Source organism: Eublepharis macularius, chromosome 5 (genome assembly GCF_028583425.1).
Source record: "Eublepharis macularius isolate TG4126 chromosome 5, MPM_Emac_v1.0, whole genome shotgun sequence".
NCBI classification, from domain to species: domain Eukaryota; kingdom Metazoa; phylum Chordata; class Lepidosauria; order Squamata; family Eublepharidae; genus Eublepharis; species Eublepharis macularius.
In genome coordinates, this window is record NC_072794.1 from 161,543,000 (window position 1) to 161,687,178 (window position 144,179).

General features: G+C 45.1%; 3 protein-coding genes across 4 annotated transcripts in view; all 3 read right to left on the reverse strand.

Moving 5' to 3' along the window:
* The window catches only part of RPS21 (ribosomal protein S21), an 8,633-nt gene extending 6,277 nt beyond the window's left edge, over positions 1 to 2,356 (reverse strand). Inside the window, exons 1-2 of one of the 2 annotated variants that reach the window (XM_054980799.1) lie at positions 2,252 to 2,356; positions 723 to 822 (exon numbers count right to left, since the gene is read on the reverse strand). In XM_054980799.1, coding sequence (XP_054836774.1) covers positions 723 to 772 — 50 coding nt within the window. In that variant the 5' untranslated portion in view covers positions 773 to 822; positions 2,252 to 2,356. Of the gene's footprint in view, positions 1 to 722; positions 823 to 2,246 lie in introns of both variants that reach the window. The other variant, XM_054980800.1, reaches the window with a different exon arrangement.
* Positions 2,357 to 7,372: 5,016 nt separating this feature from the next.
* Positions 7,373 to 82,281, reverse strand: CABLES2 (Cdk5 and Abl enzyme substrate 2). Its single transcript, XM_054981796.1, is given in 10 exon segments — positions 7,373 to 10,934; positions 14,682 to 14,886; positions 17,693 to 17,799; positions 21,129 to 21,232; positions 27,142 to 27,304; positions 29,537 to 29,645; positions 35,544 to 35,621; positions 37,715 to 37,807; positions 81,615 to 82,201; positions 82,204 to 82,281. Coding segments are annotated over 10 exon segments (1,665 nt in total). The 3' UTR covers positions 7,373 to 10,793.
* A 17,171-nt stretch (positions 82,282 to 99,452) lies between these two features.
* Positions 99,453 to 144,179, reverse strand: part of RBBP8NL (RBBP8 N-terminal like) — a 66,767-nt gene continuing 22,040 nt past the window's right edge. Inside the window, exons 2-14 of the mRNA XM_054981187.1 lie at positions 140,363 to 140,517; positions 138,591 to 138,633; positions 137,548 to 137,643; positions 136,686 to 136,798; positions 130,853 to 130,925; positions 123,953 to 124,092; positions 122,207 to 122,277; positions 120,028 to 120,191; positions 117,163 to 117,949; positions 115,343 to 115,454; positions 109,161 to 109,222; positions 105,597 to 105,723; positions 99,453 to 100,105 (exon numbers count right to left, since the gene is read on the reverse strand). Of these exons, the coding sequence (XP_054837162.1) occupies positions 99,972 to 100,105; positions 105,597 to 105,723; positions 109,161 to 109,222; positions 115,343 to 115,454; positions 117,163 to 117,949; positions 120,028 to 120,191; positions 122,207 to 122,277; positions 123,953 to 124,092; positions 130,853 to 130,925; positions 136,686 to 136,798; positions 137,548 to 137,643; positions 138,591 to 138,633; positions 140,363 to 140,429 (1,989 nt within the window). The 5' untranslated portion in view covers positions 140,430 to 140,517 and the 3' untranslated portion in view covers positions 99,453 to 99,971. The remainder of the gene's footprint in view (positions 100,106 to 105,596; positions 105,724 to 109,160; positions 109,223 to 115,342; positions 115,455 to 117,162; positions 117,950 to 120,027; positions 120,192 to 122,206; positions 122,278 to 123,952; positions 124,093 to 130,852; positions 130,926 to 136,685; positions 136,799 to 137,547; positions 137,644 to 138,590; positions 138,634 to 140,362; positions 140,518 to 144,179) is intronic.

The window sequence follows — 144,179 nt, forward strand, 5'->3', positions numbered from 1 at the left end:
CCGCATTAGCCATTAGGACGTGGGAGGTTTAGGGGTGGAGACATGGGAGGGCATGACATTGTGAACACCATTACGCCACTTCCAGTGAAAACATGAAAGTGACAGAGGGTAGCTCTAGAAATAGCTGGCAACTCTATGAGTTCTACCACAGAGTTTCTGGTGATTCCTAAAGCTACTTCATGTCACTTCCAAGTTTTCACTGGAAGTGACATAATGGTGTATGTGGTGTCACCCCCCCCACCATGTCCCCACCCTCTACCTCCCGCCTTATCTTGAAGATAGTCAAGAAGTATCACTTAGTACAGAATGTGGTGACTTTCCATTTAACTGTGGGGTATGGTGCATATATATATAAGATGGATTTCAGATCAACTTCATAGGCTGCCTGTTTGTTTATGGGCTTAATCTGGTAATGTTTCTTAAAGGCCCTTTCTGACCTGGGATCTACATACTTGCAGAGATCTCTGCTCTCTTTTCGGAAGGCACATAAAACATTTTTGTCTCAGATATGTGTTTGTCAGTGTAATCTGACTGTCTGCTGGGCTGAGTCTAACCTAGTTGGTATGCTACTAGTTTTGGTATTGACTATACTGTCACTTTTGTAAGCTGCTCTGAACATACAGAATGGCAATAGATGTAGTTATTTTAGAAGTTTAAAAGTAATCATCTTTTTCTCATTGAAAGAGAGTAGACCGATTTCCAAAGAACAGAGAAATACTTACCATTTACGAGGCACGTAAAGATCCACAAATTCCCCAGCGTCGTTCTGCATTGTGCGTTTGTTTCTGGATCTTGCTACAAGTGACGTGCACCAAGAAATTCCTGAGCAGAAAAGGCAATGGATCAGGACTTGTCCAATGCTTAAGTGACTGAAAACTAAAGAAGATCCCCATCCCCAGCAGTCTTGGAAAGCTACATACCTCCTCATGGAAATATTCCAGCACTCATGCAACAAAATGACACATTGTCTATTAATTTTACTAAGTACAGAGATTTCCCCTCAATGGGAGAGAAGAGTCTACAACTGTGATGGAGTTATAAAACCTTATTAATTCTCAAGTTTGTCAGTCCTGAGATTATAATGATCCACAGACATGCTCCACTATTTTCTCAGCAACATGTTCCAATGCAAAGGGATAATTCTGAAAATAATAAAAAAATTCCCTGAAAGGGGAACCTAGTGTCTTCTAACTAGACCAAAGATGCACTCATAGGTTTAGCTGACAGGAAGCTGTATATGAAAAAATAGAGACCCTGTAGTGCGAGAGGGGGGAATGATGTACTAAAACAAGCTCAGCTCAAGTATGGATCTTAATTTCTGATTCACTGGCAGCCAGCCTCAATTCAAGTTTGTAAAATGCAGATGAGATACAGCATGATACTGCTGAGCACTTGGTTTAGATGTGTCCCTCTTCCTCCCAATCAAGAGTGCCACCGAGGCAAACAGGAACGTCACGGGTAACTCAACCCACAATATATGCAGAGGAGTTAGCTGTGTTAGTCTGTAGTTGCAAAATAGTAAAGAGTCCAATAGCACTTTTAAGACTAACCAACTTTATTGCAGCATAAGCTTTTGAGAACCACAGTTCTCTTCGACAGATGCATGATGAACAGTGGTTCTCGAAAGCTTCTGCTACAATTAAGTAGCAAGATCTTTCTGCTAAAACTTGGGCTACGGTTGCTGGCTCCTGGATATTTTGAAGGTGGAATAGGGCAGGGTTTGTGGAGGGGCCTAATGCCATATTGCCCACCCTCCAAAGCAGCCGATTTCTTCAAGGGAACTGATCTTTGTTACCTGGAAATTAATTGTAACGCCAGGAGATCTCCAGCCACCATCTGGAGGTTGGCAACCCTAGCTTCTGCAGTCAAACTTTTTAAAAAAATCTATTTTTGTAGGGAACAGATTTTGGAGATGGCTGTTGCAAGGATAAAATCGGAAGGGGGAAGGGATAGCCGGCTTCTGGAAGAACAGCTAGAAATGTATGACTTTGGATAGGCAGCGGGGTGGGGGGAAAGAAATGGTGTAGCGCACGCATGCGCACAGAAGCAGCGTTGTAAAGAGCTCTCTCGCAGCAACCCCCCCCCACCCGAAATAAGGACCCTCCAGACCGCCGCGAATAAATGGAGACACCCGGAGCAATATAAACGGGAGGCCTGCGTCGACAACCCCCGAATCCACTTTAAATCTCTCCCCTCAGCCTAATAACCAGGAGAGGAAAAACTCCACAAGCCAGACCAGGCCTCGCCTCACCTCCTCACACGCCGCGAGCCCAGGCCGGAAAGGAAAGGCGACGTCACTTCAGCGCGACTAGAGAGCCCGCAGCGGAGAGGAGGAGGGAGACCGGAGAGCGACGCTGCAAGCGCTGTGACGTCACTCAAGGGCCGTTGGTCCCACCTATTTTATCTCCCGGATAGAGAACGGCGTTTCGCTCAAAGGCGGGGACGCGCATGCGCTTTCGTTCTGTCCTGTCGGCTAAAGGGGAGTCGTTTTGAACGAGCTCTTTAAAAAGCTGCGAGCGGGCTGCCAACCTCCAGCTGGAGCCTGGAGATCTCCCAGAATTACAGCTGATCTCCAGGCCAGAGGGATCAGTTCCGATGGAGAAAATGGCTGCTTTATATGGTGCACTTTATGGCATTATAATCTGCTAAGGTCCGCTCCCTTCCCCAAACGCCGCCGTCTGTCCCCAAATCTCCAACAATTTCCCAACTCGCAGTTGGCACCCTGCTTCTTAGGCTAAGGATTTGAACTCTTTTCCTGGAATTTACACCAATGCAGTGACCCCCCCCAATCCCATTGGTATACCTATCTGGTTAAAATTCCTTCAACTATTCTATATTTCAATTAATATATGTTTAAGTAGGACAATAAAATGATTTTTTTCACCCGCAATGGTAATAACAACAACAGTCAGCTTATATGCCGCCTTTCTGAACAGGTTAGTGTCTAGAGCAGAGACCCAAGTCAGTGTTGTTACTCTCACAGCTTCCAGGGGGGGAAATGTGTTGCAACCACATCATGGCATGCGTACTTTGTATATGCACAAGGACATCCAAAAGGTAAGTGCCTGGTCCCCTCCCACCGGGAGGGTAAGGGGACCTGGCAACCCTACGAATGGCTGCCACAAGAGGTAGAGCCAAATGCAGCGTGTCAGAGAGCGAGGTTATCCAACATTTTTGACAGTTCCAGTTGGGTAGCCATGTTCCTCCCCAGTAGAAGAGCAAGATTTGGTTATGGTAGCACCTTAAAGACTGGACCCATACAGTTTAAACAGAAGTGCTGTTTAACAGGTTGCCTTTTAAAATGAACATAGTTGTCATGTATTGCCTGCGATACATGCCATGGGGGAGGTTGTATGCTGCCCAGTAGTCTTCTGAAACTGAAGAGTTCTGAGGGCCTTTCAACACCTGTTGTTTAGAAGCTCAGTGTTCTCTCTCCTTTGAAGTTAAACACTTTCAGTTTAGCAGCCGATGCCCTTGGAGAGCCAGATGCAGCTAGACTGAATCGTATCTGCCATGAGAACAAGGATGATTTCATTCTTCACTTGATATTGTTGCATATCGTAGTCTAAACTTTGCTACTTTTTGTCTCTGGTGTTCACGCCAGATTTTCACTGGGCTACTATCCTGGGGGGTGGGACTTTCCTCTATAACTAACCAGGCTTTTCCTCTACAGGTCACTTCTGCCAATTCCACTGTCTGATCAACCTGAACTGATGAATCTCTAATAAATGTTACTTCATCCAAATCACCTGTGTGGTTGCTGTGGAGAACTAAGGGATCTAACTGCCGGGGACTGACATCAGTTGGCCCTACTTGCATGGGAGACCACCAAGGAAGTCCAGGGTTGCTGTGCAGAGGCAAGCAATGGCGAATCATCTCTGAACGTCTCTCGCCTTGAAAACCCTAAGTTGGCAGCTGCTGCTTCTAAGACTTCTAAGTTTCTTAAGATGTTAATATTAAAAGTTTCAAAAGGTTTCCAAAGTGTCTTGCAAGTGTAATTAAGGTTTTCTGATGTTAATAACTCTTAATTCTGTAACCATCTGTAGACATCCGTTCTTTCAGTTTTTAAATGTAAATGTTTTGTATGTAGAAAGGTTTGTAAATGTTTTTTAAAAAAATCTATTTTCCTAAAAAATCTATTTTTCTAAGTTGGCTGCGATTGACAGCACTTTTCACATACAATTTTTTGCATATACACGACTTACCTTCAGTGAAGATCCTTGTGTTGTTGTAACTGCTACTACAGTAATATTTTTAAGTCTGTACAGCCAAGCAGAAGCCCTGCTGGGCAAAAGCTTCATCAGGTCCCCATCCACAGGTTTCCCAGTTGCCAGCCAGTGGTGGGCAATCTCAGGGATTTGCCCTGTTGCCTGGTGATTGCTGGTAATTGATGGGAGGTGGCAAATGCCCTGGTGATCGCTCGCCACCTGCAGGCAACCTGGGAAAGTGCATACCAGGCACGCTCCTGGTGGGGCGCAATGACGTCACTTCTCGAAGTCGTCACGTTGGCCACTAGTGAGCTCCCACACTTCGCCAGGGCTGGTTTTGGCCCCAAACTGGCCAGCATTGGCCCCATGCAAAGCGCGAGAGACTGTGGCCAGCATGATGATGCCACTTCCTGGAAGTGATGTCATTGCACCCTGCTTAGAATCTACTCAAGGTAAGGCCTGGGTCCCCCCCCCTTCCCACTGGGACCTGGGAACCCTACCCATCCACGTTCAACAAACACTAGGTAGGCACTGGGAAAGGTGTTGATCATCAGATAATGCATCTGTTCCCAGACCACTTTGTCACCTTTAAAGCAGCTCACAACGATAAGACTTTTGTATATAGTTGAGCGTACAGGAAAAAAAACCCCACATTTTACAAGATTACAAGGGAGGTATCATAGCCCGTGTTGTAAAAATAGCAAGGTTCATGACCTGGTACTTTGCCCAGTGATTTACCACAAGACTTGGAGAACTTTGAAGAGGGAAAACCTTTCATTTGTGAAATGAGGAACAGAGTTTCGACAAGTAAAAACACTCTGCACCTACCCAAATATGGCAGGGAGGGTCTTTTATACCTTTCTTCTTGAGACAAAGGCTCTGTTATGAGAAAAACCTCTTCATTTTTGTACCCTAGTGGAACTTTCTCTTATCTCTCTAGCTCAAACTAGTTCTTGATTACAGCTTCTGCCTTGTTGTCTAAGCTGTTCTCTTGCATTGTTATACATTGAAGGCCAAGCAACTAAGATGTCAAGCTAGCAAGAAAAAATGGCTGTGCTTTCGCTCACGCTCACATGGGAGGGAAAACAGATACACTGTACTAGGACGTGGAGGTCCAGAGGAGCATGGCACAGATGGCAATCCCTATTATCACAAGAAAAAAATGAGAATAAACTGTAGATCATGCCTGAGAATATTTACAGAAAATGTCCTTATATCGTGAAATTTGAGCCAATCAGAAGCAGTGTTAGAGCAGCAATTTCAAGCAATGTACTGAACTGCCAGGCCTTCTTGCATCTATCACAGCAAGAACCATCAGTTCAAGAATTCCTTTGGCATAGGTAGGGGCCCTGTGGTGTAGAGTGGTAAGCAGCAGTACTGCAGCCCAAGCTCTGCTCATGACCTGAGTTCAGTACCGGCGGAAGCCAGGTTCAGGTAGCCGGCTCAAGGTTGACTCAGCCTTCCATCCTTCTGAGGTTGGTAAAATGAGTACCCAGTTTCCTGGGGGTAAAGTGTAGATGACTGGGGAAAGCAATGGCAAACCACCCCGTAAAAAATCTGCCAAGAAAACGTCGTGATGCGACATCCCCCCATGGGTGCTTGCACACCTTTACCTTTTACCTAGGTAGGAGGGGCACATGGTGAAAGGACATAGCATTGTATCTGTTGATCGTATTGTATTTTTGCTCTGAGAATGTCCTAGCTATTGATTATACTGTATTCACTTGCTATATGTAATCTGCCTTGGATCTCACTCAATGAGAAAGGCAACTATAAACAACAACAAATTGTAAGAGTACTGCTGCTGCTCTTTCTGGTAGAATTTGGAGGTAAAAAATATGTCTTTACCCTAAACACACACTCTCCCGGCTACCTTTTCTGATGGTGCATATAAACACAAAATCAAGCAGCCAGAAACATAAGGGGGTAAAAGAAAGAGTGCGGAAGCTAAAGGGCACCAATCTATCCTCCAGTTTTTCTAACCTGACACGGCTTTTCTGCAGTCAGGCAACAACATATTAACTGGGGTGGCATATGAATAAAATCAAGACGAAATTGATTTCAGTGTAGAGACTGAGTCTGGCCGCTCATCTTCGGTGCAGTGCCCATAGCCCTACAGATCTTTTGCACACCTGCAGTGACTATGACAGAAGCAGAAGGTTACAGCAAGCTGGCAATCATCTAAAACTGCAAGCATTCTTCAACAGAGCAGGAGCTGTTAAGCCACTTAGTCATCTTGTCTAACAAGTGTGAACTTGCAAGAGAAATTGACTTTGGAGAGAGAATTCATATTACAATGAAAAAGGCCAGAAAAAAGCTTTAAAATTAATTGGGCTAATGTTTGCAGCCCTGTTGGTTCATTAGAATTTTAAAAAAACCAGAGACATTAATGATCAAAAAGCTATAAACTAGATAGCAAACTTGTTGGATTCTCTGACTGGGTGTTGTTATTAAAGCAAAGACTTGCATTTTCAGAAATGTCGAATACGTAACAGTAATTTCAGAATTAAAACAAACTTTTTTCACTGCTCGAGATTTTATGTATGGATGTAAGGCTGCTAGCAGAAGACCAGAGGTGGAAGGGGGTCCTTGCTGACAGTGTAATGACATTGTCATTCATGTGCTGGCATTACGCCCTATGTGACTGGATGTGATGTCAGCATGTCACTGTTTAACCATAGAGTTTTGTTAGAGTGACCCTGGAAATACACTGATGTCACTTCTGGTTGCACAGGGAGTGAAGTACATCAGATCTCCTGCCACCAGCAGGAACCTGGCAACCCTAAAGATGAAGGATTGTTGGGGACCGGGCCCCCCAAAATAGTGGTTGGGCCCTGGTAGTAGAATTCAAAATGGGGCTATTCACTATAAACATATATTAACGTGGAAAACAATGAATGGAGGTCTTATAGTCTTGTATGCCTCTTGATTACTTTTTCAATTGTGATGTTTTGGATGCAAAACTCAGTTTATCGGGAAAAGTCTATTTGTTACTTTCATGTATCAAATGTGTCTGTTGTGTTTGATACAGGTACAATTGTGGTTCTATCCTCCCTCACCCATATCTGGCATTTGTCAAAGGGTACTAGAATTCAAAATACAAGTCTCTTACTGAGAGGGAAGGGGGGGAAGACAAAAACACTGAAGCATTTTTTAAAGGAATATTTAATGACACAAACCTGAAGTACCTTCAGGTGAGCGTGGTTATAAAATATGTATCAAAACATTCAATTAGACAGCACCTTCTTAACAAATTCATTCATTTCATTGGAAGAACAGAATAGGACAATATACAAAGTAAGGACTTAAATTTACAGCAACACAGACATAATACTATTTACATTAAAAATGTACAGACTCCTACCTGGAAGGTTTGGGGGGGGGGGGAGGCTGAAACTAAACAAGCACCATTATTTACACAAGTTCACACAACTTGCCACCACCCGCGCACTGTTAAGAGACCAACATCTGTCTCTGAAGAAAACAATCTGGGAAATTACATCTACTTTTGGTTGTAATAATAAAGTTTTACCACACAGTGGCAGCTTTTGCACAATCAAGGAACTGTGAGTCTTAGTTGACTGAGAAACCAAAACTTAACATAAAAGAATACAAACGAACCCCACACCTTCCATTACAGCGGATCTTTTTTCTGTACAGGTTAACTCACAGGAAGATGATACTCAACATCAAGTCGCAAAACTGAAAGTGATATTTTGAAGCTCCATTCTTCATCTTCAGGTCTCCTGGGTTATGTAATACAGGATCTGTCCGCACGACTGTTAAGAATCTAATACATTGAGCCCATTTGTCATACTGTGCATATTGGAAATACACACAGAGATTAATTAAGAAAAAGAAGCCCAAATTCTGGCTTGGGGAATTGACTCTTCAACTTAAATCTGATCTCTTCTCTCTCCCTAAGAATTATAAACCCAATTCAATCATTAGAAAGAATACAGTCATATCATTTCCCGTATAAATTTCAAAACAAGGATGAAAATGTTGTGATGAAAAAGCAAGCTTTAAGATTATTCCAAATTTTGCCTGTTTGTCCCACAGCTTGAATAGTTTAATCTGAGTGCCCCTCCATCCTAGAAGCTTTACAGTTTTCCAAATACATATTCTATGTATGTTCTTATAGCTTCTACCAGCTCAAATGGAACAAAAGTCCATTTGGAAATACCTGTTTTAAACACCTGTTTCAAACAACTTAAGGTGATATCTACCTTAGCCAGAAGATATTTAAGTTGGCAACAGTGTAGTAATACAATAGTCAATTGTATTTCTATTGTTTAGAAACTTGGCAGATAGATGAAAAAATCCACACTTTCTATATGTTTAGAAGTTCATATGGGAAGTGAAATATTTCAATTCCCCATGAAACAATGTCCAAACTTGCTTTGGGTAGAAATTGGGATATTAGTTTGCATCGTAAAAACCTGCTCAGAAATAAGCAATCACATCTCAAATGAGGAACGGCAATAGCAGTTAAGATACAAATATCTATGTATTAAAATGACCTAGAAAGTGTAGTAATTTTTATTTGAGGGGTATTACATGCACTAGATTCAAGCCCTGATTAGAGAGCCATTTTTAACAATAATTGTAGCCATTTCAATGATGTTAAACTGGCCAGATCTCTAAAAGTCTATTGGAATAGTTTTATATTTTTATGCATAGGTGGCCAGAGAGATGGATAACTAAAATTCAAGAGATTCCCACAGTTAAGATTTCCATCTGGAATAATGCATGAATAGGTTTTTGTCTGCATGTTCCTTCTTCCTTTTAAATTCTTCCAGCTCCTCTTTGCGATTTCCCCCCTCCCCTCCATTCCAGGTTGGAATTTATGGTATGTTAGAAGACATAATGCCCTCCTAATTTTGACAAGAGGCAAGGCTTCTAAGCACCAATCTATACATTACTCAGAATATGGTGCCAGAATTCTGAATAGACTGCAGGGCATGGATCATATTCTTGAGTGCTTCCCTATGGGACTTCTTGAATGTATTAAAATAAGCAGATCCAGGAAGAGCATTTATCTAACACCTGGGTTTACTACACCTGGGATGAAGCATTCAAAAATATGACTCTTGTTCCTCCAGAATCACAGTCCAGACTTCTATCTTCAACATAATATATAGAATTTGCCAAACTCACAGTAAAAAAATAATAATAAAGAGTTTGAAAATCTCAATCACAACACTCAACTAGTAATTTTGTTCCCTGGCAAATGATAGATACATATACACCCACACGCAAAAAACACATTGACTTGTATCACAATATTGCTTAGAAAAGAAATCCCACGCCCACCAATTCATCTGCTATAGATTCAGGAAATGAAAGTGCATCTTCTTAACATCTGGATGCTTAAGCCAATACATCTGGCTAAAGGTGACAAAAGCTATATCCTCCGTATAAATATTACTGTGCTAGACATTAACCTCTTAGAATAAGGTGGTTTGGAAGTACAATGAAGGTTAGGTTCATGTGGATCATCACAGTGGCAAAAAGCTTGGAAGTCCAAGTTTAAAAAAAAAGAGCATTTTTTTTAAAAGTCAGACATGCTCAGTTTCATTGGCTTAATTTAGATAACAACAGCTGTACCGGCTGAAACACTTGCGTCAAGCACGCTCAGGAAAGACAATACGTGGAATACGTTGTTATAAATAAAACAGTTCATTTCAGGACACAGTGAGCAACAACAAAAGATATCAGCAACAAAAGAAAATCAGATTATTACTTTAAATCCGCCACATTCAGCTTCTCACCAAAAGACAAGTTTAATATGGGAATTGCTTTGTTATAGCTGACTTGCTCAACAAGTGCAACATTTGACAAAGAGGTTTCAATTAAAAAAAACAAACCCTGAACCCTTATTCATGATCCAAGCAAAACAAACATTATTCTAGAATATATATCCCCTCTGGAAGTGATAGTGTGGACCCACTGGAATTGTTTTCCCTTATTGGGCATAGTAAAGCAAGGCAAATGATAAATCTCTATTTCAGAGTTCTCCACTAAATGATGCAACATTTGTTTTAAAAAAATACACATACAAGACTGGTCCCAGCCCAGCCCAGCCCAGCCCAGCCCCAGGCACGTCTTTTCCTACCCCCTACCAAAGCAGTACAAGTTTTCATGATTTAAAACGTACAAGGGTTCTCAGTAATACTATTTAAAATATATGATGTTTTGGAATGGAAATGAATTTATCCTTTAAGTCCATGGAAGAAACGAATGACAAAAGTTTTCAAGGGGAAAAAATGCAACTGAGCAATCAATGCTTGGCAGGAAGAACTAATTAAAAACCTGAAAAAGTCTATATGGTATGACCAGCAGCTCTGGCACAACTGGATGAGAATTGTCTGTGCTTTAATGTCCAAAGCTCAATGTCTCTTTTTGGCTACTTCTCACACGTCGTAACGGCCCACCTGTTTCCGGGTAGCTCCACAAACATCCTGCTGTAGCCTTCACACCTGTTATATTCACAACTTTGTCTGATACTATGGCACAGAAGACCAGTAGCCAACACCAAAAGTCAGCAGCCAACACAAGCACTTGGCCAGGACGTAGCTTTTGCTAGGATTGCTGTGTGAGGCGCCTAAAGTGAGGTAACACTTGGTTTTCGGGAAGATAGAGGGCAAGTTCCAAAGCAACAAGTACCGTAAATTCAAATCCGATGAGCTCTCGTCTGTTGAATCTGAACCTCTCTTCCAACTTCTGTAACAAGAAGAAAAAAAAAAGACTTAACACTAGGCAGCAAAGATTATGAAATTGTTCTTGATACTGACTGTACTACTCTCACACTGTAATCCACCGTGAGTCTGAGAGCCAGGCTACAAATGACACCTGACACAGGTTGGACACTTGTCAGTTTACCTCAAGTTTTGATGGGAAATGTATGCTTCCTGGTCTTATAGCTTGGCTCTCCATTTAATTAAAGTTTAGAGAAGCCCCCCCCCCAAACACAGCGGAGGGCAAGAGCCCAATGCCTGCACTCCCCTCCCAACTGCATGTTCTCCCTCCCATAGACTGCTGCTCTGTAAACTTCTGTAAGCTGCAAGACCAGGATGCCTACATTTCCCATCAAAACTTGAGGGAAGCTGACAAGTGTCCAACTTGTGTCAGGCGTCACTTGTAGATTGGCTCTCAGTGAGAAAGGGGGATCATAAATGACATAAATAAAAAAATAAATAGAATGGCTGGCAGCTTTCTGATTAAATCATTAAATTTGTTCCGTCAGATAATTTTGTTTATGAACAGCAGACTCTTGAACAAACGAACGAACGAACACACACACACACACAAGTGCCTTATAATGAATAATAATAATAACATTTGATTTATATACTGCCCTTCAGGACAACTTAATGCTCACTCAGAGTGGTTTACAAAGTATGTCATTATTATCCCCACAACAAAACACCCTGTGAGGTGGGTGGGGCTGAGAGAGCTCCAGAGAGCCGTGACTAGCCCACAGTCACCCAGTTGGCTTCAAGTGGAGGAGTGGTGGAATCAAGTGGTGGAATCATACCATCAGTCCATCAAGGTCAGTATTGTCCACTCACTGGAAGTGGCTTTCCACGGCTCTCTAAAGTAGAGGACTTTTCACTTCACCTACTGCCTACTCCTTTTAACTGGAAATGCTGGGGATTGAACCTGAGACCTTAAGCAGAGGCTCTTCCACTGAGCTACAGCCTCTCCTCAAGATAGCATGCGTAGGTTTTCTGGGAAGTCTGCTTTCAAGCGACTGACCAGTCTCAAACCCACTTAGCTTCAGCAAGTTCCAATCACACCCTAGGATTCAAGAGTTTGTGATACAAGGTCAAAGGTGGCCATTTTTATCCCACCATTCTCTCCTCCTGCATTGTGTCCTCACAACTGTGATGTAGCTGCAGATGGCAGTGCAACAAAGTCCAGGGTCAAGCAGTGAACTTCACAGCTGAGGGGTGGGGGTTTGAACCTAGGTCTCCCTTGTCCTTGTCCGACATCTGAACCACTACACAGTAATTCCATTCCACCCCCAAACTGGTCAAAACCCCATCCTTCTAGAACATGTTCTTCAACCTTTCCAGACCCAGGACTCTTCACCCTTTAACTCCCAGGTAGCAGCAGAGATGATGTGAGCTGCAAGCATATGACATCGGAAGTGGCAGAGTCACATGACAGGAAAAGGAGGAGCTACACAGTCTTTGTATAGACCAGGGCTAAAAAGGAATCTACTGCTGAGTGCTCTTGCACGGTTGTGTGTGCAAAGGGAGGCAGAAGGTGTACCATGCTTGGTCCTTAGCAGCAGGTACTTCTAATAAAGAACAAGCATGGTAGTTTTACTGGGACTCATGACCCAGCAGGTGGGACCTTGCAGTATACCTGAGGGCTCTGAGCCATGCGCTGACCCGTTCTAGAACAGGGCTCCCCCAACATAGTGCCCATGGGCGCCATGGTGCCCGCCGACACCTTTCCTGGCATCCATTAAGGGTTTTTAGAAAGTGGGTGAGGCCAGGTGAGCTTCTGCCCAGCTGGGCTTATGACTGGCCACTGGAGATTTGATTGGCAATGCAGATGTTTAAAATGTTGTTTTATTAGCAGTCGCCACCGCAGCATGAGGATCTTCACGATGTGGCTGAAGGTAAGCTGCAGCAGCCATTTTGTGGCTGGCTCCACCTCCTGCGGGAGTCACTCTGTGGCAGCCATTTTGTGGCTGCACCCACCATATTGTGTCAGAATTCCCAAGGTGCCTGCAGACTCAAAAAGGCTGGGGATCTCTCTTTTAGAATGACTGAAAAAGACGTTATCCCCAATCCACACACACAAACAGTAGAGTTTGTTGATGTTGCTGATGAGGAGCTTCAAGGTTGCTCAGCTGATCTGAACATACAAAAAGTGTTACAAGAAAAGGAGATCCAACTTTTGTTTGCCCTTACAAATCCTTATACTTTTTTGGGAAATGATTGCACGTGTGACGTAACTTCTTCTATAATAGGATGAAAGACCTGTGTGGATTCAATATTGAAGTGGTGCTTGTATGGTTTGCAGTAGGGCTGTGCACCTGAAAACAATCCAAAGTAATGCAAAATTTGGGTATTTGGGTATTTAAACTGCTTTGGTATGTTCCATAAAGATCCGGGAATCTTTACGGAGCACACTGAAGCTTAAAGCAGCACTTTTCTTGCCATTTGCAAATGGCAAGAAAAGTGTTGCTTTTGTGCTTCCTGCCGCCCATTTTTACCCGATGGGAGGGGGACGAGGGGGTTGTAGTGAGTCACCCCCTCTATACAAAGCTTTACGAAGCACGTCGGAAAGCTTTGTTTTGGTATTTCTGAATCGGCTCAGCAATACTGGGGTGAATTCAGAAATACCGAATCTACCCGAATTGGAAACCTGAAGTGCACACCCACAGTTTGCAGCACCTTGTCAGTGGTTAACAGATTCATTTCCAATGTCTGGGCTGCAGAAAGGAGTTGATGAGTTGCAAGCAGCACTACGAACGATCATTCTAAAACAACGTACCCCAGAGAAAAGGTAGAAAAGATGCCCCCCTTGAATTGTTAACTCTCCCCATCCCAAGACAGTTATCTAGGGGCAAGAAAACTTGTCAAAGGACTCTCCCTTTGGACTATGCTCAGAGAACTCAGGCTGTTTTTGGCTATAAGCAAGGAGTCCCAGTCCCCAATGCAGGTTGAGTGGCCCTGCTAGTTTCCAAATGAAGGCCAGCTATCTGGCTTGCCCCACAGAGATCTGAAGACAGAGGCTCCCCCCATTGGAAGGCAACCAGTGAAGCTGATGGGAAAAAGGTACAGGACAAACAAAAGGAAACATTTGTTGATTCACTGAATTAATTGTGGAATTCGCTGCCAGTGGAGGTAGTGATGGTCATTAAGCACAGCTGGCTTTAAAGGGATATTAGACAGATTCATAGAGGACAGATCTATCAATGGCTCTAGTAGTCATAGTTAGTTAAAGGAACTTCCATATTGAGAGGCACTAAACCTATGAAAACCAGTGCTAACAGGCAACATTTGGGAATATCTTAGTTTTTATGCCGTTTGTTTGCCTTCTATGCCCTGGTTTGTCATTGGCCCTCCATGACCATTAGTTGCCCACGGTGTGAAAGAGGATACTGGACTAGATGGACCACTGGTCTGATGTTAGAGCAGGGCTCTTCTTATGTTCTTATCTGCAACATGGTCCTGACATCGAAACAGCAGCTTTCAAATTTAGAATGAGAAATACAAAGCTGTGCAACACTCTGGTCTTTTCTCAGCTTTATGGTGAGGGAAGAACACTTTTGTCTAAACGCCCCTAGAATTGCATCTGGAATGTACTCTTGACACGGAATTTCATTAGATGTTTTCATGCAAATGATACGCAAGGATGAAGAACAAGGATGCAAACCTTACATAGAGGTTTAGGAAAAGGTCTGCAAGGTTTTCAGGCACATAAGGAAGTTATTCTGGCTGTACTTACATCAATAAGGTGTTTGACTTCATGTTTCCTGAGATCACTGCTAATCTTGGCTGCAAGGAGAACACAAGCACCAGCACACAGTTTTCGGTTCTGTTTATTGAGCTTGCCTTGGAGAACAAGCTTCTCGAAGTAGACGTAAGCCATGGAGACGGTGACCGGCTCCAGGTTGCATTCCATACTCAGGTTCCGCATCTCTCGCTTTAAACTGCCCGTGGGAGGGAGGAGAGAAAAGACATCTATTTCAAACCCAATTTCCACGGTTCAGGAAGGAGAAATTTAAACTCAGGATTCTTGTTTTTCCTCTTTGTTGGATGGCCTCTTTATTATACAAACACAGTTCATCAGAATGTTTGTAAAGAGATTATATTCCCCTGATAGGTAAAGGTAGTCCCCTGTGCAAGCACCGAGTCATTACTGACCCATGGGGGGACGTTGCATCACGATGTTTTCTTGGCAGACTTTTTATGGGGTGTTTGTCATTGCCTTCCCCAGTCATCTACACTTTACCCCAGGAAACTGGGTACTCATTTTACTGACCTCGGAAGGATGGAAGGCTGAGCCAACCTTGAGCCAGCTATGTGAACCCAGCTTCCACCAGGATCCAACTCAGGTTGTGAGCAAAGCTTGGGCTGCAGTACTGCAGCTTACCACTCTGCGCCACGGGGCTCCTATTCCCCTGGTAAGGAGAAGATTTTTACTTTCATAAGGGATACCTCCACACTCTTCTACTATGATAGGAATATTGCTGACCCAGATCACAACATGATGTGGGTGGACAGGTTACTGGTATGTAAGACACAGAGTATCTCCTTCCTTGGGCTTGGAATAGTTGTGTAGCAGGCCTCAAGGAAAATGTTTTATATTATATTGATTATTAACTAATAAGTGTTATAATATTGTTCTGACAAACTAACATTTAGAAAGATTAAATAAAATCCTTCTTCAAAGTAAAATATAGCTGTGAGGTTGACTCAGCTAGATACTGTTGAAACAGGAAGCCTGTAGCTCGGGAAAAGAGGAAGTTACAGCATTGTGTATCTTAGAATAGACTGCTTGAAAGATAAGACTGATGATTTAGGAGAATTTGTTTGAATTTATGCCACACTCAGAAAAGGTCATGTCTGGGGCAATGATCTTGATGATGGAGCTAGATAATGATAAACAAATTATAACCGTTAGCTAGTGAATGACCACCTTCTGTGACGTAACTGTAAGCTGTGCTATATCAGAGAGGTTGCTTCCTTATACTGGAGCTCAGTTCTTTGTGGCACGAGTCACACTGGGCTCTGCCGGCAATAAACATCATTCCTTCCTGAAGATTCTGTCTAGTCTCAATTCTTGGGAACACGATATCCTGCTACAGTTGCATGTAGGAAGGGAGAACTCACCCATGATTCAGGGTCAGGTTGGGATGGCAATCAGAAGATGCTCTGAGTTTCTAGCAGCACAACAGGGACAGCATTTTGGGTTTTTTTGTTGTTGCAAAAACAGCCAAGCTTATGGGGCCTGGGGAGGAAGACCCCGCAGGCAGAGGGACCATGACCAAGGAGGATTCCACAGGGAAGTTCAGACAGGCCTTATAGAACTGCCCAAGAAGAGGGAAAATGGTCAGTTCTGTCACTTCTTTCCCCTCCAGTTGTGGAGGATTGTGGAGGATAGCACAGGGATCCCCTCAGATACCTGTGCTCAGGATTTACTGTTGAAGTGAAGGCCAGAACAGCAAAAACCAACAGCCCAGATCAACGTGTACATTTATGGATGACTTTGTACATTCAAACGTAACAAATATGTCCATTATTGATAGATCAAGATGGGTAGCCGTGTTAGTTTGTCTGTAAGAGTAGAAAAGAGCAAGAGTCCAGTAGCGCCTATAAGACGAACAAAATTTGTGGTAGGGTATGAGCTTTCGTGAGCCGCAGCTCACTTCTTGAGATGGTATCTGAAGAAGTGAGCTGTGACTCATGAAAGCTCATACTCTACCGCAAATTATGTCCACTATTGAGGTTCACTACTTAGCAAGGTAAGGCTGTATACGGACGGCAAATGGAAGCCCACATAAATCAGGGCCAAATGAGATATTACAATGCGGCTGTCTCCGTCTCTCTCCTCCCGCTCCAGAACTGACTTGTATCGTGTTGTGGTGTCACAAAGGGCTGTGTTGCTTTGTCCAGACAGACAGCCAATGACAATGCAAGGTGAAGAAATCCAGATTGTGACACTATGACCTGAACCAAATTTTACTGAACTTTGGAAGGGTAAACTAGACATGCTCCAGCTTCTTACTGACTTGTAGGTGTTTGCGATAACATACGGTTTAGCTGTTCACATTCTGTGTAGTGCCTAGCATACTAGTGGTGCTGAACTAGGGGTAAACAGGGCTAATTCACATATGCAAATCTATCACTTGGCAAAACTCCCATACCATCACAAATTGTTTTCTAGCACAGTCATTCAACCCATTGCAGCAATTTCTGCTGAAAATCATCATCAGTTCATTAACCAAGAGATATTATTTTCATGTGTGGGAGAGTGCTCAGTTTCTAACAGGCTCCAGCTGCAATCCTATGCGCAAAGAATAAGGCTTAAATTCCACAGAAGTGGCTGCGACCTAGTAATCATACACAAAGCAGTGTATATTTATTCATACACTTACTGTTTAGGACAAGTTTAGGGGCAACTGACTTGTCCAAAGGTGGCTTACAACCACAATGACACTCCCTCCCCCAGGGCTTTTTTTTCTGGGAAAAGAGGTGGTGGAACTCAGTAGGTTGCCCTCGGTGAAAAATGGTCACATGGCTGGTGGCCCCGCCCCCTGATCTCCAGACAGAGGGGAGTTTAGATTGCCCTCCATGCCTGAGTGGTGCGGAGGGCAATCTAAACTCCCCTCTGCCTGGAGATCAGGGGGCGGGGACACCAGCCATGTGACCATTTTCAAGAGGTTCCGGAACTCCGTTCCACCGCGTTCCAACTGAAAAAAAGCCCTGCCCTCCCCAGCCTCAGTCTTTCTTTACCTTCTGATTTTGCTCAGCGTCAGCTTGATGTGAGGAAATTTCTCTTTAAATGTTTCATTCATGTCCTTTTTAAGGTCTGAGGGTTTCACATATTCTATGACTGTAGTCTGAAATAAAAAGAAGAGGGTTTAATTTTTTTTCCCAAAAAAGGCTTTAAAAATTGCTGGTTTGGACAGGAGAAAAATATAACAATCGATTTATATACCACCTTTCAGGACAACTTAACGTTCACTTAGAACAGTTTACAAAGTGTGTTATTATCATTTTCACAACCCTGTGAGGTAGGTGAGGCTGAGAGAGCTCTGAGAGAGCTGTGACTGACCCAAAGTCACCCAGCTGGCTCCAAACGAAGGAGTAGGGAATCAAAGCCGGTTCTCCAAATTAGAGTCCTGCCACTCTACTCCAAACTGGCTCTAAAAAAAGACCAAGGCTACAAAAATACATGAGATGCTAGTTCACAAGGAGGAGCAGAACAGGAAAGTATGCGCAGTCTTGTGTCTCCTCCAGCACTCTAACCTACCCCTATACCAAGCAGCACAACACAGCAAGCCTCCACCGAGTGTTCTTGTTCACACACGCAGCTGGTTGATCGCGCAGCCTGCTTTTGAGCCAGGTTCTGTGTATCACTGTTTTGGTGATTATAACCATGGTACAAGGGTAAGTTTATACACACTTTAAGTGGGCCAAAAATCTGGACGGTAATTCTCTCATCAGCATTCCAAAACGTGGCCTTGGCTGTTAAAAGGGGTGACTTCAGAGCAAGATGACATTCTTGGGCTGGTGTCATGTTATGCTAAGTTTGTTACTCAACACCGACTGCCTTTGTACAGGATTACCATCAAGCCCTCCTGCATCTAGGCCATTGCTGAGGAATCCCACATGAGAAAAGTCTTAATCTTTACGAGGACAGAAGGTTTCCAAAGCTCTCTGGTAATCTCTTAAGCCCGTGATCCTTGGCACTTGGGAGTGCGGCACACAACTGACAGTTTATACACTTCTCTCTTTTTGGCAACACACCCTAAGAAATACCACCAGATTCCCAAGAATATTTTGTGACTACCAGATGTGGCATTGGAGGGAGGCTACACGTCTCAACAGTGTGAGAAGGCGAAGTAACAACTGTTAGCTTGGAAGCAGTATCCTACAGAGGCTACAGCACAAGAGTTGAACCTGGGAAAGAAATCTGAATTTGCGACAAGTTTCCTGCTAGGTCCAAACCAAATGCCATCCAACTCAGTAGCTGATTTTAAAGAGCATCCAGCCAAGCACCCCTGGAGAATGCACAAACCAGATAGGACAGCAATACCCAGTTACTTGGCAGCCACTTCCCACATGCCTTGCTTATTTCCTCAGCTATTTCCTAGCAGCTGGAAATGTTATAGGGCATTTATGTACTTGCTTTAGAGCAACTGACACACATTATCTGTACAACCACCTTGTAAAGGCCATTGAGGATGGGTGGTTTATAAATCCAAGTAATAAATCATAATAATGTAGGATGATTTTAGTAACCCTCTATTTCAGATGTGGGGTTGAGAGATGGTGGCTTGCCCAAGGCCACCGTGGGAATTTGTGGCCAAGGTGGGATCTGAAACAGAGACTTCCAGGTTGACAGATGAATCCTACCTCTTTAGAAAGAAAATCATGCCACCTTTCCAAAGACCTGTTCGCGGCAGCTCACAAAGCAAAACACAATAACCTTATAAAACTCAGCGAGCACACTAGCTTGTAGTGGTATATTGGTTTCATTCTTAGCTATCATCACTAATGACCAAGGACAAACTCGTCTTCAATGAATTTGTTTAATTCCTTTTTTTTTAAAGCCATGTGGGCCCATAGCCACGTCCTCTGGTAATTAGTTATGTCGGTCAGTGACACATCCTAAGAATAGATCCAGAGGAGTTAGCCGTGTTAGTCTGTAGTTGCAAAACAGTAAAGAGTCCAGTAGCACCTTTAAGACTAGCCCACTTTATTGTAACATAAGCTTTCGAGAGCCACAGTTCTCTTTGTCAGATTCATGGAGCATGAGTCAAATGCACGGAGCATCAGTCAAACCCTCAATGAGTTGTCAGGAAATGAAGCCGGACGTTCCTGAACTATTTGGGGACGATCAGGATTAATGCTCACTGCATCCTTTAAAATGTTTCCGAAACGGGGTGTGAGAAGTTCCCTTGCCCTCCTAGCAGGGCCTAGGCTCTGAGAGGGGCAAGGAGTTTGTTGTAGCTTCTCTGACTCCCCAAGCCTGGAAGAGAGGGGAAACCTTTCTTCTTTTGTAGGCCCTGGCAAAGCTATCAGACAATGGCTGATTCCGCACACGTTGGATAATGCACTTTCAATGCACTTTATCAATCCTTTGAGGTGGATCTTTTGTTCCGCACATGAAAAAACCCGTTCCAAATGATCTATAAAGAGGACTGGAAGTGCATTATCCAACGTGTGCGGAATCACTCGATCTGTGCTGGGTTCCAAGGTAGTCTGACTCAAAGTAACAGACTTCTGTAGGAAAATATAGACACTTTACCGAATCCTTTATTATTATTATTATTATTATTATTATTATTATTATTATTATTATTATTATTATTATTATTAATGTCATTTATATTCCACCTTTCTCACTGAGACTCAAGGCAGATTACGTCGTGTGAGATTAGTACAATCAGTAGCAAGGACAAGGGCAGGCATTTCCATACAGTGTCAAGAACATTTCCATAAACAATGTCATGGGGTAAAAGAATATAAGTTTACAAAGATATAGTATTAGCAAGGATCCAGTATGGGGTTGAGGAATTGCTGAAACAGAACATAATCAATTCTAGGACTTACCCTGAATAACATAAAGCACAGGTAGTATATAGGAGTACATATTTAAAGCAACAGATAATATGTAAGGCAGCATAATGGTGAAATCTATCGTTTCAAACTCATTAGAGAAACATCTGGGATTAAGCAATTAATTCAAAGCCAGTTCAAGTCTCAGCAGATCTGAAGCAGTAAAAAAATAAGAAAGCTCCCTGGTCTAGCTAATAGAGATGGTACCTGGAGCTGAGCTGGAAATCCACTCCAAATGTACTGCAGTTAGTTGAGTAGCAACAGAGCATCCAGGTTAGTAGCCATTAGCCTTTGAATGAGATACAGAAGCTGTCCTACTTGGGCATGTGTCCTCGCATGCCCAAGTATGTGTCACCGTTGCTAGCGGGACTGAGCTGTTACTTGTTAAGTTAACCTTGATGGAAGAGGGCCCTGTTGCATCACAAGGGGACACACACCGTGAGCTATCTCCAAAGGTATTATTTCAGGGACGGACGTGTGGATTTACCCCCCACAAAGTAAACTTTTCCTCACTGAAGGAAATATGATGCCAGCATTTGCAGGACTCCAGATTTGTGCCACGGCGCACTGGGCACTACAGAGCTGGACTCTCTTGGTGCCTTACCATGTACGAGGCAAAGATGAGGACCCGCTTGTGCTTCCCACATGGCCACTGGGGGTCATCAAGGAGGTTGGGATTGTACTCCATTAACTCGCCGAGTTCGTTTCCTGCAAGTAGCAAAAAAGAGATACCCATGATCGTTTAGGGGGGAAAAGCATATCAATTCCCCTCTTTTAAGTCTAGAAGTCATTTGCAAATGGGAAGAGGGAAAAGATGACGAAAGAGGTCTTTTTGAGGTGTTTTGGAGATGCAAGAATGGAAAGTTTATTTGGGTTGGAACACACCAGCCAGGTCTAGAGGGACTGAAAAAAACTATACTTGTGCATATCCTTCCTACAGGTCTTGCCCACCCTTCCCCCCACCCCTTGCCCTGTGTCATCTCTTCTGCATTTGGAATTCAGATTGCTAGCTCCTTGGAGAAGAGACCTTCCAGTCTGACTTGCGTCTGTTGCTCTTTTGTAGGGAGGGGGTCTCAGATGCTCCGCTAATGAGTTAGGAACCGTAGACTTCACCACTATTGACTTCACCATTACGTTGTATTGGATTCCTGCTAAGGCTATGTCTTTGTGAACTTGTATCTATTTACCCTATGGCATTGTTTATGGAAATGTTCTTGATATCGACTGCGTTAATCTCACACTGTGTAATCCGCCTTGAGTCTCCGTGAGAAAGGCGGACTATAAATAAAAATACCAACATTTTAAAATGCACACTGATGGCCTTATATTAAACTGGACAGAAAGTCAGCCATAGAAACAACTCCTTTCATGAAACAAGATTCCAGTCCAATAGCGCCTCGGAGAGGAACAAGATTTCCTGGGTCTGACAAAGGGAGCTTTGAGTCTTGAAAGCTTATGCCCTGGAAATCTTGTTGGTCTTGAAGGCGCTGCTGGACCTGAATCTTGGTCTTCTACTGGCTACTCATCTGAAACTGTTTTCATGAAATGGAAAACTGGGGGTCTTTACTACTGCCTGCAACCCAAAACCACAGTTGATGACCCAACCAGGACAGCCCTGAGGGTTTGGACTCATCACAGCATTTGCAAAAAAAAAAAAAAAGAGAGAGAGAGAGTTGGAGGCTGTGCTTTGGGAAGGTGATGGAGGAATCCAATGGAGGAAGATTTCAGGGTAGGACATTTTGAACATTTCTTCTTCCTAAACACATGACTCCATTTCACACAACATAATTGTGTGTGTTATGTGCCGTCAAGTCACCCCCGACCTATGCCGAGTCGACCCTATGAAGGAAAGACCTCCAAAATGTCCTATCATTAACAGACTTGCTCAGATCCTGCAAACTGGAGGATGTGGCTTCTTTTATTGAGTCAAACCATCTCGTTTTAGGTCTTCCTCTTTTCCTACTGCCTTCTACTCTTCCTAGCATTATTGACTTTTCCAGAGAATCTTGTCTTCTCATGATGTGACCAAAGTACGACAGCCTCAATTTTGTCATTTTAGCTTCTAGGGAGGATCCAGGCTTGATTTGGTCTAGTACTCACTTGTCTTTTCGGCTGTCCACGGTATCCACAAAACACTCCTCCATAATTAACCCCATTATAAATAAGCCTGTAGCAAAGCCAAAGCTTAAATACACGTCACCACATTTTCTCACATCCTTCCAATCCCACTGCAGTCACCCCCACATTTGAAAATTTCGCTTACAATCTCCATTAAATTGGGCGAAGGTTGGTGAGGTACCCACACAACTGGACCCCTCCCCTGGCTCTGTGCTTTCACTTGCGCCCCCCTCCCCCGGCAAGGGACTGTGACACAAGGAACTGGTTCCAACAGTGTTGCAGACACATGCAAAGGGGACTGTAATGCTGTTTACCAAAGATGATCAAGTGAGACAGTTACAAAACAACTCTGAAAGTCAATCTGGTTTCATCTGCAGCTATGAGGACTAACAAGCCTTTGTTTTTTACATGCTCAGATGCTATGGAACATAACGCAGTTTGCTCTCTGCATGGCTGTATTCTGAAATGAAAATGAAATCCTGCCCTCAACTTATGGCGACACCTGGTGGGGTTTTCATGGCAAGAGACTAACAGAGGTGGTTTGCCATTTCTTGGCTCTGCAACCCTGGTCTTCGTTGGAGGTCTCCTATTCAATTTCTAACCAAGGCTGACCCTGCTTAGCTTCTGAGATCTGGTGAGACCAGGCTCTCCTGGCCTATCCAGGTCAGGGCTATTATTAATTCTGTAGAGGTTTAATATAAAAAAAATGTTGTGGGTTTTACCAATGCAAGCTCTAAGCCAGCAGGTCTGCCAAGTACATTGGCATTTTTATGTAGCTATCTTAACACTGCAAGATCATAAGGGAAGCCTGCATTCTGACTGGAAATTCAAACTGGGGCTTTCAGAGATATGGGCTTGGGAAAGTGGAGAAAACTAACACTGGTTGGTAACAAAGGTAAAAATAATCATGAAACATCGTCAGTAAATTACTCAGTGCCTTGACTTTAAAGTGGTTGGTGCTTTGCCCAGATTCTCATAAGAAGTGTATTTGGTTTTTGCATTTTAAGGCGTTGCCCCTGTTTTTCAGATAATGCCTCATGTGCAAGTCCTGTGCTTAGTCATGGTTATGAAGACCAAAGAAAGTTCTTTTCTATATTTAGACGTGTCTCAACGTTTTCAAACTCAGCTGCTGGAACTCAGCACCGTAAAGGGCAGATTTGCCTCCTCTGCAACCACACAGAAATGCGATTAAACCGGTAGCGGCTGAGAGAATTTGGATGTCGTTTGCACGCCTGTACTTTTGCAACAGACCTTTGAAAGCTGGCATTTGATGCAGAGTTCTGCCTTCTGAGATTCTCATCTGGCTGTAAAAAACAAACTTCCTAGCCCTTATTGTTGGATAGAAAAGCTTGGACGGAGCATATGGTTAAAAAAAAATCTCAGAAGGTAGACAGTGCGCAGTCCCATACCATGGGCTCTGGAACCATTTATAATTAAAACAGTCAAGCTACATCAAAATTTAGAGCAAGAGATCAACACAGAGACAGTAGAAGAAAGTCCATTTGCTTAACTAAAAATACACAATATTATCAATAACTGACAATTATTGTATTTAGACCCTGCCTTTCTCTCCAGTGGGGACTCCAAAGCATCTTACATTGTTTTCCTCTCCTCCATTTTTGATTTTATCCTCACAACCACCCTGTGAGTTAGGCCAGGCTGAGAGTGTATGACTGATCCAGGGTCACCCCGCAAGTTTCCATAGTATAGAGGGATTTGAACTGTGGCCCACAAAATCCTACTTCAACAATCTTAACCAGTGAACCATGCCAGCTCTTGATTAGTAAACTGATAAATAATCCATAAAGCTTCCACCACCCAGAGACTGGTTATTACATCTCCTTTATTAGGAGGTGGCCCTGACCTGGATAGCCCAGGTGAGCCTGATCTCATCAGATCTCAGAAGCTAAGCAGGGTCAGCCTTGTTTACTAACTGGATGGGAGACCTCCAAGGAAGACCCAAGGTTGCAGAGGCAGGCAATAGCAGACCACCTCTCTTAGTCTCTTACCATGAAACCCCCACCAAGGGTTGCCATAAGTCAGCTATGGCTTTAGGGCACTCTCCACCACCACCACCATTAGGAGGTGGCACATTCCCCAGTGGGGGTGGGGAATCCTCCACCCCTGGCCTCTGCCACCTCTCACTTGGCTGACAGGGGGAGGAAAGGTGCAGGAACATGATGCTGGGGGCGAAGCACACTCCCACGTGCTCAGGAGTGCCCCTGTACATGCTCGTGTCATTCCTGGCATGACGCAGAAATAATGGGTTGTGTTGGGGGATAATTTCATGAAAACCGGCCCCAAATTTAGTGTTTGGGGCTGATTTTCACTCTGTTGGCCCCCAGCGCAACCCATTACTTCTGCATTGTGCTAGGAATGTTGTTGTTGTTGGCACAATGCGGGAGCTTTGCATGCACATGCATTAAGCCCCCCCCACAACTTCCCCCATAGCCCCATCCCCCGGTTTGGCCCCCCAGGGACCTGGCAACCCTAGGCTCCTATGAAGTTTCACAATAAGCAACAAATATCTACAGGAGCTCCCTGCATGGATCATTTTAATGCACTGTCATTGGATTATTGGCAACTGTTCCCATCTATCAACTGTTTGCTGTCTGTAACACATCTTTAAAAGGCCTTTTAGTCCTATCAAAATCTTCACCTGCAATACTTACGTCACCCTTTGTGGTGGAGAGTGCCCTCAAGTCATAGCTGACTTATGGCGACCCGTGGTGGGGTTTTCATGGCAAGAGACTAACAGAGGTGGTTTGCCATTGCCTATTCTAGCATTTCACCTCCTGCTGCAATATACCTTTAAAAAGTAGAATCTTTAAGAGTCATACTTGACCTCTAAAATCTTAGGCTGCTGACCATCCTCGGGTGGAGAGTGCAGTCATGTTATGGTTGACTTACGGCAACCTCTGGTAGGGTTTTCTTTTCTTTTTTTTAATTAAAAATTTTATTTAAAGAAAACAGAGTAAAGTATGAAAAAAACCAGAGTAAAGTAAGCGCATAGTATAAAAGTTATGCAAATTCTAAATTAGACAGTAAATGAAAATTATGCAATCTTATACAACCAATAAGTATATAAAGAGTGCAGATATAAAAGTCTTGGGAATAAAAGCAGTACATTTAAGTTTCTTTAAGCGAATAGACTAATTATTACATACTTGGCTTCCCTGAACTTAGATACATAACATTTCTCCTTCTCTCTTCTTCCCTCCCTCCCTCTAAACTACTATATCAATTAGCTTAACCTAATAAGTTGGGTATGGAAAACTGTTGGGAGTCATCAGATAAGGGAGGGGGGAAAGGATGGGGAAAATGCAATGGGCTGGAAAATGATAATGATTATCATGTTTATGTTTGTTAACCCATCCAATAAAAATTAAAAAAAAAACAATTAGCTTAACCTAAATAATCAAAGAAATCCTTCCATTTTTCCACAAAGTCGGTTATCGGCCTATTTTGTAAGTAGGTGGTTAGTTTGGCCATTGAAGCATATTCACAAACCTTCTCTCTCCACTCTGGGAGACCAGGACAAGCATCGGCTTTCCATTTTCCTGCAAATAATACTCTTGCTGCTGTCACCACATAACGGAAGAGATCTCCTTGTTCTCTGGTAGGGTTTTCATGGAAAGAGACTAACAGAGGTGGTTTGCCATTGTCTACCACTTCAACCCTGGTCTTTGTTGGAGGTCTCCCATCCAATTGCTAACCGAGGCCGACCCTGCTTAGCTTCCAAGAATTGATGAGATTGGGCTCGCCTGGGCTATCCAGGTCAGGGCACTCACCATCTTGCTGTACCATTTTCTAGGGCTGCTGTTCCATGACCCCTACAGCCAACTTCTCCCCACACTTTCCTACTTTTCTTTTCCTCCATTCCTTTGGGTTTTGCTAAAACTTCCCAAATTCCAAAACTAAAAAGAATAAACAATGCAAATAAGATATTTGCACATGTGATTTATTGACATATGTTAGCAACAACGGGAGGAATTGTGATACTGAGAGCTCAGAAGTCACTCCCCTCTCCCTTCCAAGTAGGAAGGAAGCTACCATTGTCCAGCTTATTTACCAACCCCAAATTATTTGGAAACTACAATAAGAAGATCGGCAGGAAGCAATGCTAAAAATTAGAACTGACTCTTAGCTGTCAGGTGGCGGCATCATATAGGGTGAGACTAGAAAATTCTAGCTCCTTGGAGCAGAGATTTGCCTTTTTCTAACTCTATAAAGCATTATGTATCTCAATGTGATTTATTAGTAGCAGAATTAGCACTAACTAGAAAAGGCACCTTGAACCACCACTCAAAGTATGAAAGCCATTCACAATACACTAAAAATGGAATCTGCATTAGTAATTGGTATCCTTGATTTTATGTACAAACCTTCACATTTCTCTATGTGGTTTGTTCCCTCCCTGAAATCTCATGCCCCAAAATATCTAAGAACAGCAGTAAAGTAACAATGTCAAGGTGAGTGCAGGAGGCAGGTTCACTTACCCATATCTGTTGCCGAGGATATCGTTTTGGCAGTCGTCTTGTACCTTGACCCGCCAGCACTCCGCGGAATGCCAGCTCGACACAACGGAATGGCACTATGGATGTCGGTTTTGCGGCCAACAAGAGCATTGGTTGGATACAAGAACTTTGCATAGGACACAACCTGAAAGAGAGAGTTCCAATAACATGGGCAAAGAGGCACCCTTTGACAAAGGGTTTTCAGTGCTCCAGGTAAGCAATTGAAATGGTTAGCAATGGCCTATGTTCATCCACAGACTTCATGACATTGACGTTCCTGCTTAATCATCCTACAGCAACCCACTGTATCCTCTGAAATTTTATTTCTGGCGGTCTGCAGTCCCTCAAAGACAGTATTGGGAGCAGAGTGAGGGTCTCTAGTGGGGGTGGGGATCTCAGAAACATCGTTCCATACGAGGAACTGTATGGTTGGATTCCACAGCTTAGTTTTCCTGCTAGTTCTCAAATGCAGCTCATAACTTGCCAAGGTTTCAAGAACAATTTGGAAACATAAAAAGTTGTATTTACAAGCCACTTCCTTGAAAATCAGATCGGGAAAAGCTTGCCATAAACGGACCTTATGATTGTAATTCAGTTTTTTTCAAAGGTATGGTGGAAGAGAAAGGCAAATAAGAAGAACAGGATGGCATTCCTTTAAGCCGCTCCTGTTCTTCCTTGTAATGCATTCCAGAATATTAAGTTATATTTCGGATCAAGTTAGTGTCAAGGATTCCATTTCATTTCGTGATCTCAAAGCCAGTAAAAGCAAGAAAATGTGACGCTGGACAAATGTGGTAGGAAGTACTGGTTTTCACAGTCAAGAAATGATTTCCCCTCTAAATATTCACTCAGCTAATAGCTAAAGATGCTTCCTTAACGTGCAGATGCTTGCTTGAAAAGGGCACTGATGACTGCAGACTACTAGGTACTCAACACACTGGAGCTTCTCAAGAAGGAGCAGGAGAGAAAGAGTTGGGCAGCTCGACCGTAACCAATAAAAGAGACTGAAGTCAGAGTTTTGCAGCTGGTGGGGAAGAAGAAACTTCCCGGATCTCCAATCGCATGCAGTTTACCTGGGGGGGCGGGATTGTTGTGGGGGCAGCTAGTCCACTTTCGAGACCAGCACTGCATTACGGTGCCTGCATTCTGCCCCATGCTCATTGGTAAGCAGAGACCACTATCATAAGCCCCCCATAGTCGCTCCTTATGAAGGAACCAACGCTATAAAAGGCTTCCCTGGAACTTCTCAGCACCTGGGAAAGTTGGGAGAGAAAGCTAGCATCAGTCTTACTAGAAGATCAAAAGACCTTCCAGATCTTCAAAGAGGAATAGGCTTGGAGAGAATAAATCATGTTAAGATTTCTTCCATGTTTGAAAGAAGAATGTTTTCCCCCCCAGGATGATTCCTTTATTAAGGAGAATGGGCATTTCTGTGTGAGGGAGACTGTACTGTAACCACAGCTTAGAAAGCCTCGTATCTGTGTAGTCAGAACTATGTGCTGTCCCTTTAACAATTGGTCCTCATGGGAATTGTAGTCCCCCCTCCAATATAGAAGTTTATTGTAGGCTTCCTGTGAAGGTGTTAAAAGTTTATGGTCCTCTTCCTCCCTTTGTTCGGACCCTTTTTCCCTCAAGCAAGGATGCAACAGCTATAATGAATTTATTATTCTGGAAACAGCTGAGAAGAACCGCTGGCTTCCAGGTAGCTCAAGTGCAAAAAAAGAGAACAACAAAAAGGAATTTAAAAAGAGGGTCCTTTCCCTTCCGTGCAGTTTCCTAGCTGGAAAAAGTCACCACTGAGGGAAGTGTAAAGGTACCCACTTTTGTTAAAGGCTGCTGAAGAGGGGTTCTTTTTTAATCCGGAAAACGACAAGGAAGGAAGCTTTTAAACATTTTCCTCTCTCTTAACGCCATCCCCCTCCTTAATAAAGCAACTTTGCAAAAGGAGAACAAATAATCTCAAACAAACACGGAAGAAGAATCCTTAACAGGTAGTTGAGCCTTCAGCGGCAGACCACATTCTTGGCATACGTGAGCCCCCCCCGGTTCAGTGCCCAGCATTTCCCCACCCTCATTTATAAGAATGCCCGGGGCAGCTGTAGAGAAAGCTTCTTTTCGGCAAAAAATCTCAGACAGCAGGTGCCAGGCTGAACTGGCAATCTTCAGCAAGGTGGACTAGTGGGCCGACTTGGGTGTCGACACGTGCATACTTCCGCCGTCAACTGTGAATGGCAGGTGTGCGTTTAAATAACCTCATTTCCTCACCGTTTGCATCAACACTCATAATGCCCTGCTATTTCCAACCATAAGCAGAGAAGTGCAATTCAACAACAAGACTCTGCAATGCGTGCACGCCCAGACACACAGAGCTCCTTACCTTGCCATCTGCTCCCACCTCGACGCCTTCCATTCCTAGTACCATTTCGGAAGACACTGAGACGCCACCAGACGGGTGTCTCTGCTTCTGTCCTTCTATTTTCAGTTCACTGTGAAGAGCAAAGTTGGTGAGACAGGAATTAAAGCAGCCGCTTTTTATCCTAGGCTAAACCATCGCAGCAGTTAAAAAAAAAGAAGAAAAACAAAACACAGACAAAACTTTTTAAAAAAGCCACAGTGCTAAGAAGGGCAATTCCCACCACTTCCTTGCTCTATAGATTTGTGCGCGGAAAAAAAAGAAAGAAAAGAAACCCCTCCAGAACCAGCGCAACAGACATCCCCAGTTCTTCCTATTTTAAAAATAATTTATCTCCCAGATGGTACACACATTATTTGTATACGTGAGTGCACACACACAAAACACAACTTCCATCAGCAGTTCCCATGACTGGATGCGTCTATCGAGCACATTACATTAACGGCTTGTAAATCGCAGCCTAGTGCCTTTCGGTTTCTTGGGGAGCACGCAGAGACTTTAGATTTTTAACAGGATATACAGGTATTTTATCCAGCTATGGGAACCCATTTGCAAAGAATCCCCTATACCTAGAAATAGGATCTAGAAACGCCATCCTTGTTCTTTTAAAAAGACAAAAAAGGGAAAGATTTTCTGTTATTTACTAGTCCACGTGGGGTTTTCAGGTCCAGTATGAATTGGACAACTATACACAAATCCGTTTCTTTCTCAACAGTATATCAGCAACCTTGAAATTCGGGGTTCACGACCCTGAATGGAAGCTTTCAGCTCTCAAATCAAAGAGACACCAAACAAGAAATTGTACTGCTTCTTTCTTAAGGAAAAGCTGTGAATGTGTTCAAGTCGTAACTAGACCCATTAAACATGCACCTTCTCCCTCCTCCTCCAAAATATTGGCTAGCTGCTGACAGGAGCACGTATTTATGCAAGTCAGCTGGGATTTCTAGCAGAGGACACTGGAAAGATTGGCTTCGACCAACACCTCTCTCTCTCTCTGCTTCAAGCTCCCCCCTCCCTTAAAGAAATTAATATATTTTTTAAGCAAAGCTATGCTCTTTCAAGTGACCTTACAACTTTCCTATGGCGCTCAAAAGAAGTTTCCCATAGCCTATTTATAGAGCACACATCTGTATGAGGATTTCCATCATGAAAATATCCGCTTCCTTCTTTACTGTGCTAGGCAGGGGGGCTTGACTGACAACACAAACATGTTTTCCTCTGCAAGTTAGGCATTGACAAGATCAGGAATACCGTCATTGGTTTAAGTAGCAGATGTCAGAAGTGGTTTGTAAATGAATCTTTCCTTTGCTGCCCCCTCCTTTTAACATCTCGTTCAAACATGCAGTGGAACAGGGTGGTATAATGTGCTATACTCAGGGGTCATTTCGTAGAAAAAGAGCTGGAGGAACTAATTAGCATAACTCATTAGCATATGCCACACCCTTGACATCACCTATCCTGGCTGTTTTGGATCCAATTCTGGCCATTCAGGGCCGAAACTGGGCCCAAAATGGCAAAAAGGGGCTGAAAATGGCCGAAAAGGGGCCCAAAATGGTCAGGATCGGGCCGCTGCTGAGGAGGAGAGTGATCCACCACCCGTCAGAGGCCAGATCCAGGCTGTTTCAGCCCCAATCCAGGCCAAAACGGGCCCAAAATGGCTGAGAGTCAGGTACCTGTCATGTGACTTCTTTGGGGAACTGCGTTCCTGCGCGTTCCCCCTCGAAATGAGCCCTGGCTATACTACTTCAGACTGCAGGTAAGGCAAGACAGTTTCATTTGGTAGCCATGCTGGTTTGCAGTCAAGCAAGATCCAGGATTTGAAGGTGCTATTGGACCCAGATCTTGCTCAAGTAAGGGAAGAAACTCATTTAAGACTCCTGAAATAATGACTCCCTAAAGTTGTTCCACATCCAGGAGGGAAAAAAGGCTGTAGCCAACCCTACGCATGTGGTGCTAATTTCTTACAAAGCACAACTGTAACTAAAGTGTAATTTTCACCATCACTACTGATGCTCAGAGGAGTTCCAACTTATTCTGGCCCCAATCCTGCTCTAGCTGTACGACAGATGCAAAAACAGTGGTCGCAGATGTACTAAGTCCAATGGAACTTGGACGAGTAATCACTTAGAGAGAGAGACACTGGCGTCAGACACATGCATCTCTGTCTGGAGGGGATGTTTCATGTAGAAGCCTTCTTTCATGCACAACTTCCTTTTGCTGGACGGAAGCAAATGCACTTAAATTCCCATTAGGAATGCTGAACATAGCATAAGGCCAAATGTGTGGGTTCAGATGAGAGAGAGTCAGCATTCAGTTTCACACAAAGTGGCCAGGTAGTTACATCAGCAGGCCTACAAGCCAGGCATGAAAGCCAAAGCTTTCCCCAGTGGTTGCCCTCCCCTGTAATGGTATTCAGTTTACTGCCACTGAATAGGGAGGTTCCTCTCTAGTCCTGTGGCTAGTAGCCATTGATGGACCTCTCCTTCACGAATCCATCTGATCCCCTCTTAAAGCTATCTATGCAAGCGGCCACTCTACGCGCATAGTGAATTCCACCAGTGAATTACTCATTGCACACAGCTTCACTGGGTGACCCTGAATTCTAGCATTCTTTCACTTTCTCATCCTTTTCACTTATCCACTTTCTCTACCCCATGCACGATTTTGTAAACCTCTATCTTCACTCCTGCGGTGTTGCCTTTCTCCCTAAACTAGGAAATCCCCAACTCCTTAGCCTTTATGTTGTCGAAGGCTTTCACGGCCGGAGAACGATGGTTGTTGTGGATTTTCCAGGCTGTATAGCCGTGGTCTTGGCATTGTAGTTCCTGATGTTTCACCAGCAGCTGTGGCTGGCATCTTCAGAGGTGTAGCACCAAAAGACAGGGATCTCTCAGTGTCACAGTGTGGAGAAGATGTTGGCAGGTAATTTATATCTACGCAGGAAAGTGGGTTTGGGCTGAGTTATCCTGTAGGATGACTCAACTCGGGAAAACTCCTACAGGATGACTCAGCCCAAACCCACTTTCCTGAGTAGATATAAATTACCCGCCAACATCTTCTCCACACTGTGACACTGAGAGATCTCTGTCTTTTGGTGCTACACCCCTGAAGATGCCAGTCACAGCTGCTGGTGAAACGTCAGGAACTACAATGCCAAGACCATGGCTATACAGCCCGGAAAATCCACAACAACCATCCTTAGCCTTTCCTTGCAGAGAAAGTGCTCCAACCTCTCTATGGGTCTCTGAATCCATTTTCTCCATCTTTTCTTGTGCTACAATATCCCTTTCTAGACACAGTAATCAGAACTGTATAGCGTATGCCAAACACAACTGCACATACGTGTGCTACAAGGTTCCTCTTAGAAAAACCTTGCTAAGAACAGGCCAAACCACCAACATTTCTGGTGCAGAATCATCTTCTCAATGCAGGACAGCACATGGGAAGAGGCAGGTATGCAGCAGAGTTGTTGTTGTTGTTGTTGTTGTTGTTGTTATTATTATTATTATTATTATTATTATTATTATTGCTGAACTCTTGCCCCACATTCCCTTACACTTTTTACTATTATTGCTAAACTCTTCCCCCATATGTCCTGACCTGGACAGCCCAGGCGAGCCTGATCTCATCAGATCTCAGAAGCTAAGCAGGGTCGGCCTTGGTTAGTAATTGGATGGGAGACCTCCAATGAAGACCAGGGCAGCAAAGGCAGGCAATGGGAAACCACCTCTGTTAGTCTCTCGCCATGAAGAGTCTCATGCCGCTAGGGGTCGCCACAAGGGAGCTATGACTTGAGGGCACTCTCCACCACCACCACTTCCCCCCACATTCCCTTACACTGAACCTCAAGTGCCCCAATCCAGCTCTAATCATGCACCGAGCTAGCTGCTCTAGAATGCAGAGATGCTTCCCAATGTACTTTGAGCTGAAAACAGGCATGCGGGTGGATGTGATTTCCACATTTGGTTGCTGATCTGGAAACCAATCCAATTCACACCTGCCGTTGCCAAAATAGCAAGCGATACACCCAGGGAAGACTGCTTCTCTGAGCAGGTCTTGTTATCTAGGGCATGAGAAATTAAGAACCTCCCACGCAAGCATCAACAGTACCATTCCAATAAAGGAACATGTCATTACACTGAAGAGTTTTGTAACAGAGCAAGAGGAAGTCAAATAGCAATCAACAGCGCAGCAAGCTTAGACAGGGGGATGTTAACGTTTTAGGAGCTTGTTCCCATTTCTTTCTGTTTGGCCGGGAATCCTCTCACCTCCCAAATGCTGTCAAACAAGACCCCCGTGGCGAGAAATCAAGTTCATATTGTAAGCAAAGAAACATACAGAGACACACCCCCTTTGGTAAAACAGCCGAAATGTCAAACACTGCAGATTTTCAGACAAACAAATGTCGGTTGCTGTTTTGAACAAGAGGACAAAGAAGAAAGCTTCGAGTTGCAACCTATTATTATTTCTGAGGGGGAACAAGAAGGGGGGATGCAGTTGCCAAGAGCAAGCAGCACGGTTTAAGGCTCTCGACATTTAAACAATTCTTGTGGCCCAACCTCCAGACGCTGCGCTTGTTTTGTCAAGGGCTCCGGAGCAAGGCAGTGACACCAAACTGCCTCTGAAGAACGTTCCCTTCCCACCCACAACTGGTAACTACCTTCCCCTGTAAACAGCACCTATTTTAGGATCTTTACTGCAGATTGATGTAACACACTCCTATACATTGGAAACCAAGCCTCAGAGTGCAACAATAAATGAAGAGCATTGTGTGAACGCAGTCCTGGGTCTATTGCAATATTTGCAGTTTATCACACAATATTAGAGCTCTAGATAAAACACCGGGAGCATTGCATGATTGGTTTCCATATGTGTGGGTGTGTTTGATCATAAATTGTTGACAACTGACCACTGAGGAAGGCCTAAGGGCCGAAACGCGTCTGGTCAGTTTTGTACTGTACCTTGGTCTATTTGTGTCGGTCATTGCACTGTACCATCATCTGTATCTTGAGACGTTTTAGCAAGTTTTAGTATATATATGTAGCCTGCCATTCAGGCCTTATGTTTTAAACTTGTTTTTATTCACATTGGTGCACATCTATAATAAATACTTTAAAATATTTAATATATATATATCTATATATACTTTTAGGTTGTTACTTAACCCCTTTTGTTTCCCCCCCCCTTAATTTTATGCTAAAAAGGAGCTGTCCGGGAGTTCAATATACACCAAAAGGTGTGGTGCTGGGAAAAGCAGTTTTCTTCCCTCCCCGTGCCATTTTCATTAGAAAGTCCCTCTCTGCTCCTGTAAACTGTTGGAAGGGGTCGCGGGAGGAAATAGGTACCTACATTACAGAACTTGACAATTCCCCGGTGCCTAGAAATTTCATTGTGGCACCTGGTATTTTTATCCATCATTTATTGTAAGTGCCCCTTGGTGATTCTCAGTAGAAGCACAAAGCTTATTTAGGTGAGGAATAGAGGACAGCTTTTTGTCGTGATGACAACTAGGGGTACTTCGTATTTATTTATGTATTACAACAATTGTGTTATAGCTTTTGAAACATGACAAGCTACTGGGAAGAGTTTAGGAGTAGGTTTTTGGGTAGCAATAACTAGAATGTGTTGTCATTAAAATATAAAACCCCAGAGACTGAAAAAATAAGTTTAGCTCCTAAATTTTTGGACTGGCTTTTAAAGCCAAAGAAGTTTGTCACGGCCTCCTATATTGTACTCGCTTGTCGTTAGCTTGCGGTTTTACGCAATATCTTGTGGTTATACACAAGCTATTAAATACTGTGCGCTTACATGACTGACCCACATGCAGATGTATGCACCCAGCTCAATTAGTAAGTATATCCTACAGGGCACTGCATTTAGAAGTGACATGTTGCATTTGCAAGAGTGTAAATGCAAATACATATTCAAAAGTTAACAGTTTTAACAAAACTCAAAAACAAACACCACTCACCTGATACGCAAACTCTCCCCATAAGGCAGGATGGAAAAAGCCACGCACAGAGTTCGCTTAGCACAAATTAATACTATCCTACAAGGAGACAGAGAGATTAACATGAAACATCGGTAATGTTTTGTATTTATCTGCAGCCTCCCTAACTGCCCACTTAACTCAAATTTTTTATTGAACAGCATTAGGCCACCTGTTGGAACTTTTTTAAAAAAAAACTTCGGGCAATCCAGTAATGAAATACTGTCTTTGTTTTCTTCGTCCAATGCATCTGACGAAGAGAGCTGTGGTTCTTGAAAGCTTATGCTACAGTAAAGTTGGTTAGTCTTAAAGGTGCTACTGGACTCTTTACTATTTTGCTACTACAGACTAACACGGCTAACTCCTCCGGATCGCTGTCTTTGTTTTGGTTGCAAATGGGAGCACATTCATCCTGTTACCACATCTGCCCCATTAGTCTAACACAGAAAGATCAGCACTAAAGCCCATGGTTTGCAGACAGACTGCCAAGAATTCAGCATCTTGGAATCTCCGGTTAAAGCTCCTGGGCAGTAAAGCCAGTAATGCAAGAGCTCTGCTTGAGAACTGCTGCCGGTCAGATTAGACTATACTAGCCTAGACAGACGAATGATGTAACTCATTTCCATCCACTTCATATGACCACTGCAGGCATCCCAGCAGTGAGGCTTCAGTTCAAATTTACATAGTTGCACGTTGCAACACATTGCTGACAGCCCAGATGAAGGACCGCTTCCTCAGGATACCATTGGATCAACGCTTCTGTGACTCCCTTTGGCTGAAGTTGACTCGCTGTCTCATACCTTCTTTCACCGTTCAAAAGCACAAACTAGCTAGAGAGAGATTCTTTAAAAAATGGCTACTGAGGCATTCAAACATTCCCGACTCCTCAAAATGAAGAGCAGCCTTTGTAAAAGCTGCATTGTAGATGTGGCAACCTTTTCTTTAAATGTTATTTTTAATTCTTAAACTTTGTTAGAGTGTATGGCCTATGGGCTGTTAAGCTGAGTAAACTGAAACTGAACAATTCAAATTTAATTTGGTAATGGTTCTTTGATGAGTTTTGTCACCAGAATAGCAGTGTTGAAGACCACACTTGGTAAGCAACTGTGTAGTTGCCACTCCACTCCCACCACTTTCCACCCAGAAAATTGTAGTTTCTCTCCTGCCGAGACTGCCATGTTTGACCATGCTTCCCCAATAAGTTCTCTCACCTTCCCCAATAAGTTCCCGCCATCATTTCCTTGAGCAGCTAGTACAGGGATACAGAAATGTCCCTACATTTTGTGGGAGAGAGGAAGGGAATGCAGTTCTATTACCTTGGATAGGTTTTCTCTCCTACCCCACTCAGATTAGAAGCACTTAATAGCAATATTTGCTCTCGCTGACATCTCCAAGGAGTCAAATCTGATTGTTTTAGGTGGGTAGCCATGTTGGTCTGCAATAGAACAGCAGGATTTGAGTCCAGTGGCAACTTAGAGACCAACAAGGTGTAAGCTTTCGAGAGAGTATCTGAAGAAGGGAGCTTTGACTCTTGAAAGCTTACAGCCTGAAAATCTTGTTGGTCTTTAAGGTGCCGTTGGACTCAAATCATGCTGTTGAACTCTGATTGGTTCTCAGACTTGACCGCGTTACCTATGTGATCCCTAGGAGGCTAAAATAAAGTAAGGAGCAAGAAAACTCAGTGGGCAAGAGTTCTAGTCTCTCAAAATCACTTTCAGTACAAATAAGGTCTTGCTTCTGAACATTCGGCACGAAAAATCTTTCCTCCGAACATTCGGCACATTCACAGCATAGGAATATTTGCCATCACCCCACACTTAGGGTGGCCTGTCTGGCATCAAACAGAGCTTGGGCCTTTTTCACTGTGGCTGCTGCACTGTGGAATGGGCTCTCTGAAGAGGTATGGGGAGCTCCCACCCTAGCAGATCTTTAGGACGCACTACAAGGCCTGCCTATCTGTTTGCCAGGGCTTTTAAGAGGGGTTGAATAATTTTTAAGGAAAGTGGGAGGGATTTATGGTTTGATTTTATTTTGATTTTAACTGTAAATGTTTTAGATCTATTATCATAAGCGGCCTTGAACACCAAGGAAATGTGAGGTAAAAATGTTTTCATAAAATAATCACCTGAGAACCATTTTATTAAAGAAGTTACCTGCTGTTCTTTGTATCATACTGCCTCATATTCTTGATGAAGTGTACCTTCTTCAAGCCTTTGTGTCTTGGCGAGCCAGATATGTGCTTGGTTCTGCAATGGAGAGGGGGAAAAAAAGATGAAATGAAGCAATCCGGACATAGAAGGATATGTGACAAAAGAATGCGGATTGGATAACTGGAATGCGCTCGCATGCAGGGCCTCGGGTTTTCAGCTCGGAGGAGGGTGCAGGGAGAAAAAAGGACTTGCAATGCATGCAACAAGAGAAGGTTAATGCTGCTTTTGAACAAGTACCTTCGGACACTGGCACATTCCACTATGTCTTCTAAAAACTCTAGAGAGCAGCGCTGGGAGATAAAACGCCTTCTGCAAAAATGTACAACACCATGAAGAGCGAACAGTATTAGTTCATGGCCTCCGAGATATGCAAGCTGTCTTAGCACAACAGCAGACCTATATGTTTAGTAATTTTTCTCTCCCCCTCCCATGTCTTGACAGAATCAGTTTAAAGTTGCTGGACCTCTGTCTTTCAGGAACACTTTCCTAACTGAACTGTCACGCTGATAGCTCTCTAAACACCTACCATGGAACCTGTGAGCACTGCAGAGGATTGTGGGACTCACTGCAAGGGGCACACAGTTCTTCTGAGGCAAAGATCAGCCACGGGGGACCTCACAATTATCCTGCATGAACTACGTATCCTAAACACACACCACTTCTGGCAGTTGCCCAGTTTGGAGAAGGAGACCAGTAGTACCAGATAAGCTTGCCTGCCAATAGAGAACCCCAGGTAAGTGTCTAATGGATTCCCAGAACAGCTTGATCTAGCACCAAAACTATTACACAGTTTGATTCATGAGTAAGAGTCTCTCTACCCAAGACATCTGACACATGAAGAACACGTGTCGGGAGAGGCAATGTTATCCGGCAGGGGCAGTTTAAAAAGATAGAGCTTGCGGCAGGGCAAAGGCTTTGCTATACACTGGAGCTGTGTGAAGGGGCTGTGAAATGCCAGAAAGGAAACTTCAATCCATTATAACCTCTCCAGGTCAAAGCCCAGCTCGGGAAGGCAGCTGCAGCCCATTTCCTTTCCTTGCTGAACTCTGGTTGTGATCCCACACACTTTTAGAGGTGAAATTGACAGAGCTTTCAGGGAGGCAAAGATGAAATTAACAAACCCTCTGAGGAGTGATCTCCACGGTCTCTGTCTTTTAAAACTACGCTTCCCGGCTAACATTGCGTCTCCCTACACTCGACGAATACACGCTGAAGCATCTCGTGTAGAGAGACTCTAAGTAGCCTTGTTCTGTGAGAACATTCCCTAGATTCCCTTTGTGTTTTTCGGAGTTCTGTTGGAAAAACATTTGGTAGAATGGACTGTACTTCTTCACGTTGCAGGTGGAAAACTGCAGTTTGGCATATTCCCCTAATGTTAAGAACTTCTGAAGAGAAAGAGGGAACACAAAGCAAAGAGAAGAGATATAATCTTGTCTCGGCTCTCAAACATAGGTGCTTCAGAGAATAGGCCATGCATTGCATCATATGGATTTTCTCCTTTTAAAAAATGCTAATAAGGAAATAGGGAGCCTAGTTTCCAACCATGAAATTGACAGGGCTGAAAGGTTAACCTGCTCCCCTCCTTCCCACCCCAGAAGCAAACCTGAATTGGCACAACCACGTAATTTGCATTTTATAGATGGAAAGATGAGCAATCTATGACTTTTTGAGCCTGTTTAAGGTAATAGGTGCAATGGTGCATATATATGGATGGGCACTTTAAAAATGAGTAAATTGCAGCCTAAGTCACAAACCCTGAACTATATTTGAGCATCAAAGGCAATTCTGGCACAGCTATTTCTGCTGGGTAATTAGAACTCATACAAGTGACATTTGCTGCCGATTCTAGAGAGGAGAAAATGGTAAACAGGCACCCATGCTGGAAACGGGTTTCAAGTCCAATTCCGCCTCTGCGTTGAGAACGGCAGTCTCTGAATTAGTCTATGATATTATACAAAATTGCTCTCTGGAGCAAGAGCGTCAAAAGAACAGTTTCCACAATCAATCACGCTGCACAGAGCGTTGCCATTAAAGTCCTACGAATCCTGTTCTTGAAAACCATGTTTTGAAAAGCTGCAATTTTACTATTTTTACTCTCCTTTCCTAACAGCACGTCAAGCACTCCGAGACCGACTTCCCCACCGAGAGCAGCTTTTCGCTCTTTGGCAGTAAAGGGTAAAATACACAGCTGTGGAAAGTGAAGGCTATTTATTACTTCAGGGAGTCTGCCGTGAGTTATTCCTCTGGTTGAGGGCCTTGATATTTTCACTAGAAAGCAAACCCAACAACTTCTCGAATCCCCGTGCAACCGAAGTGGACAAAGTGTGAGTAAGCAGTGTAAAAGAACTGGCCTCAAGAGTAGCACCACCCATTGGTCGCTTTTTGAACAGACTTCATGGTAAATAAGAGGAAATTTTCGTCACGCTCTCTCTATGTGAAATCAGTTCTTTCACAGTGAAGCATCTTTGTTAGAATATTGAACTTCCCAAGAGGTGCACTTCAGCCGGGGGGGGGGGGGGGAAACAGCTGTTAAGGGAGACAAACGGACAACCCAGATTAAGGCTACAGCTTGAAGAAGGTGGGGCCTGGGAGGTAGTGGGTTAGAGTGGTTAAAGTGTCAGATTAGGATCTGGGGCGAATGGGTTAAGATTCCCATTCTGCTATGAAGCCTGTTGGGCAAGGCTGGGCCTGCCACGGTCTTTCAGCCTACCCTACCTCAGAGGTATTCCGAGGATAAAACGGGGGGGGGGGGGGGGGGGAGAATCGCCTCATACACTGTTATGAGGAGAAAAATAGCAGACAGGCTCCCTTTCTCTCGCGCTGCACCCCTCCACTCAGAAAAACCCAACCCACTGTTGCTTTGAGCCTTGAAAGAGATTTAACAAGTTGTAAGGTACGTCAGGGGCCAATGAAGATCGCAGGAATATTTCACTGGCTATCAGTTGCAGAAAAGTACAAGAGTCCAGTAGCATCTATAAGTCTAAAAAAAAATTGTGGTAGGGTATGAGCCTTCGTGAGTCACAGCTCACTTCTTCAGATGGGTATCTGAAGAAGTGAGCTGTGACTCACAAAAGCTCATACCGTACCACAAATTTTGTTAATCTTACATGCGTTACTGGGCTCTTGCTCTTTTCTGCTGCTACAGACAGACTAACAAGGCTACCCATCTTGACCCAGCTATCAGTTGCATGACAAGAATTTACTCCAAAGGAAGCCACGTGCAAAGACACCCTCAACTTTCATTCTCACCAGCGAAAACATGCTCTTACTGATAAATTAACTGACCAGTTGTTCAGTTAAACCTTGTAGCCCTTCTTACTATAAAACACACTGTACGCAAATACAAAATAAGAGTAAATAAAATCCAAGCACAAAAGCCGCATAACACACAACTGAGTGTGCAAAACCACCTTGGGTTACTGCGGCTGGTTTTAATAAAAGGTTTCACATGACTTGTGTTTGGGTTTTTACTTTGGAAAAAGGCAGCTACCTATAATCTCTGCCTACAGGACAGAAAAAAAAGATATGTCTTGTGAAATCCATCTTTGTTTTCAGCAAAAATTAGTTGATCAGATCACAGCATCTTTCCTTTTTGCAAGCCATGAAGCTAGCAACAATTGGCTTGATTACGGGCATTTGTCTACAGATTTAATTTCTTTTTATTTTTAGTTGATGCATACCAACAGACGTCCTTTCTTGCAACTCATCACAAACAGCTAAGCTGTTTCGACAGAGATAGAATTGTTATAGCGCAACGATGTATGTGCACAACCCCCATCTTCAAGCAGGAACGTGATTATGTCTCCTAAGCCCCGAAAGAACTGCAGCAGTTTTCACTTGGGGGATGATTCCTTCAGAACTTATTTTGTTCAAGCCCAGAAGATTGATTTAAGCCAACTAAAAGAGATGCTTGCAAAACATAATAGGAGACACCATTATCCCCGCTTCCTGATTCCCAGTCATAATGCCTGTTTTTTTTCTTTTTGACTAATGGAATTATCCCCAAAATTGGCCACCATAGGTCAGTAGTAGATACTGGATTTGCTTCTAGTTTTTAACTCCTTCAACCGCATCAGCCCCATAAGCCGCTTTGAGTCTCGTCAGGGAGAAAAGTAGTGCATAACTGAAGTAATAAATTTGTGCTGATTCCTTCGTGTTTTGTAAACCAACAGCACAATATACTCTGTGCCTCTTGCGGCTCTAATAAAGACCAACGAGGCTCCCCACCTGAAACTGCTATGCTGTGACGCGACAGTGAAACTATCACCAGGGTATATAGACTCTGCACACATGAAAGAATCTGCATCAAGAGAAGCTTAGTACAATGGTTGTTGTGGGTTTTCCGGGCTGTATTGCCGTGGTCTTGGCATTGTAGTTCCTGACGTTTCGCCAGCAGCTGCGGCTGGCATCTTCAGAGGTGTAGCACCAAAAGACAGAGATCTCTCAGTGTCACAGTGTGGAAAAGATGTTGGCAGGTCATTTATATCTACTCAGGAAGGTGGGTTTGGGCTGAGTCATCCTGTAAGAGTTTCCCAGGGTGTGGAATGCTAATGGCGGGAGGCTTCACTGTATCCTGAGGAGGATACAACCATCGTTCTCCGGCCGTGAAAGCCTTCGACAATACAAGCTTAGTACAGTTTGTACAAACTGGGGTGTGCATGCTTATTTTGAATAACCCACTCCCCTTCTGCTACCACGAAGGGCACCGAGGCCATAGCCTAGGCTGTTGGAAACCCTCCTCCTTTTATGCCGCTCTTGAAATTTCATCAGGATTTCACCCCCACATTTTTAAGCAGAGTCCCAGCACGTGCTCATCTCATCCAATGTCAATTTCCGCATGCAACACACACAGCCTTGACTGTGATAAATGGGAATAGGCAAAACAAAACCCAAAAACATGGGGGTGGGGGTGGGGTATCACAGGAGGAGAAAATGTTACTGACAGCTCTGAGAATTTGATCCCTTTGCTATGCAACTACAGAAACGGCAGCGGAGTGCAATTTAGATAGCAGAAATTCTGTATGGCTGCTTATCAGTGCCCTCTAGGCAAGTGGATAAAGTATGCTGATCGACTTCCACAGGGGACATTTTTTCTCACTTCGCCCAGAAGGGGCAGAGGCCACTGTATGCACACACATGTGGACCCCCAGAGCATACAACTAGCTAAAATTAGCTTCTGGTGCTCTTTAGAAGGACACAGACAAAAAAATGTGCAAGTCACAAAAGGTCACAGTTAACCTTTTGTGTGTTTGTTTTTAAGAAAAATCTTGTTTTGTTAGCTAGTTGAAAAACCACAACACAAAACTGAAGCTAATCGATTGTTACAACACAAATTGGGGAAAAATACATAGATCTATCCGTCCATTCTCATCATTCCTTCCCTCCAAGGAGCTCAGGATTTCTCCCTCCCAGTTTTCTGTTCTCACATCAACCCTGTGAGGTAGGCTTGGCAGTGACTAGCCCAAGGTCACAAATATGCAATCGTATACAGAGTTACTCCAGTCTAAACCCACTGATTTCAAAGCACTTAGATTGGAGTCCTGCTCACTAGTGAGCTTTAGGGCCGAGCAGGAATCTCTCTAGGCTTAACCTGACATGCTAACCACCACACCACACAGGTCATCATCAATAAACTACCATCACTGAGGGCAGAGAGAAGCAACACCTTCCATTCTCCCTGCATCTAGCTCCTCTGCACAAGAAAACTGCCTTGACCCTTGGTTGTTATTTGCATTAAAATGAGAAATCTCTCCACTTGAGACTCCTTGGCATGAGTTCGTCAGGTGTAGGGAGACACAATGTTAGCTGGGAAGTGTAGTTTAAAAAGACAGAGCCGGTAGAGATCACTCCTCAGAGGGTTTGTTAATTTCACCTTTGCCTCCCTGAAGGCTGTGTCAATTTCACCTCTGCAGTCTAAAAGTGTGTGGGATCGCAACCAGAGTTCAGCTAGGAAAGGAAATGGGCTGGAGCTGCCTTCCAGAGCTGGGCTTGGACCTAGAGAGGTTATAATAAGCTGAAGTTTCCCTTCTGGTATTTCACAGCTCCTTCACACAGCTCCAGTGTATAGCAAAGCCTTTGCCCTGCTGCCGGCTCTGTCTTTTAAAACTACTCTTCCTGGCTACTGTTACATCTCCCGACACGTGTTCTTCACGTGTCAGATGCCTCGTGTAGAGAGACTCTGAGATTTGCTTTGGAAGCCAATTTTGGTGGTTGCAAGGAAGGAGAGAATATGTATTAGGGACAGTGGATGATTTCTTTATTTTTACAGGCACGCAGAGGCATTTTAGACAGATCCATACAGAAAAGAGCCCCTTGAGAGATTTTGTTCCTATCATGCATGCCAAGAAAGGAAAACACAGAGCAATTTCCAATTATTACTGAAGACTTCCACACAGTGGCCAGTTGATCCGAGGCTGTGGGAATGGGTGGAAGGATTCTCAGACCTCTGGCCAGTGGCAGAGGGCGACTAGGAGGTTGAGTGCCTTCCACCCCCCCAGGAAGACCTCAGCACGAGCCCTGATCTCAAACCAAGTAATTCCAGAGAGCTGGCTTCCCCACCCGCTCCTGCCAGAAACAACTCTGCTCTAAGTAACATTTGAGGAGGTGGTGCGGCTCAGCAGAAGAGCCTCTGCTTTGTATGTGCAAAGTTCCACGTTCAGTCCTCTCCACTGTATCTCCAGTGAAAAGTAGGTGATGTAAAAGACCCCTTCCTGAGACCCTAGAGAGCAGCTGCCAGTCTGAGTAGACAATACGGACCATGGTGGTCCAATGGTCTAATTCAGGGCACCGTTCTTCTAATCCTTCTCAGATATCACTTGATAAAAAGTCAGGGTGGTAAAAAAACCCCTCTCCTTTCCATTTTCACCATCGTGTTTCTTCAAACAGATACAGTTTCCACTTTCCATTCAGGTAATTTCAATACTTGATACGTTCATCGCCAATTATTCTGCCTTGAAAGCTGCCCCCCTGCCCCTTAAACATAGTCCCTTGACGCAAGGGCGGGGGAAGCCCAGCCCAGGGACTAGAGGTGTAAGGCCTGAAAAGAAAAAAAAAAAAAAACTATCCCGACTTTTTGAACAGCAAAACTGGGAAATTTAGGAGTGGAAAAGAGCAAGAGTCCATTAGCACCTTTTTAAGACTCACAAAAATAGTGGCAGGGTATGAGCTTTCGTGAGCCACAGCTCGCTTCTTCAGATACCTGAAGATTCAGGTATCTGAAGAAGTGAGCTATGTCTCACAAAAGCTCATACCCTACCACTTATTTTGTTAGTCTTAAAGGTGCTACTGGACTCTTGCTCTTTTCCACTGCTACAGACAAACATGGCTAACCATTTGGGGAAATTTAGGGAAAGACTGTGGGGAAAAAACCTCCTTTGAAATAAGTTCTCTTTTGGAAGGAGTGAAATACAATATTATGGAATAAAAGACTGCAAAAGCCAGTCTTAGCCATGGCTACGCAGCGTTGTTTAGTGGTTAGAGTGCTCAACTATGATCTGGAAGATCTAGGTTCAAATTCCCACTTTGCTATGGAAACGTGCCTGGAGACTTGGGCCAATCACACCTACCTCACTGGGCTGTTGTGAGGATAAAATAGAGCAGAGGAGAACAACGCGAGCTGCTTTGGGGCCACTGGAGAGAAAGGCAGGTTTAAATAAAGTATGTAAGTAAGTAAATAAATGCCCGGGAAGCAGGCCTGGGGCTTACAAGAAGCAGCGCTGGCCCTAGCCACAGAAATAGCCAGGGGTCTGGCAAGCAGAAGACAGAATTGATGGGTGGGGAAAACAATGGAGCACGCAGAGATGCTTGAACTGTGAAAGACAAAAGTCCAGCTATCCCAAGAGCCCCTACAAGAAAGCCAGAGCTCAAAGAGCAGCAACGGGGAGCGATACCCTGTTGAGCAAAAAAATACACAAACAGGATTCCTACTTGGCTTGGTGTATCCAGCGGCTTCTTATTCCTTGCCGTGAGACTGACACTGGATCTCTATTCCCAGGGCTGTGTGTACTCCATGCCAATTAAACACACACACACACACACCCCTGCTCTCAGCAAACAGATTCAGAGCCAAGATTAGCTGAATGCTGGCCTTTATAAAATTATACAACTTGAGTAAGTCAGTGGAATTTCTCTTATTTTGTTTAATTTCTTCGGGTCACGGGGAGTGAAGAGGAACTACGCTGCAGCCCTGGAAACCTTGTTCTGTCTCCCCTGTAACATCCAAAGTGCTCTCTCTCTCTCTCTCTCTCATGCTATATGAAGGTGTTTTCATACTGGCTGAATAACATTTCCATTTGTCCATTCAGCCCAGTAAGGTGGAAAAGGACTCCAGGATCGCAGGCAGGTCTTCCCAGTCCTGCTAGCTGAGATCTTTTAAAACTTGAGATATGAAAGACTGAATATGGAACCTGTTGTTTCCAGGCCATGTGCCCTCTGTCTTTCACATGCATTTTTGCAGTCACGTCTTCGAAATTTCCCTTTTTTCCAAAAGTGGTCAAAGCTGAGAGCATCAGGAAACTGAATTCTGCACCCAATACCTAATTCTGGCTCCCACACATTCCCATTTACTCCGCCCCAGGAAAAAGGGGTTGTAAGTCCTAAGAACATTACAACAGGATTTCCACGGCTGCTTCAAGACCCAGCCCACATCTCCCATCTCTTTTATTATTAAGAGCGAGTGGAGAAAAATCTATCACAGGGGTCTGTAACCTTTTACAATTAAAGAGCCACACCCCATCAAAATTCAGAACAGGAAAAGAACAAAGAGCCAGAATAAGGAAGTCTATTTGCATAACTGAAAATATGCAGCTTAATTTTACTAATGATTGATATGCCGATTCATAATCCATGAAGTCTTTGCAGCCCAAACGTTGCAAGTCTTGTTAGATTGTATCACACACGAGACCACAATATGTTAAATATACACAAGTATACACAAGAGCACCCTGTGCTATTGTTTTAGTACATCATCATAAATCTGTGCACGGTGGATCACTGGCCACTGCTCACCTCTATAATTTCCTTTTCCTTAAAGCTCCTCTGTAAGAACAACTTTGGTCTTATTAAAATTTTGGCCAGCCATTTCCTTCACATTCTGGCTATTCTAGCATCCCATATGGCAGTGGTAGAGACTGCTGCCCAATCACAGCTGACTTATGGTGACCTCTGCTGGGGTTTTCAAGGCAAGAGACTAAAAGAGGTGGCTTGCCATTGCCTCCCTGTGTAAGCCTGGTCTTCTTTGGTGGTCTCCCATCCAAGTACTAACCAAGGTTGATCCTGCTTAGCTTCTGAGATTGGATGGGATCAGGCTCACTTGGGCTATCCAGGTCAGGGCAGCAACCCCTATACCGTTCCAATATACCTTAACTTAAACATTTCATTGTCTTTTTAAAAGGAGTCATACTGGGTTTTGTGCTAAGCCATATTTGGCTCTTGAGCCATAGGCTGCAGGCCCCATATCTAGCAGTCTGTGTTGGTTTACTCACTGCCCTGAATCATAGACTGTTCCTGATGAGGCCCACGCAAGTAAGTGTCATTGCAACTTTGCCCCCAATGTGAGTACAATGCATCATGTATACCCTGTCATATTCATCCCTGATGGATGAACCATATGGCAAGGTGTACATGCCTAAGAATTTATGCAACTCATTGCACCACACACTTTGCAGGCCATCTGGATATGCCCCTGTCTCCTCCTTCACATGAGCAGTCTACATACTGGGCTGATATGTGAACCATGATCATCACATGAAAGACTCAGATTCTGTTTTTAAGGTCTGGATTAGAGATGGGCACGAACCAGAAAAAAACCGAACCATGTGGTTCGTGGTTGGTCAAATTTCATGAACTACAAACTTTCATGAATCTACCCCTAGTTCGCGAACCAGTTCTCAAAATGCCACTTCTGGGTCAGGAAATCATCACTTCCAGGTCAGCAGAAGGTCTGCAGGAAGTCCATCCCCCGTTGCCTAGGAAACTGATTGATTGGCACCAGGCTGTCTGCACTGACGAAACAAAAAACGAACCAAATGAACCAGCCTAAAAGTTCGTGGCAGTTTGTCAGAAATGGGATTTTTTTTTTAAGTAATATTTTTATTAACATACTAAAATCAGTGAACAGAGTTAACAAAGAACAACAAAGTAATAGTTAACTATATACAATTATGTACAGGAAGAAATGGGATTTGATGAACTGTGGTTCGCGAACCACAAACCGGCCTGGTTCGTGCTTAATTTTGGTTCGTGCCCATCTCTAGTCTGGATCACCAGCTTTGAAATTGGGCTTGTGAATCACTGAATGTAGCATATGGCTTGACTACAAGTCCTCTGTGGACAGAGGCTACATCACTCTAATCTGTACAGCACCAGGCACATTTCTGGCACTATCAAAGTCAGAACTAACACTGACCTGGGGCAAACAGAAATTGCTCCAAGCAGCCGGACTTCCCCAGCCTTCAATTCCCCAGCTTGAGGTTCCCTTTCCTGCAAACCCACAGCTTTTTGTTCCAAGAAGAATGGCTTCAGATCTGGGTACCCAAAGGGCTGCCTCCTCCCATATTGTCCCACTCACCAGTTAAAATCTGCCTCACAAACCCTGCTCTCTATGCCCTCACCTTCAGAGCTAAGGTGGGTGGCAAACAGAGACAGGGCCTTTTCAATAATGGCACCTTTCTCAATAAATGTCATTCCACTTGAGGCTCACCTGGCACAAACATTGTTTTCTGTTCACTGAGGCTTTTAATTAGGCAGTGGAGTTTTAGACACTATTTTAGCCCGGAAACTTTATTTTAAACTATCTGCAGTCTGTTTTTATGATATATGGGGTTTTATGCTGGGCTGTGGCTTTTTAATGCTGGATTTTAATTAATATCTTATGTGTTGTTTTTATCTTTTTTTTTATCTTGTAAGGCATCTCGAGTAGGTTCTTAGGCAGCATAAAAATGTTCTAAATATTTTTTTTATTGCTGCTTCTTTTTACTAATAGGTCTCCCTTTGCTAACTACTCAGCTCAAAACGTACATATACCGGCTGCCTCGTCTTATTGTACCCCCTCAACCCTTCTTGTTTCTTCAGCATTTAAAAAAGAGACATTCGCCTCTTTGAGTTGGTAAGATAATTTTGCTGCTTCTTCTAGAATCTTGTGGAATTTCACCGGCTCACCAAGTTCCTCATTCTTCCCTATCACAATTTGTCTCTAATTTGTTGTGAGGATAATAACAACACACTTTGTGAACCGCTCTGAGTGTGGCATTAAGTTGTCCTGAAGGATGGTTTATAAATCGAATGTTGTTATTATTATTAATCCTCCGGCACCGAAACCCTCAAAAGCATCCTTGGTTTCGGCCCACCAATTCTACTTTATAGCATCATTCTTCCCTCAGGACAAATATCTGCAGTGTTTTCTTGCTCCGCTTTTAAAAATATAGCTCCTGATTGGAGATATACTCCCTACCCCCAATCTAGTTTAATGACAAACATACGTCAATGTGGCAGAAATTTCAAGAACATTCTCCACTTACGTATTAACCCCACTTTTACTGCCTTGGCAAGACACAATGCAGACTGACATTTAACACGATGAGGGCAGCAGGTTGCCAAATCGAGTCTCTTGCAATACACAGAGTCTTGTTAGCATGTGAAACTGGAGATTTCCTCCCCCAGTGGCACGTACTAGAGATCAGAGAGACTTTCTGGCTCCTGCACATGGCACACAGCAAGTTCAAAGCAAGCGTCCGAGATGTTCGAATCCTCATTGCTTGTACAGAGGATGGCAAAATTGGGATATTTGCAGATTCAAGAATGTGACGCAGGTAAAAAGGAAACAGTCACTAAATGGAGGAAGGAAGGAAGAAAGAAAAAAAGAAAGAAACAAGAAATAGAACACTATCACCAGTCCCACAAGCAGAACCACAGAACTGCTGGAACACAGTGGTTAAGTGGTCCAGTTGCGAATCAGTGCTCTGCTGGTTCAAATCCCACGACTGCCATGAGCTCAGTAGGTGGCCTTGGGCCACTCCTCTCAGCCCCAGTTTCCCAGCTGTATTGTGAGGAATAATAATAACATTAACTTGTTCACCGCTCTGGGTGAGGCACTAATCTGTCTAGAAGAACGGTGTAATAATGCTAGAAATTCTTTAGAGCCATGGAGTCTGGAATAAAAGGATTTCTACTATATGCAGCAGGAAGGGAGATATACTCAGGGCTCATTTCGAGGGGGAATGCACAGGAACGCAGTTCCGGAAGTTCCCCAAAGAGGTCACATGTCAAGTGGCCCCGCCCACCTGACTCTCGGCCATTTTGGGCTCGTTTCGGCCTGGATTGGAGCCGAAACAGCCCAGATCGGGTCTCTGACAGGTGGTGGATCACTCTCCCACTCATCAATGGCCAGATCCTGCTTATTTTGGGCCCCTTTTTGGCCATTTTAAGCCCCTTTTTGCCATTTTGGGCCCAATTTGGGCCCTGAGTGGCCAGGATTGGGTCCAAAGCAGCCAGAATATGTGATGTCAGGGGGTGTGGCATATGCAAATCAGTTATACTAATGACACACTTCCGGTGATGGCAAGGGATGAGGCATATGCTAATGAGTTATGCTAATGAGTTCCTCCAGCTCTTTTTCTATGAAATGACTCCTGGATGTACTGTAATATAAGTCACGTCCCCCCTCCATCCTGCAAGAGGCACCCTAGAATCCTATGAAATGCCTGCTGAAATAACTAGAAAGTGCCGCTGAAACAGAAAGTTTGTTACAGCAATAACACACCCCATATAATCTGTACAAGCAGAGTTTGGAGAACCTGTATGGAATGAGAGAGGAGGGAAGGAGAGAGGCGTATATATTAATTAAAACACCAGGCAAGGGTGCCAATATATCACTGTTATAGCTCCGCAGTTCTGGCAAGTGAAGCATTAAAAGCAAGAGGGATTTTATTTCGAGACACAGAAAGCCATATCCATAATGAAGCTTTTGCTCATCAAATTTAATGGCATATTGTACATTGGACATAAATGTCAAACTTCATGAAGAATAAGACTTTAGCAGCAGATTAATATCAGCAATGGGTAGCTGGGACACATACTAAAACAGGCTTCTAAAATCAAGGAGGGCCATTCCAGTCTTTTAAAAAAAAGGTCTGTTATTTTCCCAGCCTGTAGATTTCCGTTTCAACACTCCAGTACGACTTCAAAGCATAAACTTACTCCCTCCCGCATTTTTGAACATTACAATGTAGTAGAAAAACCACGGGCGGCCCTGGAACAATTGTTGCGAAGAAAACACACAATACCAGGACACCACTATAACGAATGTACATATATTCCTGTCCACATGTAAAAGTGCAAAGTGCGATGTGTTCAAATATATACAATACAGAAATACACAGTATAATCATATACAGCACATATGTTGTTCAAACAAGTCTTTACAGTCCGTATAGTTCCTTGCTTTCATTTAAAGTGCAACATGCAAAAAAAAATTTTTTTTTTTTTTATATGGAAGCCCATGGAGAGAATTGTGGAAGATGTAATCACATTCCCAGTCCCAAAATTCAAGATTTGTCCAACAACGCCGACGGGGATGTGCAGGCAATTGTCATTAACCCGTTTCGTGAGAGAACTCACTTCATCTTGGGCATACAAAAATTCAGACTGGATACAAGAAAATTGCAAGAACCAAACTCATTCTCTGAGGGCTTGAGAAGAAGGTGGTGTTAACGGACTCACATGTGGACAGGAATATATGTACATTCGTTATAGTGGTGTCCTGGTATTGTGTGTTTTCTTCATTACAATGTAGTAGGCAATTGCCACAGATGCATGCACAAACTGAGAAATTGTATAGGCAAGCACAAACACAGCGATACATCCAAACACTGTCTTGATTATATCTTAAGGTGGTTGCTTCCCACAGTATTTTGAAACCAGTTCACACAACAGCCAGTATGGTGGCATTGCTATTGCTGGACTACAGCATTTCAGACTGTATGCCTGCATAAATGCTACCTGTCACAGTTCATTACAGGTTGATCCAGTACTAATCTGGGGCATATCCGCTAGGAGATCAGATGCTTTCACCTGAATTTGGAGGTTAGAAACTTTTTTGCTAAAATAGCCCAGTACAACCAGTCTCTAGGTTGCATCCTACCAGCTTTTTTGCTAGTGGAAGGAAAGGCCCCCTTTCACTACTGACAAGACTCTTCTGGGGTTTGTGGTATCCACGTGGATAGAAGCCACACAGAATTGGACTTGCGGTGAAGAAGGGAAATGGCTAAAATCAAGCAGAGAGGCCAATATGGTACAAGCAGTTATGTTCAGGGCTCATTTCGAGGGGTAACGTGCAAGAACACAGTTCCAGCAGTTCCTCAAAGAGGTCACATGTCAGGTGGCCCCGTCCACCTGACTCGGCCATTTTGGGCCCATTTCAGCCTGGACTGGGGCCGAAACGGCCCGGATTGGGCCTCTGACAGGTGATGGTCACGCTCCCACTCAGCAGTGGCCCGATCCTGACCATTTTGGGCCACTTTTTGGCCATTTTCATCCCCTTTTTGCCATTTTGGGCGCAATTTTGGCCCTGAATGGCCAGGATTCGGTCCAAAACAGCCAGGATAGGTGATGTCAGGGGGTGTGGCATATGCAAATCAGTTATGCCAATGACACACTTATGGTGATGTCAAGGGGTGTGGCATATGCTAAAGAGTTATGCTAATGAGTTCCTCCAGCTCTTTTTCTACTAAATGAGCCCTGGTTACGTTCCACATCCTTGCTGCTCTACAAGGGGCAGTCCACCAAGCCCGGGACGGGGGGCATAGAGATGGGGAAACTGAGCACAACAATTTCACATCACACACCTTCCTTTACTAGATGTTACTGGGGAGAAGTAATGTGTGGTCTGACCTCAAAAACACAACATTCAATTACCTATTGGTCATCTACTGAACCGAAAACCAAAAGAGATGGGTGGGAAAGGACTATTAAATTGCAGGCATGCCCTGTAAGTAAGTATTGATTTAAATATTTTATTCAGGAAACTAAAAATGCCAGCACTGGATGGTGCAAGGGTCATGGGAATCTTCTGGCTACATTGCCAAAGATGGAAAATAAGGATCACAACAACAGAACACACAAAGTTATATAAATGCTGGAGGTTACTGGCGGGAATAAGGCAGCTCTTTTCCAACAGGCTCTCCCACCCTACACCTCCAGTAAAATGGGTGGTGCCAGACAGTTAAAGAACTATCCCTAGCCTGCAGATATCTTTACCAACCACCAGCTCATTTGCTTCTGCCTTCTGCTCGGGATGAGCAATTAAGCAGATGTGGCTTGCTGATATTATCTCTCAAGGTATTAGAGCACAGATGCGTCTTCTGCATCTAAGTCAGGCGATGAGTGTTACGCTATAGAACTCTGTGTGCATCCTCATTCCTGTGTGGTTTATTTCAAAATACTCAGAAACCCCATGGCCCACACCAATGAGTTTTGAATTTTTCAAAACCAGAGACAAGAACGCCTATTCAGCATTTTTAACAGTTAAGAGCTGCTGACAATGCGCTCGTGCAGAAGGTCAGAAGAAGCGCCTTGCAGAATCGATCATTTGGGCAATGCAGATTGTTGCTATTGTTGGACCCCAAATGCAGGCATAATGCATGTGTTGGAGTGGTTGAACAGCTCTATGCCTTTCTGAAAAGAGACCCAGATACTGGATTGGGTTCAGCAGGAGATTTCTGCCAACAGAAGCAGGGGGATTTTTGCTGGACCCTCACCCTCCAAGGTTTACCCTTGTGGCGGTCAACGATGGTAGAATGAAGTCCTGAGTAGAAATGTGCATGAACCGGAAAAAACCCAAACCATGTGGTTCGTCAAATTTCGTGAAAACGGCACAGCCAGGTCAGAAAATCATCATTTCCGGGTCAGCAGAAGGTCTGCAGGAAGTCCATCCCCTGTTGCCTAGGAAACTCATTGATTGGCTCCAGGCTGTCTGCCGTGACGAACCAAAACAACAAAAACGAACCAGCCTAAAGTTCGTGGCGGTTCGTCAGAAATGGGATTTGACGAACCACTGGTTCGCGAACCATGAACCGGCCTCGTTCGTGCTTAATTTCGGTTCGTATTTCAGTTCGTGCCCATCTCTAGTTCTGAGGCAAACATACCCTAGGCACAAGATTTTAAGATGAAGTGTTGGTAGCATGTAAATGGCATGCTTCCACAGCTTTCTTCTCCACACACTTTTATAATAATATTGGATATACCTATGAGGTAAATTTAGTCTTTATTTTACTAAATATTTGACTGGACAGATAAGACACAGGTGAAGGCAGAACAACATGCTTTATTTAACAGAAAACAAAACAGGTATTCAAAAGTGTAGGTGTTATATGTGGAATAGTTCAGTTTAAAATGGACCTGATTATCACAACAGGTTCCCTCAAAAGTGCAGATTTCCCCCTTTCACCCCTCAGTCTCTGGTTCTTAGAAACTGCCTAGGTAGGTTTGGTGCTGGTGCTTCTGGCTTTTACCAGATCACCCATAAAATAAGCTTTTTTCCTTAAGCCTACCTACCATACCTTAAAAAAAACCCCTGGTTAATCTGATGCTCTTAACCAGAACCTCCAAGTCCCTTTGTGAGGGAAAAAAGTTCTCCCCTTCTTAAACTAAAGCTTGCTCCCCCCTCCAATCCAGTGGAGGCCCATGGGCTCAGATTGGTAGGCAATCATTTGGATTTTGCATGAGGCCAAAATCAGAAGGACTGGCAGGACATTTGAGATATGATTGTCACAACTGTCATACTGTTCTCAGGGTTTCCCTGTCCCCTAACAACATTTCAAGAAGCCCATTGCTTTGCCGTAAGATGAGGGAAGTGCAAATTCCTGTTCTGCTGATGGAAATTTATTTTATTTGCTTATTTATTCAATTTTTTATACCACTTCTCATCAGTTAAGATCTTGAAGTGGTTCTCAACAATTACAACCCTAAAAAACCGTATAAAAACAACATTCAACAAAACCACAATAAAACAGCCTGGTACAAATAATTACAAAACACTCTAGTTCCAACCCCAGCCTATAAAACCCTGCGAACAATATAAAAATTGCAGGTAGATAAAAAGGTACAGCAATCTGCTCCGCCTTACAAAAGAATATTAGATAGTAAAGGCATGATGGAAAAGTTCTGCCTTACAGAGTTTCTGAAACATCAACAGGTCCTGCTGAGCATGAGTGCCTTCTGACAGTGCATCCCAAAGTGAGGGCGCCACAATTGTAAAAGCCCTCTTCTTGGTGGAAGAAAGTCGTGCCAGCCCAGGGTCAGGAACCACCAGCAAGCCCTGCAAAGATGAACGAAGCAGGTGTGTGTGGGGGGTTCATAATGGGAGAGGCAGACCCAAAGGTATGGGGGTCCCAGACTGTGAAGGGCTTTCAAAGCGAGGATCAACACTTTGAATTAGATCCGGAGTCTAATTGGTAACCGGTGCAGCTGCTTCAATATTGGAGTTATATGAGCTGACCATGGTGACTTGGTCGGCAACTTAGAAGCCGCATTCTGCACCAGCTGAAGTCTGTGGAGTGTCTTCAAGAGTAGCCCTACATAGAGAGAGGTGCAGTAGTCTAAACAAGAGGTGATTATCGCATGGGTTAATACGACAAGGTCAGATGGAGATAGATATGGGGAAAGTTGTTGGGCCTGGTGAAGATGAAAATGCTGTTCTAGCCACCATGGACACCTGTTTGTCCATGGAAAGTGAAGAATCAAGCCAAACCCCAAAACTCTTCATGGAGTTCACAGCAGAAAGCTGGGCTCTGTCGAGTAATGGGAGTGACAAGTCCTTCCCACCCACAGGACCTCAGTTTTCAACGGATTTATCTTTAGCCGGCTACTCCTCAGCACTACGGCATCCAGTCATTGGGCCAAGGAAGAGATATTGGCTTCTGGTTGCTTATTAAGAAGAAGGTAGAGTTGGGTATTATCAGCATACTGGTGGCATCCAACCCCAAATCTCCTAACATCATCGGGGACAAGATTGATCCCTGCAGGCCCCCACAGGGTAGTTCCCATCAGGATAAATCCTCATCCTCAATGACCACCCACATTGAGCGTCCCAGGAGGAAGGAGGCAAACCATTGTAAGGTTGTAGCTCTTACCCCAGTGACGGTAGGCGGTCAACCAAGACCAAATGGTCAATTGTGTCAAATGTTGCTGACAGATCTAATAAAATCAGCAGCGCACAACTGCCCTTATTTAGCTGAAGCCGAATGTCATCAACCAGAGCTATTAAAGCAATCTCCGTCCCAAAGCCTAGACTGGAACGGATCAAGAGCTAGCTCTCTTTTATCCAAGCGTTTTCAACATAGGTCTCACTATCACCTCCTTGAGGGAGCTAGGAAATTGGCCCGACCCCAAGGAAGAGTTAATTGCTCACAAGGGGCTTCCCACTACATCATGGCAAGTTTTAATTAGCCAAGAGGGACAGGGGTCCAACGAGCAGGTGGTAGGCCTTAAACCATCACAGTTCAACATCTGTGGGGGGTAAGTGGACTGAAGGAGTCTAAGATGGGTCCTAACAATGCAGTCAGAGCCGCTGGAATGCTAATAGCAACACATTTGGCAACCAGGTTGGGATAAAGCACAGAGACTTTATCCGTAAAATAAGCCGGAAATAAGTCACAGCTAAAAATCGAATCATCTACTACTTTTGACTATGTAGAAAAAATAGTTAACCGCTGAATCAATTCTAAACAATTGAGCTGGACGCAAACTAGGCTGAATCCACACGTCCTTACATTAGCGCCTCTTTTTTGCTACCGTGGCGCTATATTCACTGCTGTTCACACATTCTCTATTCAATTCCATCATTCTCTCGCTATGGTTGCGCTTCAGTTGAGAACGCCTTGATAAACTCTTTCCTGCTTGGAAACGATCCTTTTGCGCTATTTTCAGTATGAGTGTGAATGCTTACAAGTGCATCTCAAGAGACCACCCCTCCTTCAGAGTGCCTCCCCTTAAAGGAACAAAGTTTCCCTGTGTAAAGGGATGCTTATAACCAGGACTGTGTCCGAAGCTCTCCTGCTCCCCCTTTTTTCTTAAAAAAGTGCTCTCCTTGCGCTATTGCGACCTTGCGTTCTAATTCAGATCCCCGTTGCTGCTTTGAATGTGGCGCCCTGTTAAAAGCAAAACCTCATGGTGAGGTAGGATTGCCAGCCTGAGGTTAGGAAACTCACGGTGATTTTAGTAGGTGAATATGGGTGGGGAGTTTGGAGAGGAATGGAGCAGTGGAGTCCATTAACCAAAATTGCTGTTTTCTTCTGGGCAACTGATCTCTGTCATCAGGAGATCTGTTGTGATCCTGTGAGATCTTCAGGCACCACCGGTAGGATTTCAACTCTGAGATCACTCTTTGCTGAATTTCAAACCTGATCTTTATTTATTTATTTATTTATTTATTTGGGTTTTGATAGAATTGCAATATAGCGCAAAACTGAAGGTTTTTTTTTTTTAAATTCCACTGTCGTCATTGGTGATGGTAGGTCTCACTCCTCCCTGTATCCCGCATTTCACACAGTAATGTGCACAAATGATAGCGCCACACAGATGCTATTTGGGCGGGAATGTGAACACCTACTGAGTAATTGCGGAATAGAAAATAACGTAATCATTGCGAGAGAAAAGTGGAAGTGTGGATTCAGCCCTAGTGGATATGATGGAGGTGGAAAAGTAATTTCTCTTTGCTGCCTTCACCGCCACTTTATAGGCCTTCAACTGAGCCCTATAACACATTCTCATCGCATCGTCTCGAGTCTGGCGCCATTTACACTCTAGCCGTCTTAACAACGGCTTCTTTCCACTAGATCCAATCCACTGATTCACCAACAACTGTTTATGAATTGTTGTGGTCCTTTACAGTAGCCTCATTTGGATTTTCCAAAAAAGGTATCTGTTATAATGATATAGATTTGGTTATAGCTTTGACAATCGCAGCAAGAACGCACCCAGCAGTTGCATGAAAAAACAAAGACTTGGTTGTCTGTTTCTAGAGCATCATAGCTGCCAACACTAAATACAATTTTTTCCCTCCCGCTTGTCTCTTTTTGCATTTTTAGATAAAGCAGCGGGAGCATTTCTACTTGTGGGTGTGTTTGATTATAAATATTGTACAATTGACCACTGAAGAAGGCCTTAGGGCTGAAATGCGTATAGTGTATCTTTGTGTTGGTCATTGGACTGTATCATCATCTGTGTATGGAGAACATTTTAGCAATTTTTAACATATGCACGGAGCCTGCCAATCAGGCCTTATGTTTTTAACTTGTTTTTAACCTATATTTTGTGCACATCCATAATAAATACCATCTTGGAATATATTTTACATTTTAGGTTGTAACCTGACCCTCATATTTTTTCCCTTACAGTAGCCTCATTTGAATTTTCCAAACAAAAGTATCTGTTCTGATGATATTGATTTGGTTATAGCTTTGACAATTGCAACAAGAACGCACACAGCAGCTGCATGAAAAACAAAGACTTTGTTGTCAGTAAGAGACTGGCATGAAACAATTTGAATGGCAGCTTCATTGGCTAACTGCTTAGAAAAGGCAAATAGGAAGACATCGACTGAATACATTTATAACGAACTGGGTTTTATTTATAGAATACTGAAAAGAAAGTTTCACAATTCTGTAAAACCGTATGTACAGTTTTCTTTGAATTTTTTTTAAAAAAAGAAGTGCCACCTTGCAGGATTAGATACCGGAAGTACTTCCCCTCAGATTCACACAGGGCCAGATTCCCCTCAGATTCACACAGGGGGGTAGCCTGCCCCCGGTGCTGCCAAAGAGGGGGCGCCAGGCATGGCTGCCAACCACCGGGAGCGTGCTGTGGCTTGCCATGCGGGAGGCTGAGCACAGGGTTGGGAGGCTCTCGTCTGCTCTGCTGACGGGGCGGCTGGCTTGCCGTGCGGGTGGCTGAGTGCAGGGCTAGGAGGCCCTCTGCACGGTTCACCTGCCCCACTGCCCCGTAGTGCCTGCACAGCAGTGCCAGCTGCCCCAGTGTGCGGCAGCGACAGCACCGCCACCAGCACCGCAGCACACCGGGCGCTTGGGTGATCGGCTTGCCGCATGGGCGGCACATCTCCCACCCCTGCGTGATGACGTCATGGAAGTGACATCATCACGCAGCGCTGGGAGCGTGAGGGCTGGACAAGGGTTGTATTGGCCGCCGGCAACCCTAGATCCAGCCCTGGATTCATATGAACCCACCTCTATCACTGCCTTCAAATCTCTCCTCCTCACAACCCACCTTTTCTACAAAGCCTTAAGCACAACAGCCTTTTGCTACCGAACCTAAGCTTAAGTACAGCCAGAATCAATGCTTCCCGCCTGTCCTCTTTTGTCACCCTTATGTCAAATCTTAAGTCCACATACTGCTCAAAGCTGGATCGGTCCTCTCCAGCTCTAGAACACCTTGCACATGAATAACAATAGCAATGGTTCACTTAACTCACCTTTCTTACAAGGATAATAACCACCAACAGACAGTGGGAAGCCTAGCAGAAATGGACTGGTGACCAGCAGGGTTTATTTTTCACCCGCCCTTTCCAAAGAATATGTAGCGGTAGGATATTATATTTCAGCTGCACTAGATATCAACCTCAAGCCTCATTGACAAACACATACAAGATGGAAAGAACATCTTTATTGGGGTGCCTGAAGTTCCAAGAGTGCACAGTGGTTAAATGGTTGGGCTGGGAATCAGCACTCTGCTGGTTCGAATCCTTCTGCTGCCATGAGTTCAGTAAGCCTCGGGAAAGCCATTCCTCTCAGCTCCAGCTCCCCACCTGTCTTGTGAGGATGATAACAACACTGACTTTGTTCACTGCTCTTGGGTGGGGCACTAGAAGACTAGACTAGAAGACTAGAAGAGTGGAACATAAGCACAGTTATTATTATCACTCATCGGTTTCTCAATACAGAAGACACGCAAGCTCTTTTGAACAAATAAGCAGCCTGGGGCACTTTAAAATCCCTGCTTTTCATCTGAAAACTTGAGAATTCTTAAGCCACTGCAAAGATCTATCCACCTCATGTAATAGGCTGTATTCTGTGGAGGGTTCCCACTGATGGAAAGGGAGCAATTTTCTCCAATCTCCTCTGTTGTTTTTCCTGAGGATTCCCTGGGAACAGCACTGGGGGAGGTATTTTGGGCGGCAGCGAGAATCAATAAAGTCATAATCGGCTGACGGAAAACCTTTCATCAGCAGAGATTTGGGGTGGGATCCAAGCCAATATTTATTCTACCCTTCTTCTGAGAAGCTCAGGGGCAGTGGACATGGCTCTCCCTTTCCCAGTCTAGCCTCAGAGTAACCGTGTGGGACAGGTGAGCCAAAAGAATGTGTACCTGGGCCCAAGGTCGGTCATCCGGTGAGCTTTACAGCAGAATTGGGATCTTAACCCGAATCTCCCAGATCTGTTGTCCTACACTAAATACTATACCACACTGTCCTTCCAGATGTCTACAGTTTCCTTTATCCAGCTTGCTTACTAGCTGAGTCGCTGCACTAATGTCAGCACCCAATTAAACGGAAGTTATTTTTATCTCTGTCCTATCTTGTCACAGATTGCCGGCAGATTCATTTCCTCCATATGATTTAGGATGGGACATCTTGGCTGGGATCTAATGAGATACACCAAATGATGCAGAAGACTTAGATTGCCCAGTGGAATGTTTGCCTTTGTGGGTAATCCTTACTAGAACCACATAAAGCAGACCAGTATTACTGTCATATTGCAGAGGGGTCAATGAAAGGGAAACTGCTTGCAGAAGCCCAGCTAGCGAGCCCATGCCAGAGGTAAGATCTGAATGAGGGATTTCGATTCACAGCCCATCTCATAGCCATTATGCAAGCTCTCGCTAAATGAAAACTCACGCCAAGTCATAATTTGCATTTGACACCCCCTGTACGTTTTTATTCCAGAAATGTTATCCTTCAAAGAAAAGTGGAAATCATACCTGACAGTCCAAAAAGTAACAGATTTCTTTGTCACTTGCATTCTGGTTTGAGATCAGCATAGTGATTTAAAGTGGTTGGGTTGCAAATCAGCACTCTGCTGGTTCCACTCCCACTACTACCACGAGCTCTGCAGGTGGCCTTGGGTAAGCCACTCCTCTCAGCCCCAGCTCCCTAGCTGTATTGTGGGGATAATAACAACACTGACTTTGTTCACTGCTCTGTCTAGAAGAACAGTATATAAGCACAGTTACTATTATTATTTTGCCGGATGTGGTTTGCCTCTCATTGCAACCATGACAGCCAAAAGAATTTTGTTTCAAGGGGCCCAAATCTGAACTCCTCAACATCTCCTTGACCAGGAGTCCCTTGGCGGACACACATTGGCCATCTTATGCCTGCCTGTTAGGTAAAATCACAACCATACTTCATCCGCTTCCCTTTGTTGAAGAGAAAAAAATGTGCAGGCGTCCTTGTGACAGCAACAAAAATACACAGATGGCCTCTACAATATTAACAACCATGTTTGGACACTTATTTAGGAATAAAGACACCCAAATACCAGTTGTGGGAACATTACAAGCAAATGTTGCAAATAGGCATTAAGGAAAAGATTAGAACTGTAGTAGAATGAATATCCCAGGAGGGAACCTTTATAATGAAATAGGATTGGAGTTCACAGAACCTGGAACTGCTCTCCTGTCTTTCAGCAAACGATGCAAACTGAATTAACCAGGAGGGCTTTTTTACATTGGTAGAAGGGCAGCATTGTAAGGAAATGGTCCAAAGAGATGCATTTGGTAAAGTGACAGGGACTGTTGATTATACTACTTTCAGTTGTTGTTGTTCAGGTCTTTCAGTATACTTCTAATTTATTAGATTTCTTGCCCATCGTCCCCACAAGCAGGCTCAGGGCAGGTCACCTCATTATACAGTAGGTAAAAGGTAAAGGTAGTCTTCTGTGCCAGCACCGAGTCATTACTGACCCATGAAGGGATGTCACATAAGGACGTTTTCTTAGCAGATTTTTTGTTACGGGGTGGTTTGCCATTGCCTTCCCCAGTCACCTACACTTTACCTCCAGGAAACTGGGTACTCATTTTACTGATCTCGGAAGGACGGAAGGCTGAGTCAACCTTGAGCTGGCTACCTGAACCTGGCTTCCGCAGTAGTGGGATTTGTACCTGCAGAGTGCTGATTTGCAGCCCAACCACTTTACATTCCTGTAAGACGGAGATGTTCCGCCAGGATTGAACTCAGGTTATGAGTAGAGCTTGGGCTGCACTACTGCAGCCTACCACTCGGCACCACGGGGCTCCTCCATTATACAGTAATACAATAAATTAAAACAACAATACACAACAAAAGACAAAATACACAAGTTCATAGTTCCAATACAAAAGATAAAACCACAATCTAAAATGCAGCACGAGATGGTTCACCATAATACATCCCGCACCCCAGTATCATGGAAGTAGGGCAGGCAGGTTGCCAGAATGTAAAACAAGTGGACCAGCATTGTTTTATATGTTATGTTTAATTGCTTATGCTTGTTTCAGCATTATTTCCAACTCTGTATTGGATTTGCACACCCTATTGGCATTGTTTATTGAATGCTCCAGCTGTTGATCAGACTGACTTACACTGTGTAGTCTGCCTTGAGTCTCGGTGAGACAGGCAGACAATAAATACTGTAAACAAACAAACACTTCTAGGGGACTTCTGTGTTTGAACTGGCACAACAGAAGGCAGGCTCCATCTCTGAATTCACCGTAACAGCTGGGAGGTAGAAAGGAGAGAAAGCAGCTTAAGTGATTCTTTGGGCTCTAGTCATTGGCTGTGAAGCCTAGTCATCAAGACGGTGAGTTGTGTCCTGATCGCAATGCACAACTGAACTGGTATCTTAATTGTGTGAGCTACTGGAAGGAGGATAATTCCTTTTCCCATTTATGGTCCTGTTTTTTAATCTCAACTGTCATCGTAAGGGAATGAACACTCAATACTGAAATAGTTGCATATCTTCCACCCCATCCCAGCACTACCACCAAATATCCCTGGGGATGGGTCAGCATTTAGTTATCTATTGGCTTCTGGTGTGGGAACAAGCTTTCCCACCAAGTTAGGCAGTGCTACGATTCAGAGTAATATTCAGTGCCTTTCTTGCCAAGTATGATTTGGCTAGTTGCCTCACTGGGAGCTATGCATCTGCAGACATTGTGGCTTGGTACACCTGTTCTCTGCTTCCAACATTTTAATCTCTCTCTTCCTTAGGGTGGCGCCCATGGTTCTTCCCTCCCCTACAGAAACATCAAGGCTAGACTACCACAATGAACTCTGCATAGCTACCAGTTAGTTTCTGGGTTCAATTAATGGTATTGTTAATGCCTTTAAATCAACTATCCCACCTGCACTCTGAAGTGGTACATCCTATTCTATCATCTCCAAATTATTGAGCCTCTCTCTGTCTAGACCAAGTATCCATAGTAGATAGGATTGTACGGGAAGAGTGGTGATTGTATGAATTGACTCCATCAAAAGGCTTTGCGTCTAATGGAAGTCTTTGTAATGGCCACATTCACATACCCCAAGTCTTGATGCCACAATAACTGAACAATGAAAAAGTCACACTCTGAGCATAATCTCAATTCCCCCAACCCAACACCCGTGGAAAAATGGCATTTGAAAGTTGGTTTAATGTATGCTTAGCGCCCCTCCATTATCCTTCCTTTGGCCAAAGTTCTTTATAAACACAGTATTCGAGCTGCATATTTGCAAGAAGCTTGTCATGAACTAGAAGAAGGGCGTGTGCATAAAACATTTTGACATGTATTTAAAGGGAACATTTTCACTGAATCGGTTCCACGTCAACTCCACCACCGCCTCACAAATCCAGCATCAAAAGCAATAAAATAGCCCTTGAATCAGAGGTTTTTAAAAGCAACGATGACAGTTTCCATTAGGTCAGCAGCTGCCGACCCAAACAGCCCACAGTTTATCTACAAATATGGAGATCCTTGTAGTAAGAAACACAGTGGTAAGCAGTCATCCGGCAGTCTAAACAATTACTCATTACCCTCAAGTAAAACAAAAAAGTTTCGATCTTTTACCACATGAACCCAAACAAGATGGCTCTTCACAATGTGGAGTTTGAAAAGAGAACTCGGTTGGGTAAGAGTTATACAGGAGGGAAAGAGCTCGACTGGACTGGACCAGCCAAACCTTCCTTGGAAATAATAACGGCGCTCTTCTAGACAGATTAGTGCCCCACTCAGAGCAGTGAACAAAGTCAGTGTTATTATTATCTCCACAATACAACTGGGGAGCTGGAGCCGAGAGGAGTGGCTTACCCAAGGCCACCTTCTGAGTTCATGGCAGTAGTAGGATTCAAACCAGCAGCGAGCTGATTTGCAACCCAACCACTTTGCGACAGCGGCAGAGTAGATACTATGTTTGTAAAGGAGTGAAGGGACAAAATGGGGCGATACCAGCTGCAATATCTTGCTGAGGATTTGATTCTCCTTTCCTGTTTCTGGCACATTATAAAGCTTGATATGGCAAGAAGAGTAAGCCGAAGGGCTCTTCCTCATAGTCTGCCCCATGGATGAACCAGCCAATGACTCCTGGACCAACCAAAGATATACTTTGTTGTTTACAGAGAGTTTCTGTTGCAAAGGTCCTTTCAGGGAGAAAAGAAGGTACAAGGACTCAATAATTTGCACCGCACAGTGGCGAATAAATCCTGAGTACTGGGATGGTAGAGAGAGAAAAGAAAAGAGGGCAAGAATTAAGGAGCCACAGAGATGGGCAGACATATTGGAAAATTGTTCCTGAATCTGTGCTTTCACAGAGCCCAGATGTTTCCAATCGCTATCATGAGGTCTAGCAACGTGCACAACAAGAGTACCAGATTCTGCAACGTATACAGAATACATACAGGCCTCAGTGGTGTTGCTGTAGCTGGAACAGGAATTTGCAGGGATAAATAATTTCATTTATTGCCACGACTTCCAATGTCTACCTTCAGAGCTTCTGCTGTTGTCTCCAATGATCAAGGATGGGACAGTGCTACCTAGGGTTGCCAACCTCCAGGTAGTGGCTGGAGATGTCTCGGAATTACAACTGGTCTCCAGGCCACAGAGATCAGTTCACCTGGAGAAAATGGCTGCTCCGGGGGGTGGACTCTATGGAATTATGCCATGCTAAGGTCTTTTCCCTCCCTAAATCCCACTTTCTCCGGGTTTCACCCCCCAGATCTCCAGGAATTTCCCAACTTGGAGCTGGCAACCCTAGTGCTACCACTGCCACTTTTAGATGGGAGGCTAAGACCTTGCAAAAGTCACAAAGACTGCCATTTTATGCAACTGCTTATCTAGATATGCAATATTAAGTAATTTCAGAGGAACACAGTGCCTGGAAGTAGGAAGTCAATCCACTGCCTCAAAAATAAAACGAGAGTAGGGATGTGCGTTTCGGCATTCAGAATGCCGAAAGAATGCCGAAACAAAAGTGTTTCGGCTTCTTTCAGGGAATGCCGAAACGTTTCGGGGAATCCCGAAACGTTTCGGGTAGCCGAAAGAAAAAAGCCGAAACGTTTCGGGATTCTTTCGTCTTTCATTCGGCTTTTCAATGGGAAAATGCCTCCGTCTTCCCGGACGTCTGGGGGAGGCATCTTCCCACCGAATAAGCCCAAAATTGGTGGGGACCTTCCTCTAACCCTTCTCTAACAACCACCCAAGTTTCAGACAGATTGGACTTTGGGGGGCCATGTTATGGCCCCCCAAAGCAGGTCCCCCCATCCTCCCATAAAGGAGCATCTTCTTCATTATTTCCTATGGGGAAAAAATGAAGAAGCAGGCTTCCTTTGCCAGGGGTGGCATTTTGCATGCAAAATGCCCCCTTACCCTCAGGGGCCCTTCTCCCACCCCTCCTCCCACCCCCCCACCAAGGCTCAGCCTGCTCCCACTTGGGGGGGCCATTTCATGGCCTCCCCAAGTAGGTGCTCTAATCTCTACCACTGACAGCTGGGGGAGGCTTGTGTTGCCAGGGGTGGCATTTTGCATGCAAAATGCCCCCCAACCCTCTGGGGCCCTTCTCCCACCCCTCCTCCCACCCCCCACCAAGGCTCAGCCTGCTCCCACTTGGGGGGGCCATTTCATGGCCTCCCCAAGTAGGTGCTCTAATCTCTACCACTGACAGCTGGGGGAGGCTTGTGTTGCCAGGGGTGGCATTTTGCATGCAAAATGCCCCCCAACCCTCTGGGGCCCTTCTCCCACCCCTCCTCCCACCCCCCACCAAGGCTCAGCCTGCTCCCACTTGGGGGGGCCATTTCATGGCCTCCCCAAGTAGGTCCTCTCAGCCCCTAAATTCCACCCCTTACAGCTCCACACAAACCCAATTCCCCCCAGCTGCCACACACAGACCCAAATCCCCACATTAGCCCCTCACAGACCCAAATCCACCCCCACCTGCCCCACACCCATAACCCCAGGAACAGGCTGGCAAAGGCCAGCCCTCTCCCTTTGTTCCCTATGCTGGGAACTTCTAAACTCTCTTTCCCTGGGCAATTCTGCACAGCCCAGGGGTGCCACAATGGTGGGCACACTTCTGAGTGCCAGCTGGTCCCTGTGAAAGAGCACCTGAACCACAGACACCCTCCCTCAAATTCCCCCACCACCTACAGAGATGGCTGGCCAGCCAGCCCCATTGTTCCCTATGATGGGAACCAACTGCACAACAAAGAATAAAACAAGAACAACACAAAATAAAGTTTTTTAAAAATTATTTTCTCCCTTCCAAAGTACAAGTAGGCAAAGCATTATGACACATAACACCAGCAGTCCCCCACACAGAAAAATAACACAACTCACTTAACATCAGAGAATCACAAAGCACGATTCCTGTCAAAAACACTTTATTTCTTGAACAGCTTTAGGCTACACAGCAGGGGGGGAACACCAAAGGGCATGGCAGCAGTATCTTACACAAAAATAACACAACTCACTTAACATCAGAGAATCACAAAAGCACAATTCCTGTCAAAAACACTTTATTTCTTGAACAGCTTTAGGCTACACAGCAGGGGGGGAACACCAAAGGGCATGGAAGCAGTATCTTACACAAAAATAACACAACTCACTTAACATCAGAGAATCACAAAAACACAATTCCTGACAAAAACACTTTATTTCTTGAACAGCTTTAGGCTACACAGCAGGGGGGGAACACCAAAGGGCATGGAAGCAGTATCTTACACAAAAATAACACAACTCACTTAACATCAGAGAATCACAAAAACACAATTCCTGGCAAAAACACTTTATTTCTTGAACAGCTTTAGGTTACACAGTAGGAGGGCACAAAAGGGCATGATAGCAATGTACTACAAAAAATAATACAACCCACTTCACCGTTTTTGACAGCAATTGTGTTTGTGTGATTCTCTGATGTGAAGTGAGTTGTGTTATTTTTGTGTAGTACACTGCTTTCCTGCTCTGTGGTGCCTTCCTACTGTGTAACCTAAAGCAGTTACAGAAATAAAGTGCTTTTGACAGCAATTTTTTGGGGTGATTCTTTAATGTGAAGTGAGTTGTGTTATTTTTGTGTAAGATACTGCTTCCATGCCCTTTGGTGTCCCCCCCCTGCTGTGTAGCCTAAAGCTGTTCAAGAAATAAAGTGTTTTTGACAGGAATTGTGCTTTTGTGATTCTCTGATGTTAAGTGAGTTGTGTTATTTTTGTGTAAGATACTGCTGCCAAGCCCTTTGGTGTTCCCCCCTGCTGTGTAACCTAAAGCTGTTCAAGAAATAAAGTGTTTTTGACAGGAATCGTGCTTTGTGATTCTCTGATGTTAAGTGAGTTGTGTTATTTTTCTGTGTGGGGGACTGCTGGTGTAATGTGTCATAATGCTTTGCCTACTTGTACTTTGGAAGGGAGAAAATAATTTTTTAAAAACTTTATTTTGTGTTGTTCTTGTTTTATTCTTTGTTGTGCAGTTGGTTCCCATCATAGGGAACAATGGGGCTGGCTGGCCAGCTATCTCTGTAGGTGGTGGGGGAATTTGAGGGAGGGTGTCTGTGGTTCAGGTGTTCTTTCACAGGGACCAGCTGGCACTCAGAAGTGTGCCCACCATTGTGGCACCCCTGGGCTGTGCAGAATTGCCCAGGGAAAGAGAGTTTAGAAGTTCCCAGCATAGGGAACAAAGGGAGAGGGCTGGCCTTTGCCAGCCTGTTCCTGGGGTTATGGGTGTGGGGCAGGTGGGGGTGGATTTGGGTCTGTGAGGGGCTAATGTGGGGATTTGGGTCTGTGTGCGGCAGCTGGGGGGGAATTGGGTTTGTGTGGGGCTGTAAGGGGTGGACTTTAGGGGCTGAGAGGACCTACTTGGGGAGGCCATGAAATGGCCCCCCCAAGTGGGAGCAGTCTGAGCCTTGGTGTGGGGTGGGAGGAAGGGTGGGAGAAGGGCCCCAGAGGGCTGGGGGGCATTTTGCATGCAAAATGCCACCCCTGGCAACACAAGCCTCCCCCAGCTGTCAGTGGTAGAGATTAGAGCACCTACTTGGGGAGGCCATGAAATGGCCCCCCCAAGTGGGAGCAGGCTGAGCCTTGGTGGGGGGTGGGAGGAGGGGTGGGAGAAGGGCCCCAGAGGGTTGGGGGGCATTTTGCATGCAAAATGCCACCCCTGGCAACACAAGCCTCCCCCAGCTGTCAGTGGTAGAGATTAGAGCACCTACTTGGGGAGGCCATGAAATGGCCCCCCCAAGTGGGAGCAGGCTGAGCCTTGGTGGGGGGTGGGAGGAGGGGTGGGAGAAGGGCCCCTGAGGGTAAGGGGGCATTTTGCATGCAAAATGCCACCCCTGGCAAAGGAAGCCTGCTTCTTCATTTTTTCCCCATAGGAAATAATGAAGAAGATGCTCCTTTATGGGAGGATGGGGGGACCTGCTTTGGGGGGCCATAACATGGCCCCCCAAAGTCCAATCTGTCTGAAACTTGGGTGGTTGTTAGAGAAGGGTTAGAGGAAGGTCCCCACCAATTTTGGGCTTATTCGGTGGGAAAATGCCTCCTCCAGGCGTCCTGGAAGACGGAGGCATTTTCCCATAGAAAAAAGCCGAAAGAATGCCGAAAGAATGCCGAAAGAATCCCGAATCCCGAATCCCGAAAGAGATTCTTGTTTCGGCTTTCAGCTTTAACGATAGAGAATTTTCTTTCGGCTTTCTACTTTCGGCTATAGCCGAAAATTTTTGGCTTGCACACCCCTAAACGAGAGTCTAGTGGCACCTTAAGGACTAACGACCTTTTACCCAGCAGAATCTTTTATAACAAGAGTTCATTTCTTCAGATATTATTTACTTTCTTTACACCCTGCCTTTCCCTACAGTGGAAACCAAAGCAGGTTATTTATTCTCCTCTCCTCCTGTGAGGTAGCTTAGTCAGACTGGATGATTGGCCCAAGGTCATTCAGCAAGCTTCTGTGGCAGAGTGGGGATTCGAACCTGGGCCTTCCAGATCCAAGTCTGACACTCTAACTACTCCACTACACTGGCTGTCAGGTGTACCAACAGTGCTGTGAGGATCCGCTGTGTATCTGAAGAAGCCCATGAGAACTTCGTGCCAGAATAAAATTGCGTTAGTCTTTTAACAAGCGTCAGTAGGTTCATTTGTTTTTGGAATATCACGTCTAAGCACTTCTTTCAGCTTGCTCATTTAAATAGAGTATATGGTGCAGTGGTCAGACAGTCCAGCTAGGGCCTGGGAGAGCCCAGCTAGTTCTGACTGTGCCATAGGGTGGCCTTGGGCCAGTCACCCTCTCTCATCTTAACCTACCTGACAGGACTGTTTGAGTATGAAATGGAGGAGGGGAGAACGAAGCCACTCTGACTCGCCAATGGCAACAAAAGTGGGGTACAAGTATCAAAATACATACCTTTACTTTGCTGCTACTTACGACTGGAATCCCGTCTCAGAACACATGCATTTGACCACTACGTCTCCTCACACTTCATGCTCCTCCTCAAACCTCAATGTTCTTAAAAAACCCTTGCAACCTCCCCCCCAAACTTTACTCCTGTCATGCCTCAGGTGGGGTGAGCCACCTTACGCTGCCACCGCTCTGGGATTTAGGGTCCCTCAGGAAGGCCCAGAGTCCCCTCCCAACCCTTCTGACCTCCGTAGCTTGGCCAATAAACAGGCGTGAGGACCCAGCAGAGTAACAACAAACAAAATAGTTTATTTACAAGGAAGTCAGTTAATATCAAACAAACAAGAAGCAAGGTGCATTAGCAACAATAGATGAGTGAAAGCAAAATAAACAAAAGGCCCTAGCGTGACTGAACTCCCTGTCCCTCTGTCTGCCAGGCCTGTCTTCTCACCCTACCTGGATGAGGGCCTCTCCCCCCTAGCAGAAACCCCCCCTGGCCTGCTCCCTGGGATAAAGAACACAGGCTTTGCCCCTCTCAGGCTTATATAGCACTAGCCCCCTGTGTTCTGATTGGCCAAAAAGGGCACCAAAATGGCCCAGGGGGTCCTGGGAATTGTATGCAGGCCCACTCCCACTGCTAACAGGCTTCTGAGGCCTTGCTAGGCCTTCCCGGCACAGCCAGATCATGACAACTAACCACAACAAAGCCTAGAATGCGTCGCCGCACAAGGATCCTACTGTTCTACTAAGAAACTTGGAAGTAGCAAGGTCTTTGTGGCAAGGATTTTTGTGTGTATAAAGTGCTGTCAAGTTGCAGCCAACCTTGTCGGGTTTTCAAGTCAAGGGATAAACAGAGGTGGCTCGCCTCTGCGTAGCGATCCTTGACTTCCTTGGCGGTCACCTATCTAAGGACTAACCAGGCTGCCTGCGCTTAGCTTCCCAGTTGTCAGGAGACTGGGGGCCAAGCTACACAGGACGAATGACACTTGAACAGCAAGTGTATTTCTCCCTGTTCACTTGCCCTCCACTCAATCCACTTGCCGTTCAAGTGTCATTCGTCACTTGTAGCTTGGCCCTGGGCTAGCCTGGGCCATACAGGTCAAGGATCTTCAGTATTGTGTAAAATAAATATTGACAGCTTTCTAGCCCTTGCGCTGTTAGAACAAGGGCAGCTTGCCCTGGGAAACCAGCTATGTATTTTGGGCTGTGTGTTCACCAAACTGAACCAGCGGCTGCTCTGAGAAAAAGCTGCAGCTTGCATAATCATGAAGATTAAACATGATTTCTTATTTCAGCTATTCAAGTGTCCACTTGTCGTGGGTGTTCCCCAGTCCTTGGGAAGTATTTTTGCCAGGTAGCCTTTCTTGCCCCAGTACTCCATTTCTACATCGGTGCTTTAGCAGGCCTTCCCAGGGATATGACTGAATAGCCAGGCGAGCACCTGCTTTCCTCCCATTTTTCATGCTTTCATAGCCTGTCAGCTTGCAGAGCCTTCAGTGATCTTGGATGCCTTTGCAAATCCTGCCAATTTCAAGGCCAGCTGCAGAAATTCATTAACAATTCTGGCAATGCCGTGCCCCCTTTCTTTAGTCAGCCTTAGAACAAAATAATGGAACAAGAGAGAAGCATGGAGGGAGGTCAGCCCAAAGAAGCTTTTTTAAATTAAAGATCCGGAATCTTTTTAGAAACCACAGCAATCTTTTGGGTATAAAAATCCATAGAAAACAAGCCCATGGTTTTTATTTGCAGTGTTCAAACATAGGGCCAATTTTTAGTGACAGCCTTCCACCACCAAGAGTCAACTCTAACCTTAAATTATCATGCTCTGCAGGGTTTTACTTGACTTTCCCAAAATCCATTTATTAGATCTGTCTTTTGTTCAAGCCCAGTTAGCTCCTTCACTGGATACAGAAACCTTATTTTCCAAACCTGAAACAGCCTTTTAACTTGCAAAAGGCGGCATAGGACCCACTGAATCACGAATAGGTGACAGGAAGTAACATAACATGTGACAGGAAGAGGAGGAGCCCAACTAAAAAGAAATCCCTCTCCACCACGGAATTCCTTTACACAGACATTGCTGCACGGGGTTGGATCCCTTGCACTCTCTATGCATATGCAAATCCTTCCAAAAAGTGGTAATAGGAAAAAACAGTAGGGATCCACAGCCCAATAAGAAGGATCTGTAATCTACTCGAGGGTTCCAATCCACGAGTTGAAGACCACTACTCAAGACACTCACCTGGCCACATTTCAAAGCAGGTGATTCTTTTCTTCCCAACCTGGCTTTTGGTGAAGGAGTTTTAGTTTTATGAGAAAACACTATTGTTGCTGCCATTTTAGCAAGGTTCTCCGAACAGTTTTTTTTACGTTTGATGATTTTTTTTTCTTTACTAGTATGAAGCTTATTAAACAGTGTTGAAAACTTTAGTAGAAAGTAACATTGTAAGCCAAGTAACTATTATATTTGCCTGCTCATACTTTTGATTTTCAGGCATATACGTAAATGTACATCTAAAGCCAGTGTGATATGGTGGTTAGTGGACTGGATTAGAATCTGGGAGACCTAGGTTCAAATCCTGCTGTGCTGTGGAAGCTTGCTGGGTGACTTGGGGCAGTCAACATACCCTCAGCCTAGCTTTCTTCACCAGTTTCTTGTGAGGAAAAAAATGAAGGGAAGGAGAATCGTGTAACCTTCTGCCAACCTTTGCCACTATGCAGATATTCTAATCTAGCCAGATAAAAGTTATCCATCCCATCTCTCAAAGGGGCTAAAAATATCACCCTCTTTTGGGTTTTTTGGCTACGAACGCTCAACAGCAACTTCTTAGAGCACAAAGCCTCTAGTCTGCCTGTCTGTTATCCTGCAGAGAATTACTTTGATTTTGCTTCAAAACTAATTCTAAAGTATAGCTTTCCTATTTTCTTTTTATAATCTTGAAACCGAGTCGCTTAAAACAAAAACAAAAACGAAGTGCTCTGAATATTTGCTCTCGAAAGACAAAAAAGCCAAACACGTGAAATAAAGCTACCCTGACCTGTTATGTAAGAACAGACTGAGTCAATATCATGTCAGTCCTAACACTCATTAATTGTGAACCCTGCAGGGACGAGATCATAATGTACTTTTCCTTGTTTGATGATAAGCTGGGATGTCTGCTAGCTCATCTCTTCCAGTGAGGCTCAGACAAAAACGCTGTTTTGTTTTTCAGCCATTTCTCCCAACTGTATTTTGCTTGGGTTCTGCAATTCTAGCAGCAGCCGTCAGCATCAAAGTCAAAGTCAACACAGCATAATTTCACCTAGCTTACCCCTCAAAGGCATAGCCTCTGCTAGTCACAGTGGAAACAAACACAACAACCTTAAGAGCAACCCTGAAGAATGAGACCAGCTGTCTGTCCACTCAGCGGGGCATCCTGCTTTATGCAGTGGCCAAACGGATGTCCCCAGAAGCCCTACTAGATGGGCACAAAAGTCAAAGGCTTCCCGGTTGTTACCCCAGCAATGGTGTTCAGAGATATACTGCCCCTGAACGTGGAGGTTCCATTTTGCCATCAGGGAACAGCAGAGCATATCCTCGTTATTTATGAACTACAAATGAGCATTATCATTCCTTCTTAGCACCCTCTGCTGCCATAAAGCGTGTATCTTAGTTTTTGTCATCTGAGAGGCTGGATAAGCAAAAGGTGAAAATAGGAGATACAAATTTTTGAAGGGAACAAAAATGAAGCCTATTATTAACCCCAAAAGAGTCTGATACAGACACGTAAGATTAGCAGGCTATTTGGATATCAGGTTTAACATTGTAACACTGAAAACAATGAACTCTTCAAGAACATGTTATCGCACACTGCAATGTGGACAAAATCTATCACATTTAGACAATATGTCCTTGAAAATAAGTTGGGAGTCTACAAGACACATGAGAATCATCTAATACTATAGACTGTCTTACATTAAAAAACCTTCACGCTACACATTTCGAGTAAAACCTTTTATTTAAAATCATCTTACATTCTAAAGGGGAAAATATTTCATAATTTTTTTCCTCGCCATTAATTCCAGCTTTCCTGGGCTTTCACACCTCTACACAACGTATAGGCTTATTTAGAACATACTTTTAAAAAGAGCTTCACCCTTTAGAGAAGCAAAGAAAACTGGGGAAACTGTGTACACACAGCATGCATCAGTCTGAGCTACACATTCACACAAAGATACCTTACACTGAGTGGGGCTATTACTTCAGTGCTTAGTTCTCGCGGCCCCTTCTTACATGACCAGGGTAAGGCCAATCGCCACTTTGGGTTCAGGAAGCAATTTTCTCCAGGCCAGTTTGGCTAGGGATCCTGACGGTGTTTTGCCATCTTCTGGGCATAGAGTAAGGGTCACTGGATGTGTGTGTGGTGGTGGGGGGCGGGTAACTCTGCACTTCCTGCATTGTACAGGGGGTTGGACTAGATGACCCTAGATGTCCCTTCCAACCCTATGATTCTATGATTCTATTAGTTCATCTAGACCAGGAAAAACTACACTGATTGGTAAACTCTCCAGGAGTCTCAGAAAGAGAAAGGCCTTTTCCATGATCACCAGCTACCTGGACTTCTAACTGGAGATACTAGGACTTGAACCTGGGATCTTACGCATCCAATAGCTCCAACACTGAACTATGGCTTCTCCTAATCTACTATTCACTTTTTAAAAAATCATATTTATCCTTTTCTTCTAAGGAAATCGAAGCACCTTCATAGGATGACATTGGGGTGACCAAAGGGAGACCAAAAATCCTTTAAGTTGAGTTAAACCCAAACCGTTGTGATTTGAACTCGCGCCCCCAGTCCTAATTTGACACACATGCCTATGAGTCGGTGAACAACAACACCTGACCTTGCCAGGTTTCTTTTTTTTAAAAATCCTTACGTACAGCAGATCGCTGCTTACACGAGCTACAGAAATACGTGGCATGATTTATACAGAAGAACCTACCCAGTAAAATTCTAGCCTGAACTGCTCACCAGCTTCAGAGAGATCGTATCTACCAATGCAGAAAGAGGAAGAAGCAAAGCCTCCAGATCCAAAAAGGTCACAAAGAAGACATTTGCATCACGGGTCTATTGTGATGGCTCCTTTTGATTTATGATTGGGCACGACATGGTAGGAGGTGGCAGCATCAATTGCCAAGATAATTTATATGCGTCAAGCACTTCCTGTACAGACTGTACAGGGGACTGGATGGATGCAGAAAGCTTGGGAGGTATTTAATACAAGCAAAAAGGTTGCCACAGGTACTGCGTCACAAGTTTGAACTGCCCTAAAAAAAATTAGGGATTGTTCATGCGCACGGTAAACTGAAGTGTGAAACAGGGTCACTATGGGAGGGCTGGAGTCTTGCTCCTGTTTGTGCCAGTACTAAAAGAATAACTCTGAGCGATCTCAGAAAGCAAAAACTCAGAAGGGTAAGAGATGAGTAGGGTGTGCTTGTACCTGTATGACACACGCAATATCAAACCCACACAAAATGACACCACTGCCTTATATTCAAGTTGGTGTACAACATACTAAAAAATAGAATTTGATGCTTCAGCAGTCCAAACGTCTGTGTACATTATGCAAATGCAGCCAATTTGTTTCATACTGTTTGGCGTGACGTATACCAGCTCTGCAGATCATGAAAGAGATTAGAAGCCAGGCAGGACAACACCCTCCACTCTCAACCTCTGAATATTCATTCATCCACCTCTCCAGCATCTACCATTTCAACCACATACTTCCAAGAATATCTTGGCAACCCTGAGGGCTAGAAACTTGATCTTTTTAAAAAGAGACAAATAACTGCGATGTTCTCTGAAAAATGTACTCTGGTCCCCATTCCACATTGTGTATTCTTTCTGTGCTCCCGTAAATTACAGCACTATCTGTACTACGCCCTGACCCAGATAGCCCAGGCAAGCCCAGACTCATCTGATCTGGGAAACTAAACAAGGTCAGCCTTGGTTAGTAATTGGATGGGAGACTGCCAAAGCAGACCATGGGAGCTATGCAGAGGCAGGCAGGGGCAAATCACCTCTGTTAGTCTCTTGCCTTGAAAATCCCAGAAGGGATCGCCATAAGTCAGTGATGACTTGATGACACTTTCCTCCACCACCATCCCTATTATATCAATTCAAACCAATACATCATTTCCACCATAGTATCACCCACCATGCAAGACACTAGCTGATTCCGCACACATTGGATAACGCACTTTAGCCATCGTTTGGAAGTGGATTTTTTGTTTCACACATGAAAAATTCAGTTCCAAATGATCTCTAAAGAGGACTGGAAGTGCATTATCCAATGTGTGCGGAATCAGTGACTGAGCCCTAATCCCAGCTATTCCATCTCTGGCAAATATTGTTTTGCTACCAAAGAGCTCTCCACTAGCAATGTCAGGAATGGAATTTGGGTCTCACCCACACAGAGCACATGCTTGACCAGCTGAGCTACAGATCTCTTGATTATTTTATCAGCTGTAGGGGAAAAAAGGTGCCAGCACAAGATTTTTTAAAAAATAATTCAAAGGGGTCCACTGCAAACGCTATTCAGAAAAAACAGCATCTCTAAAAAAACGAATTTGGAAGACAACTTCATTTCTCAACATGGCAACCCGACTGATTAAGAACAGCCACATTTACTCTTTTTAATAAACAATCTCGTTTATTTTCTACTGAGCCCCCCCCCCAAACACATTCAAACCTGTCCATATTAAGGTTTTTGAGAAGGGACAAACACAGCAAAACAAATCAACAAGGATGTTTGTGTCTGGGTAGGAAAAAAGTACAGTCTACCCAGGGCACATCCACTGGCCATACGTTTGGCTTGAAGACCAAGCCAGTTTGGTGTAGTGGTTAAGAGTGTGGGACTCTAATCTGGAGAGCCGGGTTTGATCCCCCACTCCTCCACTTGAAGCCAACTGGGCGACGTTAGGGTCAGTCACAGCCCTTCCAGAGCTCTCTCAGCCCCACCCACCTCACAGGGAGTTTGTTGTGGGGATAATAATGACCTACTTTGTAAACCGCTCTGAGTGGGCATTAAGTTGTCCTGAATGGCGGTATATAAATCGAATGTTATTATTATTATAAGATGGCATTCAAGGAAAACATGCTCCATTGGGGTTGGCAGTTGACTGATGAAGACTTGGAAAACTGACTGGTCAAACACTTGAGGGCAACGGTCTGAATTCAATGGGACTTTAAAAAAAAATCCCATCCATTTCCCAAGGAGCTCCCATCAGTCTTACGGCTCTGCAATAGCTGTCCACCCTTTTCTGCCACTCACGTTTTGGAACGATAAAAAAACCCCATAGCAGAGATGCTGGTATTTCTTTTGTGTTTCTTGACCGGGGAGTGGTGGCGGCGGCGGCAAGTGCTATCAATTCATAGCTGACTTAAGGCAACCCCTGCTGGGGCTTTCAAGACAAGAGACTAACAGAGGTGCTTTGCCACTGCCTGCCTCTGCAACCCTGCTCTTCACTGGAGGTCTCCCAACCAATTATTAATCAAAGCTGACCCTGCTTAGCAGCTGAGATCTGACAAAATCGGGCTTTCCTGGGCTATCCAGGTCAGGGCAACCAGAGAGCAGGGGCGCTCTTGGCCGGCTGGGAGCCCCCATGCGTGCCCACGCCCCGGCCTGCGTGATGACGTCACGTGTGGTGTCATCATGGGCGCACGTGCGCCACCGGCCCGATCACTACGGTGGGTGGCTGGGATGGCGCGCAGGTGGCCTCCGAGCTCTCCCACTCGGTTGCCTGCATCGCCGCAGACGCCTGTCCACAGCTGCTGCTCCCAGCCGGGGGCATGTGCTGGCGGCAGCGGTGGCGCAGGGCGGGAGGGATAGGAGGCTGCAGCTCTGTGGCGTGCACTCCCGACCCCCGCGCCTCCTCCAGCACTCCCTTCAGCACCCCGCGCCTGAGGCCACCGCCTACCTGGCCTCAATGGCCGCGCCGGCCCTGCCAGGGAGTATAGATATGAATCAGCTGACTATGGTCAAACTCTGGCAGATATTCTTTAAAGATAAAAGCGTTTCTCTATGCGGCAGACAACTATCCTCCTTTTTAAGAGGTACAATACTCCATCACGTTTCCAGAACTGTCATCTTAAGAAAGTCATTTTTGAGATCTAATTCATTATTTCTGGATTCACTATTACAGTTTTCACAAAGGGACATTGTAGTGGCAGGATAACACTGCAATGACTGGGTTCAACTTTTTGCTCTGCTGTCAAGTTTAACGGGACAGTTCCTCTCAGCTTACCGTACTTGTGTCGCCAGGATAAAATAGGAACAGCGACATGGGGGAAGCTTCCTCAACCTTCCCGTGGAACCCTTCACGCCACAGGACTGAACCCTAGAATTCATTTACAAAATATATATCCTGCCTTTCTACCTAGTCGGAGACACCAAATAATCTAACAAATAAGAGCAAAACACCAATAAAACACATCATAACAAACCAATTTAAACCCAAAGTAAAAAAGATTCATAAAAACACAAAACCCGCAGTTAAAATATAGGGTAGGAAGGAAGAGACACTGGGAGAACACTCGATGAAATATAAGTCTCCACCTGCAAGCAGAAAACAACGATGGAAGGGATGAATGCCCCTGGGAAGAGCATCCCACAATTCTGGCACTATGACTGAGAATTAGAGTTTGGTGTACTGGTTAGGAGCGGCAGGACTCTAATATGGAGAGCCAGGTTTGATTGCCCACTCCTCCACTTGAAGCCAGCTGGGTGACTTTGAGTCAGTCACAGCTCTCTCGGAGCTCTCTCAGCCCCACCCACTTCACAGGGTGATTGTCGTGAGGATAATAACAACCCATTTTGTAAACCACTCTGAGTGTAGCATTAAGTTGTCCTGAAGGGCAGTATATACATCAAATGAGTTAGGGATCATAGACTTCACCACTATGTTGCCATACGTCCTACCTGTTGTCTTAAATATGCATTCCTATGAGCTACTTGTGCTTCACGTGGTCTAATGTCAGCCCTAGAATCGCTTATGTTCTGTTTCAGCATTTCTTCAACTCTGTATTGGATTCTTACTAATGCTATGTCTTTGTAAAATTATGTTTATTTACCCTATGGCACTGTTAATGGAAATGTCCTAGAAATTGACTGTACTAATCTCACACTGTGTAATCTGTCTTGAGTCTCAGTGAGAAAGGTGGACTATAAATGACATAAAAACAAAAAATAAATAAATGTTATTATCATGTTATACAGTTCAGGTTGCCACTAGCCCCACACCAGAAGATGATCGCAGTACTTGGGTAGGGTCGTATGGGAGTAGGTGGTCCTTAAAGTACGCTGGTCCCAAACTGTATAGCGCTTTAAAAGTCCGCACCAGATTTGTGCCCCGAATCAGACCGGGAGCCACTGCGGATGTGCCCCGACAGGAGTGATATGACCCAGCCCTGTCAGCAAACTGGCTACAGCATTCCGTACTGAAGTTTCATAACACTTTTCGAGGGCAGCCCCACATAGAGCACATTACAGTGATCTAATCTGGATGTAATCAAGGCAGCAGCCGGATCTTTCCTGCCCAGGAAAGGCCACAGCTACGGACCTGCTCCTTCAGAGGGAGCGCGACTCCCGGGTTAAGGGCTCCATTTCTAGTTTAAACTATCGGACTGACCTCCGAGCACAACAGCACATTTCTCTGATTACAGTGCATTATTCCTCCGTCCACAAATACAACCCTGGCTATTCTTTCTGCAAAGACCTCTGTCTGCCCAACATACAGAAGGCTTCTTAGAGGGGCTTCTGACCGGGCAACAGTGAATAAAAGAGCTTTAAGCAACAGCCCAGCTGGGACTGAAAGATGTATCCAAGCCCAGCTTCAGTCAAGCACCCAAAGCCAAAAACAGCAGTTATGCCCCATAGGAATTCACGGTCACTTCCGCTGAGCACACAGAGGCAGTCTGAAAATTCAGAAGTGAGAAAGTTCCTCAAAGTCTGCTTTTCACACATGCGGAATAAGGCACTTTCAATCCTAGTGCACTTTTCAAGCGGACTTTACTGTGTGAAATTGGAAAATCCACTTGAAAACAACTGGTAAAGTGCATTGAAAATAGAGCGAAAGTTCATTATTTAAAGAATGCAAAAACATTGAAAGTGTCATGCAAAAACGGAATTGTAAACAGAAGTTCCTCTCTGTTTACAGGCTCTTTACTAATTTACTAATAGAGACACGAGGATGAGAAAAAAAGGGGAGGGAGAGAAAGAAAAGGGGGAATAAATAAGGAATATATAAGCAATGTCTTAGTCCATCTTGGTCATGCCTATCAGCTTTTCTTTAGCCCTGTCCCAATTCCCAGACAGGTGCATAAAGAAAGATGGAGCTTCCTGAAGAAACAGAGCTTTATACTCATCTTCCTTTGGCACCAACTTCTACTTTTGTCTCAGATTTGTCTCCAGTTTTGGACCTCGACAACAAAGCCGAGAATCCAGGGAGGTTCAGCAAAGATCTAGATTGCCACTCCTAGCTCAAGGCCGCAATCCTGGTTCTATTAAGTTGAGAGCCTTCTCCATTCAGGCAGGTTTATAGGGTTGTTTTTTTAAAAGGACTGTGGCTTTTATTGCAACGTTTGTCAACTTCCTCATACGCCACTTTCTAGAGTTATCAAACAGAGATGCATTTTTTTAAAATGAACACTCTACAGGGCAACGGGACTTCCAAGTAATATAGGGGAGGTTATGTTGCTGGTGTCCCCTTTGTACGAAGATACAGTGGTGTGAAGAATAAGGAAGAGGTGAAAACTGGGCTGAAGGAGGTGACAGAGAAATAAGAAATTTGCACAATACAAATGAACAGCAACAAGAAGAAATACGTCTTTGCAGTCTTCAGGAAAATAATTCTAGTAGCGATTACAGGGCATAGAGGTAACAGAGAAGCAGTTATCCTAGAGCTAAGAAATAGGAGTGGGAAAACTTTTTTTAAACAATAAATAGTCTTGCTCTGTACGAACAGTAACCACAGTCACAAGACGACACACCGCTTTCCAACCCGCAGGGAAACAATTCTGGAGAAAGAGCAGTAATCGGCTGGGCACAGAGGTGGCAGAGGGTCAGGCATCATTCAGAAAGATTTCTGAAATGTTTCTGAAAGGAAGAGAGCGTCGTAGACAATTCTCTTCTGTTTCAGGTAGGAAGCTATGTCGGTCTGCAGTAGACTAGCAGGATTTGAGTCCAGCGGCACCTTAGAGATTAATAAGATTTTTCAAAAATGTAAGCTTTCAAGAGTCAGCGCTCCCTTCTTCAGATACCTGAAACTATATTCAGATAGCTTCAGGTGGGTAGCTGCGTTGGTCTGCAGTCAAAGAGCAAGATCCGGGCCCAATACTATCTTAAAGACCAACTAGATGTCCAAGGTACCTGATGAAGGCAGCTTTGACTCTCGAAATTCACACCTTGGAAATCTACAATAGACCAGTAGCACCTATAAGCCTAACAAAATTTATTGTAGGGTATGAGCTTTCGTGAGATACAGCTCACTTCTTCAGGGAGCTGGCATCTTCAGGTATCTGAAGAAGTGAGCTGTGTCTCACGAAAGCTCATACCTTACAATAAATTTTATTAGTCTTATAGGTGCTACCGGACTCTTCTTTTCTACTGCTGCAGACAGACTAACACGGCTACACATCTTGGAACTCTAGTTAGTCTTGAAGATGCTATTGGACCCCAATCTATATCCAGATATGTATTCAGATAGCTTTGACTCTCTTGTTGAAAATCTTGTGGACCTCTAAGGTGCCACTGGATCCACATCCTGCAATTCGCTTCTGCAAAGCCAAGCACCCCGAATGGTCAGCTCCCCCCCTCCCCCCAAAGGGACCCAGGTGTCCGAGCAGCTGTTCACCGGAATGGCCAGCTCCCCCACTTCCCGCCAAAGGACCCAGGCGTCCGAGCAGCTCACCTCTGCCTCTGGACCTCCAAAGGGAAGGCTCCTCCGGCCGCGACGCTCTGGGTGGGGCTCAGCAGCCCCGGGGGCGCGATGCCCGGCTTGGGGGTGCCCCCCAGGACCCCTGCCAGGGCGGCGGGCGCGGCTGCAGAGGCGGCGGCGGGCGTGGCGGGGCTGCCCAGCAGCAACTGGGGCAGGAGGGCGGCGGCGGCGGCCAGTCCCCGCGCAGGGTCCAGCTCGGCGGGCAGCAGCAGCCCCTGCGGCGGGGGCCCGTTGGGGGCCAGCAGAAGGCGGGGGCCGGGCTCGGCAGCGGCATCCTCGTCCGGCTGCTCAGCGGGGGCCGAGGCGGAGGACGGCGGCTGCGAGGGCTGCGGCGGCGGCGGCTTCTCCGAGGCCAGGCAGGGCGCCCGCCCGTCCAGGGAGATGTTGTTGAGGAAGAAGAGGGCGGCCTGCCTTCGCCGCGAGTCCCCTCCCCGCTTCCTCGCAGCGGCAGGGGCCGGGGGAAGCGGCAGCGCCGGCGGGTGCTCCGGCTGCTCCTTGGGCGGCTGGCTGGAAGGGGAGCCGCAGGCAGCCGCGGCCATTCTGGCTGGCCCCGGAGCAGCCCGCCCGGGTGGAGCTGACTCGGCTTCCCCTTGCGCTCTGCCCGAGCTAGAGGCCGCTCGGGAAGAGCCTGGCTGGCCATTGGGCGCGTCGCGCCGGTATGCAAATATGGAACGCCCGGCGGCGGCGTTCATTGGCTCGGCTCCGCTCCCATTGTCTAGGCCTGCCCTTGGACCACGCCCCCTCCGCCAGCTACTCGCCCGGGCCTTTCCCCATCATAAAAAAATTGAATGGAAACTGGGTCCTAAGGCCCGCCGAGTTTGGACCGGGAAGTCGCAAACCATCAACAAAAGGACTTCAGAAGGGGGGATTCTCCAATCTGCAAATTTAGGATTTCTGTCTCGCTGAACCTTCGAGTTGTGATGTTTATATTTCTTTTTCTTTGTTTGCATTGATTGTCTTTTACACAGGTGTGTGTGTGATAGGGTTCCCAGCTCCGGGTAGGGAAATTCCTGGAGATTTGGGGGTGAAGCAGGGGTTTTTTTGAGGGGGGCGAGGAGCTCAGCGGGGTATAAGGCCCTGGATCCCACCATCTCCAGAGGAACTGGTCTCTGTGGCCTGGAGATCTGCTATAATTCCAGATCTCCATCCACACGTGGAGGTTGGCAGCTGTGGTGTTTGTGTATATACGGCTTTGAGTCCTCAGTGGAGAGAAAAGAGGACCTATCAAAATAAATCTATGAGACTTTCAACAAAGCCTAGACTCCACGCACATGACAGGCTATAACCAGCTCAGCATACTGCATGGTTTCTGTTTTTTTCCTGATTAGTTTGAACTGTGCACAATTGCATTTCAACCTGAATTTCTTGCATTTCATCACCCCTGGACTCTGTTGCTTGCTTCCCTGCCCTCCACAAAAACACCCTTCTACATAAAATTGGGCTTCTAGGTAGAGCTGCAAACTCCTGGCTGGGAATTTTTTGGAAGATTTGGTGTGGAGCCCAGGAAGGGATCTAATCTGAGTTTAATGCCATAAAGTCTACCCTCTGAAGCCACCATTTTCTCCAGGGGAATTGATCTATGTGGTCTGGAAGTTGGTTGTAATTCTGGAAGCTCTCCAGGTCCCACCTGGAGGTTGGCAGCCTGACTTCCAGGGTTCAATTCAAGGTGTTAGTATTGAGATTTAATGCCTTACATGGCATTACAGCATATTTTAAAGATGTCCTTCTCCCATATGAACCTACCCATCCCTTTCAGTCATCTTTGGAGGCCCTGTTTCTACTGCCCCTGCTATCTGAGGCTGATTCTGCACATGTTGGATAATGTACTTTCAATGCACTTTATCAATCGTTTGAGGTGGATTTTTTGTTCTGCGCACAAAAAAATCCATTCCAAATGATCTATAAAGAGGATTGGAAGTGCATTATCCAACGTGTGCGGAATCACTCTATCCTAGGTGGGTGGCAACCCAAGAAAGGGCTTTCTTGGTCCTGGTGCCAAAACTTTGGAACTCCTTCTCTAATGAGATTCGTCTTTCTCCTTCTGTTGTTGTTCACCAGCAAGTGAATACTTCTTTGTTTTTTTGGTACCCCCTACTAACTATTATTAGCCTTGATGGTGTTGTTAGGTGAGTTTCTGTGTTTATGCTTGATTCAGTTCAAATATGTTATGCATGCTTATATTTTAAATGCTATTTTAGCGTCTTGCAGTGCAATCCTGAGTGGGAGGAAAATACTTAGGGAGCAAAGTAAGGGGTACACTGACATAACTCGGACTTACACAGGTGTAACCCCGGGTGAGTGGCCTGGCGGCGGCCAAGACAGGCGGCTGGACAGAGGTATAAGCGTGGCGTAAATTCCTGCACAGGTGCCAGAGGGGGTGGGCTGGGAGGCAGGCTATGAGTTAGTTGGCTCCCTAAGCCGCTCCAGTCCCAGGCACCCCCCCTGCAGTAGCAGGAAGTTACACTGTGAAAAAGGGCAGTATAGCCCATAAGCACCCATTGAACAGGAAAACTTGGCTCCCCCCACCCCACACCCAGCCCTGCCCAAATAAAGGTTGAATAACAGAGTGGAGAGTATCGCCCCTTGCGGGATGCCACACGCCAGTGGTTGGCATGCGGACAAGCCCTCCCCAAGTGCCACCCTCTGTCCCCGACCGTGGAGAAAGGAGACAAGCCACCACAAGGCAGTCCCTCAAATCCCCACATTGGCGAGGCAGCGGGTCAACAGTTCATAGTCAACCGTGTTGAATGCTGCTGAAAGATCCAACAGAATCAGCAGCGCCAACCCACCTCGATCCAGATGCCTGCGAAGCTTTCCATGAGGGCGACCAGCACTGTTTCCATCCCATGGCCCAGGCGGAAGCTGGACTGGAATGGGTCCAGGATGGAAGAGTCCTTCAGGAAAACCTGCAGCTGTTGCACCAGGGGCAGCGCCAGGGTTTCTGGTGCCTGAGGCTGGGGTCAGCGTCAGGTCTGTTGCTGCCCCTACATGCACGCACATAGTACGCGCGCGTGCCCTGGACTGCAAGATGATGTCACTGCATGTGATGTCATCATGCAGCAAGCCGGCCCCATTGGTGTGGCAGGCAGCTGGGACGGCATGCGGACACTGCCCGTGCTCCCAGTCGGGTGCAGCTGGTGGCTGGGGAGGTGCACATGCATCCTCCCAGCCCTTCCGCTCCATTGTTCCGCATGCCACCCTGGATGCCTGCTGCGCCTGGCCTGCAGCTGCTGCGCCTGGCCAGGGATGTGTGTTGGCGGTGGCGGCAGCACGGGGCGGGAGGGCTGGCATGCTGCAGCTGCTGCGGGCCAGGCTTGGCAGGTGGCTGGGGAGGCTTGAGGGTGGCTTCCCATCCCTCCCGCTCAGCCGCCAGTGTTGCCTCTGCCAGCTCCGCAGCGCGTGCCCCTGCCCCCGGCGCCCCATACGGCACCCCCTTTGGCATCTCAGCGCTCAAGGCGGGGGTCGGACCTGCCTCAGTTGGTGCACCGGCCCTGTCTACCACCACCCGCTCAATCACCTTACCCAGAAACGGGAGGTTTGAAATGGGAGCAACGTCCTGGGATCTCAGGGGGGTGGGCTCTTCCCCTGCAAGGCCACACACTTCTCCTGCTTGCCCTTTGTAGAGCCAGGGATGGACTCCAGAAATCTTGTGCTGGGCAGTGGGATGGTGGGCCCCAGAGCAGGTTCTTTGGTCCTGTAGGCCACCGCTCCATTCTGGGGGGATCATCCCGGGACTGGAACATGGCTCGTGAGGTCCACCCCGCATTCTCCTTACACCTTACACCGCTGCAAGTCAAGGGGCATTGGCTGCTCCCATCACATCAAATGGTCCTTCCAGTCTCCCCGATGGTTTCCAATGGGCAGTGCTGTCAGTTGTTGCAGAGGGTAATGTTTGGGGAGGGACAGATCTTTGTAGCTTGGAGAGCCATTGTAATTCCAGGAGATCTCCAGGCTCTGCCTGGAGGTCGGCACCCCTAAAGGCTCATGTGGCTTTTTGAGGAGATAGTCCTTAAGGTATTCTGGTCTCTGTATTGTTTAGAATACCACTTCATGTTTCATTATAGTACCGGGTATCAGAATCTAGAGTAGTTTCTGACTTTATTTATGTCATTTACAGTCCGCCTTTCTCACTGAGACTCAAGGCAGATTACACAGTGTGAGACTAGTCCAGCCAATATCAGAACATTTCCATAAACAATGCCGTAGGGTCAATAGATACAAGTTCACAAAGATATAGCTTTAGTAGGAATCCAATACAACATAGCGGTGAGGTCTATGGTTCCTAACTCATTAGCGGAGCATCTGAGATCCCCTCCCTACAATATAGCCCTCCTATCTGAGTAAAAATCCTTTTTGAATAATTTGGTTTTGCATCATTTGTGGAACTTTGCATATGCTGGTTATAAGCTGCTATGAAGGACTCTGGTAGGGCTCTTGTGCTGTTTTATTTATTCTGAATAAAGCTATACTTTGTTTACTCAAGAAGACCCTCTGCATATCCCTACGTGATTGTGACATCCAGGGCTTTTTTTCAGGGGGGACGCGGGGGAACGGAGTTCCGGATCCTCTTGAAAATGGTCACATGGCTGGTGGCCCCGCCCCCTGATCTCCAGACAGAGGGGAGCTTAGATTGCCCTCCGCGCCGCTGAGCGGCATGGAGGGCAATCTAAACTCCCCTCTGTCTGGAGATCAGGGGGCGGGGCCGCCAACCATGTGACCATTTTCTCCAAGGGCAACCCACTGAGTTCCACCACCTCTTTTCCCAGAAAAAAAGCCCTGGTGACATCTTACTGTCACAGGAAGATCAGGAAGTACAATTTGGTGAGCGACATTAGAGAAGTCATCTTACTCCCCCCTCCCCACAACAGTTGCCACACCCGCTTCTTTAGTGCACCCCGCTTTTCTACTTTAACCATTCCACCTGGAAAGGATGCTCTTCCTTGGATCCGAAGTGAGAAACGTGCACCAGTCAAGCTGCCTTTATCTTTCTCTAGTGCCGCAAGCCTTCCTTTCCAAAGGATGACGAGCTATCTCGATTCGGGGAGCGAAATTGCCACAGAAGACGGCACACGCAGCGCCAGCAGCTCTCTGCCTTCGGAAATGAATCAGGATTTTTATTATGACATTAAGTGTTTAAGAATGGCTGAGTGGATTGATTTAATCATACAGATCCAGCCTGCGGAGGCTGCTGACTCTTCCTAATGAAAGGCGCTGGCAGCCTTGACATGAATGAATTAAAAACATTCCCTTCAACCACCAGCCTCCGGAGGTGTTCCGTGGAGTCTCACAAAATAGCTGTAGGGTTTTTGTGTGGGGAAGAGAGGTGGAGGGGAGAAGTATAAACAGCATACACACACATCCTGTATTCCACCAAAGACTGAGTAAACTGTAGGACTGTTGCCCCTCTCCAGCTATTAATGTGCACAGAGAAAGGCAATTTTGTGTTTGTGCACATTGGAAAAGCATTCAGGGTGGTTTGCAAGTACAATGGCTGCCTACAAACTAGTACACACAGCACAAAAAAAGGAAGGGGCGTGAAGTGCGGAGGAAAAAGAACAAATTCAGGAACCCAAAGAGAAATTTTCGTAAAGTATTCTATAATATTGTATGAAAGTTCCCATTCACCGGGCACTCCGCAATATACGTAAGAGCGAATGATTCAAAAGGGCATTTTTATACAGATAATAGGGCTATATTATAATGGAACAGTTCAGAAAGATGCTTGTTAAAGGGAAAGAGACTGTGGACTGCACTATTATCTGTTGCTGGATGTATTATCCCAGCGTGTAATTTCTGCATCCTTTAACACGTCATGTTAATATTCACACTTTGTTTCCGTTTTCTGCTTGGTTTTAGATTTCTACAAATCTTAATCCTATTACACTGCTTATCGGATGTCCCATCCAGTTGATTGCACTGACACTGTGTAATCCTCCCTGAGTTTCAGTGAGAAAGGCAGACTATAAATAAAGTAAATAAGAGAAATAAAAATAATGACCAGAGGAAATTGTTGCTGCAGAGATGCTTCTGGAAAGGGAGGAACCAAATGATACCTGGACCCTGGTAGACATGGGAAGGGTCATTGCTGTCCCTTGGAAGCAGCCAGATGGAGTGATGGAAGCAGCGGGAGAAGCCAAACGGCAATTGGTCTCAGGCAAACTGGGTTACCAACTTTTGCTCTATCAGGGCTCCTCTGTCTTTAGCCCCTGCACAGAAGGCTAAAGTTCATCAGGTAAAATTTTTTCCTCTTCGGGCACCAGGTTGCTGCTTTTCTTTCACTGGCTCTGCTCCTGTGTTTTTAACAGAAGTTATACCTGAAGTTTTCCCCCTCAGTTCATCTGTGATGTTGCTGCACGGCAGGTCTCTGTTGAGGGAACAAGAACAGGACTAAGGGAAAAATATTCTGCAAAGGGTTCAGGATAGGGTTGCCAGGTCCCCTTACCCTCCCACCGGGAGGTCGGAGACCTGGCACTTACCTTTGTTGGTCCCCTCATATGCATGATGTCATTTACAGGAAGTGATGTCATCACACAGGCCACAGGCCTGTGCTCTGCAAGGGGCTGAATCAGGCCTCAGTGGAGCATGGAATCGCTGCTGGGGTGGATTGATAGGCCCTGGAGTGCACCTATGCCCCAGGAGGCGTGTTCCCCCACCTTTCCCCCACTGGCCAGGTAAGCAGGGGTGGGAGTTGGAGGGTTGGGCTGGGGGATCTCCTGCCCCCAGAGGGGGATTGGCAACCCAAGTTCAGGAACTTTTAGTCACCTGACTCCACAAATCAAAAAGCTTTTTTTTTTTTTTTTAAGGCAGATTGAACAGAGGTGTGACTGACCCTTACCTCAAGCAAAAACTCTTCTGGGAGTTTTAGCATTGCCACCCTGGCCTCTATAATTTTCAGCTCCACAGTGAGGCAAATTCTGCCCCTGCTGAAGTTGTTTCAGTTCCAGAAAACAGCACGGGCGGGAAGTCAGCAGGCCCATTTCTCCTCACAACGCGATTCCGATCCAAATAAGTTCCCTGCAGCAGCGATCTGACTAAAGGGAAGGTGAGGTGGGGCAGGAGAAGCCCAGTCCAGCTTCTGGTTCAACGGTTCGTCCAGTTCAGGCCTCAGAGAAATTGGCAGAGAGAGAGTTTCCGTGGAGGAGAAGAGGAACTGGGGAGGGGGGCTCTCCTCGGCTCCTTTTACACAGAGATTTTGCCCCATGTGGAGAGCAAGAACCCCTCCATCGACACACAACATCCTCCTAATTCTGAGCACCGCTCCTGGGCTTCTCAGGGCTTCCCCTTTAAAACAGGGTCACAGAAAACCTTCCTTGGATCCCAGTCAAAGGAGGAACTGTGAGGTAAGGGGATGCTAAACTCTGTGAGGGTGCGGGGAGCTAAACTCTGCTTTCGAAATGGTGGAAGGAAGCTTGCTGCCACAGGCCATTCCCTTCTCCTTTAGCCCTTTAAAAGAGACTCCCCATTCCCCAGACCAGCTGCCCTGTAACGAGTGTTGCCAACAGGGCTGGAGGAAAATTTCCTCTGTTTGGAAAAAACTTAATGTGTGGAAATGGGCGGCTGTAGCTTTCCAGGGCATGCGGGTCTGGGACCTCATGACATTCCATTATATGTTTATTAAAGGGATAGGACATTTCCCCCCTCTAGGTCACCTGTATTGCTACAGGGCAGCTGGGCTGGGAAAGGAAATGTGAGGGGAAAGGGGGGGAATGTTCTGCATCGTGGGTATTCCCTTTCCGGTGTGATAGCCCTGTGGGGCATGTGTGGAGAAGGAAAGGGGGAGAAGACAGGGTGATGGCGGCAGCAGCATGTGACGCGTGAACTGGGGTGTGCAGACCCCATTCATGCTCATTCCCACTTCAATTGCTGCTGCTGTAGCCAGGGCATGTTTTTGTGCCCCTGTGCAGATTAGAAGAGCCTGGCAACTGGCAGGAGAACTGGAGTGAGGACATAGGGAGAGTCACTTCTGAATAAACCTCATAATGACAAAGGTTAGCTCTAGGAAATGCTGGAAACTTTATGATAAAATCTAGAGTTACCCTTTGTCACTTTGGGGCTTTATAATCAGAATAATAATAATAACTGCACTTACGTACCACTCCTTTAGACAGATTAGTGCCTCACCCGGAGCAGTGAACAAGTTAGTGTTATTATTATCCTCAGAATGCAGCTGGGGAGGTGGGGCCGAGAGGAGTGGCTTACCCAATGCTAGGCAGTGGGATTCGAACCAGGAGAGTGCTGATTTGCAGCCAAACCACTTAACCACTGTGCTACAGCAGCTCTGCATCCAGAAGTGATGTAGAGAAGTTGGCAAAGCTGCTTGTTAAAGTTTTTTCTCCCTGGCCTCCTGCCATCATGGGAGGCCTGGAAAGCCTGGGGTAGATGCAACCCATGTTGTGATAGGGATAGGATTTTTGTAGTACGGGGACACGATGAAGGAAGTCATTGCAGTAGTAGATGCTGGTTCTTGGCCATCTGCCCACTTCAAAAAGTGTCTTTAATGTCCCTTTCTTAAACTTTCCAGTGTTTAAGGCTGCTTAGGATTGAGGGAACTTAGAAACACAAAGAGCAAGAGTCCAACTTGATTTCTAGGGTACGACCTTTCGAGAGTCAAAGTTCCCTTCGAATATCTGTGTAAGGCAGCGAAAATGCACACACAACAACCACCTCCTTTAGGCATTGCTGGGGATTTGGGAAAATCTGGGCACTCAACTTAAGAGCCCCCAGATGCAACTGAGGAATCTACAGTCGGCAGCCTGATTTTGCAAAAAGGTCACAGGTGAGCATCCTAACAACAACCTTGTGCTTATATACCGCTCTTCAGGACAACTTAACGCCACACTCAGAGCAGTGTACAAAGCCAATGTCATTATTATCCCCACAAACAGACACCCTGTGAGGTGGGTGGGGCTGAGAGAGCTCTGAAGGAGCTGTGACTGTCCCAAGGTCACCCAGCCGGCTTCAAGTGGAGGAGTGGGGAATCAAACCCTGTTCCTTACAAGATCAACAAAGATATGACTTAGTAGGCCTCACTTGGTGGGATGATTCCCATGGCTGGAATACAATAGTGGACGGGCATGAGTTATTCAAGGAGAACAGGAAGTGTCATAGGAAGTTATTCAAGAAGAACAGGAAGTGCTGTAGAGGAGGTGGAGTGGCTCTGTATGTGAGGAAAGGGCTTAGTTGACAGGAAATACTGGAGGAGGAGAGGGAAAACCCAGTGGAAAGTGTCTGGGTGAAGATAAGGGAGGGAACGACGAGCAGTATTGTGGCTGGGGTCTGTTATAGAGCACCTGACCAAGGAGATGAGGTGGATTCTGCCCTCCCAGAGCAGCTTAATGGGGTATCCAAGAAACATGACCGTGGCTGCTTCCACACACATTGGATAATCCACTTTCAATACTCTTTAGTGAACATTTGAAACTGATTTTCCATGTGTGGAACAAAAAATCCACTTCAAAAGGATTGCGAAAGTGCATTGAAAGTGCATTATTCAACGTGTGTGGAAATGGCCCTTGTAGTTACAGGAGATTTCAGCTTCCCCAATGATTGCAGGGAGACCAACTCTGCTGTGTGTCCAGGGTCACACAACTTCCTAACCTGCGTGGCTGACAACTTCCTTTCTCAAATGGTGGAGGAAATGACAAGGGGCTTGGCCATACTGGGCTTCATATTAACCAACAAGAAAGAGTTGGTTGATGGGATAAAGGTGGTGGGACCCTTAGGTAGAAGTGATCACGTCCCCTTAGAATTCCTTAAGTTGCGGGATACCAAAGGAGCTTGTATCTAAACACGGAGGTTAGATTTTAGTAGGGAAAACTTTAATAAACTTAGAGATAAGATGAGAGTTATTCCATGGACAAGAATGCTGGAGAGGAAAGGAGCGAGTGAAGGGTGGGCTCTCCTTGCAGGCTCAAGCTATCACTGTCCCAGCAGGACGGAAATGCGGTAGAGGATCTAAGAAGCTGATGTGGATGAACAGAGAGCCCTGCGATGAGCTAAGGAGGAAAAAGGAGACTTTCAAGAAATGGAAGGAAGGAAATGTATCCAAAGAGGAGCATCTAGGGTTAGCTAGGCACTGTAGGGCAGCTGTCAGAGAAGCCAAAGCTCAGAATGAGCTGAGACGAGCCTGAGGGGCTTGCCACAACAAAAACACGTTCTTCAGATACGTAAGGAGCAAACGGAAGCTGAAGGAGAGGATACCTCAATCTCTAGATGAAAATGGAGATACTCTGACAGAGGACAGAGAGAAGGCAGAAAAGCTCAATGCCTACTTTGTCTTGGTTTTCTCCCTGAAGGAGAGAACAGGCCCACCTAGAGATGACAGTAGGCAAAGCATGGGTTCGAGGCTGCTGGTTTGCATGGACAGAGAAGTTGTGGAGAAGCATTTGCTGTACTTGATGTGTACAATTCCCCTGGGCTAGATGGGGTGCACCTAAGAGTGCTTAAAGAACTTTCAGAAGAGCTCACAGACTCTTTGTTGATCATCTTCCAGGCCTCTTGGAGGACAGGTGATGTGCTGGGCGACTGGAGGAGGACAAATGTCATCCCAGTCTTCAAGAAATGGAAAAAAGACAATCCTGGGAACCACAGGCCACTCAGCCTGACCTTTGTTCCAGAAAAGATACGGGAACAGATATTAAAGGTATCAACCTGCAAGCATCTGACAAACAACATGGTGATATGAGGAAGTCAGCATGGATTTGTCCCCAACAGATCTTGTCAGACCTACCTCATCTCCTTCCACGATTGAGGTACAGGCTTACTGGGTGGTGGGAATGCTCTCGATGCAGTTTATCTGGATTTCAGTAAAGCCTTTGACAGGGTTCCTCATGATGTTCTGATGGGTAAAGTCAGGGCTTTTTTTCAGGGGGAACACGGGGGAACGGAGTTCCGGAACCTCTTGAAAATGGTCACATGGCTGGTGGCAACCCACTGAGTTCCACCACCTCTTTCCCCAGAAAAAAAGCCCTGGATAAAGTGATGGACTATGGACTAGACTCTAGAATAACTTGATGGATAGGGAATTGGCTGGATAACTGTACCCAAAGAGAAGTTGTCAATGGCATCCGATTAGATGGAGGTGTCCAGTAGATACAGGGCTGTGACTTGAGCTCAGTGCTTTTCAATATTTTTTATAAATGATGTAAGCAAGGATGTGAAGGGATTACTCCTTAAATTTGCAGATGACACCGAACTGGGAGGAGTAGCAAATACCCTTGAAGATAGGGATAGAATTCAGTGAGATCTGACCACACTGGAAAAGAGGGCAGATTTGAATAAGACGCAATTTAACATGCATAAGTGCCAGGTTCTCCACCTGGGTAACAAAAATGCAAAGCATGTATACTGGATGACGGATACGCTTCTGGGTAGCAGAGTGTGTGAATGAGATCTTGGGATACGGGTGGATGGGAAGCTAAATATGAGAAGTCACTGTGAGGCAGCAACAAAAATGGTGAACACAATGTTGCGATGTATTAATAAAGGCATAACATCCAAATCACAGGATGTCATTCATTATCCTACTATGCGCTGCATAGTTCAGGCCCCACCTGGAGTATTGTGTGCAGTTCTGGAGGCCTCACTTCAAAAAGGATGTGGACAAATTGGAATGGGTGCAAAGGAGAGCAACCAGGATGATCCGGGGCCTGGAGACGAAGCCCTGCAAGGAAAGGGACCTGGGAATGTTCAGTTTGGAGAAGAGGAGGTTGAGGAGAGACATGATTGCTCTCTTTAAGTGTTTAAAAGGCTGTCACTTAGGGGAAGGAAGGGAGCTGTTCCTATTGACAACAGAGGATAGGACTTGAAACAATGGGTTTAAACTACAGGAGGGAAGGTACCGTCTGGATATTAGGAAAAACTTCTTCATGTTAAGTGTAACCCAGCCATGAAATCGGCTCCCTAGTGGTATAGTGGCAAAATCAAAAAGAGTCCAGTAGCACCTTTAAGACTAACCAATTTTATTTTATTGTAGCATAAGCTTTTGAGAATCAAGTTCTGGTTCACCCTTCAAGGAGTGGCTGGACGAATACTTGTTGCGGATGCTTCAGGCTGTTCCTGCATTGGGCAAGGAGTTGGACTAGACGGTCTGTAAGGCCCCTTCCAACTCTATGATTCTATGATTGTATGAAATCTGGCCCACCTTCTGTATAAGCCAGAGACCACTGCTGAGAAGTACACTTCAATGTCCACTAGGTGGCAGCCACAGACCAAAAGAGAGAACTGCATTTTTTTTCCTTGCCAGGAAGGGTGAACAGGTTAACAATGGAATTTTGTACCCTTGTTTTTAGCAGATATTTCAGGTTACTTAACATGGAATGCAGAGTGGTTTGTACTCTAGGCCAATTCGTATGGAGTTTGTGAGCTGAAAACTGGCTGTAGGTTAGGATTTCCAAGTACTTGCAGGAAAAAAATGTTGTCCCTTTAACAGAAGTTTATTGGGATGTTATCTACCCAGTGGCATTATACTCCATGCCATCAAAAAATTCAGCTGCCTATTTCTGCACATTAAGCCTTTATTAGAGGGATAGGATTTTTTTTCCAGGCCTGCTGGCAACCTTTTTGGGTGAGGAAACATTACTAAAAGCTCCCAGCAGCTTTAAATGCTGCAGCCGACTTTTCTCTTGGTTTTACATGCATGATACACCCTAATAATAATACAAAACTAACAACATTTGATTTATATACTGCCCTTCAGGACAACTTAACACCCACTCAGAGTGGTTTACAAAGTATTTATTATTATCCCCACAACAATCACCCTGTGAGGTGGGTGGGGCTGAGAGAGCTCTGAGAGAGCTGTGACTGACCCAAGGTCACCCAGCTGGCTTCAAGCAGAGGAGTGGGGCTCTCCAGATTAGAGTGCTGCCACTCTTAACCACGACACCAAACTGGTTCATGTGGGTGATTTGGTGCACCAAATCTTCCACATGCTTGCTGTAGGATTTCCAGCTCAGGTTTGGGAAATTTCTGGAGATTTTGTGGTTGGAGCCGTGCAAGGATGGGGTTTAGGGAGGGGAAGAACCTCAGCAGGGTATAATGACCTCCAAACCAGCCATTTTTTCCAGGAGAACTGATCTCTGTCCTCTGGAGATCAGTTGTAATTCCAGGAGATCTCCGGGCATCACCTAGAGGATGGCAATCCTAGCTTGTGCAGAGGTAAGCTCTCTGAGTTACTCAGTGATAAGTGCACGCAGAATTGGAGCCCTATGCATCTCTCTACACAAAGGGGAAGTGAAATTGACCAAGCCTTCAGGGAGGCAAAGATGAAATTAACAAACCTCTGAGGAATGATCTCTGCCAGCTGTTTTTTGAAACTACCCACCTGTACAGAGGTGAAAATGACAGAGCTTTTGTTTTCTTTTAAACTATGTTTCCAAGCTAACATTGCATCTCCCTACGCTTGAGCCTCCCTGTGTAAAATGTCTCATGCAGAGAGAGACTCGTGTCAGATTTTGTGGGAACAGGAAACTGCTTTGAAATTGCAGTTACTTCCTTGGAATAAAGGCCCAGAGAGACTGGTTGCAACCACAGTGATAGACTGTGTCATGGGACAATGATGGTGGGAAGAGGAGGGGGATAGGGACATCCCATTCCCAACGTTCATTTGCACAGCTGAAAATACTCCTAGGGTACCCTTCCTCCAACAGTGTCCCCGTGTATCCAGCACCTCAGTCCAAATTTAGACTGTGAGCTCCTCAAAAGGCTGGTGGTATTTCCGTACAGCAACTCCCGTGCTAGCTAAGCAAATGAATGAACAAAGATTGACATGATTTGAGTCACGCACATCTGAAGGCTTTTCAGGCATGCCCTAGAGGTCGTAGCCTTCTTCAAGCATATGACATTTTAATTACACGGACATTCATCTACACAGGTTCATGGTATGAAGGAGCCCTTCAGGGGACTCCTGAGTTGCCTTTAGCAGTCGAACCAAACTCAAACCTCTAAGCAACAAGCTCCTGACCAGTTTTTCTCCCCAATGAGACATATGATATTGTTCTTCCTTTCTCCAGTTTATTCTGTGAGGTAGGCTAGGAAGAGAGAGAGTGGCGGGCCTAAGGTCACCTAGCGATTCCATGGCACAGAGGGGATTTGATCCTGGGTCCTGGGCCCCAAAAGCTAATCTGACACTCTAACCACTACCCAAAAACACTGGTTAGTGGCACAATAACAGACCTAACCCCATCTCCAAGTGTCTATTTCTGCTTGCATTTCTAGATGCTGCATGTATCCCCCCTCAACGTGGCTTGAAGTAAGTTGGCCACTAGTCCCTTTTATATCTCGGGTGTTCTGTTGGGCTTTGCAGATAACTGTACAAAATTTTGCAGTTGCTGTTGTTACAAATAGGGGTGTGCACTTTGGGTTTCCGATTTGGGAAAAATCCCCAAATCGGACCCAATCTGTAAACATTCGGAAATCCAGAATCAAAGCTTCCCGAAGCTATTCGGGTCACTTCGAGAAGCTTCGGGGCCCTTCCTGGGCTTCAGCTGGCCCATAGGGAATTCTTCCCCATGGGCCAGCTGAAGTTTCCACCACCCTACTTACCCCACCACCCCACCAAGTTCCCACCACTCCACTTACCTGGGCCTTCCTGCTGGCCGCTGTGGCAGTGGAGGTGGCAGCTCTGACCTTCCCCGCCACTCAGCTGGCTGCAGCGGTGGCTGTGGCTCCGGCCTTCCCTACCACTCAGCTGGCCTTCCTGTCTGTCTCCCCTGGCCAGGTAAGTCGGGTGAGGGGGGTGGGGGACAGGGGGCTAAGTAGGGGTGGGGGGGCTGGGACAAAACTTCCCTCTCACTTGAGTATGCTCTGAATTTTTACGGAGCATATCAAAGCAATTTAAACACCCGAATCCAAAGCTGCTTACTGCTTTGGATTTTGGATTGTTCTGAATTTTTTGGGGGTGCACATCCCTAGTTAAAAATTACTGGGCACATTTTTTTTCTGAATATTGTGTGTGTGTGTGTATATATATATATATATATATATGTTAAAAATAAATACGTATATTCATTTTCTTTAGTCCAACCTGTTAGTGGTTGCTTTTAACACCTGATGATAAACAAATTGTTTGAGTCTAAGTCAATGACCGTAGTAAACACTGATTAATTGATGCTGCATGTAAGAAAGAGACTTCGCTCCAGGTAGGATTGATACCTCAAATACTCGGAATTGGTTTCCCCTCCCCAGTTGAGCCTACGGAGAAAAAAGTCGTGCTGTTATTGTAGGCTTGCGTATTACATTGGGTCTCTGCCAAACGCTCCTTGCAAAGCCTGGAGCCCAGATTTTCTCTGTGCTTTAGGTGCGCCCTGATCGAGTTGCTAAAAATTGAAAATAAGAAGGACCCTAATACTGCCACCTGGGGGTTCTGGAAGGAGCAAAACCTCAGGTAAACTTTCCCCCTTGCGTAAAGACTGGGAACTGGAATCCAGCCCACCGGCTCCTGAAGAACAGCCTGTTGGTCCTCTCCCACTGGAAATGTTCAGGAACTGTTTATCCACATAAATGACACTGCCAAGGTCAGCGTGAACTTCTGTGCGCTGCGTGGTGTAACTGCAGCTTGGCAAACAAGTGGCTGTTTTCCAGCAAGTATCCATTTCCTTGTATGTCACCTTGTTCCCCTCCTTGCAACTCTTTTGTTTGTTACAAAGTCCCTACATGGAAGGCACCTTGTTTGCTCGTAGGCCCTCCTTTATGAGGATCGCTCTGGAGTGTCTTGCACTCTCTGTGCAACATATCAAGAAGCTGCAATCAGCCACAGTCTGGGTTCCCGGCATGCACGTATGGAATGAAAAAAACATTTGTCTTGCAATTGTGACGTGTGAAATCCTTGATAGTGATTTTATATTCATATGCTCAACAAATAAATATAAAACGGTCATGTACGTGATTCAGGTGAACTGTGCAGAAATCGATACAGCGTTTTTGTTCAACAAAATAGATGCTTAGGTGTTGTTTGCCCAAAGGCTTTAATGTACCCAAACCCAGATTTTTATCTATAATGTAATTAGGGCTGCAGACTCTGGGATGGGAAATTCCTGGAGATTAAGAGTCTCTCTGCACAAGACAGGGATGCTCATGTGAAAGATCTTACACTTGTTCTCCCATTGTGGATACACGTGCATTGCTAGGGAGACAAAGTACACTTGAATATAAGACCACATAGAAAGTGAGAGCCAAGCTACAAGTGACGCCTGACACAGGTTGGACACTTGTCAGCTTCCCTCAAGTTTTGATAGGAAATGGAGGCATCCTGGTCTTGCAGCTGCAATGGAGAGCCAAGCTGCAAGACCAGGATGCCTACATTTCCCATCAAAACTTGAGGGAAGCTGACAAGTGTCCAACCTGTGTAAGGCGTCACTTGTAGCTTGGCTGTCAGTCACTTGAGCATCCCCATGTAAGATGTCTTGTGTAGAAAAGACTTTTAGTGGCAGATCCTGGGGAGAGTGGAATTTGGGGAAGGGAAGGACCTCAGCTGGGTATAGTGCCATAGAGACCACCCTTCAAAGCTGCTGTTCCCTCCAGGGGAACCAATCTCCATAGTCTGGGAGATCTTCACACCCCCATCTGGAGGCTGGCGACTTGGATGCTGTGTTTATTGACTTGGTTGATTATGAAAGCAGGTTACCTGGAGGGAACGTGGCTGAAATCTGTGGCTCCGCTGCCTATAGGGCCTGCCAGTGCCCCTCTGCTGCTGGGGAAGGCTCTTCCCTTAGGGCACGGTGAGGGAATAATCATTGCGGCAGAGATTGTCAGACCCTTCCTAGCCCTCGGGCCACTTCAGGATGGGAACAGCCTGGGGGATGTTTCAGCTGGGGTGTGGCAAGGAGAGAGCTCTGCAAACTGGTCCTGCAGGCATGATGCCAGAGCATCAGGCCCTGAGCAGGGGGGAGCTCCCAGCATGTGAAGAATACAGAAGGAACCAGAGATCTGCAAGTGCAACCACCTAAGTGCCATGTGCAGATACCTCCTTCAGCCTGCCAATGGCCCTTTACTTCAATGTCACCATCTCTGATCTCCATGTGGCCATTTTATAATAAGGTAACTCCATTCTCGGGCCTGTATTCTCTGTGGCTGTTATATTTTGGTGTAATTTCCCAGCCTGCTGTATGTTTAGCAGGGTATTCATTGGTTAGTAAGGTTGCCATTTGCCCAATGGGAGCAGGTAATCTCCTGTTTCCACTCTCAGTCCTCCATCCTTGCCAATTTTACCAGCAGTTAAAATAAAAAAAAAAGGATAGGGGAAACAGTGTAAATGATGATGTTCTAGGAATTTCCTCTAACCTCTATGGTAAAGATCTTAGAGATTGGGTGACTTTCCTAGAGCATCACTCAGAAGTGACATCACTTCCAATGATCCCTCCACTCAGTATTGATTTCACTTTCAGGAGACACTCTAGAAATCTCCCCTGTGGGCAAGGCCCATAGAGATTGGAAGAATGCCTAGAGGGGCACAGAAGAAGTGGTGCCACCCTCCCAAGTTCACCCTCCCCAGGCACCACACCCCAAATGAACAAGACTGGCAACCTTATCAGTAAGGCCAGAGTTTGGACGCAAGAGTACCTGATAGTAACAAACAGAAGTGAAAGGCACTGTATAATTCTGTCGCAGAGATGTTACTTTTCCAAAACGTGTCTCACAAAATGTATTAACTTTTGATTAATTTGATTAATCAAATTCCAGACACGTTGGATAATGCACTTTCAATGCATTTTATCAATTGTTTGAGGTGGATTTTTTGTTCCGCACACAAAAAAATCTGTTCCAAATGATCTATAAAGAGGATTGGAAGTGCATTATCCAACGTGTGCGGAATCACTCTTGGTCATACAGCCATTGATAACTTCATTTTGCAGGTCCCATTTATTTATAGAAATGTAACGTATAGCTATCTCTCTGTACAAATCTCAGGTCATGATGGATGTTCACGTTTGGGGGAAAATCTATGCTTTGAGAGATCTACTCAACTGCTATGCATCAGATAAGATGTACTGTCACGTTGTTATTAAAATACAATTGGACAGGCAGAATCTGCAGCTGAACAAGCAGAATCATGGAGTGAGGGAGTAGAACCAACCCAGTGGACCATTCTATGACTAACACCTTGAAAATACAGAACTTATACAAGAATGGATTCAAAGATCTTCCAAGTACTTTGATTATTGGTGAGTTACTAGTCCTCATGAAGGCCAAGGTTTGGACCAATGGTGCCTGATAGTTGTATGCATGGTGGAAATCCTTCTTGATGTCAAAAGCCATCTTGCAATTACTGAAGGACTTTGTATCCATGTCCGAAAGGCCTGGCAACGGCTGCGCCAAGAAAGCCAGTTCCAGCTATGTTTCTCCAGTGGCAACATTGTGACTGGAGGCCGGACTCTGGCTGTTGTTTTCCTGTATCACTTCCTGCACATTGTCTGGATGCTGCGAAGCTTTGCCGTTCCTTCTGCCTCTTCCCGATTTCTTGCAGGCTGTGAGGAGGAAGAGAAATGTAGGTCGCATTAGCCAGACAGCAGCACATTCTGGGATAATGATGATTCTGGAAACAGGGAGGCGCCGTGGAAGGGGCTTTCTAGCACTTGGCCCTTGAAACGCTGTAACAAAGGGAATGCCCCTGTGGTATACAGTAAATAAGACTAACAAGTATATAAATGAGATTTATAAAGTGCAAAAGTGCAAAGTGCTATGATACAATAAATAAATAAATAAATAACAATTTTATAAATAGTTATTAAAAACATCAATAAATATCATCAATGATGACCAAGATAATACAATACACAGTCAATAATCATGTACAATACATGTAAGAGAAAATTCTCATCCTGCAGTCGGTAAATGCTGTACCCTGGGTCTGAGGTAAGTAATAAATTCATAAACATAGTCTTTGTAATAACTCTATTTCTTTTCTTTTTCTTTTTTCAGTTCACCCCAGGTCCAGAGAAGAAGCTGGGAAGTGCAAGGTGGCCCCAACAGGCTGCTAGCAAGTAGCCAGTTTCGCGGAGCTTCCTCAGGGGTTCCTATGGTTGCAGTCTACATACAATCACAACAATCAAAAGGTAACTGACATGGACGTCATCTCTCACAGGTGTCAACGAATAATCCATTTTCGCATGCACCTGTAAGATCGTGTGAAACTCATGGAACAAAGCATCTTCCTAGCGCGGTTTCCTGGCATGATCCCCTTTAATGGAATGATGATGTCAGAAATTGCACCATTAAAAGGGATCGTGCCGGGGAATTGTGCTAGGAAGACGCTTCGTTCCCTGAGTTTCACGTGATCTTCCGGAGGCTTTGGTCCTGTGAAAACGGCCTGTTTTTGTCATACATTAATGGCTAACGTGTATTAACATAATAATACTCCGCATGTATAGAGTTTGCATCTTCAAGAGATTGGCTGACAAAGATGCTGGAGCTGGCAAAGATGGCAAAACTTATTTCACTGATTAGAAATAAATAAATATATTTGTTGAATTGTTAAATATATATGTGTATTTGTTAAATATATATGTGTGGAAACCCTTCATAGATTATTTACATAAAATAGATAATAATGATTTGATGGTTTGTGGGTTTATGGACTAAGGGATTTTGACATTAGAAAAAAGAGAGCTTTTAATCATTATTTAGAGGAAGTGTAAATTTGACATGATGCGGATATTTGTTTTGGAGAAAATGGGAAACCTTTTAGTTTAGATAGCTTGTTTTTCTTTTATTGCTGTTTTTTGTATGATCTATGTTTTGTTATTCTTGTTTGCTGATTAGTTGTTTTTGTTTGTTTTATTGGTGTATGTGTAATTGTAACAACAACTACATTCAATTTATATACTGTCCTTCAGGATGACGTAATGCCCACTCAGAGCGATTTACAAAGTATGTTATTATTATCCCCACAACAACAAACACCCTGTGAGGTGGGTGGGGCTGAGAGAACTGTGACTGACCCAAGGTCACCCAGCCAGCTTCAAGTGGAGGAGTCGGGAATTAAACCCAGTTCTCCAGATTAGAGTCCCACGCCCTTAACCACTACACCAGACTGGCTCCAATTGTAGTGTTTTTAGGTTTGTTTTTTAATGATATAAAACTCTTAATAAAAAAAGAGATTCACAGATATTATCACAACTATCTTCACAACAGTCTTGCAAGGTAAGGTAGAGTTAACCCTATATTAGGATGTGGGGGCACGGAGCACAGAGAGTATAAATGTGGTTTGCCTAAGGCTACTGGTGAGTCTGGGCCAAGCTACAAGTGACGAATGACACAGGTTGGACCCTTGTCAGTTTCCCTCAAGTTTTGATGGGAAATGTAGGCATCCTGGTCTTGCAGCGTGACTGCTGTCCAATAGACTTTTCAACTGTCACTTGTCCAACATTCTGCCAAGCTGCCTACATTTCCCATCAAAACTTGAGGGAAGCTGACAAGTGTCCAACCTGTGTCATTCGTCACTTGTAGTTTGGCCCTCTGTCTCCCCACCCTCTCCTCCCCAGCTGCCAATACTGCAGTGTTCCTTCCCCTCTCTGGAGTGTGCCGGGCATAGTGGATAGAGTGTCAGACCAGGACCAGGACCTGAGAGATCCGAATATAAAACCCCACTCTGCCATCAAGTTTGGGTGACCTCAGGCCAGTCACATTCTCTCAGCCTAACTTTCCTCACAGCGTTGTTGTGAGGAAAAACTGGGGAAAGGAGAACCAGGTATACTACCCTGAGTGCACATATATTTGGAGGGAGGGCAGGATAAAAACAGACAAGAGAGAAATCAAATCGCCACATCCGGACTTATAAAGCTGGGGTATAGGGCTGGGATTGCATCAAGGGCAGAGAGATGCTGGTGCGATTTGTGGGTGTTACGTGCAGTGAAGTTGCTTCCAACCTATTGAGACTACATGACTGGGTGGTGGACAGTGCTGTCAAGTCGAAGCCGAGTTATGGTGACCCTCTACTGGAGTTTTCGAGACAAGAGACTAACAGAGGTGGGTTGCCATTGCCTGTCTCTCCATAGCCACCCTGGTCTTCCTCGGAGCTCTCCCATCTAATTACTTATCAAGGCCAGCCCGCATAGCTTCCGAGATCTGATGAGATTGGGCTTGCCTGGGCTATCCAGGTCAGGGCCCTTATGAATTAACAACCTCCAAAATGTTCTATCGTTGACAGTCTTGCTCAGATCTTGCAAACTGGAGGCCGTGGCTTCCCTTATGGAGTCAAGCCATCTCGTTTTGGGCCTTCCTCTTTTCCTACTGCCTCCCACTTTTCCTAGCATTATTGCCTTTTCCAGAGAATCTTGTCTTCTCATGACGTGACCCAAGTACGATAGCCTCAGTTTAATCGTTTTAGCTGCTAGGGGGAATTCATGCTTGATTTGATCTAGGACCCACTTATTTGTCTTTTTGGCAGTTAATCCCTTATTGTATTATGAACGGTTAATGTATTTTGGCCTAAGCCAGTCCAGGATTGGTGTCTGCTGGTGGCAGCCATAACTGTCCTTTCCTCAGCGCTGTGAGTTTGACACCTTCAAGCCCTACCCATATAGGGCAGGGCTGAGGTTTTTGAAAACTCCTTTTTCTTGTTCTATCAACAGTTCATTTCCAGGCTTGTCAGATTCATCAGGAAGGCAAAGCAATGGGAACAGAAGCTTGTTAAACAAGCCCTCCTTTTAAGTCTTTGTGACAACAGAGAATATCTCTTACAGTTGGTCAACACTACTCTCTCTTTCTCTCTCTCTCTCTCTCTCTCACATGCATACACTCACACACCCACACACTTTTTTGACTGTGCAAACAGAGCTTGGAACAGCACTTTTGGGGTGGAAAAGTGTTCGAACTGTTAACAAGCAGGTTGCTTTTATGTCCAGCCTTATCAATTTCCTGCTTAGTCACCTGTAGGAAATACCAGAACAAGACAGTCCATTGTTCGCAAATCGCCACCTTGACAGGGCCTGGCTTAAAAAAACAAACATTTCTTGTGTGTGAAAAGCTTTCCCCGCGTGTGGATAGCTCTCACAAGGAGTGTTTGGCCTGCTTTCTCAGTCAACATTTCTCAGGAACGGCTCAGTAAACATTCAGGTGTATACCTGGAACACTTATTCATGTTAAATATTGCGAAGGATCCCAAACCAAGCCAGGGCAGCCTAGGTTGGCCTGTCTATTTGCAGAAGGCCTGAGATTCACAAGTGCGGTGTGTCTTATTGTCAGGAACCAGAGCAGACTGAAGGAAAGGCTTTTTCACTCAATGAGTAATTATCGTTATCTTGTGAAATTCACTGCCATGGGATAGAGTGATAGCCACTTGACGAGTTTCCTTTAAAAGTGGGTTAGATAAATTCATGGAGGACAGGTCACATTTGTGGCTATTAGCCATAATGACAAAGTGGGACCTCCTCCTTTAGAGGCAATAATTCTCTGAGGACCGGGGGAGAGGGAGATGACAACAGAGGGATACTTTGGGAGCCTAAATTCAGTGTCAGTTGTTTAGCCAAACTATATGTATGGGAGTGCCATCAAGTTGACTTAAGGTGACCCCGTCAAGGGGTTCTCATGGTATGTGAGAATAGGTGGTTTGCCAGTGCCTTCCTATGCACAGCAGCCAGTTTGGTGTAATGGTTAAGAGCAGCAGGACTCTAATCTGGAGAGCCAGGTTTGATTCCCCACTCCTTCTCTTGAAGCCAGCTGGATGGCCTTGGGTCAGTCACAGCTCTCTCAGGGCTCTCTCCGAGCGGAACTACAAGTGACAAAAGGCACAGGTTGGACACTTGTCAGCTTCCCTCAAGTTTTGATGGGAAATGTAGGCAGCTTGGCGAAATGTTGGACAAGTGACAGTTGAAAAGTCCATTGGACAGCAGTCGGAGAGCCAAGCTGCAAGACCAGGGCACCTACATTTCCCATCAAAACTTGAGGGAAGCTGACAAGTGTCCAACCTGTGCCTTTTGTCACTTGTAGTTCTGCTCTCAGCCTCACCCATCTCACACAGTGTCTGTTGTGGAGATAATAATGACACTGACTTTGTAAACTGCTCTGAGTGGGCATTAAGTTGTCCTGAAGGGTGGTATATAAATCAAATGTTGTTGTTGTTGTTATTGGTGGTGGTGGTCTCCCATACAAATACTCACTGGGGTCAACTCTGCTTAGCTTCTGGGATCTGACAAGATCGGGTGATGTCTTGTCCACTTTCCCATCCCTAAACGAAATAGTGAACTTCAAAAAGGGCATTTGTGTATTTTGGGGGACGTACATACTTAACCCTTCCCTCTTCCACCACATTTCGCCTGCACTCCACCTCCCCAGCTAATATTTCAACTAAAGGGGGGTCCAGTTTGGGAACTCCAGCAGGGAACAATCAGCCAGGGGAGGGGAATTCAGGACAGAAATGCCAGATAAAAGAAGGATTAAATACCCTCTAGCCCTCTACACTCTCTGCTGCATTCCTCTTCCAAATTGTGCCATCCCTTTCTTCCTTCATAGATGTTTGCCAGAGACCTAGATTCTTGGACAAAGGTCTCTCCATCTCCTCCCTGCTTCTAATAAGACAATGGCTGCTTCCACACATGTTGGATAATGCACTTTCAATGCTCTTTAGCCATCATTTGGAACTGGGTTTTCATGTGTGAAACAAAAAATCCACTTCCAAAGGATTGCTAAAGTGTATTGAAAGTGCGTTATTCAACATGTGCGGAAACAACCAATCACTGGGCCAAGTTTGTTGCAAGGCTGAATAAGGAAAAGTATATCCTAAGCCTCAGGGATCACGGGTGCAATAGATCTTCTGAACAAATAGTAAGATAATCCCCTCCCCGAGCCATGTACAATTGGTTTAAATCTGGCTTTGTGGGGCTCAACAGTGGTGGGGAGACAGATTCCATTCTGTAAAGAGGGGCAATTTTTGCACCATCAATTTCTGTTGCAAAAGCTGAATTTTTCTGGTGGCTTCATATTTTGCTACGCAGAATTAGAAAAAACTCCCATTCGTACCTTTTTGCCCCGAATCCTGTCCCCGTTTCCGCTTCTTCGGCAATGCCTGGTTGTTCTCCTTTATATAGCGATATTTTTCTTTCATGGAAGAGCCTTGGAAGCTTTCATCATCGCCAGTGCCGGTCACCTGCACAAATGAGTGGGGAGAAAAGGATCATCCCTCCGCACTGTATGCGACTGGCTGTTTCGTCTTTAACGAAAATTGCGCTCTGGTCTTATGCAAAACATTGTCCTGCTAAGGTCTGATCAGAACACTCTATTCCCCAAATAAGACATTAAAGCAGCAAGGACTCCTTCTCGGGGATCACCTGCTATTCAGCTCCTCCCCTCCCAGTATTGTCTCCTTCAGCCACTGTTCCATCTAATCATTACTGATCATTTTTAAATTGCAAGTAGGGCCCTGCTACTAAATGTTGTCGATTGTTTCATCTTGCCCAAGGATGAGTTCAAAAAGGGTGGGGGGAGGTAGTTGTCATCTTTATAGCAGTTGTCAGGAGTTAAAGAGGGCTCATTGAGATTGCCCCAGGGGTCACTACTTTCTAACCCCTAAAGATAACCATAAAGAGCAGGGCTCATTTCAAGGGGGAACACACAGGAATGCAGTTCTGGCAGTTCTCCAAAGAGGTCACATGTCAGGTGGCTCCACCCACCTGACTCTTGGCCATTTTGGGCCCATTTCAGCCTGGATTGGGGCTGAAGGTCCAGATCGGGCCTCTGATGGGTGGTGGATCACTCTCCCACTCTGCAGCGGCCCAGTCCTGACCATTTTGGGCCCCTTTTCCATCATTTTCAGCCCCCTTTTGCCATTTTGGGCCCAATTTTGGCCCTGAATGGCCAGGATTAGGTCCAAAACAGCCAGGATAGGTGATGTCAAGGGGTGTGGCATATGCAAATCAGTTATGTTAATGACACACTTCCAGTGATGTCAAGGGGCATGGCATAGGCTAATGATTTATGCTAATGAGTTATGCTAATGAGTTCCTCCAGCTCTTTTTCTACGAAATGACCCCTGATAAAGAGTACACCTGCAGTGAGTGATGGGAGAAGGGAAATCACATTCTCCCTCTATTTCTGTTTCCTCCCCTCTTTTCCCCCTCCCTAACCAGACATCCATGCAGGATGGAGGGTGATGGGGTAGCCAGCTTTCACCACTTGCTTGCTGATGCGGAGGGTCTTGAAGCTGGAAGTGCACAAATTTTAATCTCCAAGCCTTCCCCAGTCAGAATGTTGGTGTTACACAAGACTGCCTAACAACTTTCAAAATGATAGCCAACGTTTCATGACACAGTGTTGCATTTAATGCCTTCAGTTTTGTGCGTGAGGGGTAAACCCTTCAATATTGAATGTTTCAGGGGTTTTTTTGAACATCTCTCTCTGGCCCCATTGTGCAAATCTTTTGATTCACACTCTGGTGCCTGTTCAGAAGTAGACATATAGAAGCTGAAATTCTTTTCAAAATTTACATTCACATGTACCGGGAGCCTTCCAGCAGCATGTAGACCCTCCTAATATGTGTGGATGTCATGTTGTCTGAATGGGCATAGCTTTGGAATGAGCAAGCTGACCAATAGATTTTTCAGGGTTCCGGTTCGTACATACTGAACTTCTATGCATATGCAAAATACATGTGTTGTCTCTGTTTAGACAACATGACAACCATACTAATTTATTTAATATTTTCTACCTGGTGGTGTGACCCAAAGTGGCATACAACACCATTCTCCCTTCCTCCATTTTGTCCACACAAGAGCTGCAGGTAGCACATGCTCCCAATACATGTGGATGTAACATCTGAAAAGGTCTCTAGTTTGCTTCTTTTCTTCTTCTCTTCCTTTCTCTGGGCATAACTAAATGATATGCTCGACACATGTCGGGGTGCAGGTGTATGTCCAGACTCGCAGTCATATGTACATTGGGGGAAACCACTTTAAAATGCACTTGATCTTTTGGCACTGACTGTCTCTCTTGGCACCGGCAAGACTGCCTCTTACTTCATTTTGGTTTGGGTGATTCTCTGGTGTGATGTTGGTCCTCACAGGGAACAATGGAGAGTGGCTGGTCACCCTGCTCATGGGGTGCTGGAGTTTGGGGGGATGGTTTCATTTTGTTCTGTTGGGTTATCTGATGTTTAGATTGAGAGTGTGCCTGTGGCCACAGCAGCCATGATCCATGTGTTTCTGCAGTGGGAGCCTCCCCCCCACACACAATAGAAACCAATGGAGAGTGGCTGGTCAGCATGCTCAGGGGTGCTTGGTTTTTGGCAGGGGGCTTCACTTTGGTTCTGTTGGGCTGTCTGGTGTGTAGATTGTAATTGAAAGTGTACATCTGGCCATGGCAGCCATGATCCATGTGTTTCAGCAGTGGGAGTTAGTTTTTTCCTACAATAGAAACAAATGGAGTGGTTGGGGGCATGTCATTTGAGGGGCTATAAAATGGCCCTCAAGGGTCCAGTCACTCTAAAACTTGGAAGGTCTTTAGAGAACAGTTACAAATAGCTCCCCAGCAAATTTGGTGGATTTTGCTTGCCAAGTGCCTCACCAGACCTCTAGATAGCTCCCCTAGTTTTCCCAAAAGGGAATAATGGAGATTGGAGGTGGCTGGGGGCACATTCTTGGAGGGGAATAAAATGGCCCCCCGAAGAAAAATTGGAGGTAGTTAGAGGACAGTTAGGAGTACGTTCTCAGAAAATTTGGTAAAATTTGGTCCAAAAATGCCCCCCAAGCCCCCGAAAAGCCCCAAATCATATTTCCCATTGGAAAAAATGGCCAAATTTTACCGAATTTGCTCTGTACTGCTGAGTATGCACAAAGAGAAGGTGCATCATGGGATACCATCCCTCATCTCAGAGAAACAGGGAGGAAACCCATGACAGTCCATACACGGGATCGACTGCTGTATGGCTGAAGCGTGCGAGTGATCAGGAAAGTAACGGGAGAAACACGTGTAAGTGCAATCATGTGTTCTACATGTGTAATTTATCTCGTGTAGTTCAGCTCTGAGAGGAAGTGCTGTGAAGAGGGAGAAGGAACTTATGGTTCCTCTCCTACCCCGCTTTTAACAACAGAATGAGTGGCGGGAGACTTTTTGCCCGTTTTCTCTGGCTCCATGTGCCCTTCCTAGTAGGTCTGCCTCTGGAAACTCAGCAATGAACTGAGAGTTCATTGTCATATCTTCTGTGCAGTCCCACATGGGAACTGTGCATGCCTGTGCATGCGCAGTTCCCACGTGCGTCTGCACAGAAGAACACTTAATGAACAATAGTTGCAGGTAGGTGCAACCCTGTTTTTCCTGCTTTTCCGTCTTCTTCTCCTGTTCTCAATAATTTCGAGTGGGTTGCAATATTAGCCTGTTGTAGCAGAAGAGCATTTAGCCCAGTAACACTTTAAAAGCTTACAAAACATTTCCAGGGTACAAACTTCCATAAGTCAAAGTCCTATTCAGTTGGTTCCTAATAAAGCCCCGTGCTGAAAATTGGTCACTGCTAGCTGTCTGGGACAGGCTAAGCAGGGTTTGAGCTACGTGCCGGTAGAGGCTGAAAGATGGGATACTGAGAAGGAGACCAACCTCACTGTCAGACGTGTTGGGTTCTTCAGACTCCTCCTTCACTGACTCCAAATCGGCATCGTCTAAAGAAAAGAAAGGGCAGGGCAAGATCAGATTTGAATGAAAGCAGCTATTTATTTGCTTTGGAGTACATTTTATTTTGCTGTTCCTCCAAACAGCTCAGAGTGCTGCACCTGGTTTTACTTTCCACATTTTATCCTTTCAATCATCTCCCGGACGCAGAGTCTCTGTGTGTTTGAGTTGATCCCCATGGAAAGAAGGAAGAGTTACTGGATTTTGCCTTCTGAAGGGATGGGTAGCTCAACTCTCTTGGGAGAAGAATGTACATCGGCCTACCAAGTATCCAAAACTGTCCAATGTCTTGGGGTTGTCCATTGGAGCAGGCCCAATCCTGGACCACCCAACTGTGCCACGGCCAAACCCAAGCCATAGCCTTTCCTTAGAAAAGTCATCAGGCTATATGAACTCCACAGGGCTTTGATCACCTCTGTCTGCTGCTGAGACTTGACCATACATGACCGGGACCTGTTGCTTGTAACCTCTGCTTTTGAGCCCTATTCCCTCTCTTTTTTCCTTGCTGCCAATAACTGGTCTCATCTGCTTCAGCACCCCACCCTGTTGCCCAGTGCGCTTCTCCCCCTGGCCTGGATAAGACAGTGCCATTTAGAATGCACTCAAATCAACACTGCAGAGATATATTGGCCAGCGGCTGTGACATCTTCTTCCTCCATGTGGTCATCATTTTGACCATCTTTGTAAAGTGATATTGTACTGTTTTTGGAAGTTTGTGCTCCTCTACTATATCATTAAAAGGCAGGAGCGCTCATCGAGCCTTCTAAGCAAAGAAAGTGGAACTCAATGACACGGCTCCTCTCCCTTAAAATATTTACCTAAAATAGGTATCTCCTGCCTTTCTCTCAAAGGGCCTAATGTGGCTTGCAACAAAGATGCCAAGGGCATCAACCTTACATTTAAAAAGTCAGCCTCAGAATTATGCATAATGCCTGTAAATAAATCGCCTTCGACAGATTTGCTGCAGAACACGAGCCCTCATCTTAAACAAAGAGGTTGTATCCAAAACTTTCTGAAATATAACCTGCTTTTTTTCTCTCCCTCTCGCAAGCCATTAATGATGGTGCCTTCCTAAGCTCTTCCCGTCTGCCCTTCTCTAATAGTGAGAAATCCAGCATCCAAGCCTATGCTCCTAAGGGTAGGCACAGAAAGTACAAGATGCCCAAAGGAACACAATTGGCACAGGGGTTCAGACCGAGAGATTATCATGCAGGCAAAGGAACCATTTCCAAGTCCTAGCCCGAGCCCCAAGACAGATCGACCCCCCATAATCATACTCATCCCCCCACTTTAGCAAGCTCCCCCATCCATCACATGTGGATGGAACAGTGAGCAACGATGGGGTAAATGCAAACACAGTGGTAAGCTAAAAATACAACCCCTCCACTATCAGCTACCTAAGAGCAGCCATGATGGATCATACCAATGGTCTACCTAGTCCAGCATCCTGCTTCCCCAGTGTCCAACCAAATGCTTCTAGGAAGGCCGTAAGAAGGGCATGAAAGCAAGAGCCAGACCTTACAGCTGGTTCCCAGCAATGCGTATTCAGCAGCATAATAGTTGTGAATGTTCCGACCCTTGTTGATCGACCTTTTCTATGACTTTGTCTGTTTCCCCTTTTATAGCCATTTGACCTAGTGGTAGGGCTGATTCAAGGTGTCACTCAAAGAAAGGTACCCCCTCCTAGGCCCTCACTGCCACCAGCTAGGTCCAAGCCAAGCCTGTGTGGCAATGTCACTGATGGCTGGGGGTAAGCTAAGTCCTTGAGGTGGATTGATACTTTACTCATTATGCTGCCTCATGCAGTCGCTTGGATGGCTTGGCCTGAGAACTGGCCACCATCACATCTTGGCCATTTCCACACACGCTGGATAATGCACTTTCAATGCACTTTAGTGATCCTTTGGAAGTGGATCTTTTGTTTCACACATGAAAATCCAGTTCCAAATGATCACTAAAGAGCATTGAAAGTGCATTATCCAATGTGTGTGGAAGCAGCCCTTGTAGCAGCCCGTTCTATAACTGCAGACCAATCCCTGGTTCATTATAGCAAGACACAGGTCCTTGGTTAAATGATTTTTATCCAGAAATTAGTTCTTTCCATACTCAGAGCCAAAGGTCTACTTAGGAGTAAGTAACTAAGTAGTGCTAGTAGAAATTTGACAAGAATGGCAACATGGAAAACACACACCCCTTTTCTATCCGACTTTCCTTCCCCCTCCCAATTTCCAAACAATTCATTGTTGTTCTTTCTGTGTGAGAACATTGTGCATATTTGTGCTATCACGCTACGAAGAGAGAAGACACATCATAGTCTGGAAGAAAGTTCGAAGTTGTAAACAGACAGCCACCTGGGAATGTGTGAGAACCCACTAGAACTCCGGCAACAGGAAACGAAGTTATACAATTAAGCATATAGAGTTATGGCAATTGAGCATACGCTTGACAAAAGAAATATTGGCATGGATGAATGGGTACAGTCAAACATGACAATAACTCCCTTGTGTATGGCATGCAAAAGAACTTCATTTCATCCCTTCCGAATCTGGGAAAGCCACCTGCATCTAGCCAAAGCAGTTTTGCAGCTGCAGCCTGCAATCTCTGGAATTTAACTAAGAAAACCAGTGAATCCAGGTGAGGTGTGAGAACCAGATAAACAAGCACCTGAGACACTAATTGGGGGATGACCCAAGGATGGTGGAAGAACAATGTAAAGGCAGGCAAGGGAGGAAGTGGCTATAAGCTGGAGAAAATGAAGATGGAAGGAGAAGCAAAGCTAAGGTGCTTGCAGAGAGATGGGTTGGAGAGACCTTGCACTTTCCTGGCCAGTGGAGAGCCACCAACCTATAGTGAGAAAACAGTTGAGCTCAGTTGTTTTCGCACAAGTGTTCCTGAAAAGGGAAGGCTTGAACAGAGGTGTAGGTAGGACTAACCCCTGCCCTCTAATAGATAAGTGTCCTATTGCAGTGGTGATGGAGGAACCAACATACGCTATAGAGTCGCAGTGTAGCGCAGTGGTTAGAGTGTTGGACGAGGATCTGAGAAACCCGAGTTCGACTCCTCACTCTGCCATGGAAGCTGGGTGACCTTGGGACAGTCACACACTCTCGGCCAAACCTACCTCACAGGCTTGTTGTGAGGGTAAAATGGGAGATAGGAGAACGATGTAAGCCAGTCAGAGTCCCCTTGGGGGAGAAAGGCTGGGTATAAATGAAGTAAGTAAATAGATCTGCCCTGCATTAGTATTTATTGGTGCTAACTAGGTCAGGAACTGCTCAATGGGTCAAGGAGCAGTAAAAAAAAACATGAGGCTGCTATTTAGGTTTCGTTTCAATATTCAAGCAATAAACAAAACAACCCTTTTGTGTTTTCCTCCCAGCTCAATTTCAATTGATTGAATGGAGGCCCAGGTCACGACCGTTGCCAGGTCTGCCTTTTTTCATCTTTGACAGGCCAGGCAACTGGCGCCCTATCTTTCGCCCCAGGACCTGGCCACAGTAATCCATGCAATGGTCACCTCCAGGCTAGACTACTGCAACTCACTCTACGCTGGGCTGCCCTTGGGCTTGACCCAGGTTATAGTTGGCCCAGAATGCAGCGGCACGCGTCCTTACTGGAACGCCAATCCGAGCGCGCATTCATCCTGTGCTGTGCCAGCTGCCCTGGCTCCCGGTGGAGTTCCGGATCCGGTTCAAGGTGTTAACCTTGGTGTTTAAAGCCCTTAACGGACTGGGACCTGCATACCTGCGGGACCGCCTCTTCCATCACGTCCCCTGCAGGGTGTTGCGCTCTGCAGACAAGCAACTCCTGGTGGTCCCCGGCCCAAAGGACATCCGTCTGGCCTCAACCGGTGCCAGGGCTTTTTCTGCCCTGGCCCCAGCCTGGTGGAACACTCTCTTGCTGGAGATCCGGGCCCTGCGGGACCTGTTACAGTTTCACAGGGCCTGTAAAATGGAGATGTTCTGCCGGGCCTTCGGCTGAGTGCCAGCGGGTGTCCTCCTTCTTCCATCTAAGACCACCACTTTTTCTGGGGCTGCCCTCAGCCATCTGCTATGCCCATATACAGACTCCCAATATTTGTTTAAATAGCCTGTTCCTGGACTATTTTAATGACTTAAAAAAAATTATTATTGATTTTATGGTTTTGTGACTTTTAATGTATTTTTTGAATGTTGTTAGCCGCCCTGAGCCCATCTGTGGGGAGGGTGGGGTATAAATCAAATCAAATCAAATCAAATCAATAAATAAATCATTTTGTCCTTATTAAAATCTCCATATTAGATCAGTGCACAGGTACTTTTAACAACAACAGCAGCAGCAGCAGCAGCAGCAACAACAACAACAACAATTTCTTTGCACTGGTGCAAAATCCTGATTCTTTGGTGTGGACTAGACGCTCACAAGATGTTCTGACACATTCAGAGACCAACCCATCTAGGCTAGTTTTGCTATCTGGCTCAGCCAGCAGATTTGGTGGCATTTCTAGTTTCAAGCTTTCAAAAGTCAGAGCTCCCTTCTTCAGACAGAATTTTTGTAGAAACACACAAAAAAGGGTATAATAAAAGATCATGTGTTTAGGTTTCACAGACGTGGAGAGAAGTTGGAAACCCAAGGTGGTTTGCTCCTAAAAGAACCAAAATCTAGCTTTCATGGAATGGGGCCAACTTTCCTGACACTATCCTTGTTGCCATTTGTCCCTGGACTTTAACTAATTCACTACCTCCCAGTAACGTTCTTAGCCAGTATTCACACTGGCTGGCCTGGGATCCTACAGACCCTGGTTGAAAGCTCCATTGATTCATGAAAATGGTTGGGTGACCTTGGGCCATTCGCTCCCTAACCTACCTCCCAGGTTCTTCTGAGGATTTAGTGAGGTTGGGAGAAACAAGTGTGCCACCCTGAGCTCTTGGCAGGGAAGCAACAAGATAAAAACGCGCTTGAAATTTTTCAAACTTTGTTAGTCTCCAGGTGTGAACATACTGCTCATAACTGCAGCTGGCAAGCATGGACATTTCTACCTTAAATCGCCTCACCTGTTTTCCCCAAACACGGCTCCCTTGCTTACTCCTTCTTTACTGACCATTTACTGATTTATACCTCATACTTCCCACAAAATATTTCTGAGGTGGCTTAAAATATTCATTGAAACAATAAAAACAAAACCCAAAGAAAATTGCAGTAAGATCATTAAAAGCAGAAAACCTAAAAACAGTAATGCCCAATTGAAACCCTTAATTTAAAAAATCCAGTAAGAGACGGCAGAGATAAAACTTCAGCTGTAAAAAGAAAGAACGAAAGAACAAAAGAACAAAAAGATCCAACAAAAACAAAGCAGGGAAAAAGAAACTACCGAAAGTCTTTGGGAAAAAAATCCTTTTTTGACCGGTGTCTAAAGAACAACAGTTTGGTACCAGGACAGCCTCAGTGGGGAAGGAATTTCAATGTCTCAGCACCACAACAGAAAAAGTCTTTGCTGTTGAAACTAGGAGCAACACTGGATGGGGCCTCAGAGATTGTTATTAACCAACAGGCAGGATCATACGATAGGACATAGTACTTGAAAGGCCCTGGTCCTGGAACATGGAGTGCTTTATAGGTACTGTGCCAGAAGCAAACTGTCAGCCAATGGAAATCTTTGAAAATTGTTGAGCTATAGTACCTCTAGTTCATGCCTTCAAGCATTTTTTAAACTGTGTTTTGACCAACTGAAGCTTCTGGACAGTCTTCAATGGCAGACCCCATGTGGATTGCATTGCAGTAGTCAAGCTGGGATGGAATCAGGTCATGGATAATAGGGGCCAGATCTACTGATGAATATCTTCCTGTGACTTCCTGACCTAGTCTTACATCAAGCATGATTAATTTTCCATTGGTTACATTTATATCCCACATATCTTCCTTGGCACTCAAGGCAAATGCATGAATAATTCCCAAGAGGTTTCCCATTTAGGTAGATTGACTAAAACCAGGCTGCTTATCTTCAGCAAGATTGAAGTATCATGGGCGTTTGGACCATTTTCTGGACCTGGCTTTGCAGCCATGAGAGCTAAAAACTTGAAAAGAAAAGAAAGAAAAGCACAGATTCTGTATTAGATGTGATATTTATTTACCTGGTCGGTCTGAATCTTGCTTCTCTGTGCCCAAAAGCATTTTTGTCTGTAGGCCAGCAGCTGTATCACTTGAGGTTGTCTTGGAAATGGGAAGTTCTTGTACTGACGAGGTCTGCAGGACATCAAAATGGACTCATCTGTCAGAGACTGATCTCCCACAAGAAATGCCGCATATTCTCAAGTATAAATACTATAATGGGACCTCGTATAAACTAAAGCTGCTGAGGAAACCCAAATATACTCAGTGGAACTCATGGGACTCCCCATTTAGCACCCCCCTGTCCATCAGGGACTGGTTTAGGAAAATGATGTGAAGAAAGACTGAAGCCCTTTCTCCATGCATGCAGGGTACTGATCCAGATCAGGTCACATACTCTAGACAGGCACTCTAACCATAACACCACACTGGTCTCCCAATCTGTCTACTAGATATACCTAGGCAATAGCCTAGGATGCCAGAGGGTGGCAACCACTCCTGTAGTCCCACCCGACCGCCCACTAGGTCAAGCAGCAGTCCCAGAAGGTGCTCCCAAGCCTAGTGGGTGGTCTCTACTGCAAACACCCCAAAGCCATGGACCAGCCTTTATAGATTTGTTGGCTACCACATCAATCATGTCTGCCATAAAGTGTGTGGAATTACCATTGGGGATAGCTTGCATGTCAGATTTTTAAATGGGGCAAGTTGCAATGAACGTAACATGCTTCCCTTTGCAAACACAGAGGCTGTTTTCACACTGCTTACCGGCCACGGAACATTGCACCAAGCTCCCGGAACGACAGCATCTTCCTGGTACAATTTTGCGCGAGAACGGTTCTTGCACGAAATTGTACCAGGAAGATGCTCTTGTTCCGGGAGCTTGGTGCAATGTTCCGTGGCCGGTAAGCAGTGTGAAAACAGCCAGAGATTAGACCAGTGCTAGGACTGGCTGCAGCTCCTGATAAGTGTACACATGCAGCTTGCAGCTGCAAGAAATAGAATAATAATAATAAGTTTGACACTGAGAGATCTCTGTCTTTTGGTGCTACACCTCTGAAGATGCCAGTCACAGCTGCTGGCAAAACATCAGGAACTACAATGCCAAGACCACGGCAATACAGCCCGGAAAACCCACAACAACCATCGTTCTCCGGCTGTGAAAGCCTTCGACAATAATAATAAGCATAACAACAACAACAGTGATTATATATCACAATTAAAGTCAGATTACTGCCCCACTCTGAGTGGTGAACAAAGTCAGTGTATCATTATCCCCACGATACGGCTGGGAAGCCGGGCTGAGAGGTGTGGCTCACCCAAGGACACCTGCTGAGCCTATGGCTGTAGTGGGTTTCAAACCAACAGAGTGCTGATTGCAACCCAACCACTTAACTACCATACCATACCATACCATACCATACCATACCATACCATACCATACCATACCATACCATACCATACCATACCATACCATACCATACCATAGGCTACTAGGATAACAAACAGCGCAGCATTCTAATTCATTTTGCATATCTCAAGTGCCATAAAGACATAGACAGAAAAAAGAGCACATATACGCAGAGGAAAGCGGATAGTACAGAAAAAGTCTAGCAAGCATAGTGGTTAAATGGTTGGGCTGCGAATCAGCACTCCGCTGGTTCGAATCCCACTACTGCCATGAGCTCAGTGGGTGGCCCTGGGTAAGCCACTCCTCTCAGCTCCAGCTCCCCGGCTATATTGTGGGGATAATAGTAATACTGACCTTGTTCACCTCTCTGAGTGGGGACTAATCTGTCCAGAAGAGTGGTATATAAATACATTTATTATGACAAGTTTTTCTTACTAATGATGCTGCGGTGTCCTCTTGGGGTTTGATAAGGAGCTTCTCTGACTCTTTGCTCGCATGGAGGTGTCTAGCTACAGAGAGCTGGCTGGAACAGGAAGTTTTCTGGAGAAGTGGGCCCTCCCTCAGCTCTCGACTGGGACTCTCAGCCTCATGTTTCACGGGCAGCTGCTGCCATTTAGCCACCTTCAGAGTCTCCCTTCCTCTTCCATAGTCTGACAGGTCTAGTGGTACTTCTGTGAGGTACTCCCTCATGGTCTCTGCCTTTGTGGTTTGCTCCAGATCTTCCCTGTTAATCAAGATCCATTTCTCTCTTGCCCCCTCGGCAGGATCTTCCCAGCGCAGCCTTTCCTTTTTGCACTCCCTGTCGGCTGTCAGCGATGGAGAGGGGGATCTGACTTGGGAGGGGTTTAAGCAGACCTCCATTTTGTCCTTCAGTTCTTGCTGTTGCACCAGTAAATACTGGAGTTTCTCTTGGTGATTAAGAAACGGGAGTCTGTTCTCCAAATGGTGGTCCTTCATGTATACCATGGCCCCTGGGAGATCCAAGATGGAGGCCTGGTCTTCCCACTCATCCTGTGACCGTGTTTTGCCTCCCATTTCCCTGGCTGTTAACAAGTGGTGAGGGAAAATGCCATCTCTGCTTCCAGAGTTTTTCCGGAGACCAAGATGGCGGAGGGCAAAGTGCTGATTGAGGAGGCAGAGCTGCTCCTTCCGGGCAGCGAGCTTCAGCATTTCGTAAGATGATGCAATTTCATGGTGTTCCGTTTTGCTTGCTCTTGAATAACTGGAACAAAGATTTGTTTACTTATTTAAAATATCTATACACAGCCATTTCTGAGGACTCAAGTCAGTTTTCAGAACAATGCTCTGCCCCTATCTCCCAAATATCTGTTTGAGTCCCATTTCCAAATAACTTGGTTTATCACATTTTGGGTGCCAGATTTCCATCGATGGTGGGTGCTTTTTTGGAAGTAGAAGAGAATCTGCCTGAAGAAAGCCCTGGTCAAAGCACCAACTGGGCAGGCTATGAGAGGGGCTATGGCTCAGTGGTAGAGCATCTGCTAGGTATGCAGAAGTTCCCCAGTTCAATCCCTGGCATCTCCAGTTGAAAGGATCAGGTAGTAGGTGATGTGAAAGACTTCTGCCTGAGAATCTGGAGAGCTGCTGACATTCCTCTTCCCTGTCTTTTACTGACAGAAATCAAGGTGTGAAATCTGGCAATATTGTAGTTGCTTAGCAACCCACAGAATGGCTACTGAGATCTCAGAGGGCATTAATTTCTTAAAAGTACAGGTCCTTCTATTATTTTGAAGAGTTTTAATCCACAATGTATTTTAAAGACTTCAGATTTTCTGCAAACCTGGTTTTTTTCACAGGTTTGTAGAAATATCTGCCTTGTCTGTTCATGGTTACCATCTCTGGATTTAAGTATCTACAGATGGGGCCACTAAGAAGATATATTGATATTAGACCAGCCAAAACCCAGAAATCTTGTGCAGGTTAAGGGCCCAATGGTACCCATGAGGCATGAAGGTCAATTTGAAACACAAAGAAATCTAAATGCAAGCAATCTCATATATTCCTTTTTCTATATTTTAAGTATTAATAAAAAAAATAAACATCAAGAGCTTGCCAATTATTCCAATATCCTTGCATGCATGTTCAGGACATGGTAAAAGATGGTTTCTGGTGACAACTGAATGCCACTTTATTTATACATTTCATTTATACCCCACCTGTCTTCTTTCATGGTGTTACTGTCTTTATATGCTTTCCAACCTAGAACCAGTTTCAGTGTTTTTATGTTGTATCTCTAGAAACAAAGGGGCTAGCAATGTGCTTTTCTTCTTTTTAATGAAATTCAGGAACAAATGAATACAGATGAAACTGCCTTACACTGGCTGTTTTCACATGCTCTAACCCTTCGGAAAATCACGCAAAACTCATGGCATGAAGTGTCTTCCTAGAGCGATTTCCCGGCATGATCCCATTTAATGGCACATTTTCTGACGTCATCATGCCATTAAAGGGGATCATGCCAGGAAATCGCGCTAGGAAGATCCTTCATGCTGTGAGGTTATGTGCACATGTGAAAATGGCCACTGTATGGGACCGTTGATCCATCAAGGTGTGTCTTGTCTACTCAGCGGCTCTCCTGGGTCTCAAGCAAAACTCTTTCACATTGCCTCCTAACTGGTCCTTTTAACTGGAGATGCCAGAGATTGAAACGGGGAAATTCTGCATGCAAAAGCAGATGCCCTACCACTGAGCCACAGTCCCTTCAAAATAGCCTACAATACTCTTATCGGGGTCAGATCTTTGCATTACACCTCCAACAAGTTTGCACTTTTTTAGTGGACAGGATGATCTTCTGAGACCCATTTGATTCAGTATTACCTGGAGCTAGCTAGTTTTCTAGACTTTCTCAAAGTCTTCTTTGAACTATTGATTCTTGGTGCAGGAGGCATCTCAAAGGGCAATTCTTCTTTTCTCTTACTCTTTGTTCTACCTTGCTGGGCAGATGTCCAGTTAAACCTCCAGCTTCCTAGGAACAAATGTTCTCATGCCACACCAAGGATCTCGTACAACAAAACCAACATTTTGTGCGTACTGTGTCAATGCTGTACTCTCCAAACCAGGGCTGTCAACTCTGGTTTGGGAAATTGCTGGAGATTTGGGGGACAGATCCTGGAGAGAGAGCTCAGCTGGGACATGATCTCATGGAGTCCACTCTTCGAAGCTGCCAGTTTCTCCAGGGGACTGATCTCTGATCTCTAGTAATTCTGGGAGAATCCCAAGACCCAGCTGAAGGCTGGCGTGGCAACCCTCCTCCAAACCCTTTTGCTATCCTTTCTTACTTACACCTCCAAGCTGGGACTTCGAGCAGGTTGAAGGGAGGGCGGAGTTTTGCTCACAGGGGGCGGGCTCACATTTCCTGTGCAGTCTCTTTCCTGAGAGCTGGACCTTGAGCCGGGCCTTAAAAAAGCAATGGTTCCGTGCAGCTGGTTTGCGATCTTCTGAGAAGTCTAAGAAGATGAGAGAAGAGGCAGGGAAATTATTACCCCTTTTCAGGGTCTGGATAATGTGATATTAAAAAGCAGCTCAAGGGAGCAATAAAGTCATGCTGAAAATTTCCGGGACGTCAAAACTGGGGTCCCGTCTGGAACAAAGGTCTTTGTTTTTTTAAAAAAGCAATTTAAACTCCGATCTTGCAGACACACTCTGAGAAAGGTTTTGTGCCATGGAAAGAGAATTCTCCAGTCTATGCATGCAAATGAAATTTGCATCTTTTATGTATATTTTCCTAGTTCTGCTAGTCAAGGGGATGGAGAAAGAGTAATACAGGACAGCAGAAATCCTGCTTGGCTCTGCCCTCCATGCCTTAGAATCATAGAATCATAGAGTTGGAAGGGGCCATACAGACCTTCTAGTCCAACCCCCTGCCCAGTGCAGGATTAGCCTAAAGCATCCATGACAAATATTCATCTAGCCTCTTCTTGAAAACTGCCAGGGAAGGGGAGCTCACCACCTCCCTAGGCAGCTGATTCCACCTTTGAACGACTCTGACTGTGAAAAAGTTCTTCCTTGCTCACATCATTCCAGGTGTATGCATTGAAAGCTTAAGGACTAGAAACTTATTTTTTTAAAAATAAAATATTCATGTTTAGAGCCTGAAGAATACTGAACTCTCACCCAAGACCTCCTGTTGCATTCTCACAATCCAGTCCCTGAATATGCACAACAGTGTAACTGGTGCAATGATTTAAAGGCCTGTTACCTGGTGTTTGAACTCAAATTGTCCCATCAGATCAGGACAAATTATTTGCATCCAACTGCCCCTTCCCCACTGCAAAGCATCCTTTGAATGGGAGCACCTTACTGTAGGAAAGGAGGAGAAGGGAAGGGAGTGCTTAACCCTTCTTCTGACACATGGAAAGTTGTGACCGTAATGGTTTGCATGTCTCCTGCTAATTCTATTCTGCTCACCCCTGGTCCAGGATCCGGAAAGCTGTCAGTAGAAAGTCCAGAACTACACTTGATGGGGAAAGAGCTGTAAGGACTCTTTCCACTGTCCCTCTCCCAGGTTTCAGAGGACGACAATCAAAGAATTAGGTCAGGGATTGGTTAATTCTTGCTTTTGACTATCCTGCTGCAACCCTTTGATGGGCCGATTGTGTTCTCAGGGACTCCCTCCTTCCTTGCACCACTTCTTCCTCTCTTTGTCACTGTTATGTCTGAACCCCATCCATGCCAATACTCAAGCTGAACCAATGTCTCATGCTGTAACTGGATGTCATGTTGCCAATGCCATAACTGTTTCTTCCCCAGGCTACTTGCAGGTGCTTATCTAACGGATGGTAGAGATTTTCGGTGTTCCCGACCTCGTGTACTGCATTGCTATGTCTTGGCTGCTCAGTGAGTCAACCTGGTAGCTATGAAAGCTGTTCTCAGGGCAAACTCGTGCCAAAAGTCTGTTTACTGTTGGGAGGGGTGGAAAGGAGCCCCCCTATGTGTTAAGAGGGTGATTTTCCCTGAGAATCTTTATTCCTGTCAATCTTACTCTTACTGCTTAGATGCTTTCTTGCCTCTGAGTAATCCTATGGACATATATATGGAAATGATTGGATTTCTGAATAAAACCATTTAACCAGGAGCCTGGATTTCTTGTGACAATGGCACAGGGGTCTGTCTGCCGTATCCTGTCATCCATAGCCTGACAATCACTGTCACTCTCTCTTCTCCATCTTGACACCATGGATGCAGAATATGCCATCCTGCCATCCACTGGCATCTTTAGACTAGACAGCTAGAAAGAATCCCATCTGTTCCCTTTCCTGCCCTGTATGGCGTGCTTACAATAAATGAACTCATATTTATTTTCTAAAGCTTAACTAAGGCTCTGGGTGTAAGTTTGTTTCTCTCTCCACCCACACCCACACACCATCTGGCTAGCGCAGGCTCACACGCTCAGGCTTCTCGGCATACCGTGCAATTCTGCTGACAAGATTAATATGGACAGATTAGTCCTGGATCCTCTTACCATCTCTGAAACATGTTCTCCCTGGAAAATCACATTAGGAGAGATCCTGGTATCTGGAGAGCTTCTCTGTCCTATAAGAAGGATGACGGTCACTGTCATTCATTTTACAGTTCACAATATTCCATCGTTTCAGATTTTTCTTTCTTTAAGGCAGAGCTTTTTTCTGGGAAAAGAGGTGGTGGAACTCAGTGGGTTGCCAGCACAGGGGGCAACTTCTGGTGGGAGGTGGTGTGCCTGGTAACACATGCACATGCGCAAAGTGCACCATGTTCCCAGGACCATGCAATGTCATTTTGGGTCATCTGGAACAAGGGGGGGATTTTTAAAAGTTTAAATCACTCTTGGCAAAAATGGTCACATGGCCGGTGGCCCTATCCCCTGATCTCCAGACACAGGGGAGTTTAGATTGCCCTCTGCGCCACCAGCGGCATGGAGGGCAATCTGAACTCCCCTCTGTCTGGAGATCAGGGGGCGGGGCCACTGGCCATATGACCATTTTCAAGAGGTGCTGGAACTCCGTTCCACCGTGTTCCACCTGAAAAAAAGCCCTGCTTTAAGGGCACTTCCAGATGAAGACAGTTTTTTTTTAAAGCCAGGAATGTATTACACATGAACACATGGTTGCCATCAGGCCACTGGTGGTATATCATATGTCCGTCTTGTCTACTCTACCTGGCAGTGGCTCTACAAGGTGTTTGCTGAAGGTGTTTCGCCTCACCTGCTACCTGACCCTTTTAACTGGAGATACCAGAGGTCTAACTTGGGACCTTCTGCAAGCAAAGCAGGTGCTCTACTGCTGAGCTTGATCTCCTCCTGATGTTAGCAAGGGACAGATCAGATTGGCATGGTGATACTATCCAAACCAAGACTTCGACGCTTCAGGCCTTGAGGGGTACACTGGCCTATATCCAATCAACAAAAACCTTTGTCAGATGTTATATTTCTAGTGCTCCTACCTCACCTACTAGAACAATGTGCCGTACATGATCCTCTCAATACGTGTTTTTATACAGCTTATTTACCATCTGGGGGAACCAATCAGAGCTTCCCCACAGCATCACGGGTGGTTTGATCCCTAGTTATAAGGCTAAGGCGGTAACTTTAAAATCAGAAAGCACAAATCTCTCATTCTTGATTTGCCTGGCCCACCAAGACACCAAACCTCCTTTCGGAGGGATGCATTCCTCCACAGAACTGCAGCTGAGAAATTCCTTTACGTGTTGCAATTCCACACAAGCCGCATGCAGGAGACACCTTTCCCAGCCAGACCCAAACACCCCTGGGGGTAAATTTTTCTGAGCAGATCTGGGAGGTATGCAGAGGTCCTGTGAAGAACTATTGTTTCAAATTGTAGGCTAGGCCCCTCTGGCTGGGGTGGGGCAGGCAGGAGCCGATCTTGGTCTTCTGCTGTTGACAAAGGGAGCACTGACTCTTGAAAGCGCATGCCCTGGAAAGCTAGTTGGTCTTTAAGTTGCTACTGGACCCAGATCTTGTCCAGTAGACCTGTTTCACATATTGCAACATTTCTCTAGTAGGAATGTATCAGAAACCTGAATGTGGATTCTAACATATGCACAGATTTTTCATTTTGTGCATACCTGCCGGCAACGACAATTTACAGCATTTCTCACATGAATTCGACACTTTCCCCAAAGGGATAATTTTCCTGCGGTTCTGATGCACCTGAACATAGAGAACAAACTGGGCCCCAAACGCAGAAGAACTTGCCTTCTCCTATTGGATAACTGAATGGTGTGTCTTCTGATTTGTGACCAGCCGTTTTCTCAGGGCTGGATTTTCTGTTCCTTGGGGAGAGCAAGGGCAAAGGTGAGTCTGGGGTGGAGCTCCCATCTCTGGATAACATCCTTGGGGGCTTTGACCTGTCCCTGTGTTAACAAAAAGGTAACAACAATAATAATAAGTAGCATTTATTTAGCACTTGCACATGTAGCTATCTTCACACATTGTGATTCTTACACCATCCCTGTAAGGTGGGACAGCATTATTATCTATCTAGTATATTTTTTATCCTGCCCTTCTATCAAGGATTTCAAGACAACACTCTTGGTCCTGCCCTCCATTTTTCCTTCACAACAGCCTGTTGAGGTAGGCTAGGTTGAAACGGTGTGATCCCAAGGTCATCCAGTGGGATTCCATGACAGATTGGGAATGTAGAACATTTTTATCCTGCCATTCCTAGAAAGACCTCAGCAGCTGTTGGTCCTCCAGCAAATTGCAGGGACCAAACTGATCCTCCTCCCCCCTTGACGGTGTTTTTATTTTACCTCTGGACAGAGCTTTAAAAAAAAAACCTGCAGAGCCTTTTATGATCCTTAACTCGCTCTTGCATCCAAAGGAGAAAGTTGCTAACGATGTTTGTGTTACCGTGAACCAGTCATTAAGGTGTTGGAACATTTTTCCATTGCATTCCAAAGGGGGAAGGGAAGGCTGTGCTAGAGAATGTGCACAGTTTCTCCTCTATTTCCCCTTTTAAAGTTCTCATATCAAATCCCTGCTAACCCGATTGGATCTTCTCATTTTTTTTAACCTTAGAAAGGACTCAAATCAGAACCATGACACTGGTGTGTGGGAGTGTGTCCCTTACCCACACATCTTATCAATAGAAATCACCCCCAAGCCAGCTGCTATTAGGCCTGGTAAAGGAAAAAGACAGGTCTATATACTGAGCCTGTCATTTTCCCCTAGTGGGGCTAATAACAGCTCAAAGTCTGGCTGAATTCTCTCAGGAAAATAGCCTCCCCTCTCTCTCAGCAAGACAGTGCCAACCCGGATGCCCACCTCCATCCCCAGCTGCTTTTAAAGCCAAAATAAAAATACACCAGGGAATTCAACTGTGTAGTTAATGTGCAATTTGACCCTGATTGGCTCACAAAAAAAGGCTGGGACTTTGAAAGGCGATCTGCACATGTTAATGAGTTCTTTGCTTCACCTGTTATTAACAAAGCTTCCATACCAAACATCAATTAATCTGGATTTATAATTCTTCTTGGTCAAGATTTATTTAAATAATTCATAGGAACCACTCTGGATACCTACTTTATGGACCTTAGTCTACCCTTTCTTGAGAAAACAGTTATCAGATGTATGGTTGTTAATGGCTTTTGCACATCACCTTAGTTGTTCTCGTTCTTGTTCTTATCATGTTATGAATGTATTATTGTATTAATAACATCTTATTTTTTTAAAAAAAGAGTTCTTTGCTTCCACATAGGAATTTCCCTCCACCCGGACAGCAGAAATCCCCACAGTAAAGGGAAGCATCCAGACAATGCCAGAGCCAGAAGCAAACTGAGGTGAATCCCAGCACCGGTTATACCACTGCGGGGACCACTTGGCTTGGAAATGATAGTTGAATCTATACCGGATTCAAGTCAAGCAGCCTCCATGGGGCTGCCAGGTCTACAAGAGCCATTCAGCCTAGCTTGTTCTTCCACCATTTAAACATCCTGCAATCCCCTTCTGCTTGCCGCCATATCCTCCCTCTCTCCCTCTCTTAAAGTATCTGTTCAAAACCATCCCAACCCTGATAGAAGCCAAGCCAGTGAAATAAATGCAAATGTGTTTTATTTGCCTAATGTAGAGTTTGGATGCATATCTGGATTTCCTCAGTGCAAAAACTCACCCGTATCAATCACACGGCCCTAGCGATATAGCTAACCATGGAAAGTTTGATTGGAATTTTGAAAAGAAAAAAAAAGCCCCTAAAGAGTAGGTGTCAAAATTCGCAGGGCTGTCTGGGCGCATCATTTCTTGCAAGACACGTTTGGAGGCTAAAGGGTTTCTCGTGCCCTGCAGGCATCCCGGAGAGCAATTTTGTCAGCTGACTCGAAACCTATCTGATATTGGCCTTTTTCACAGCCTCCTTTTGTCGTACTGTCTGGCCATCTCCGAAGAGAAACGTGGAAGGCTCTGCAGAAACACAGTGTGTAATCTCACCGAAATGCCTTCCACAAAAGCCATGCTGACCTGAAACAGGAATTACTTAAGAGCATTGCTTGAATTAACGGAGACTGGACATTCCCTGCCATGACTTTCATTCATCCAAAAGGGTTTGTGCAGCAGCAGTTCACAGCTGGCTCTAAATATATATTCTGAATAACAGCTAGGAGAAATAGAGGCTCACTGTTTTTATCATAAAACTGTCTCTCCCCATATATTCCCCAGAGGACACTCTGATCAGGGGACAAACAGCTGTTGGTGGTCCCTGGCCCCAAGGAGGCCCACCAAGCCTCGACTAGAGCCAGGGCCTTTTCGGTCCTGGCTCCCACCTGGTGGAATGCTCTGTCAGCTGAGATCAGAGCCCGGCAGGACCTACTTCCGCTGGGTCTGCAAGACAGAGTTGTTCCGCCAGGCATATGGCTGAGGCTGGGCCTCCACCGGCCTGAAAAAAAAAGGGGTGTATAAAATCTTAACCCTCCCTGTGAAGGCTGTCCACCATCCTGTTTTAAATGTGTATCAATACACTGTTGTTTTAATGTAGATGAATTTATTGTATTTTAATATGTTGTTATCCACCCTGAGCCCGCTTGCAGGGAGGGCAGAATAGAAATCTGAAATAAAAATAAATAAATAAATATACGACAGAGTGACCATGCAGAAAGGACCATAAAGTAGACCTTCTTTTCATCCTCAGTATTACTGCTCCAATACAATCCTCACGCTACATTTAAGTCAAGCCAACACCCCACCTATTAGTTAGAAGATAATTGTAACAGCGTAATGCACTTCAGTGCTGCTCATTTAACTCTAGTGCACTTTGAACACAGCTTTTGGTGATTATTAATGGTTCTGGAGGACATTCTTTTGTTTTAATGGAGGTGGAAAAAGCCATCGAGTTATGGTGACCCCTGCTGGGGTTTTCAAGGCAAAGAAATTAACAGAAGGGGTTTGCTATTGCCTGCCTCTGGATAGAGACCCTGGTCTTCTTTGGAGGTCTCCCATCCACTTACTAACCTAGGCCAACACTGTTTAGCTTCTGAGAGCTGATGAGATAGGGCTTGCCTGGGCTACCCAAATTAGTGTAACCGTTTAATATTCACCCTCAATAGAAACCTAATCTTGTAGAGAATTCTGCATAGAGTTACTCCAGTCTGAGCGCATTGAAATAAATGGGCTTAGACTGGTGTAACAGGTTATGGGATGGCAACATTTTCTCACCCTCATCCCCTGTTTCTCTTGTCACTCATTCCCCCTCTTTTCCTCTGCTGTCTTTATCACAGTCAAAATCTGAATTATAAACTCTTTGGGGCATGCTTCTTCCTGAGGTGACAGTTTTCTATGTGGAAGGAATCTGTTTTGTACAGATCCAGAGGAGTTAGCCGTGTTAGTCTGTAGTAGCAAAATCAAAAAGAGTCCAGTAGCACCTTTAAGACTAACCAATTTTATTGTAGCATATATAAAATTGGTTAGTCTTAAAGGTGCTACTGGACTCTTTTTGTTTTGTACAGAGGAATGCTGTCTCAAATCATACCTCCTAAACATGCTTTTGCCACATTTCTCAATGGAAATGTGCAGCTCTCCTTGAGTTGAAGCATTCAATCTTTTAGGTGGTTGAACCTAGACATGGCAGAGATCTTGGACCTCTGTTAGCTGAACATCAAGAAGACAAGAGTTAACAGGAACTGCAGAGACAATAAAACATTCCCTAAGTCAGAGGAAGCTGCACACAACTCTTCTGAAAAAGAGATGCGTTCTGCTTAAGGACGGGAGGGGTGGGGTGGAATTTGTAATGATGCCAAGTAAATGTGTGCATGTATCTTTAAATGCTAGGTGTGAGATAGGTGAAGAGCAGAGGGATGAGCGAGTGATATGATTGGTTGATGACTGAGAGTGTGGGCGGAGTGAATGCAGTTTAGACTGAGAGTGGAGAGCAAAGTTTCAGTCAGAAGAAAGCAGGCAAGCTGTGTGCAGCCTGAGTAAATTTAAGCAGTTCTGAGAGAAAGTTTCAGTCAGAAGAAAGCAGGCAAGCTGTGTGCAGCCTGAGTAAATTTAAGCAGTTCTGAGAGAAAGTTTCAGTCAGAAGAAAGCAGGCAAGCTGTGTGCAGCCTGAGTAAATTTAAGCAGTTCTGAGAGAAAGTTTCAGTCAGAAGAAAGCAGGCAAGCTGTGTGCAGCCTGAGTAAATTTAAGCAGTTCTGAGAGAAAGTTTCAGTCAGAAGAAAGCAGGCAAGCCGTGTGCAGCCTGAGTAAATTTAAGCAGTTCTGAGAGAAAGTTTCAGTCAGAAGAAAGCAGGCAAGCCGTGTGCAGCCTGAGTAAATTTAAGCAGTTCTGAGAGAAAGTTTCAGTCAGAAGAAAGCAGGCAAGCCGTGTGCAGCCTGAGTAAATTTAAGCAGTTCTGAGAGAAAGTTTCAGTCAGAAGAAAGCAGGCAAGCCGTGTGCAGCCTGAGTAAATTTAAGCAGTTCTGAGAGAAAGTTTCAGTCAGAAGAAAGCAGGCAAGCCGTGTGCAGCCTGAGTAAATTTAAGCAGTTCTGAGAGAAAGTTTCAGTCAGAAGAAAGCAGGCAAGCCGTGTGCAGCCTGAGTAAATTTAAGCAGTTCTGAGAGAAAGTTTCAGTCAGAAGAAAGCAGGCAAGCCGTGTGCAGCCTGAGTAAATTTAAGCAGTTCTGAGAGAAAGTTTCAGTCAGAAGAAAGCAGGCAAGCCGTGTGCAGCCTGAGTAAATTTAAGCAGTTCTGAGAGAAAGTTTCAGTCAGAAGAAAGCAGGCAAGCCGTGTGCAGCCTGAGTAAATTTAAGCAGTTCTGAGAGAAAGTTTCAGTCAGAAGAAAGCAGGCAAGCTGTGTGCAGCCTGAGTAAATTTAAGCAGTTCTGAGAGAAAGTTTCAGTCAGAAGAAAGCAGGCAAGCCGTGTGCAGCCTGAGTAAATTTAAGCAGTTCTGAGAGAAAGTTTCAGTCAGAAGAAAGCAGGCAAGCTGTGTGCAGCCTGAGTAAATTTAAGCAGTTCTGAGAGAAAGTTTCAGTCAGAAGAAAGCAGGCAAGCTGTGTGCAGCCTGAGTAAATTTAAGCAGTTCTGAGAGAAAGTTTCAGTCAGAAGAAAGCAGGCAAGCTGTGTGCTGCCTGAGCAGTTTAAGCATTTCTATGGAAAATATTTAGTGAGGTAAAGAGAGGCCAGCTGAGTGCTGCCTGAGTAACTTTAAGCACGCCCGTGAGAAATATTGAGTCAGAGAAAGAGAGGCTAGCTGTGTGCTGCCTGAGCATGTTTAAGTATTATTGAGAGAAGTTTAACCTATGTGAAAACCTGATCTGAGTATGTTTGTGAAAGAACATTCAGTCAGGGAAAAGCAGGCAACTGTGTGTGAAGCCTTAGAAGAGATCTGTGTGAATGAGTTTAAGTGAAGTAACTTTAAGAATTGAGAACTACTCTTATGAAACCGATATGCTTCTTGAAAAAATAAAAGTTTATTTTGTTTTTGGTAAAAAAAAAAGAAGAAGTAATGACTATTGAGGAATTACACGATTTTAAAGTTGACAATGAGGAAATTGAAATTGTTCAAGATTTTCTATTCCTTGGCTCAATCATCAACCAAAAGGGAGACTGTAATGAAGAAATCAGAAGATGATTGAGACTTGGAAGAGCAGCTGTGACAAAGCTAGAGAAGATTCTTAAAGATAAAGATGTCTCTCTGGGAACCAAGGTCAAGATAATCCAGACTATGGTATTCCCCATTACTATATACGGAAGTGAAAGTTGGACGGTGAAGAAAGCTGACAGGAAGAAAATTGATTCATTTGAAATGTGGTGCTGGAGAAGAGTTTTGTGGATACCATGGACAGCCAAAAAGGCAAATAAGCGGGTACTAGATCAAATCAAGCCTGAATTCTCCCTAGAAGCTAAAATGACAAAACTGTGGCTATCGTACTTTGGTCACATCATGAGAAGACAAGATTCTCTGGAAAAGTCAATAATGCTAGGAAAAGTGGAAGGCAGTAGGAAAAGAGGAAGACTTAAAAGGAGATGGCTTGACTTAATAAAAGAAGCCACGTCCTCCAGTTTATAGGATCTGAGCAAGTCTGTTAATGATAGGATGCTTTGGATGTCTTTCCTTCATAAGGCCACCATAGTTCGGAGGTGAATTGACAGCATATAACACACACACACACAGTAACCCAAAGCCTCAATTTGGAGTAGGATTATACAGGAAAGGGGAAAGGGGCATTCATGGTCCCATCCATGCATTGTTTTGCAAATCAGAACCACCTCCCCTCTCCGTGCTGTTATTAGTCCTTTAAAAGAAAAAGACAGGTGCTTGGTTTATGCCTGTCTTTTTCCTTTTAAGCCTTGTAACATCATAGGGAGCCTGGTTTTGATCTGTCTGAAAAACTTTGCAGGGATGAGAACATTAACCCCTCCTTTCCCTTCTGTACATTGCCTCGATTTGAACTGGGGCAGTGTGGGGCTATAATCACTTACAATTGTAGGGAGAAAATCATACTGTGAAACGCAGATAAGTTGATCTCCTTTTGAGGCTGAAAGGCACCTGGGGGCTGTTTTCTCAAGGTATGATCCAAGAAACCTAGTCCAGGGACAAGAGAACCCTCATGTAACAGAAGTCCCTGGGAATTCTGCCCACATAGTGACCTCTGGGAATGCTGGGACACTGAGGGATGAACAGAGGCAAAAGGACAACTTACTCCATGCTGCAGAATTTCCTCAGTTCTTCTTTCAGACTCTTGTTCTCTTCTCTCATCTTATTCATTTCATTAGCTGTAATGGAGGAAAGAAAGAGACCGCTGGGCTAGAGGTAACAGCATGTGTTCATGGGTGGATGTTGATAGGAGGAAACATGCATTTCAGAGATCCAAGTAGAACTTGGCTTTTCCTAAACGAAATAAGCTCAAAAGAATGCCAGGTGGCACTTCACGGGTGTGCAGTAATTATTTAAGTAGCATCCTTAAATTTACAATGCGCTTTACGATCTTTAAGCGTGCCCCCCTTTGCACCATCCCTGCGGTGCTGATTTCTACTGCTTCTCTTTTATTGATGGAAAACTGAGAGTGACAGAGAAGTCCAGGACCACAAAATGAACCAATGTCACGTAGCGGTTAGAGTGTCAGAGCTAAACTACAAGAGACGAATTACACGAGGATGTTCATGTGAAGGGAGTCGCAACGTTAGCTGGGAAGCCGAGTTTTAAAAGCCAGATTGGAAGGCTTTGTCAATTTCCCCTCTCTACAGAGCCAGCTAAGATGGCTCTCAGAGGGTTTGTTTGTTTCCTCTTTGCCTCCTAGAAGGGGAGGTGAAACTGACAGAACCTTCCAAGACAAAGAGGAAATTAACAAACCCTCTGAGGAGCCCTCTTTGCTGGCTCTGTAGAGAGGGGAAATTGACAGAGCCTTCTGATCTGGCTTTTAAAACTCGGCTTCCTGGCTAACATTGTGACTCTCTTCACATGAACATCCTCGTGTAATTCATCTCTTGTAGTTTAGCTCTCAGACTAGGATCTGGGAGACCCGAGTTCAAATCTTCATTGTGCCATGGAAGGTTACTGGATAGCCTTGGGTCAGTCATACACTCTGAGGAGCAGGGAACAAGGAAGAGGAGGCTGGAGCTTAGCACAAGGCCCAGTTGTGGAGCTGGGGCTATAAATAGGAAGGAAGGGGAAGTGGGGAGGGGATGGCTGGAGGGAAAGAGTGCAGGAGGAGAAGCAGAAAGAGAAAACCAAGCCAGCCAGGAAGAAAAGGGGGAAGAAGAAACCAAAGAGGGGGAGGGGAATTGGTTCAGGGAGGTTACTAGGCCAGTAGGCATATTGTAATGTTGTGGCTCTTCTCCCTTGTAATGTAGTGTAACCCTGAGGTGGGTGAGGCTAACCATGCTCGCAAAGCATGCATACTGCATGAGGGATACACTTCTGGGTGGCAGTGTGTGTGAACAAGATCTTGGGGTACGGGTGGATGCGAAGCTAAATATGAGCAGTCAGTGTGATGCAGCAGCAAAAAAGGTGAATGCAATTTTGGGGTGTGTCAAGAAAGGCATAACATCCAAATCACAGGATGTCATTGTCCCACTACATACCGTGTTGGTCAGGTCACCCCTGGAGTAGTGTGTGCAGTTCTGGAGGCCGTTAGGAAAAACTTCACATTAAGAGTACTTCAGCGGTGGGATCAGCGGCCATAGTCTCACTAAGGTTCCTTAGCCCAGGTGGCCTCAGTTCCCTCATTTACTATATGAAGAATTAATACTGGCCAGCCTTAGAGGATAATTATAGTAAAGATTATTGTGATAACTATATGCAAAATCAGGGCTTTTTTCTGGGAAAAGAGGTGATAGAACTCAGTGGTGGAACTCAGGACTGCACAATGGCGTCACTTTGGGTCAGCTGGAACAAGGGGGGAGTTTTTTAAAGTTTATATCGCCCTCGGAGAAAATGGTCACATGGCCGGTGGCCCTGCCCCCTGATCTCCAGACAGAGGGGAGTTTAGATTGCCTAAACAATCTAAACAATCTAAACTCCCCTCTGTCTGGAGATCAGGGGGCGGAGCCATCGACCATGTGACCATTTTCAAGAGGTGCCGGAACTCTGTTCCACCGCGTTCCAGCTGAAAAAAGCCCTGTGCAAAATGCTTTTGATGCTCTGAAGCGCTACATGTTAGGAAAGAATAAAAACTGTATTTCTATTCCTGCAGGTTCTCCACTCTTTCCCGTCTTCTCTCCTTCCTATCTGTTTGCTCCCTTAAGCCAAATCCTTCCACACCGAAATCAAAGCGCATACAGGGGAGAGAGCAAGAGCTTGATGGTTCCAACCCTGTCTATAGATGGTCACCAGCTTATGAGCATGGAGTCTACCTGCGTAGGAAGTATAGATATGTGGGCATCATTTCTCTGATCAGGAATGTCCGACAAATCAGCATTCACAATCATGGAGACAGCAAATGGGCATGCACACGTTCCGTGTGCACCAACTCCCATGCTCATGTGCTGGCGATAGTGTGTGAGAGGGCCGATATGCTTCTACTCACTTCTCCTCTATGCACTTTGATTTCAACACATGCAATATCTGCTGAGGGCATGTATTCTAGGGGTGGTGGTGGGGAGTACCATCAGGTCATAGCTGTCTTATGGCAACCCCAACTGGGGTTTTCAAGGCAAGAGACTAGCAGAGGTGGTTTGTCTCCCCTTGAAATATTCTAAGTTCTCCACTTCTGCGGAAAAAAAACACGTTGGCTTCAACGTTATATCTGTAAAGAAACAGGTTATAGTCTAGCTCCCTCTAGTGAATTGCCAGCTTCCCGTGGACTGGAAACGCCAGCCTTCTTTTAGTAAAGAGAGCTTCGGGAGGGTAGCCGTGTTGGTCTGCACTGCAGTAGAAGAACAAGCTTCGAGTCCAGTGGCACCTTAAAGACCAACATGATTTCCAAGGTATAAACTTTCAAGAGCCAAAGCTCCCTTCATTGGAATCTTTTTTAAGTAAGCATCCCTAAGTGAAGAATAAACTTTCGGAGGTGAGGAAAACACTTGCCCAAATGAGGTAGCCACAGGTACTTGAGGGATAGCCTATTAAGAAGGAGACTTCCCCATTCCTGCCTAGAACTCCCAAGTCTAGTGACCTCTTCTGTCTCCAGAAGTTGGGCCTTTTGCTTCCATCCTCCTGTCTCCTGCAGCAGTGCCAGAAATAATAATAATAAATATATACAGCCCTTCAGGATGACTTAACACCCACTCAGAGCGGTTTACAAAGTATGTTATTATTATCCCCACAGCAACAAACACCTTATGAGGTGGGTGGGGCTGAGAGAGTTCTGAGAGAGCTGTGACTGACCCAAGGTCACCCAGCTGGCTTCAAGTGGAGGAGTGGGGAATCAAACCCGGTTCTCCAGATTAGAGTCTCGCATTCTTAACCACTACACCAAATAAGGCCCTCGGTGGATCTCAGCTGTGCACTTCTTTTCTGAGCATCTCTTTTATTCTCAGTCTTGCAGGTGACTTCTGGATTGGGTGCATTCTCTAACCAACTCTTCTTTACCATCACCACTGAGTATAACTCCATATAGTCATTTATTTAAAGTAATTGATTCTGCTTCTGTCAGCCATAGGGGAGAAGCTATTCAGTGCATTGATGTGACCCTATAAGCACTGATTGATACCCTCCGCCTCTTAGGTTCTTAGATTTCTCAAGGCCTCGCCCACACATTTTGTCAATAAAAATTGTTAAAGAAAGATAGATGCGAAGGATGCTGAATTCTGCTGGTACCGTAGCCCATGCTTGCACATTGGTTCCTTCAGTGCACATATGTAGCAACTGGGGTTGTGCATACAGAGCATTGTCCAAATAATTGGCCCTATCAAATATTTAGTGGGTGGGATATCAAGAAGGACACGCAACCCAGTCCTTGAGCTCTCCCTCTTGATCATTTGATGGACATGACTGCAGCTTATTTTAACAGGGCTATGCATGCACAGCCCTGACTTGGATAGCCTAGGCAAACCCAGTCTCGTCAGATTTTGGAAGCTAAGCAGGGCCAGCCTGGTTAGTAATTGGATGGGAGACTTCCAAAGAAGACCAGGTTTCTAGAAGTAGGCAATGGCCAACCACCTCTGTTAGTCTCTTGACTTGAAAACCCCAATACAGGTCACCACAAGTCAGCTATGACTCGATAGCACTTTCTGCCACCATGCATGCACTCGATCAGGTTGCAGACCTGCACATGAAACACACACTTGCCCATCCAGCTAGGCACATGGGTGTGGATGCTTGATTCGGTGCATGTATGGGCTCTTGTGAGATCAGGGCAAAGGATTGTGGAAGCATAGAACATATGTATCTTCAGAATGGGCCAAGCTACAAGTGACGAATGACACAGGTTGGACACTTGTCAGCTTCCCTCAAGTTTTGATGGGAAATGTAGGCGTCCTGGTCTTGCAGCTTGGCTCTCCGACTGCTGTCCAATGGTCTTTTCAACTGTCACTTGTCCAACATTCCGCCAAGCTGCCTCCATTTCCCATCAAAACTTGAGGGAAGCTGACAAGTGTCCAACCTGTGTCATTTGTCACTTGTAGTCTGGCCCAATGTCTGATTGTATTGGTTTCTGCTGCTTCTGAGAAGCATGTTGCTCAAGGGAGTCAAGAGGAAGAAGTTTTTAAAATTTATATTCTGCTTTTCTCCCTAATTGGGATCCCAAGTGACTTATCACATCATTCTCTCTTCTTCTGCCTTGCCCGCTCAACAACAACCTTGTGAGGTAGATTAGTTAGAGAGGTTGTTATGGGCCCAGAATCACCTGGCAAACTTCCGTGAAAAACGGGGAGTCAAACCTGGTTGTCCCTGATCCTAATCTGACACTGTGACCACTGACTATGCCCTGCTGGCTGTATCATCTTCTGCTACCTAAAACAGACCAACCGGGAGGTGAACTATCCGGCCAGCCTTCACGCTGAGGCCATTTTTGGCCCACCTTACTCTGCTGGTTGATCTGGGCGACTTGCCATGTCACAGGGGTTTGAATATATTATCTGAGGAATTATAAATGCTGCATCTTTGGTGATTTGATTTTAAATTATGTTGTACTGTAATTGTTTACATTTTATTCGTATTTATTATATGCTTTTAAGCTTTTACTCATTTACTATATTCAGCCCCGGCGCCAGGGTTTCTGGCGCCGGAGGCCAGCCTTGTGAGCTTGCTGGGCGCGTGCATGCACCCCGGACTGCATGATGACATCATCACGTGATGATGTTATCACGCAGTGTTGCTGGTGGGTGGGTGGGGTGGAGCGAAGAGGCCTCCCGCATGCCGCATGCCACCCCGGCCGCCTGTCATCCCTGGCTCGTGGCTGCTGCACCTGCCCAGGGGCGGGAGGCGGCGGCGCGGGGCTGGCCAGCAGTGGCACGGGATGCATGCCTCCACCCCCGGCACCCCCTCTGGTGCTCCCTCCGGCCCCGCAGCGCCCGTGGCCCCCGCCTCACCACCACAACAGTGGCGCCGGCCCTGACTATATTATAGATTTGTGTTGTGACCTGCCCTGAGTCCACTTGCAAGGCAGGCGGGCAGTCTATAAGTCCAATAAACTAAACTAAACTAAACTAAACTAAACTAAACTAAACTAAACTAAACTAAACTAAACTAAACTAAACTAAACTGCAGTCCAATAAACTGAACTGAACTGAACTAAACTAAACAATAGGTTTTCTCATTTGAGATGGTGACATCCAATCTGAAGGCTTTCACATTCTCTGAAATGTATTCTCTGAATTTTGTCTCTGTCCCAGTTAGGTTCATTTACTTATTTGTGTTTGTGTTTCAGTTTTGAACATGCAGGCTGTCAGTTTTTGACACCAAGAAAATAACAGAAACGGTGTTGTTGACAAAGGAAGACTAAACATATCAACCGCTTGGTACTACAAGGCCAAAAACGTCTGATTTTTCAAAAGCAAAATAAGCTCCCGATTCTTTTTTAAAAAGACCCTGGGGGGGCTCAGTTCTCTCACAACTGGAAGCATGAAAGCGTTTCAGATCTCTGCTCGTCTTACTGAGGATGAAAAGGTGTTGGAGGCTCTGGAAATGGGCCTTCCCAAACTCATGCTGCTTCTTCTTGGCAAGCTCTTGAGTCACTTGGCATCTGTCACAGAGTCCAGCTCGCAACCTTAATGGAATACAAATAATGAAGGCTGAAGACAGATGTAACATTTTTAGATCTGATGAGGGTGAAGACCGATGTAACGTTTTTACAACAGAGGGGTTCTCTCCATATGAGAATAAATGCAAAATTTTTAGAGCAGAGGGGCTAGGGTAGCATGGAGATCTCCAGGAATTACAACTGATCTCCAGATGATAAAGATCATTATACTCCACTGAGGCCTCTCTTCTTCCCAAACCCCATCCTCCCCAGACTCCACCCCTATCTTAGAGTAGGCAAGCCTAAGGGCCAAGCTACAAGTGACAAATGACACTTGAACAGCAAGTGGATTGAGTGGAGGGCAAGTGAACAGGGAGAAATACACTTGCCATTCAAGTGTCATTCGTCACTTGTAGCTTGGCCCTAAGAGGAGTCGTCTATAGATGAAGACAGATGTAACATTTTTGGAGCTCAGGGGTCTTTCAAGGGATGAACTCGGGTAAAATTAGTTCTACAAGTCTGATATAATACTGGGGTTTACATCATGCTGACTGGCTAGTCCTCTGTGATGTCTCCAAGAAACCCCATTTTTGGAGGAGATTTTTAAAAAAGTGTTAATAAGAAGATGACAAATACAGGCAGAGCAACGAGGAGTCTTGAAGATTTCTGCATAAGCATTGATGGGCCAGAGCCCACTATAGGGACATGGTAGCTGGCGATAGAGAGAAGCCAGAAGGTTGCTGGGCTTAGTTGTCACATGGATGCATACGATTTACCTGTTTTCCAACACCTTCACATTGTCTTTAAGGACTTTCTGCTGTTCTCGTAATTGGTGGTTTTTGGCAAAGAGCTCTTCTATTCGCTGGGTGTCTCTAATTCCAGGGAGAACAAAGGGGAAAATGAGAAGGTTGGTGGATTTTGATACCCCAAAAGAGACCTCTTACTTGTTGCTTACAATTAATGTCATGGACATTATGACCTTTATATAAACCCTGTTGTTGTTGTTGTTGTTGTTGTTGTTGTCGTCGTCATCATCATCATCATCATCATCATCAACAACAACAACAACAATCAACACTGCAATTCGTGGGGATGCCAGAGTTGAAGAAAAAAAACAAGAAAAAATTATTACATATAGAGATCTGGCAATAGAAACCACCCAACTGTGGAAGAACAATGCAACAGTAGTCCCCATTATCATCAGGGCACTTGGAACCATCTTGAAAAACTTCATTCCAATTCATATGGAAAAACTGCAGCTTTCTGACATAACACCTACAGAACTGCAAAAGACAGCGCTACTTGGAACAGCGTACGTATTACGTTGATATCTGGTTGATACTTAAGTCTCCGGTGGAAACTTGTATCAACTTAGCAAGGCCTATCAATAATAACATGTGACCTCTGTTTATTGTTGATTGTTCAAATTAATAATAATAATAATAATAGTTCTTATATACCACTTTTGTAGACAGATTAGGGCCCCACTTAGAGTGGTGAACAAAGTCAATGTTATTACTATCCCCACAATACAGCTGGGGAGCTGGGGCTGAGAGGAGTGGCTTACCCAAGGCCACCTGCTGAGCTCAGGAGCTGGCAGGAGTGGGATTCGAACCAGCAGAGTGCTGATTTGCAACCCAACCTCTTAATCACGATACTACAGACTGGAGTCCAGTTGCCACTCCTAATTTCCCATAGCTATTGTGTGGAGTGCCGTATGCATGAATATGACCCAGAATCCTCTAAAATGAACAATCCGAGCCCCATCTTTGCCCAAACACCACAGCATGTTGAACAGGACCCTAGCTGCTTCACTCACCGACATTTCTCATTGGTTAGCTCATTCAGTTTTGCCTGCAGGCCTGAAGGAGTGAAATAAAGAACATTTCAGTAAGATGCTGGATCCCTGGTGCAGATCACATGACACTTTAGTCATTTTGGTTGTTTGGATGACATCCTTGTTCCCAAAATGCAATCAACAAATGACTTCTTGGTAGTGGAAAGCGTCATCAAGTCATAGGTGACCTATGGTGACCCCTGCTGGGGTTTTCAAAACAAGAGATTCACAGAGGTGGCTTGCCGTTGCCTACCTCTGCATGATATCCCTGGTCTTCTTTAGAGGTCTCCCATCCAATTACTAACCAAGGCTGACCCTGCCGAGCTCCTGAGAGCTCACAACAAAGATAGTTACGGTGATGTTTTTCTTTTCCTCGGAGCTTCTGAGATCTGACAAAATCAGGCTTGCCTGGACTATCCAGGGCAGGGTAAATGACTAGGTACAGTAGGCCTATGTGCCAAAGTAGGACTATCTCGAGTTTCATCAGAGTCCATACAGGGAGGGAAACCACAAAGGCTTCTTCTATTCACCTATTTGAACTAACTCCTCCTCTTTAAAAAAAAAAAGAACTCTTCTAATTCTGAAGAGTGTACAACATTCAATTATCTAAAAGATTTCTATTCTGTCCTCCAAGGCAACTTCTGCAAAGAAATATAAAATGACACAAGGATTTCAAAACAATGCAAAATAAAAAAGACTGAAAGGAACCATGAATCAGCCTTGGGCATGAAGAAGATGTAGAGACTAGAGCTCAACTACTTCATTCCCTCAACAGTGCAAAATGCCTTGGAGAAATCAGGCACAAGGGCAATACATTTGGGGAGCTATTCCGTAATCGAGGTGCCATGACAGAAAAGGCCCTGTCCCTTGGAGCTACTCACCTAGGTTAGATCTACACATTCTTAGATATTATTTTGTTGTAATTATTCATACCCCTGACCTGGACAGCCCAGGCAGGCCTGATCTCGTCAGATCTCAAAAGCTAAGCAGGGTCAGCCTTGGTTAGTAATTGGATGAGAGACCTCTAATGGAGGCCAAGGTTGCAGAGGCAGGCAATGGCAAACCACCTCTGTTAGTCTCTTGCCACGAAAACCCCACCAGGGGTCGCCATAAGCCAGCTATGACTTGATGACACTTTCCACTACCAAATATTCACCACCTGAATTAGGAAAATCCAGAAGATGAACGATAACAACAGTGGAATATCCAACAATTTGTAGACCCACAGTTGTCAGGTCTCCCAGTATAGCCATCTTCCCACTGCTGCATAAGATTGTTGTGACTGGTGGTGTCAAAAGCTCTTCTTAGGTATATATGATATGGAATGGATAGGGCTTCAATCTGACCTCTTTCACCTTCGTTTCTATGCTCACTAGAAAACTATACAGGGCGTCTGTACAGTACTGCTAACAATCAGTCTGGTGCAAAAAGAGATTGGGTTGCATTCTGCCAGTTTTTCTACTGGTGTAAGAGGGAGGAGGAGCCACCCATTTGAACCTCAAAAGGCTATGCCTGGATCATATTGACCTCTGTGGGGAAAAAGCCATGCATGATGGGAGCTGACCTGAAGGAACTGAACGGAGAGAGATCGCTGCTGCTCTTGTACCAGTGGAAAAGCAGGTGGGATCCAACCCTTTGTGGTGGAGTGCCAACAGAGAAGACTCAACCTCTGATCCCATGAACTTCTGTGGGGTGCATGTAGGCAAGGGACTGGGTGGCTCGGCTTTAATAAGGCCCCTCAAGTTTCTTCTTACCTTGGACTTCCTTCTCATGCATTTCCTTGAGTTTGTTCAAGAATTCAGCAAAATTTTCAGCCGCCATATTCTGTGCGCTGTCACATGGGCGTGGTCTGACGTTTATGAAATTAGATCCTCCCAAATCAATTTTATTTTTCCATTTGGTTTGCAATCTATAACAGAAAAGCAATAATGAGATGATTCATAACTTTTTTATTCCCTGTAAAGTTGGTTTCTTGTTTTATTCTGGCTTACTTGGTTGTTTTTCATCAGTTTGGAGTTTTTTTGCTGCTGTACTAACATATTGGATTTATTTTGTATTTTAGGTTTTTAAAAGAGTTTTATATCATTAAAGACAAGCATACAAACACTACAATTTCACACATTAATAAAACAAACAAAAACACTAGTCAACAAACAAAAATAACAAAATATACATAATATAAAAAAAACCCCAACAATGATGGAAAAACAAACTATCTAAACTAAAAAGTTTCTGATTTTCTCTGAAATAAATATTCGTTTCGTGTCAAATTTACATTTTCTCTAGATATTTTTTTTGTATTTTAATTTTTGATGCCCATTGTTTTTGAGCTTTGTTAGCTGCCGGGAACAAAGGTGTTATTTGGAAAGGAAGATAACAATAATTCTAATACAAATATGAATTAGTTTATATAATTTTTTTCCCAAGTGTAGACATCTGCAGGTGTGTTTCTTAGGACCTAACTACACAATACATTATTCCCAGACCCATCTCTGGATCTCACATGGCTGCTAGTGTTGTTCTGATCTGACAATGGAAATTGGCTTCTCAGATCAGAGCTACACAATGACTGCTTGAAGTTCTAGAAAATTTATTTATTTACTTATTTTGTTGGATTTATATCCCGCCCTCCCTGCAAGCAGGCTCATGGTGGCTCACAACATCATAAAAACCACAATTTAAAATGCAATAAATACTTCAAATAATAAAAAACCAAAAACCAAAATAAAATCCACAGATCTCATTAAAAAGTGGAGCGAAACAAAGAAAAAAAGACACAAAGGAATACGTTAATAGGGGAGGTTCTTCACAGAAATGGGCAAATAGTATCTAGTTGGTTCTTTCAGCAATGGTTAATGTTTCTTACATATAGAGTGGAATATTGCAAGAAGAATATAAGAACATAACCAGTGGTCCATTTAGTCCAGCATTCTGTTTTACACAGTGGCCAACCAGTTACTGTAGAGAGCCAACAACTGGGCATAGAGGCTGAGGCCTTCCCCTAACATTGACTCCTGGCACAAGTATTCAGAGGTTTATTACCTCTGAACGTGGAAAAGAGTCCAGTAGCACCTTTAAGCAGGGCTTTTTTTCTGGGAAAAGAGGTGGCGGAACTCAGGAGGGCCACACAATGGCGTCACTTTGGGTCAGCTGGAACAAGGGGGGGGGAGTTTACATCATCAACAAGTTTAAATCATCCTCGGTGAAAATGGTCACATGGCCGGTGGTCCCGCCTCCTGATCTCCAGACAGAGAGATCCAGACAGAGGCGCGGAGGGCAGTTTAAACTCCCCTCTGTTTGGAGATCAGGGGGTGGGGCCACCAGCCATGTGACCATTTTCAAGAGGTGCCAGAACTCCGTTCCACTGCGTTCCAGCTGAAAAAAAGCCCTGCCTTTAATACTAACCAACTTTATTGTAGTATAAGCTTTTGAGAACCACAGTTCTCTTCGTCAGATGCATCAGTGCGGTTCTTGAAAGCTTATGCTACAGTAAAGTTGGTTAGTCTTAAAGGTGCTAATGGGTTATTTTTTATTTTGCTACTACAGACTAACATGGCTAACTCCTCTGGCTCTCTGAACATGGAGGTCCCTTTTATCACTTGGGTCAGTAGCCATGGATAGACCTGGAATAGATAGACTGGATCCTGTTACATTCATGTAACATGCTTACTAAACAGCAAATTTAGAAAAAAAGGACCCCCTTATTCCCAGTTTACAGAACTTTTGTGCCTAGTTGCTTGGCGATGATTTTTAATCGCCCTAGGTGAACAGGCAAGTGTCTATTTAGAAGTCAACAAGCCTGGGAGGGACTGGACGGATGGACGGACGGATTATGTTCTAAACTATCACTGACACGGGCAATTAACACATTTGCAGCTGCCCTTTAGACACCTGCCTTAACCATGACCCTTAAGTGGTGTTTTATTTCTCTGGTGGTTTTCTAAGGGTGTCATTAGTTTCAGCGGCGGTGCCAGTCCCATTCAGGGTGAGTGACAGGGTCCTATGGGAAAGGCTTTAGGAGGACAAATCTTCCAGGAAGCTCAAATTGCATGCATGCCTGTGCCTGGAACTCGTCCTCATGATACAGCTGGCTTTCTCAAAGAGATATAGCATCTGCGGGTTCACTATAGCAAAAGGGAGGGTTCTGGGAAGGGGGCGGGGAGCACCTTGAAGTTTACAAGGCTCTAAAGCATTAACCGCACTCAAAAGAATCACTTCATCCGTGTGGCATTTTCTTCAGGTGTTTCCTAATCTTCCGTAGCGGCGCTCTCTGATTTGTGAACAAAATTTCTGTGTCCCATACAAAAGAGAAGCCATTTGATACCTGGTTGCTAAACAGGATCGTCTGCTCTTGGCAGCTAAGAAAAGTTCCACCGTAAAGGCTGAACTGCCCAGGGGACGTAATGCTCTGCTCTCGTTGGCTAGGCACATGTAGGATCTCCCAGCCGTGGAAGGAGAGAAGAACCTGCTTCTGTTATTGTTATCAACTCTCCAGTTTTATTATTCACTTATAACAGCAACGCCAGTACAGATGGTGCTTTTCAGGGCTGTAAGCAAAAAGGAAGAGCCATGCCCTGAGAAAACTACAATATAAATTTTGAGAACAGACAGGGAGGGGAGGGGAGGGGAGGGGAGGGGAGGGGAGGGAGGAAAACAAGGTAGTGGAACTAAGGAAAACAGGTGTTGTTGCAGTTACTCATACAAAGTTTAGTTTCAGCACTGGAGGAGGTCTAAGCTGGAGGTTTCACAGTAGAGGTAGGTTTTGAGGATGGGATAGTGTTGTGCAGTGGTTAATGTCAGAATAAGAGCCGGGACTCATAGGGTTGCCAGGTCCAGGTTGGCAAATACCTGGAGATTTGGGGGGGGGTGGAGGCTGGAGAGGGTGGGGTTTAGGGAGGGGGACCTCAGCAGGGTATAACGCCATGGGCTCCACCCTCCAAAGCAGCCTTTTTCCACAGGGGAGTGGATCTCTGTGGCCTGGAGATCAGTTGTAATTCTGGGTGATCTCCAGTGACCACCTGGAGGTTGGAAACCCTAGTTGGGAGGCCAGGGTCCAAATCTCTGCTCTGCCATGAAATGTACTAGAGGGTCTTGGCCAGTCACTTTTCCTCACCTTCTTTCTCAGGGTTTTTGCTGAGGCAAATAGAGGAAGGAGGAACGTTGTAAGCAGCCCTAAGCAGGCAGGATAAAAATGAGGTAGAAAGTGGCTTTGGGGGCAGAGAGGAAAAGGTGGCCTGGTACGTGTCAAGCTAGGGTCGCTAGTCCCTTGGAGGGGATGGTTGGTACCCCATCTCTGCATCTTGTAGCTGCCACTTGGAAGAGAGACAGGAGAAATATTTTTTTTTAAGATAGTTTGACCAATGGTATGATATAATTTCTTGGAAAAATCCAAAAGTGATATTAGACATCTCTAGGTTTTACCATAGAGATTCTGGTGATTCCTAGACATCACTTCTAGGATTTTCCCTGGAAGTGATGTCATGCCGTAGCCAATGGCTGACTCTCAAGTCCCCTCCGCCCACTCAGAGTGATGGTGGAAGCAAAATAAAAAAAAAAATGACTATTGGGCCT